The following is a 144,179-nucleotide window of genomic DNA, read 5'->3' on the forward strand; positions in this document are numbered from 1 at the left end:
TGGGTGGTGGGGCCTCCTTCCATTTGCTTACAAATCTGGGTCCTGTCAGCGGGGAGGCTGGAGACTGTCCCAAGGCCTCCAGGATCCAGAAGTTGGTTGAGTTTTGGTAGAACCACTGGTGTGTCTTTAGCCAGGGTTGGTGCGGGCCTTTGGGCAAGGGGAGGGCGGGCCCCTAGGGTTTGTGCAGCCGTGCTCCTTCAAGGTTGTGTAGGCCCTGCACTGGGAGACTAGGGGGTCCTCTTCCTTTTTTATTTTATTTTATTTTATTTTATTTTATTTTATTTTATTTTATTTTATTTATTTTATTTATTTTATTATTTTTTTAAAAGATTTTATTTATTTACTCATGAGAGACACACAGAGAGGGAGAGAGGCAGACACAGGTGGAGGGAGAAGCAGGCTCCATGCAGGGAGGCCGATGTGGGACTCGTTCCTGGGTCTCCAGGATCACACCCTGGGCCAGAGGCAGGCGCCAAACCGCTGAGCCACCCAGGGATCCCCGGTCCTCTCCCTTTATGTGTTGCAGAATAACACAGTATTAACCTGTAGCCCCAGCATGAGGAAGTTCAATGGAGTTCTCATCTTTCCCGTTGTGACCACTTTGGTAATATTGAACAGGACTTTTTCTTCCTCCCAAATTATCCTGTAATATAAAACAGCATTTTTTTCCCCCGAACATTGTTTTCCCTACCTCTGCTGGCGGAGTCCCTCAGAGTGTGCCCAGTCTTCCTCTGGGGAAGGCCAGGGCTGAGTGTGTGGTGGGGAGGCCGGGGCCTTGCAAAACAGGAGCTGGGAAGGCGGTAGCCAGTGAGGGCTCTGGAGGACAACAGAGACACTTGTGCGTGAGGGCTGGTGTGGCATCTTCAGAGCCACAAGTGCAGCCCTTTGCAGTAAGATTGAAGCTTCATTGTGGAAATTAAAACATGTGGGTGGAGGCGCCTGGGTGGCTCAGTAGGTTAAGTCAGGGTCTCAGGGTCCTGAGATCTAGCCCTGCGTGGGGCTCCTTGCTCAATGGGGGTTGGCTTCTCAGAGTCTCTCAAGTAAATAAGTAAAATCATAAATAAATAAATAAATAAATAAATAAATAAATAAATAAATAAGTAAAATGGGATTCCACTTTTAATTATTTACTTCTACCTTAGTAATGTTTTTGTTTTTGCATCTTAAGAAGGGATTTGCGAATGAATTTGTTTCCTGGAGCATTATTCCCAATTCCACTTTTTTTTTTTTTTAAACAATTATTTTTTTTTTAAATTTTTTTTTTTTTAATTTATTTATGATAGTCACAGAGAGAGAGAGAGAGAGGCAGAGACACAGGCAGAGGGAGAAGCAGGCTCCATGCACCGGGAGCCCGATGCGGGATTCGATCCTGGGTCTCCAGGATCGCGCCCTGGGCCAAAGGCAGGCGCCAAACCGCTGCGCCACCCAGGGACCCCCCCAATTCCATTTTTAACTTAGTGACTGAGTTTTGTATAGTTCTGCTGGCTAGTTCAGTGGTTCAGTCACGATTGCCTTTACAGATTAAAGATGTTTGTCTTCAAACTGATAATTAAATCACTCAATCTCTGCAAATGGAGACGTCTGTATTTTCACATTTTCTGATTCTGTTTTGGTCTCAAAACTAACACAGTTATGTAACTACAAAAGCAACCCTATGTTTTCTCCTAATTTGTACAGACTTGAGAACATTAATATTTATTATGGACGCAAGGGTTGGTAAGGCAATTATTAGAAAACAACACAAGGCCTTTCACCTCTAAAGGCCTTATATAAAATTTTAAGAAAATATTTATGGAGCCCATACCTACGAAAATACTAAGTGTAATAACTGGGTAGCTCTTCTGGCCCCTTGAGGCACCATCGTTGCTAATTTTCTATACAGTAAGGATGGCTGAATCTGTATTTTGATTATTTATTTCAAAATATATTCAATTCAATTCAATATTTGATTATTTATACAAAATCTGTATTTTGTATTTATTTATTTGATGACACCTCATTAACGGATGTTGAGACCCCGATGCCCATTGAGCTGTATTAGGAGGTGGTGTCTTTGGAAGGTGTTTAGGTCATGAAGTTGGAGCTGTCATGGATGGGATTGGTGCCCTTATAAATGAGGTTCTGGAAAGATCCCTAGCCCCTTGCACTGTGCAAGGACACAGAGAGAAGATGCCATCTATGAACCAGAAAGTGGGCCCCCACTAGGTACCAGATGTGCCTGCACTGTGATCTTGGACTTGCAGCCTCCAGAAGTGGTACCCGTAAACTAGCCAGGCTCTGGTATTACATGGTAGGAGCCCGAACAGACGAAGGGAGGGAGTAGCTCTACTGACTGGTTTTATATTCATTTCCCAAAGTGGCTTAGTTCCCAAAGTATTCAACCTGAAACAGATGATGCCTTTCCATAGCAATTTCTAAGTTTATTAATTTTTAATTATTCTTTGTCAATTTGGTCTTTATTTATGATCTAATTGACTGGTTGCTTTGGAGAATGGAACGGGTAGAGGCAAGGAAGCTCCTACTGGCCCGGAATTTCAAATTGCTTAGGATTGCAGGATGTCCATGATCCAACAATTTATTTTGAAGATTGCAGAAAGGATCATTTTCATAATAAATTTGGAAATCTGGAGACCTGGAACAGCACATTCCAATGATCTCTTCTATAAATAATACTATTGCAAATTCGATTGGATCATATGGATATACAGATTAAGCTTATTCTCTTGGCCCTTTCACATGTTGTATATTAAGCTATGCTTTAAATATTCCATAATCAACAAGTGGAAATCTTGGTGTATGCCAATAATTCATTTCCCCCCCTCCCATCCTAAAACCTCCAACATTCAAAAGGAGACTAGGATGGCAATCGAGAAAACTAGAATTCACTTGCATGAAAATGACTCCCTTTCCTAAGTGGATTCCGCTTGTCTATGTCTTATTGGAATCATAAAGTATTCTCACTGCTGGTTTGGATCAAGCTAAAATCTATTTTCCTGTAGTATTCGGTGTGTCCTAAAGTGAGTTGTAACCATTTTTTTATCACAGGGAAAAAGATCAGTAGGAGCAAACTTAGTGATAGATGGGACCTGTTCTAAAAAGTCACCACATGAAGACATTTCCTTGGATGTTAAATATCAAGGGTTTTTAATTTTTTTTTCCTAGTTTCCTTTTGTTTTGTTTTTATTAAAATACTGCTTTAAGAAGTGTATATAATATTCTTTCCCTTAGTTTCATATTAAGAGTAGAGGAACTTACTAAATGATTTCTTTTCCAACCTATTCTTAGATTTATTTTCAAATCATTAGGTCATATTTTTTGTTCTCAAACCAGTCAACCAAAAAACATACATATGAAAAGTACAGGACCAAAGTAGGGAAAGAGGCTAAAGGCTAGGACAATTGACATTACCACCAGGGAGAGCCAGTGCCTGAAGGCTAGGAGTGTGGCCTTTTTTTTTTTTTTTTTTCTTTTTTTCTCTTGGCTTAGCACTCTAGGGGAGAGGCAGTGAATGGTTATCACAGAGTAGCTATAGGGATGAAGGTAAGGGCCCTCATTCTTTTCACGATTAGAAATTTTTCTTTTCTTTCTTTCAAATCTAGAGACAGTGATGGCCAGACGGTTGATGGTTGACTGAGCTGTTACAGAGCGTCCTACCTCTTGGGAGGTTGGGACCAACCAAGAGTATACATGATCTGGGGAGAGAGAGCGCCCAGAGTACCATTAAATGACTCAAAAATGTCCCTAGTCTGGGCACCACAAAACTTACAAAGTGAGGTGGTGTCTCCTGCCCCATTTTTGACGTAGCTCAGCAGTTAAAGAAAAATATGCCAGAAGGAAAGGCTGCATGCCGCATTCTTATCCATGGTCACCTCAAGCATTAATGCTGTCATTAACTCCTTCTTGGGAAATATATGGATAATTTCCTCTAGGAATACAGTTTCCAGTGAAATCCACAGTGGGAGGGATGAGGAAAAGCAATCCGTTGCTGCAGCTAGTGACTGGCTAAAGACCATAGTAGCTTATATATTTATTGTGTTTACAATTTCAAAGCACTTATACATGTATTATATTATTTTTATTTTATTATAGAGGTAGATGCTTCTGTAAACTTTTTTAATGAGTTATTAAACTGGTTGAAAAGATCTATCTCTTGCTTAAAATCTATTTGCGATGGAAGTTTGATAGATCACTAGAATAGTAATTGATGTCAATAGTGTAGCTCATCAGTTGAACCTCGATTAGCAAGAAACCTTTGGTAATTACACTTATTATTCAGCTTAGCTTAAATTTTTTTCTAATCCATATTTGCCAATTCTTTATTTTTAAAAGTAAAATATCACCTCTAGTAGATGATTTAGTAGATGACATATGGGATTGCCTCAACGTGGTTTTCAGCAGCATCTTTCACTGCCTACAGCTGTAGATACAGAAGCGTAAGATAATTTCTCAAACTGTTGATATGTCAGATTCTTTTACGGTCATGTCATTCTGTCTTCTGAAATCATGTCGCCAATTTTCCGGCCAATGAAATATTTTTACTAGTTGAGGTACTCTTACAACTATATTTTCATGACTATGAATTAAAGTCATTACTGTTTCTTGCTGTTTTCCTTCCTTCCCTCCCTTCTTTCCTTCCTTCTTTTTTTTAAAAACTGTTTATATAATGGGTATGTGGGTCTCTGAAATGCTTAAGAGACAGGATGGGCAAGAAAAGGCATGTAACAATTAAAATATTGATCCTGAATATGGAAGAAAGTGAGGCATTATCTGAAGGAAGCTGTTTTGGTGGCTCCAACAAGTGAGAGAGACTTGTTGATGGTTCTTCCTGTATCATTTTAATCCTGAACAAGGACCCCAGGAAAAGGTGGTGTTGTTGGCAAACACGTTGCTTACACTGAGAGAGAGCCAAGCTGGGCTTCAGTCCACAGTCCCAAAGGGCTCTAGCACCCCAGGACGGTCCCAGGGAGCCATACCTGCTGCTCCCTTTCTGGTTAAACTTTGGTCTTTTTCTGATGCACATAATTCTTGGTTCTCCTTTACGAACATGCTTGCCTCCCCCCATCCACTCTCCCACCAGCCAGTCCACAGGCCGTCTGGAGCTCACACACATCTGTGTAGACACAGATGTAGGCGCGCACACACACACACACATTCACACACATGTTCAGCTTTGAGTCTTACCCTGGGTGAGGGCCTCTGGGATTTGATGTCTTAGGTACTTTTTCATGAGGTACTAATTCAGATCACAGGAAAATACTTTCGTACTGTGTATCACAGACATTCTTGGAATTAATAATAAATCCAATGTAAGAAAAAGGAGCATGGGCTTTGGACTCAGGCAGAGCTGAGAGGGGCCTCCGGGGTCACTGCTACTTGTGTGACTTCGGGCACTTGCCTGTGCCCCAATTTCCTCATTTTTAAAACAAAGAGATCAGTGACTCTGTTAGACTGCTTTTGGGACTATTACATGATATAACTTAGTCAAAGGGTGAGTGGCTAGCACAAAGGAGGTACAGTTTTCTTTTGTCTTGTTTCTTGTTTTCCTGATAAATTTAGAAATATCATAAAAAAGAGTACATCTCGCTTGGTGAGACGAAGCGCTATGCTAGCAATGGGAAGCGTCTCAACTGATCTGACCACCAGCTTTATTTAATTTTATTCTTTCAGTGGAGGATAGGTTTGGCTTCCAGATGAACTCTGTATTATAAGAAGTAACAAATCAGTCTCAAAACGAGGACTCTTCTCTCCGAGTTTGCAGAGCAATGGTTGCCGTTGTTTTGAGATAGCTCCTCTGCTATTAAAATATATCCATGGGAAAGCAGGTGTGTGTTAATTTATGTTCACTGATACAATTCATATGTGTACTTTAAAGAATGAGTAACTTCTCAATTTTAAGTGGGTTCAAGCCAAAAGTGGTGTTGGCATTTTAGTTACTTATTATTGATTTCATGTCTGTGATTCTTACCCATATACCTTGAAATTATTACATGTGTACATTTATATGGATAGTATCATTCATCATTACTTAAGAAATAAAGTTGGTTTATATGTGTGACTTGTGAAGTTAATCACTACTTTTCAGTGATAGTTATTTTAATTTTTTTAGTGATAGTTATTTGTATAGAGAATAGTTACTATTATATTGAGCGATGGGACCTTTAATTCACCTAACAACTTTCCAAGGTAGGCGTTGCCATTTCCATTTTTGCAGATGCGGAATGAAGACCACGCAACTGGCTCAAGGTCACACAGGGCATGACAGTTAAGTAGCAGACTGAGATGTTGACACAGACTGCCTGACTTCAGCTCTATATAGAGAACCTCTCACTTTCTTTGGGCTCTCCCTTTGTGAGGATATCTTGAAACCTTCCTTGCATTAGTTGTATTGACATATTCCTTGTTTTCCTTCTCAGTGTTACTCGTTTCAATAGTTTAATAACCTCTCACGTGAACAGTTTGTAATTCAATGACATCAGAGTGCAATCTGTACCCTTTACGAGTCTATACATTTTCACTTTGGGGAAAGAGCAGAGTTGAGGAACCCGGAGGACACTGCCACTGGTGAGGACTCATGAGGGCATCACCCCGAACTAAGAGAGGGGTCACATGCTCCCTGCCAGCGATCACCTCCAGCCCACCTCTCTCACACTGCACTTAGGAAAATGGGAGCCCAGAGCACTCAGGTGATTTGCCAGTGGTTAACATTTGGGGCTGAAACCTCACTTTGACGATGGAAGACGGACCTCCCCTCAGTCATAGAGCGGACTTTGGAGGCCAGGAGTGTGGATCAGACACAGATTGACAGTCTCTGCCCTCTCGCGATTCTCTTTGAACCAAGAATTTACCAGCCATCCATTACCACCAACAGGTCACCAGATCCCAGGAACATAATCAGAGCAGAAAGTTAATGCCTTCGGTGACTGGTGGGGGAAATGTACAGGAGTCGATCATGAGTTTCTGCTCGGGGTTGAGTAGGCCGCCAGTTTGAAGATCATACTGTTTCCATGTGCCTCAAGATCTATTACAGGTACATTTAAAATTGATGTTATCTTTGTCTTCATTTATATTCCACCCAAACTAGGAATATTAATGCTAATTTTCATGTTTTTCCCTTTGTAACAATTCTGCTTTTATTTAAGTGCTACATCAAGGGTTTAGATTATCTGCTGTTTTCTGGAGGACCTCAGGGTAAAAGTCTTGAGTCAAAACACACAAGAAGACTGATAGTTATTGCCACAACCCTTAGGTCCTGGTTAACTTGACTCTTTTTCCAGCACTGCGTTAACAGGCACAGACCTTCCTGGTAATTGCTTTTTGAAAGAATGGAGACAATGATTGACATAGAAAGAGATGAATAATTTGGCCACTTATGCTTGACTAGATAAGACTGAGGACAAAGATGAAGTCTGAAACCATCCAAAAGTTCTAGAACATGGGAATCTACTTCCACTTAATACAGTTTTGTAGAAAAAGGTTTATTTCTCCTTGGTGATATAAGTTGTGGTTGAAAATAGAATCATTTTTGTACATTGGGACTAGATCTAGTTAGTTGAAACACTCGTCTCATGCAGACTAGGAAAGAAAACACCAAAGTAAGAAACAGAAATGCGTCATTCAAAAATTTTATATCTTGGAAGACAACAAGAGAAGTGGAAAACGAATTAAGCCAAGCAATTCACGTGAACAGTACAGTTGGTGGAAAAAGAGTGACCAGAGATAGGCAGCCAGAAGCCAGACTGAGTTGCCAATTCTTCAGGAATCATCGATCGTTAGGGGGCTAGGAAGTGTAGTGGGCAGAGCAGCTGTGCGTCCTTCCATTACAACAGGAAGGCCAAGGTGGGCCACGAGATGCTGTGCCGCTTGCTCAGAGATGCCTCGTCCTGCCCCGGGCTGGCTGTGTCCTCTGTGAAACACTGGCGAGGCCTTCAGCTAGGACGACTTCAATCCCCAAAAGAGATCCACAGACTGAGAAAATATGGAGAAGAAAAGGCCAAATGTTCAAGATGCAGAGGAACTGACATACAAGGAAAGAGGCTCATTTCTAAGCAAAGAAGGAGGTGCGGGGGGAGGGGGTGGCGGTTGGCGGGGGAGGGGGAGGGTGGTGGGCAGTGAAATCATTTCGGGAGGCCTAGGCATCTATAGTTAGAGTTTTGTTGATTAAGAGAAAAGTTGAATAAATATCTCCTAATGTCCTCTAAGTAAATCTACCTACTTCCATAAAGGTGGATTCCAAAAAGCAAACACTGAGAAAGGGTAATATGTTCAGATTACACAGGCTACAGAATCCTGTTTCCTAGTTCACGAGTCTGTAAGAGTGACAATTTGCCAAAAGAACAAGCAATGAAACAAAAGGAACAAAGCTTTAAAAACTATCAACAAATATATTTATTGTGGTGGCTTTCCCCCCTACTAGATACACCTTGTTAGAAAGTAGTATCCCTTTTAGTTCCAGGTGGACCATGAAGCAGGTAATTAAAATCGTCTTTCCCTCGGAAAACACACGACCTTGCAAACATGTTCTAGTCTCCTTTGCTCTAGTTCTCGTTTTCTATGAGATCAGAATTTTCTTCTAGTAAGTATGATTTTTGCTTTTGGAAGTTATAGGTACATGTTTACAGACTTCTAGAACCCAGGGGGTAGCAGAGGCTGAACGGCACAGTGCTGACATCGACTGGAGACCTGTTCCAGGTAATTCCAACCCTTCACAGCTCTGTGAGGCCCAGAAGTCATCTCCAGCGCTACGGTGTCTTCCACACTGTGCCCTTCTCCACTCCCGGACAGGATGCTTAGCTCTGGTGTACGCCCTCACGTTTCCTGCAGAAGGACAGGGTGAGGGCGATAGAACCAATCTGAAAGCAGGTGTTCCTGCGGTGATCACTCCTAGGATTCCCAAGGCCAGGCCCTAATATCTGAGCACTCTCTAGATCTCCTGGACACAACGACACTGTTCTTTGAAAGGTGTTCCTCTTCCCTGATCTCTTATTTGCGCTGAAGGGATACTGCGTCTCTGAATTTGCACAACTATCTTTCGCTTCTTAAAGCAGTAACTTGGAAACTTATTTTTATAGGGAAAAGATGTTGCTTCTCCAGATGTCATCGTGACGCGGTACATCTTACAGCCTATCGGTCATTATGTACAAAACTTCTCGTCTCTTAGAAATGCACAGAAGCACGTAAGAGAACCATTTGAAAACATCCCTTCTTTGAACTTTTGGCTCTTTGTTGTGAACTATGCTTGTATGAAGAGTATAGCGACTATTTGGAATGTTGTTTAGACTGAGCAGTAACTGACACGTTGTCCATTTGTGGTCCTAACGGCTAGAGCACCTGTCCTGGGCATCTGGCTGAGATAGCAGCATCTGAGTTTACAACGCTCTCATGGGACCCTCTAGTGTCCAGTGCTGACTGATACCGATTTCTGTTGTTTATCTTGGACCTTTCGCTTCTTCTGCTGCTGTTTGTCTTTGTTTTCTCGTGGTTCCGGGGTTTCTCTGCTGGGTTCCAGACCTTTGTTGTCAGGTACTGCGTCCTTACTCTCTTCCTTATTGGGTTTTTTCCTTTTCCTCTCCCTTCCTTTTTTTCCTGAAATGAAAGAAGACACCTTTTAAAAATACATTCAATCATGTTCTATTTGGTTATTCTAAGTCGTAAAAAAAAAAGAAAAAGAAAAAAAAACGAATTAAATTTCCCTTAGGTTGCCTATCATACCCATAGGTACCAAGTACCTACTATTTAAATGGTTCACTCAGCTACTTTTCGTTAAATCTGTATTACATTTCCAGAAATGTGAACGTGGAGCACAAAATATAATGAAGCAATTAATAATACAGTAGTTTTGAACAGTAGAGAGTTCTATACTTACGTTTGGTGATTATTTTACATAATAGTTAGCCTATGAGTATTTTACATAAAGTTTTGATAAGATTTCTTGCCATGTAAGGGATTTTTGACCTGTATATTATGTTATTTGGCTCCTGTTTAAGGCATGACTTCGTATTCAAAAATTTCCAAGGAGCAGTTACAGATTTGCAATCTGCTGATATAACCGCATGCCATCTACAAAAACGCAGTTGATTTACATAAGAAATATGTGAATACCAGGATAACTGTACTTTATTTCCTTTTTTAAATTTAAAAAAAAAATTAAAAAAAAAGATTTTATTTATTCCTGAGACACACACACACAGAGAGGCAGAGACTCAGGCAGAGGGAGAAGCAGGCTCCCTGTGGGGAGCCCGATGCGGGACTTGATCACACCCGGAGCTGAAGGCAAAGGCTCAACCACTGAGCCACCCAGGCATCCCTAACTGTACTTTATTTCAACACAAATGTTTATATGGTGAAATTGATTTCCTCTGCAATCACATGCCGGAGCGGTGGTAACTATAACTTATCAATAACCCTACGCCGTCAGCTGTGAGGGCAGGAACATTGCATCTCTGTCACTCAAGTGAATGAGTATTTACCGGATATATACTGGGTTCCGTGGACAACCCTGATCTTGAACTGGGTTTGAGGCATGGATTCACGTCAGGTTCACAGTACGGGGTTATTTTAAAAAGTGGAATCCACACGACTTTAAAGGATCTGATGTGGGAAGGCACACCGCAAAGTAGACTGGAGTCGGGGTGAAGAACTGAGATTCATTCTGTTGGCATCAGGAAAGTGCTAAGAGTTTTAGGGGAAGAGAGTAACTTGAGCAGAGTGCACAAGACTTGCACCAAATTGGATGGATTTTCATTTACTTTTTTATTTTTTTTGTTTTGCTTCTTGTTTTCATTTATTTATAGACAGCAAATCACCTAGGTATTTTATTCTCATGTAAACATTATAACTATATAGTCAATGGTGCAAAATAATTTTTGAGGGCCTGGTTTTTGTAACATCCACTGCTATATATATATATATATATATATATATATATATATTCCCAATGAGGAATTACTGGATTGAATCAATATCTTTAGGAAATGAAAACTAGAAACCGACTACTCCTTGATGTGGGACCAATTCTGATAATGTGCATCCCTCCCTACAGGCTGAGCCATGTAAAGTTTGAAATTAGTATCTGTCTACAAAAAATCATTTTGGACAAAGCATTTTGGAGAATTTATTTGTATGCGAGAACCGAAATATTTTCATGTCCTGAAATAGGCTGCAAATATTGAACTCAGTGGTTTGGCTTTCTGCTTCTTGAGCTCAGGTTACAGAATCATAGGGAGCAATATTATTAATACTGCACATGTATCTCAGGCCAACAAAATCTCCTTGGATTAATGATTTTATGCCACAACTAGCTTTGTCTGAGACTATATTTATAAAACCTTCCAACCCTTTATGAAAGCTTGCCTTGTTGGGCCCAACATAATGCACCTCCATATTCTGGACTCTAAAAAAGGCAGCTAACAAAAATGAGACTTCATACCACTGTCACAGAAGTATCAGTCGAATTGTTTTGGGTATGTAGAGATGAACAAAAAAATGTCAGAGCTGGCTATGATGGCTGGAGCTGAACTATTTGTACACTGGTTGACCAATTCCATTATTCTTTTCACTTGAAAGAATTTGCTGGATTGATAAAATTTCTGTGGAAGGAATCCTTTTTTTTTTTTTTTTTGGTTGTTGTTGTTGCTTGTTTCTTTTCTCATCCTGGCTTTAATTACAACACATTTAAAGTGTTGACTTGAACTCGGTAACTGAACAGAGAAAACTGAAGGGTAAATTTACCTTCCCGAATATGCAGCGTAATTTAATTTTCATGAAACCATACAAGGTGAGAGAGAAATGCTAGTTTTCATGATATGTGCCTGGTTTTCAGAAGGACATGGCCGCAAAGGTTAGATTACATGATATTTCCATTTCAAGAAGCCTTTTGGAGGTGTTCAAGTTCAACTCTAAAAAAATTGTCAGTGAAAATTATTCCAAAGTTCCATAAAAACTACTGACCCCAAACAACATATTTTTGTGGAAATTATCCAAAAGTTCAGTGTTTGACATTGTTCTCTTGATGATAGTCCAACATCTTACAGCTGTGATCTTAACCATAATATTCTGAACACATAAGAAATATATTGTTTCTTTCTTGGCCACAGATTGATTTATACGTTTTTTAGCCACACGTGACAATATACTTCAGCTTACAGTGCGTTTCTGCTTATTAGCAAACTGATATGATTATTTCTTAAGACAGGCAGAAACATTTTTGGAAGTAGCATGAAACTCAGTATTATAGTTTTATTATCCAAGGAATAACTATTTGGTCTGGGCGGTGAGTGTAAGGGGAGCTCTAGTAAAGGAACAGGAAACTAGCACATTGTACATTATTGTTGCCCAACAGAGGGCTATTGCACAATAGAAAAATGGGATTATTATTTTTTACACACCATGTGTTAGTGGTTGGAAGCACTAACTACCCTTTTGCATAAATAATCTATTTTCCTCTCGTCCAAGAAATAAAATAGAAATGCAGGAGAGTGGCTGAAGTCCACTAAAAATCACGTGCGATTTGGGAAATTTTGTAAGGTTTTCATTAAAGGGGACTTCTCTCTCTATTCTGATGACTTTTTATTGCAGTGGTCAATGGTTGTTTACGCTTCTTTTGGGGAGTTTGCAAACCAAGCAAACATCACAATCTCACATACGTGTTTGTGTTTCGTCATTCGCGGGTTATGCACGTGTCCACAGGCGCACATGCACCAGAATTGGGCTGTAGAGTGTCCTCGGGATTAAAAGAATGTTCATCATCCCCCCATGTTCTAGGTAGGAGGGCGATGTTGGATAGAGACCATCCACGAGGAATCAAGTACGACCTGAGCCTTTCTGGTGCAATGTTTGTTGAAGATTGTTGTTTTTAGAGCCGGAAAAGCACAGTGCTCAGATTTTGGGTCTGCCACCAACCGGCTGGGTGACTCTTGGCAATTCCTTGGTATCTTGCAGGATCAGCTCCCTGATATTTTAATATGTGGGTACTCATTACTACTTGCTAAATGTGACAATTACATGAGATGCTTGTGAAGCACTTAGTGTGGTGCCTGGCACGCATTAATCACGGGAGAAATGAAAACTAATGTTTTTAACTCATTACACAAACATGGATTAAGCTTCTACTCCATGCCAAAAAGTGTGCTACAACTTGGGGATGCAGATGAGACATGGAGACACGAGCAATAATTATAGTTACAAGCTAAGGCTGAAATGCAGAGAGGCATGTACAAGCTCCTAGTGGGAGCACAGCAAGGAAGGCATTAGCCTCTAGCAATGCAGACTGAAAAAGGCTCCCCAGGTGGGGTGATGTCTTGGAGCCTTAAAAAAACGAGTGAGCGTTTGCCAGGCCTGAGAGGGCAAAAGGGCATGTCGGGCAGGAACAGCGTGTCAGCGAAGGCACGCAAGGGCATGGTGAATCTGGGGAACTGAGAAAGTAGACTTCCTTGGTTGGATCACAGTCTAAATATAGGACATTACTCAGGGAAGCTGGAATGATATGCAGGACTCAATTGCCATGTTGGGAGTTTGTCCTGAAGCTCAGTGATACTGAAAACCAGAAAAGAGCAAGTATCAGAATCCGAGAGCAGGGCAGAGCTTGGGTGTTTCTGTGACTGCTTCAGAAAAGGCCAATACGATACACCGACCTGTGACCTTATTTCCAGCTTCAGGAACACTTTTGTAGGTAATTAGAACCCATAGAGGGAGCATAGGCAGTGACAGGTATTTATTTCTGAGCCTGAACTTAAAAATAAAAAAAAAAAATAAAAAAAAAAAAAGCTAAAATCTTTAGCTTCTGCTGGTGCAGACCAGCCTAGCCACATACTATTTAAGATTTCACTGCAAACCAGTATCACATAATTGGACAAGTGATTGATATTTTTGAGATGCTGAAATTATTTCTTATTAATACAGAAATACATGGGCATTTATCTAAGCACCTCCTCAGGCCTGCAGGCCAGGTTCCCAGGCTTTGAGGAATACACATTCCTAGGCCCCACCTCCAGAGATTATGATTCAGTAGGTTACGATGGGACCAGGAACCTGTAGTCAATAAGTTTGCCCCGAGTTTATTCCGATGTGCAGCCACAATTAGAAATGATAGCCGTAGGCCAATAGGAGATCCAATTTCCTTAAATGTATACTCTCAACATTTATTTCAGATCACATGGTTTCTCAATAATTTCCATATATATGGAAATTAATATATCAATATACTAATTAATACATAAATAACATATAATTAATGTATCAACATGGAAATTAATATATTAATATAAAATATTAATAGTATGGAAATTAATATAATATATAAATGATATAAAATTAATATATATTAATAATATGGAAATTAGTATATTTATATATGGTATTTTGTTGACATACTGTAGCTACTAATTTTTAAGGCAAGTTTTCTGATCAGGTGCCTGTGAAACAGACACCTAAATACGAAATGAAAATTAGTGGAAGGTTGTCTTTTTAAAATGTGTTCAAATAGAAATATGAACTAAAAGGAATAAACACATAGAGAAGAACAAAGAGAGAAGGAAACAGTCCTGAATTATTTTTCCTAAATTATGTCTTACTTATTTAAGCTCTAAGAGAAAAATGAAAACTATAGAAAATGCTAAGTTACCTTTTAAAATGTGATAGGTTTAGAAATGAAAAAGTTGCTTCCCTAGCTAGAATCAGAGAGAGACCTTATTTGTTAGGAATTACTCAAAATGTGAATATCAGTTCTCTGAATGTTTAGGGATGTTTGCGCACGTCTTTATTTCTTGCTGAATTTCTTGCAGGACACCACTAAGGGGAGCCATTGAGCTTTCAGTAGCTCCACTTCCAACGCCAGCTGTTAGAATTTTTCTCAAAAAGCTGAAAATGAATCCCACACTCTAGACAGAGGACTACATATCACTGAATCTATAACTAAAACCAATTAAATAAATATGCCGCTAAAATATAAGATGTATTGCTAGGTCTCTTCACTGGATGTGGAATGCAGTTCAACTGGAAACGCATGGATTTATATCTTCAAAAAAGCACAAATGGTGTGAAAATGGGGTTAATCTTATGATTCGTAAATCTAGAATTGACCTGATTTTTATGTATAGAGGATGAAAATTCCTATTTTTATTTCTTTTAGTTAATATATCACTGGAGAAAGTTTGCAGAGGAGGGGAAATTGCTACAGTGTAACTTCTTTAGCAGTTAGATCCCTCAGGTATGTGGATACACCTGTGATGCTTCGGAATGGGGGCCGCACTAACACAGAAGGACCCAAAGGGAAAGAGCACAGCTGGAAGTCAGAAAGGCCAAAGTATTTTCAGCTCTCCGACTGCCATGAAGATTTAAGTTGAGAAATGCATTCAGACCTTTTGTCTTAAAAAAAATAAAATAAAATAGAAATACTTATCTCCTTGATATTACTCTAACCTAGGAATTTATAACAAATATAGCGAAAATATATGAAACAATGGATTTGTAAGCAGACACTATTTTCTCCAAATTGAAGTTTAAAGCTGCCCAATTTATTGACCCTGTAGTTTTTAATACCTGAATTAATTTAATTGCATTTCTATTTACCTTCCAAGATGCTTCTGGTTAATTATTGCTCGAAAAATAACTGGGCACAGAAGCACGTACTCTACCGAATGCTGTTAACTTGGGAAATGACCTCGAACCACTTTTGCAAAGATAGATAGTTCTGATTATCACAATATATTAGGATCGAAGCAGCATTTTCCCACCAGTTGAAGAGGACTCATGTAAGAGATACAATGTATTTGTGTCACCTTCTTTGGGGAATTCCGAAATGAAACCGTCCTGATTGTAAGACACTGAGTGTGAATCTTAGGAGGTGACAGTGGCCAAACCCATGTGTCTTAGCCTGGCACTCGGGGTCCTGGTCCTCTGTCCTGGCTCCCGCTCACTTTGTCATTCACTTCCATGGCCTCCTACTCCGCTTCCTCGCCCCCTGGCACTCTACTCACCACCACCCACTATGCTTACTGATCCCTCAGGTCCGAGGCATTCACTACAGTGGATTCTCTAGCGTCCCTTGCTCTAACTCAGACTATGTGTTGAACTCTCTGCCCCGTGTCCCTTCTTCAGGGGCACTTCCGTCACTCTCTCCCCTTTTCCTGGATTAGATGACTTCTATTTCTAACCTCTTTGCCCAGTAAGCTCCCAACTAGTAGCCTGTTGCAGTAATCCTGGTGAGGGTGACTAGGGTGGTCTGTTTCTAAAAAGAGTAAGAGTCATGGGAATTAAAGTTCAATGGACACTTGTAGGTTCCAGGCATCCTCCTCCTCCTCCTTCTTCTTTGTCTTCGTCTTTTTCTTTCTCCTTCTTCTCTTCCTCTTCTCTTCCTCCTCCTTCTTCTTCCTCTCCCTCCTCCTCCTCCTCCTCCCCCCTTCTTCTTCTTCTTCTTCTTTCTTCTTCTTCTTCTTCTTCTTCTTCTTCTTCTTCTTCTTCTTCTTCTTCTTCTTCTTCTTCTTCTTCTTTTCCTCCTTCTCCTCCTTCCTCCTCTCCTCCTCCTTCTTCTTCTCCTTGTCCCCCTCCTCTTCCTCCTTCTTCCTCTTCCTCTTCTCCTCCTCCTCCTTCTCCTTCCTCTTCCCCTCTTCCTCCTCTTTCTTCTTCCTCTCCTCCTCTTCCTCTTCTTCTTCTTCTTCTTCTTCTTCTTCTTCTTCTTCTTCTTTTCTTCTTCTTCCTCTTCTCCTCCTCCTCCTTCACTCTTCCTCTTCTCCTCCTCCTCCTTCTCCTCCTCCTTCTGCTAAGGTTTATTTGAGAGAGGGCGAGCGAGCAAGTGTGGGGAGGGGCAGGGGCACAGGAGAGGGAAAGAACGTCAAGCAGACCCAGAATGGGATGCGGGGCTGGATCTCACAGCCCTGAGATGCAATCACGACCTGCACTGAAACTTGAGTCCGCAGCTCAGTGACCGCAGCACCCAGGTGGCCCTGCAGCAGGTGCACTCCTAGGCGAGAGTGAGAGCCCCAGGTCTACAGGCTTCACTATAACCTTCCTCTGGCCCTGGGGAAAGGGAGGCCCTTCACCCCTGTGCCCTTCGGCCCTGTCCCACCCCCAGGAGCACACGGAGAAATGCGGCCTCGCTCTACTTCACCAGAAGCTACTGAGGAAAAGGAGTGGGGCGAGGACAGCATGTGGGCTAACCTGACACGACCCGGAGTTTTGTAGAAATTATGGTTTAGAATAGACTTCCTTAACCTCGACATTTGGACCCATCTGGGAAGAGATGCTCTGTGTCCGCACCAGCCAGCACCTCATTCTCTCCCCTCTTCTTTCCTATCGCTACTGTCTACTTAGTTTGCAATATTTCCATCCCCTTTCCAGGATATAGTATATGTGAATTTTGGACACTATTTACCTATTATGTCATTTACATGTAACTTAGAGATGTTATTTTTGCCTTTAAACTACCCCTGCTACGTTTCTGAAATCCTCATAAAAAGATCAGAGATTTTTACATTTTGTGACACGATTTTGTTACACTTTTGTTATCGAGAGAGAGAAAGAGAGAAACTGTACTGGTTTACATGTAAAAATCCCAGTGAGGCACGAAGGTGCTCTTATTGTAAATCATTTCATTTTATAGCAAACATCATAGATATCAACAATGATGAATTTTTAGAACTTCTGTTTTCATAATCTGCTTCCGCATAAGAAACTCTTTTGTCAAGTCAACGACTTTCCTCACAAATTGATTATTTTCAATTTGCCTTCACAGATTTTCTTTTCCCCTCTGTTGTTTAGATCATTTCATCACACCCTGAAGATTCAGCATCTGGAATTGTGAATTTTAGTTCTGTGCTGACAGAAATTTCCATGGCCCTTTCACCCGAGGTAACTCTTTTCCATCTCATTGCTTTTGCTGCCTAGACCCCAGCCTGGACTCCTTGCACTGAAGAGGGTTGTTAGCTAGAATACAAAAGAAACTGTTAGAGAGGCTGGATATTGCATACCGGGCATCTGAGCAGGTCTTCCTGTTGTAAATAAATCAGGGTTAAAACAATAGTTAAAAGCACGAAGGAGAAAGCACCCAAAGTTATTATTATTTTTTTACTATTTGCATTATTTACAATCTACTCATTATAAATGTAAAGAGTATCCCGTATCTTATTTTATGACGTTTTAAAAACATAGCAGGGCATTACAATTGATAGAACCATTTTATTTAGGTAACTATTTTAAGTTATTCTTAAAATACATATTCTTTTATGTAAGCTTCTTTCTCTTGAATCCACTACCTTTTGGTTAAAAGTTCATTGGACATGCATAATTTCTGTGTTTGTTTTTTCTCAGTGCAAAAATCCTTGACTTTGAAATTCTATCCACCACATTAGGTCAGATTACAAGATTCTTGGAAGCTAAATCACACACATTAATTTATATGTTGAAAATTTTGTGGTCTAAGTATGTTTGCATAATGTGCTTTGAACTAGATCTTGGGTCTTATATAAGTGTATCTACTGGATAAGCATGTAAACTTATTCTGATTTTCACTTGTTGTCAGTGAGTGTCCTGATAAACTTCACCTATTAAATCCAGTCAAATCGAGTACTTTTGCCATGAATTTCATGGCCAGTTTGTGAAATGAGTATCAACTGGTCTCTCATGGAAAAAATGACTCTGAATATGATATTCTGATTGTTTTATATACTGTTTATGAACTTAAAATAGGGGGATTAATGTGTATACTGCTTTCCTTCAGAAATTTAGATAATGGTGTGGCTGGATCCACTATTTCAAACATCACTGAAGCCTGCCTGGTTGCCCTGATGAATGTCCTCCCCGAAATTTTCAGCTTAGACCCGTCTTCTCAAACTATTAGTGACAATTTAAAAGATGAATTGATGTATTTCTCTTTTTAGTAACCACATACTCTCCTCATTGCCCATCCCAGGCTCATGCTGGCGGCTGCTATAGACCAGCAGCTTGTAACTCGAGGTACAAAATGTGTGTGTGTGTGAGTCTGTGGAATGTTTATGTCAAATATTTCTTTCACATCATCCTTAAAAAAAAAACTATTGCATTCCACCATAGCCAGAATATGGAAAGAGCCCAGATGTCCACAGATGGATGAATGGATGAAGATGTGGTGTGTGTGTGTATATATATTCAGTGGAATATTATTCAGCCATCCAAAAGAATGAAATCTTTTTGCTATTTGCAATGATGTCGATAGAACTAGAAGATATAATGCTAAGCAAAATAAGTCAGGCTGAGAAAGACAAATACCATATGATTTCACTAATATGTGGAATTGAAGAAAACAGGTGAACATAGGGGAAGGGAAGGAAAAATAAAATTAAGATGAAAACAGAGAGGGAGGCAAACATAAGAGACTCTTAACTATAGTAAACAAACTGGGGGTTGCTGGAGAGGAGGGGGGTGGAGGGATAGTGGAATGAGGTGATGGGCAGTAAGGAGGGCACGTGATGTAATGAGCACTGGGTGTTAAATGCAGCTGATGAATCATTAAATTCTACCCCTGAAACTAATAGTACATGATATGTTAATTACATTGGATTTAAATAAAAAGTTAAAGAAAAATCTATTGCAGCAATTTAAATATTTTAGAAGTGCAGTAAAATAGCCTCTTTGATAAAAAATTTCCTATCGCACACATATTGCCAGACCTAAAGTATATAAATAGCATCATGAATAGGTCTTCTTATTAAATTATTTTAAAGCAGAGTACATAATTGTCATTCAGACTACTTCTAGAGTTATTTCTTTAAGAAGTCTGGAAACATTATTTCTTTAGTATTACATTATAATTAATTCTTTTTTCAAACTTTCATGCTCTTTGTGATAAATCAGTTTGCCTGATTGTGTCAATTTGAATTTTAAATGTGTATTCAACATATCACTAATCGACAATTAAGTTGAAACTACTAGGTTTGAAAAATCTGGGTCCTAAATATTTTTTCCCTCGTTAATTTTATTTTCTTGCTCTAAATCTTTCTGAGTTGATAGTCATGTTATCCCTATCCTTAAAACACATATTAAAGTAACACAATAAAGAATGCTTAAATTTGTGACTTACCCCATTCATTTACCTTAGAAAACCAAAAACCTCAGTTGTATCAATATTTGATTCTGAAAGTTAATGTTTTTAAATTTTTTTTTCTGTCCTTACATATTCCTCTCAGGAGGGAGCACCGTATAATAGCAAGTTTTCATGCAGAGCTTGGAATAACATTGGTATTTGAATTTTCCCGATTTTTCTTTTAGTTAGGTATATAGGCTCACAGTTCAGTCCTTCACACTTGAAATACATGTTCTGGAATTTGTTTAGTGTAAATATCCACCAAATGCCTCCCCCCCCCCCTTTTAAAGAGAATCACTAAGCCAAGAGAGCACTGTCTTCATCTTTGATGAAATATAGCTTTCCAATTAACAGGAAAGTCCTTCATTTCAAAAGCCTGAACAAAATGCTACTTGAAAATTCATTCCAGCTGGTTAAGTCGAAGAACTGAAAGAATTCCAAAGAAAGAATATTCTCTTGGCATTTATCATTTGATTTTCATTTGGATAAATTTCTGTTTGTTCCAAGAACTTGCCTCAGAATTTTGTTCTTCTGAGACAGAAAGAGAAGTGTTGATAGCCATGTTTGACTGCGCTCTACTTCTTCCCTTACTCAAATTGTCTACTTGGTTGTATTGACAGAAGGGGATGGCCTCACACTTGCTGACACATTTGCAGTGATGGATTATCCCAGAAATGTTGATATTATTCTAATCTCTTTCATCATTTTATGCACTAGTTGATTCTGATGTTGAATTCTCATTCACAGCCCAGTCTTTCTTTTCTTTGAAGCTTTTTTATTGTTCTATGGGGGGAAGAAATGAAACTCTAATATGGAATCACAGAAAGAAAAACAACTACCAAGTCTCCTATTTAGCATGTGCGACTCCAGGATGTTTTTAGTAGAGATGTCACACATACTTATTTTTGGCTATAATTTAATATTTTCAGCCATTTATTGATTACCTTTACAGTTCACCTTTTTTCAGTACATTCTCAATGTTTTCACCTTGCATCAGGTTTTATTTTTTTTTTAAAGATTTTATTTATTTATTCATGATAGTCACAAAGAGAGAGACAGAGAGGCAGAGACACAGACAGAGGGAGAAGCAGGTTCCATGCACCGGAAGCCCGACGTGGGATTCGATCCCGGGTCTCCAGGATCGCGCCCCGGGGCCAAAGGCAGGCGCCAAACCGCTGCGCCTCCCAGGGATCCCTGCATCAGGTTTAAAAAAAATGCTTTTTAGTTACCGACTCTATCTCAAACTATTGATTTCTGAAATTAGTTTGGAAAACGGAAAAATCTCATTTAGCTCCTACTGTATTAAAATTTGTAATACATAAATCTTATTCATAATGTAAATAAGATCACAAGCAGCATTTTTCACCTATGGCAGATGATGCAAACTGTTTTAGGTACTTTTTATCCTGCTCTCTTGGTGCAAATATCTGCTCCTAATTAGAAATACTTTCCACATGCATTTTCCAAAACTAGTGAGATAGCTCCTTATAATTATGTCATCAATACTGGTTACATATACTTGAGTGGAATACACTGGTTTAATTTCTTGAAAACATTTTGGCAACTGAATGCTTGCTAACCTAGAAATATTTGGCCCTATAATTAAGCCAGATTAGTAAGATTTTACTGTATCTCATTTTATAGCTTTCACTGTACTCCTTTTATCACTGCACTGATGTGCTTTAGGGTGAGAGAAGGCACTTAGAAGGGTAGGCACATGTGCAGCAAATATGTGTGCATGTTTGTGTGTATATATAATTATATATGCACATATTTATTTTTAGGTTCCTTCCCACCATAAATGAAAAAAGTTCCATTTTTTTCTGGTGGATTTAAAATATAAATCAAAGACTGAAAGCTTGCTTTCCCATTTAATTTTCAACAAGTCTAAAAAGGAGATTCACCCTATGATGACTGTTCTTCAGAAGATTGATCCTTTAAAATTAACAGACTCTGCTAGGCTCTACGACTTTTAATATTTTCTTATCAAATGTTGTTTCCCATATGTCAAATTAACACTTGCATCCTCCTTTTTTCTTCAAGAACTTTCAAAATGTTGTGAGGAAAACAGAATATGGTCCTCTAAAAAGCATCTGATTAATGCAGAAGAAGTTAAAGAATTACTTTTATTCTTTGGACATACAACCTTCTGTATGTGGACTTTCTCTCCCAACACTGACGTGATCATTGGAAGCCCAATTTCCTACTAGTTCATTTCCTAATTAGTTCATTTCCTTCCATTGTTTTGACTGGGTCCCTAAGTGTACCATAATAGATTATCTACTGAATTTTTATCTATATTCCCAGGCATTTTTGTCATATGTCAAGGTGATATTGAACTATATTATTTTTTGTAATATTAGGAAGATGTAGTAATAATTGCAAAAATGATGAATTTATTCTTGTAGAAATGCAACCTTAATTTTGATTCTCTGTAAAAATATTTCAGAAGGAAACACAATTCACAGAACAGGTTATTTTGGTGGTAGGTAGATAATATTGGGGCTTTTAGCAGTGGGTTTCTGATTCATTCATTGCATAATTTTGTACACAGAGAACTGTGAATGTATGAGGCCCGCCTAACAGGTACACAGGTAAGCACTGTTACCATTGCTCCAAAGAGTGTAGTGGTTGCTCTGCCTTTTTTTTTTAAGCGAGATCCTGTATGCAGTAGCTACTCAATAAATATTTGTTGAAAAACTTAAATGAAAGATAAATAATATTCTCTTTTTCCTGATTTCATGCCTATCTTTTTATTTGAAGGAAAGTTGGGGACGGACGGGTATATAGAAAGATGCTTTTGATGTTATTCTCATATCATGGCAAGCATGCCATGATTATTCAGTATTTCAATCAAACAACTTGTCTTTTTTTTCCTTAGAGATAGAGATGGGGGTTGGTGGTGGGGAGAGGTGCAGAGGGAGAGGGAGAGAGAGAATCCCAAGCAGGCCCCAAGCCCAGTGCAAAGTCTCATGCGTAGCTCAATCTCTTGACCCTGAAATCATGAATCAAGTCAAAATCAAGAGTTGGATGTGAAGCCAACCAAGCCAACTTAGCACCCCTCAAACAACTTGTATTAATGAGTGCCATTTATTATTATAGAGCCAGCCAGTAAGCCACTTCTGTTTCAATATCGGCTTCTAGGGGCAACAGCCCACTCCAGAGAGCTACATTACGGTAGCAAGGAAATAATTTTGACTTATCATGTTTTAGATCATCTTTAGAACCAAATCAATGATGAATAATGAGAATATCCCTAAGGCTGCTTCAAGAAGAGACCTTAGAAGTCCAGATTGCAAAGGAGAGGTAGCCTACCCTTCTACTTTGAAAAGAAATTCAAATTCCAGGACAGTTTCAGGGATTTGAGGGCCCTAAAGTTTCACTGAGGTGGGGAATGTGGACCATCTCCCAGTCCCAAACTGGGTAACAGTGGCCTAACAATAACTTTCTGAGAATGGAGAATAAGAAGTAGTCAAGCAGAGGGAGGCAGAGGGAGGCAAAGGGGAAATGAAGGAAGCGTGGAAGGGACTTTGGATGATTGTGAAAAGTTGAAAGATGGCAAAATAGCCTTTTCTCCCTTAAATTATCTTCTATAGCAGGCATAAATGATGCTTTATTTGGTGGCATTGGGAATGTAGTCTCCTTTTAAAATAATGAAATATGATCCTGGATCATCTTGACCCAATCTCGGGGCTTTTGAAGTGGCACTACAGTCGCAGAAGCCTGATTTTCCCCTTGATTTTGAATGATTGTGGCTTTTGTTGTAATCTATTGAATTTTGCTTTCAGTGTAATTCTACTCAAATAAAGGGCCATTGGGTAGTATGATGAAACTCCCAATTTAAGAGGGTGTAGCAAGGGCAGCAAATGGTATGTGTAATGCAATTAATGGAGAGAGAAAGTCCTAGGAAAGACTTAAACAAATGAGCTAAAAATTAGAGAAATTGTGACAACTCCTGAAGGAATGAACTGTGTCTTACTCAACCTCCCTGAAAATGAGGATTTGTTTGAATATTTAAGAATTGAGTAAGATGATTTTTGAAAAAAAAAAAAAAAGGCCAACTGAAATTTTAAAAAAGTTTTAGAGAGATAAATACTTTTTGATAACCCATGTTTTTTGTGTTTATTTTCTGAGCAACGTGAACCGTCTTCCTGTGTGCCAGAAGACCATATTGAGGTAGACGGGGGAACGTGTGATCGATTGTATATAAATCCTTCCTTTATCTTCAGATAGTTTTTAAGAAAATGAGCAGTAGTCAAGAGGTGATTAAAAATACCGAGGAGCAAAAATACTTAAGGAAGACAGAAGTAGGATTGGCTGGTTTGTCTTTCTGCTATTCTGGGGGTTAGGAAGGTGGTGAATAAGAAGGAAAATTTTCTCCATTACTTTTGGGTCACCTTTAATCAAATGCATTTTAGGGCCCTGCAAACTCTGTTGGTACTTTTTAGCTGTAGCAGCCTTCCTTGAGGAGTTAAGCACGAAGTATCTTCTGGACAATCTTCCTTAAGTATGAATGTGTCTAGGTATGGGTGTGTGATTATGTCCAAATGGAAAGTGATACCTGTGATTTCTAAAAATCATCAAATATTTCGGGGATCATTTAGATCTTAGATGATTTTCACCATCACTTACAACACATGTTAAGTGAGCAGTTGTATTCTTTATGCACATTTATTTGACATTTTTGGTTCATACCTGGATTAATACATTAACCTATTGTACTGTGCTTGTTAAGCATTTTGAAAATCACTCCTTGCCTATATACATCTTTCAAGACACATTTCAGAGGCTGCTTTCTCCAAGAAGTCTTCTCTAATAATTCTCTAGCAGGTACGTAGGGAAGCAGTCAAGTATGGCTTCTGTGACCTTGGACTTTGAAATTAGATCTGAGTCTGATTCTCTGTCAAACCATTTAGCAGCCGTTGTCTTTTCTTGACTGATGCTACTTAAACTCTCAAGACCTTATTTTTTTAATGTATGCTTAAAAATAGGTGTGGCATTAAATTAAATAAAAAAAATCTGAAACGGATATCAGAAAATGTGCATTTTAGACTTGACTATATTACTTATCAGCTATGTGACCTTAAATGAAGTACTTTCTGTGGCTTCTTAGAAGTCAGAGTGGTCAGTCCTGTTATTCTCACTATTTGGGGTGAGTACGAGGAACAAATGATATGTAAGTACTTAGAAAGTGGAAAGAATTATGAAATTATAGCTCATAAAATAATGATGATGGTGATTTCTGTGAAAATATGAAATAGTTGAGTGAATCAAGTCACTTTTTGGGGAAAAAAAGTCTTAATTTGACTAGGGTAAAACCTCAAGGGAATTTAATGCTTTTAAGACTTTTGGTGGAAGTCCTTAACCCACTCAAATCCATCTGCTTTGGTAAAATTGTGAAAATCTTCCCTCTCACATCTCTCTCAAATGTGTTATTCTCTCTTTGTTCTCATTTAGTTCTAGCTTCTTATCTTCTCTAGAATATATTTTTGCAAAACTAGGGACACTGCTTTTTTTTTCTTCCAGATGTTTTCCACCTTGCTGACAAGCTATCTTCTTATACCACAGTTTGCTGGTCTGTTGTCTCTCTCTTTCTCTCTCTCTCTCTCTCTTAAACTCTCCCTAGTGCCTATACTCCCAAATTTTTTCGAGCATTTTTTCTTTCTCTAATTTGCCTCTGCTTCAGCCACACTACCTATCTCATGATTAGTTGGTCACATCATGCTCTTTCTTGTTTTTGTGCCTTGGATGCCACTCCTCAATGAAAAGCTTCTTTTGCTGGAAAAATTCTAATTGTTCTATAAGAGCCAATAATAATTCACCTCCTTTGTTTCCAGAACATCATACCCATCTATCTATTTTGCCATTGTTTGTTTACAATCAACTATCCCATTAAATTATGAACTCTCAAATGAGTATCATACATGTTTGTATATCTTCCTTATCATTTTCACTTCTGGCATCTAGCATGGGTCCTGGCACATAGCCGTCACTTAATACATAAAATCAATCATAAGGATGAGTAGACAGGTTGTTCAGAGTCAGAATCATGCAGAGCAAAATGAATGGGAGTGGTGATACTACAAGGCTTAAACTGAAGAGTTTAATGACAATTTTATTCATAAACAGTAATTTTCTAGTAGGACAAAGTGTTTTATTAGACTTACTTTTCTTTTGTCACAGTCTCTTTTATGCTATTTTCAGTAAAGAAAAATTTTCTTTCTGGTGATGATGTGATCTAATAAATAAAACTGTCCTATATGAGGCAGGGCGTCATTGCATCACCCCAGCTGGGAGCAGTGAGGATACAAGACTTACTCACGGTACCACTGCATGCAGCTTTCAAATTCTGGGCTCCAGTTTTTCTTCTGATTAATATGCACAACACATGTATGCTGAGTGAGGGGTGATAGAGTTAGTCATATTTTTCTACAGTCTGTTTATGAGAAGGATTAGCTTTCCTCTTTAAATCAGTGAAAGATAGTCAGAGGGGACACATAGAATAATGAAAGAACTGGGCAGACTTAGCTGAATCTGTTAACAATTTCTCATGAAGGAAATCATCACGGTTGAGTGTTCACTTCATAAAAATGAGCAATGCCAGTTAATGTTTGTCCTTGGCTTGGTGACCACTTACCAACGGTCCATTAAGAGAGTATTATGTAAATTGGGGGCCCTTCAGATTTCCAAGAAGCATGACCTATTTTACTGGAACAGCCTTGTGGTAGGCAGAATAATAGCTTTGCAAAGATGTCCGTGTCCTAATCCCGGAACCTGTGAATATGTTACTCTACATGGCAAGAGAGACTTAGGGTTGCAGATGGAATTAAGGTTGCTAATCAGCTGACTTTGAGACGGAGAGATGATCTGGGGCCACCCAGGTGGGTGCAGTCTAATTATGAGTCCTTAAAAGTGAAAGAAGAGGCAAAAGGGGGGGTCAGAGAGATGCTCTGCGAGGACTTCACCTGTCATTTTTAACTTTGAATAAGGGATGGGGGGTGTTGACCCAAGAAATGTGGGCAGCTTTTACAAACTGGCAAAGGCAGGAAAATGGATTCTCACTTGGAGGCTCCAGAAAGAAACAGTCCTGTGGTCACCTGATTTAGCCTGATTAAGCCTGTTTTGGACCTATAGTTCTGATCTATACAACTGTAAGATGATAAATTTGTGTAGTTTAAAACTCCAAATATTTGGTAAGTAACATCAGCAATAGAAAACTATTATAGGCCCAAACTTTGTAATAGTTTTCTTATATTTAGTTAATAAATATATGCCAGGGACATTTTTGAAGACCATGATCCTACTATTCAAATGCTCTAGGTTACCTAAATGGATCATCTTAGTTATAAATAGCACCTAACTTGTCCACACAGACCATTAGAGAGCATACGTATCTTAAATTCCTCTCTGGAAACTCTAATCTAGGAAATTTGGAGAAATTGAATTTATTGATGAAAGATACAAAATAATACATTGATCAAAGGCAATCAAGTGTCAAAAAGAAACATATACTGTTTTTTTTAAAGTTCATACCTTCTATCCAAACCTTCTTAGAACCAAAAATGCGCTTCTCCTAAAAATTATCTGATAAATTATAAGCCAAATTTTGAAACGAGATAGGTCCTCGCCATTTTATTTTTTACGTATATGGTGAATGCACTTTCAGTGTCAATTTGTGAACAAGAGTTCCTATTAAGCAGAAATTCATCTGGACTATATCATCTGCAAGATCAGCTTTAACAGAAATGAAAGAATGTGAAAACAGGGAGATTCTTTAAGAATGAAATTATGCCTTCCTCCATGCGCCCACACCAATGTGGTTACAGAACTTTGGGGAATTTATTCCAAAGTTTTCTGTACTTTTGCTGTTCATTGCTTCAGTTCTTCCTATCAGAACCTCCTGAGGTCAGAAAGTTTTGCCCTTTTCAGAGACTTTTTTCAGCTGGTGAAGGCTTCTGAGCTCACCAGAAATCAAAATGGGATGCTGCACTATGTCAGAACTGCATGTTTAGTCTGCCTTCCTAGAAAATAATCAAGAAAAGTTATATGTGAAAAGACACAGATGCTCCTTTCTCAGCAATATTTTCATACTTTTGAAGTATAATATGAAAAAAAATCTAGTTGAAATCTAGAAATCTAGAACAACATGCATTTTATTTATCCACATATTTTATTGATTTCATTGATAAAAGTTCACAAAATATAAACATCCTTTGGAAATGACTAAAATTATATATAATGTATGTATGTATGTATTGTTATATATAATATCTAATAGAAAGCAATAAATGTCATATCATGTGGATGTTGACTCAGCCCAGCATGTTTTTTTTTTAATTCGTAAGAAACCTATATTCTACTATTAATTCTGACTTATAACTGAACATAGTTATAGCATGCTTTTATTTATCAGGCTTTTAGGGAACTCTCTGAAGATCATACTTAAAACTAAGTGGCCCCTAATTTAATCATATTATTTATCTTTTATTTTTGAAATTATGTGTCAAAGTAAGACTGCTTTAAGACATACATTTTGTTAGGAGTTTAGTAATTAGGAAGGTTGTGTGTTTATCTCAGGGAAACTCAAGGAGTTGCCTGTAACATTTATAATCATTGTTCAGTCCAAATTCTACAAAATGTCTCCACTTGTCAACTATAATATGTAATCTATTGTTTAAAAATCTGTATAGTGAAATACAATCAATTAACATTTTGAAATGTGGATTTAAGGTAACTACAAAGATTCTCTCATAGTCCTGGAGGAGCAGCTAAGTAGATAATTATTAATATTAAATGGATACCAGGTTCATGTCCCACTTCAGGGCTATTTCAGAAATGAGTCAAAGAAAGACTGTATCCCGCAGATTGTGAGATTGATACTAGTGTAATAAAATTCATTATTTTATTCTATTGTTGAAAAAACAAACAACAACAAAACCCCAATAACACAAACAAAAGACCACTGTTTGGCTCTCTCTGACTCCTTCCCCTGGAAAGCCATTAAATAACTGGCTTTTGAGGAAAAAACAAAACACATTTGTAACAAGTCTGGCTTCTTGTGAGTCTGTTCTCCCTTAGTTTTTAATTTCTCTTAAGTTATAAAAAGAGAGAAAATAGACGCAAATCTTTTCAATTTACAATTTTAAGACTTTTTGTGTTCGTTTCAGCGTTTCAGTTTTCCACCCAGCTTTTATTACTTATTCCTAATGTTATGTGCTATAAGCCACACCTTATCAATAATTCTAATGGAACACAGAGTTAAGTTCTTGGGACAAGCACTTATTACTGCCATAGAACGTTTGGGGTCAACCTCAAATCAATTCTAGATCACATTTCCATCCATATCCTCTTTTTGACAGGGTACTACTCTCTGCGGTCTTGGGACAAATATGTGGCTCCTGCCTGCATAGCCAGCTGGGTTTAAGAAAGCGGGAGAACCTCATAGCTGACAGCTACCAGCTGAGTGTGCTCCTTCTATATAGCTGAGATACAGAATTATCATTGGTGAGCATTTAGTACAATTTGGTAACTGGAAGGCTGAGAATCCACATTTGTGATATTTAAGAAGATTCTAGTCTCGTTGGCTTAGTCCCAAGAATTGGGTAACATGTTATAGTTTTTGATGATTTGTTGGCTATTTGTTATTCTTTTAAATTCCCAAGAAATGAGCAAAATATCCAGTGGGAACACTGACGTGAGCAATAGACTTAGCAGTCGCTTTTCATGAGCCTTGTCAGCCATGGCACATCCCATCAACCCCCCTACCAAAGGCAGGCCAGTTGTGGGTCATGATTCCCCCCAGTTGGAGTAAGCTTCTACCATTTAGGAAGGACCACGTTGTAAAGAAGCCTTGACTTATAATGGAAGATTTGAGAATAGTAGTGGTTTGGTTGTGGGGGCAAGTAGTGTTTATTGAAAATAAAAATTTGCTGACGCAGGGAATCATAGGGATTATCAAAAGTATAGTAATTTAGCTACAAGGAATTCATATTTCACAACAGGTGTGAACTTGAACTAATTCAAGATGACCTTTTACTTTTATGTGAAATCAAATAAATAATATAAACCTTGGAGTAGAATATTTCTTCTTTGAATTGTGTCTTGAGCTTTCTCATTGTCCAAAGCCTGGATTATCATAAATTTATCCTAAAATACATTCTGGTGACTCCTGAGATAAAGTGTTTTTTTTTTTTTCCCCCTTAGACAGTAAAAGACATTTTGCTCTCTTAAAAGCTTGTTTTTTTCTACCTGTGTGAGCATGTCAAGAATGGTCACGCAGGATTTTAGGACCCAAAGAAGCTGATAGGAAGAAGTAAGTATTTTAGTTCTATCCACAAAAAAGGAAATAAGTTTCTTGATACTGAGCTCCCACCCCTTTTGTTACAGGCTTGTACCTCAGCTTCCTTTTCTGCTTAGTCATTGCTTTAACTCCCACACTGAGATTAATTGCATGACCCTTAGAGATGAATGATCTTCTACTTTATCTTAGCCCATGCAATCTGGACAACCTCAGGGTTGGTAAAGCTCCTCTTGGGTGGTTTTCATTTGTTTTCAGAACATTAAAGTATCTCATAAATCTATATTTATTATATTGGTGAGTAATCTACTATAATTAAATATGAAATGCTCAAGACAATGTTAAGGTAATACTGGGGTCACAACCCTTTTTTTTCATGGCTGCAAAAATACTCTGGAATTTGCTTTTGTCTTTATGTCTGCATCTGTTTAACATTATGAAGAATCCAAGAGCATATCGTCTTCAGATGGGCACTTTATAAGTGTTTTAAAATAATAATGATGATTTTTGAGGATAAATACACAATATTTATAAGGAAACAATTTAAGATGAATTTTGGAGAGAATATGGTTAAAAATACCCTCATTCAATGTAATGTGTCCTCACTTGCCAGTATTAGACAATTTGGTGAGCTAGTTTTAAAGAATACAGTCTTTAAGGATATCCAGATTTTATGCTAGATCTACTATTAGTAGTTTTCAGACTGAGACTAATATAGAGCTGTAGAAATCATGCTAAGTAATAAAAACATCAGCTTAAGTTCATAAGTTTGGAGTCTATGATTTAGAATAGATTGTGATGTGTGCTAAAGTTAACTTTGCAATACTGTCAGGGAGAAGAAGAGTTTGTTAGGCAATTCAATATTGAAAGTGGGGCTCAGGGGTTGAGCATCTGCTTTTGCCTCAGGTCGTGATCCCGGGGTCCTGGGATCGAGTCCCACATTGGGCTCCCCGCATGGGGCCTGCTTCTCCTTCTGCCTGTGTTTCTGCCTCTCTGTGTCTCTCATGAATAAATAAATAAAATCTTAAAAAAATAAGTTATCAGAAAATATAAAATCTTCCAGCACTTTGTACTCATTTACAAAAATAATCAGTGTTATCAGGAAGTATTATTTGAAAACTAATTTCTAATTGCCAGCAACAGACTAGCCATATGCAATATAAGAAAGTAACACAGCTTAATGTATTTCAAACATATTCTTTAATTCCCATGAGCAAAGCTCTTACTTCTTTGGGTTTCTGGGATTTTCAGTATTCACCAAGATACATATCTTCCCTTGCCCTGAAAAAACTAAATAATGTGCTTTGGGACTTTGATAAAGGTCCTTCAATACAGGGCCTCCATTTTCTAAGTTAGACAAATAAACAAGACAAAACAAATGAGGCATAGTTGAAGATAAGAAACACAGATATAGGGGTAGGACCACAAATCAATAAAGGACCACAAATCAATAAATAGTTCTTATACTTGGAAGATGTGTATAAGAAATAAATTATAGACAAAAAGACAGTGAGGTGAACATTGATTGGTTTCAGTAAGCTGGGAAAATAACTTCATGTTGAAATGTGCTGCAAAATCTGGAGCACTAAAACATTTTAAGATTGAATAAATTTTCATGCATCCTTGATTAAAGTCAGGAATATAAATGAATGAAGCCTAAGAGTTCCTTACTCATATGATGTCATGGCCAGTTTATTTATTTTTTTTTTAATTAATTTTTATTGGTGTTCAATTTACCAACATACAGAAAAACACCCAGTGCTCATCCCGTCAAGTGTCCACCTCAGTGCCCGTCACCCATTCCCCTCCAACACCTGCCCTCCTCCCCCCTTCCACCACCCCTAGTTCGTTTCCCCGAGTTAGGAGTCTTTATGTTCTGTCTCCCTTCCTGATATTTCCCAACATTTCTTCTCCCTTCCTTTATATTCCCTTTCACTATTATTTATATTCCCCAAATGAATGAGAACATACACTGCTTGTCCTTCTCCAATTGACTTATTTCACTCAGCATAATACCCTCCAGTTCCATCCACGTTGAAGCAAATGGTGGGTATTTTTAAAGAGTAAGATAAAGCTGCCCAAAGTTAGAAAGCTCCTCCTCAAGTCTAAACACAATTTCTGTCATATTTTTTTGCAAACTGGCCTAAGACAATTTTACTGAGCACTTCAAATGGAAACCTATAGTATGCCTGAGAATAAACTAGATTGTCCAACAGGCTTTGTTAAAGAAATGTGTTGGTGATGATGTTTCCAGTTCTCTGACTCCATACCTATTATTTTAAATTACTGTGCAGCACACATATATTTAAATTTTGAGGAAAATGAAGACTAATCCCATTCTAATGGTTTTAGAGAATATGGTGGCAGTGGGGTCAACCTGAAAAGCCACAGGACATCTTCCCATAAGGACTACAGCAACAAAACAAAATACAGCAAAGAAAAGGTTTCATGTGTATCTGTTACATTCTTATGTAACATTTCTTAACATTCCACATTTCTTTTGCTCTCTACACACCTCTTGGTCTCTTCCTGATGGAAGCATATCCACTATTTCCAACACTAGGCTAAATGAAGTGTTTGTAAAAATACACAAGCAATGCCAAAATGGCAACCACCAATTTGTTCTTATTTCCATTAGGACATCCCTGAATCTGAAAATCTCTAATTATGTTTCCAGTGCTTTAGATGGCTTAATAGACCACTAGTAGGCTTTACCACATCTTAATTCTGAAAATCTGTATATAATTTAAAGGAAATATGTCCATGTGTTTCTGACTAACTTGCCATTAAGCTTGTTTTGTGAGTTCAATTTCATGTCTAAGGAATATTTAAAAGCCTCTTTAAATTTTTAAGCCTTTGCCAAGAGCAAGGTATCGCAAACACTTGCACCATTAGAAATGAGCTGTTCTTTGACAGCCCAAAGTAAAGGCTGTAAATAGGTATTTTTTTTTGTAAATAGGTATTAATACTACTATTGGAGGATAAAAGGGCTCCCATCTTTTTACAAATAGCGTACTGTGCTGTTTGCCTGCATGTGTGAGCATGCTGTACATTCATAATGCAAGAATGAAATTCTCCTTCTATTAACAGCCAGTTTCCAAAACTAAGTTACTATATTCTAGAAACAATCTTGTACCATTCCCCACGCCTCAATCTCACGTGCTTCTAGCAGATGTCTACTGCAGTTGAGAGCAGCCTGTGATTTTTCCATATAGTCATGAGGTCTCAAAGAACAAACCAAAAGTCATGCTGCATCTCCTTTATTCAAACATGCACATCATGTTCTATCTTGGAACTCTATCCACTTAGATCTTGCTTCAGGCTTGGAAGCCTCCTGGGGTGGGAACTTTGCTCCATTTCTGGCATATCCACTGATTCACACAACACTTGGGAGACCATACAGACTTTGTAAATTGAGTAAAAAATCTGAACCTTTGAAATACATTTTTTAGTGAATTTTGTTTTATGTTTTCAATGCTATTTTAGTGTATTTGGATGGAGTATTGATTTTCATAACTTTTTAAAAAGCTAAATGAGGATCTCTATTAGAAGCCATATTTAAACATAACCCTATGAAAACTGCACAAAGCTCTTAGAGCCTGAATGTTACTGACTCTATTGACTGACAGTGTCTTTGTTTAGACAACATGATGCTGCTAACATAACCATTTACTGCATTTGAATATGATGTTGACAATTTGTGAAAACCATTTGGCTTCAAAACATTAGTGTGATTTGAAGCAAAAGGGGAATCATTGGCCAATTTCCTCATTAAGTTCAAGCTTGTTCTTTGAACAACAGAATGTTTGTAAAACAGAAAGGCTTAGTAAATTTGGTAGTAGAAACAGAACATTCTTAATTTTATCAGCAACAAAATGACAAGAATAAGAAATAATAGCTAATGTCAACCACATGTGTGGTGGGTATAATTAGATAAGATCAAATAGAAATAAATGATCATATTGAAGATGTGGCAGGAGTGCTGGAAAGAGACAGCATGGAACAAAGGTTGGGTTAATAGACCAAAGATCCATGTCCTAATCCTGATTCACTTCTTTACTAGCTAACACTCTTCAGGTGGGTATGAACAGCTTTCACTTCAGTAACTTGTCAAGTCTGGGTTTCGGTCTTGTTGTGTCTGCCATTTACTATTTGTAATTTTAAGTCAACTACTCCTCAGGGCCTTAACTTCTTTGTTTTAAAAATGGTATTGATAACATCAATGCAGAGACACCTGGATTATTTAAGGGATTACCTAAGCTAATTATGCAAAACTGCCAATATTTAGACAAAAAAGCAATACTAAATTGTATTGCTTCCCAATTGCTAACTGCATTGCTAATTACAGCCCAATTGGAACGAATCTAGGTCATTGGGTTTAGTTATTGGATTTGAATAAGAACTACAGTTCGAGCAAATTATTTTCCTGTCTTTTGCCTTTTTGTAACATGATTTTTTTGGTCCATTTTAATTCCCCTGGAAAGCGATTTTTACTTCTTCAAACTAGAAGTCTCATCTCTATTTTAATCATCTTATTAGGTTCCCAGAATGAGATAACTAGATATATGAACTACTGTGTCCTACTTCATTAGCATCCAGTGAATAAATTCTCTTCCGGTTGTTATATTATTTAATAAGGCTCCATGGAATATAAAGATTTAAACTAACTCAGAATTTTGATATTACTTTTTTACAACTTCTGATTTTAAGAGCTCTACTTGTTAGACAATTTGGCTTTAGGTTGTGAGATTGATAGTTAAGAATACATTAATGATTCATAAGCCTCCTTTCCAGAGAAATGCATTTTAATTTGAAGGAATAGAGTTTCATGGCAATCCAATGCTTAATATGCTGAATCAAAAATATTTTTGTTTCCTATGGAAATTTAGGTGTGTGCAGTTAGAAGATTCTGGATCACATGCTGGTAGTTTTATTCTTTTCATTATTCTGTATATATATATATATATATATATATATATATATATTCAATTCCTTTGGGTCTTAAACTAACTTATTTTTTTAAAGTTTAGTATTGCACACACAATTTTAGTTAAGCAATAAACATCTGTCATCTGCCATTTATTAATATTAATTATAAATGGTCAGTGGCTCATGGGATCCAAGTACAGCAGCTGAGATTTTTCTAAATTTGACCTCCTTAGAGTTTATATAAAAATTGTTCCTAAGCTCCTAAACTCCTAGCCAAGTTTAGGCTGATTTCCAACCTAGTATTTTAGATTATGCACTTAGCAATCAAAAAGGAGAGATAAATGACAGAAATCCTGAAAAAAAGCATTGTGCCAGGGGATTAGGTGGGACTAATAATAAGGAAAGATGTTCGAAATGATTCAAGGTCATACATTTGTTACAAGTTAAAGGTTATGTGTATCAGTGTATGTGTTAGGAATGTCTCTTTTTCCATAGTTTTGCTGTTTCCGATGACAAACATGGAAGCTGTACTTCTATAAATTAATAAAAGTGAATATAGACTTGAGGAAAAACCAAGACACAAGCAACTACAAAGCTCATCATGTTAGTACTTCCTGAAAGAGCTAGTGTTCACAGCTACTTATTTCTTGTCACCCTACAACATCCTACAGCTACAGCGCAATACACATTAAGATATGCGACATAACCCTGCATGATGCCCATTGGGAGGCACACTGACATACTTTTTCCCTTCTGATATTTAAGCAATTTTCCTAAAAAAATTCTATTTTACTCTAGTAAAGTGTCCACAACAATGTCAAGTTCAGATTTTACTTAATCCAACTGAAAAACATAAGATTTCACAAACCATCTTGTGCACTGACTTCCCGTTAGAGCACTCTTGCACATGGCTATTGGTTATTAGCCTTACATCAAAATAAGCACTTTTGTGTTGTTAAATTATATTATGTTGCAGTGAAGTGCACATAAATGGATTATTTTTAACTTTCTTTTTTGATAGCTCATTGTTGGTGTATAGAGATGCAACCAAATTTTGTATAGTGACTTTGTCCTCTGCTATTTTACTGAATTCATTTACTAGCTCTAATAGGTTATTATTATTTTTTTTTTGGTGTAGTCATTAAAATTTTCCATATATAAAATCATTTTATCCACAAATAGTGACAATTATATTTCTTCCTTTCCAATTTAGAGGCGTTTTATTTCTTTTTATTGTCCACCTGCTTTGACAAGGACTTCCAATACTATGACAAATAAAAGTGGGGAGAGTGAGCATCTTTGTCTTATTCCTGATCTTAAAGAAAGAGTTTTCAGCTTTTCACTGTTGAGTTTAATTTTAGCCCTGGGATTGTCATAAATGGCCTTAATTATGTTGAAGTATACCCTCTATACCCACTTTGTTGAGAAGTTTTATCATAAATGGGTGTTGAATTTGTCAAATGCTTTTTCTGCATCTACTAAGATGATCATATGATTTTTATCCTTCATCTCGTTAATGCTGTATATCACATTAATTAATTTGCAGATTTTGAACCACCCTTTCATTCCCTGGGGAATTTCCTTCCTTTTAAAGGCTGAATAATAATCTATTGTAGGTGTATACACCACATTTTGCTTATCCATTCACCTGTTGATGGACACCTGGGTTGCTACTACCTTTTGGCTATTGTGAACAATGCTGCTATAAACATTATATATCTTTGAGATCCTATTTTCGGTTATTTTGGGTATATACTTAGATGTAGAATTGGTGGATCATATGGTAATTCTATTCTTGATTTTCATGGAACCACCATGCTGTTTTCCACACTGGCTCTACCATTTTACATTTTTATCAACAGTGCACAAAGGTTCCAATTTCTCCATATCTTCATCAACAACAAACACTTGTATTTTTATCTATTTTATATATTGGAATGTGCATAATATTTCATTAAGGCAGACGGCTTTGTTACTAAAACCCATTTTAAAACTCCTTTTTTAATCCAATCTTTTCACCTTGCAATTATCTATAAATAGCCCAGCAATCTATTACCAGGAGCAAACCAAGACTCAGTAAAATGTCCATCAAAAAGGCCATTCTTTTCCCTATGAAGTCCCTATCAGAAGCCTTTTCATTATTTTTTTTTGGGGGGGTCCCATTTGATGACCCTTCCTAGACCACATTTCCAAGAAGAGCTATTAGTTCATGTTCAAGTTTAATTTCCAGAATATTTAGCTCTAAGTCACCTCAGGTAATGAAAACAAATTCACTGAGAAAAATCTATTTCACTGAAGAGGGATTCTCTTTCCAGTTTAGCAACTAAGTAGGTGGCTTCCTTTGTTGTTTAAAAAAAAAGGCTGATAAGAAGTGATTCAAACAAAGAGAAAGCAGGTAAAGTTAGTGTAGTGATACATTATTAAATATCTATATAGTACCATAAATTGAGTTAATAACATCAACTCAATAAGGTCACTTGGGCAAAGCCACTTACTCTCTTTAGGTCTGGGTGTCATTTATTGCAAAGAGGACTGATGAACCATCCATCTCTAAGGTCTCTTGACTCTCTCATTCTGATGTTTCATATGGTACTACTACTATCCAAGAGGAATAAGATTAGTTCTAATACACATATCCTTTTAGTGACATTGCCAGGCCAAGTAAGTTTATCAGGGACATAGGGCAAGAGAGCTTATATATACGGATCACCATATGTATGCCCAAACACATGACACTAGTGTTTCTAGCACTCTGTCTCACACACAATTGCTGCCCAACAAATGTTTATTGGATAAGTGCCCACACATTTAAGATTACAGTATCTAACAAATTTTTTAAAAATCAGCAACCCAGAAGGAAAAGTTGTAATTATTTAAAAGACAAGATAACACACTATAGACAGTGAAATAAATAATAGAATAGAAAAATACTTGCTATACACATGACAAAAGATTAATATCCCTGCCATACAAAGAGTTCCCACAACCAATTCAGAAATTATGCAACAGAAGAATGGGCAAAGCCCATAAATAGGGGCCCTACAGAAATCCAAATAATTAATAACCATGTGATTAGCCTTACTAGTAGCCAGAAACATGGCTACAATAGGACAATAGGCTATCACTGCAAGAGTTTGAAGGACTAACAACATCCAGTTCTGGCAAAGATAATAAAAACAGGCATTTCTGATGTACTGCAAATGTGAACTGTTAAAACCTTTTTGAAAAATAATCAGGGAGGGTAAATTAATACTTAAAATGTGCACATCCTTTGATTAGCTACCCAATGTTTGGGATCCTTTATGTCAGATCTCACAATTACTGTGTGCTTACCATGCAGCAGATACAAGTCTCAGAGTTTTTTACACACCCATTAACTCCTCACTATCACACTCTTACTATAACTTTGTGATCTGGTGACTATCATCATCCCCATTTTCCAGATGAGGGAAAGGAGGGTATACAGAGGCTAAAAAATTAGCTTAAAGTTATGGAGTTGGTTAAAAACACAACTGAGATTCAAAAACAGATACTGTGGTTCCAGAGCCTGTATTTTAAATACTATCATGTATCTCACCTCTTTCACCTTTGATGGAAAGTGACATTAACATTATAGAGATTTTTATTATAGTAGTAGAGCAAAAGGGAACAAACTTTACTATCTATTACACTACTATGGTAAATTCATATATATTCCATTATTTTATCTATACATAATTAGCATGTACACCATTATTGATATTAAAAAAAAACAATGCTTTTGTGAAAGCTAAAAAATTCCCCCAATACACAGCAAATCCAGAATTGAACCGAGATAGGTCTGCCTTCCCGACTATTTCAGTATTTTTTTACTTTGCCAAGCCGACACTGCAAATATTCAATATGATATTTTGAATTCAGTGAACATGAAAAGAAACCGTGCTTCCATGAGCAGATAATTCTTGGAAAACTGAGGAAGTCTGCAGGGATGGGAGGAAAGGGTGATAAGGCAGGAGGAGGGAGACCGAAAGGAATCAACATAGTAGGAAGCCAAAGGGCTGTGGGAGAGAAATTAAATATAAGAACTCCCTTTTTCTGCTGCATTCAAAACAAAATTTGACAAATGGGACAAGTGTGAATTCACCAGAGGTTTGCCCAAGAAATAATTTAGTAAACTGTGTTTTAGCTATCGAAACAAAATTTGTAAGAAAACAAATCCCTTTATGATTTTGGAGTTAGTTGGACATGACATACATCATATCAGATGTTTGAGGTGTGTATTTCTTATTCTGAGGGGTATTTCACGACCATATATACATATTTCATATAAGTAATAGGCTATGTAATTAGCATTCTACTAATTACATTATGGAAAACTAGGTTACTATTTCTGCCAGTTAGGATAATAAGATTGCAATTAATTAGATATTAACTGTTGATCTTAAAATAAGACATATACTTTATGTCTTATTTTTGGAATTATCGATTATTCATATTTCTCAAGTGTGGGTTTAGTATGACACAATATTTTCTTGCCCCAAAATGTGGTATTATTCAAAATATCGGTGAAAAATAAGGAGCATTATGCTTCTAGACAATACATTTCATGTAATGCAAAAATAAAAGGACTCTCTTATTTAGAAGTGCACATGTCTTGCACGAAGATATAAAATGTAACTGGAGTCTGTTCAGAAACTCTTTCCTAAATCTGATCCTTTGCAAAAATAAGAAATGCAGGCTTTTCCAGAAGAAACAACAAATAAACAAAACAACCATTTACAAGGCATATTTCTCAATTACGGCAGTCTGGGCTCACAGAGGCTAGAGTTATGACCGAGTGGTGTATACACAGTGTAAACACAAGAGTTCAGTAATTAGGTTTCAGTTAATTTTAAAGTGCCAGTGACCTGGTGCATAATCAAGCAAAGGTCATTACCCACCCTGGTATATTTCACACAGAACACCCAGCAGCTAGAAATGGAAAAGGACACATCTTTACTTAAACTTGCACAAATCAGCCCCAGAAACCACTCATTTAAGTTGTAGCTTCTTTTTCTGTTCATTTCAGAACCACTCTACTCACATGAAACTAGAGAAATGGTTTCCAGCAAACCAGATAAATCAGAAAAAAAGATTAGTTACATTAAAATTTTATTAGTATTATGCTGGACATGCCTCCCTAGTTTAAAATAGAGGGAGAAGAACTTTGGTTTCTCTTCCTTACTTAAATTCCATCCCCCTCCCCATGACTAATATTGGACAGGGATTAATTACCCTGGAGAACGATATAAACTTCTCAATTTTTAAAATTTTGAATTTATTTTTCGGAAGGAGGTTTTATCTGTTTTTTGTTGTTGTTGTTGTTGTTGTTTTTTTTTTTTTTTTTTGTCAGTCTATGTAGAACTATCACTTAAAATGGCCCACATGTCCCTTGGCTTCAAGGACGATCATGCAATTTGGGCCACTGTGGGACTCCAGTTCTCCTGCCAGTGATTGGCTCATAGGGGTGGAATTGTGACCCAAGCAGGGTCAATTTGAGTCCTTCAGTGAGAATGGGTGAATGAACACTAAAAGGGGGAGCACACCACCCTTTTGGATTGAGAACAGTGTGGATGTAGAATTAGGGCTGCACAGAGCCAGCTTTCCCCCTGGGTACAGAGAAGTGCTGTAGCAAGGCCAGTGAAGAGAGAGAAACAGAAGCAGGATGGGTTGAAATGATGAGAAAGAGCCGAATGATACTGTTTGAGCACTTACAGCAGGCTGTGCCTAAAGCCAGTCGTTTTCTTTTTTGCTTAAAGTAATTTGAAATCTGCCATTTTTAACCAAAATGTCCTGATAAATACAGATGGGGTAACAGTAAGCTCGGTGAAAGATTTACCAATTGGGGATATATACTGATATATTGATTTTCTGTTAGAGAAATAACCACCTTTATTAGCAAATGTTTTTTGAAGAAACTGAAAGAAAGAAAAAGCATGAGGAATGGGGTACTTTACAAAAAAAGTAAAAGGAACTGAACTGCAGATTAAATGGAAAAAGAGGGGCACCTGGGTAGCTCAATGGTTGAACATCTGCCTTTGGCTCAGGGCGTGATCTTGGAGTCCTGGGATCGAGTCCCACATCAGGCTCCCTGCAGGGAGCCTACTTGTCGCTCTGCCTGTGTCTCTGCTTCTCTCTGTGTCTCTCATGAATTAATAAATAAAATAAACAAAATAAGTGGAAAGAGAAATACACATGGAAGGGAGTAGAAACACAGTGGGTTAAGAGATTTTGATGACTTTGCCATTTACACCCATTTTGTACATGTTAATAATAAATAGCCCATCGGTGGCAGACACTGTGCTAGATACTTCATGCTTAGATTTGTCCATCATTAGAAATTACACCTCATCCTACCTGGGGTCTGGTTTGACAGCAATGTATAAAGATCAAACCATTTGAGTGGTGCATTTCCATTCATGATGCAATGAATCCATTCAGGATACGATATGGTTCTAATGTAAACAAGTGTGAGCATGTTTCTGTTTCAGTGATGTCACAGAATTTAGTTGTGATCTGGTTGTATTTGCCGGCTCCCGAGAGGCCTGCGTCCTTTCTGCCAGGCTACAACGATCTACAAAGTTAGTCTGTAACACTTCCACGAAAAAGTTGCTGGAGTAGAGAGAAAGAGGACAAGATAATGATCTACAGAAAGAATAATTCTTTTGTGCCTTCAAATGTTGGGAGTCTTCTCTGCCAAAGAGGTTTCAGCAACACCAGCAGTTTCAAGGAGTGGCTGTATTGGGGAGGTGGGAAGGAGGACAGAGGCATGAAAGGAGGAAGTGTGTTTTTGCTGGAGAAATGTTTATTTTGTAATTAGCAAAGGACAAGAAAACTCCTTTGGAAACTATATTTGGGGGTCCAGAATTTAAATTTATGCTGATGCTCTGTGAGTCTCTCTCCAGGGAACCCTCCTAATTGGCAGGGATCTTAGTTGGCTAAAACAGCCTGCAAATGAAGCCAAGGTCTTGGGGTCATTTCTCCAAAGGGCCCGTTAAGTCAGCTCTGTTCCATAGTCACAAGCTGTATCTTTAACCCTACTTAGCCATCTTACAAACACATATTAGCACATAAACATGGTGGTCACAGAAGAAAGACTTACACTCGCCTTGAGACCAACACAAACGTAGGCAGGGATATTTCATTTTTGCCAGCACCAACGGACGTCTTTGTGACTGTGTTGGCGAGCTCCAATCAAGACTGCCGCTACTGATGGAGCAAATTGCAAAGATGAAAACTCAACACAATTAAATGCAACCAATGAGCTGATCATTGGGGGTTACTACCCTTGTGGAATGAGACATCATGATGCCAACATCTGCAGTAAGGGATCTGTGATGGGAGGGGCCTTTGCCTTTCTTGTTCAATGCTATATCCTTAGCCTAGCACACAGCTGGTGCTTCAGTAAATATTTGTTGAGTGTATGAAGGTACCTTGGCCTGGACTTCTATTTATTCTTTCTATTATTCCCATTACGAATCGGAAAGCACAACAGAATATTGTATATATAGAAACAGAAATACAACATCTCCCATATTAACCATTGTGTGTGTTTTTACAAGGGAAGAGATAATAATTTAATAAAAACAATGTTGAGTGAATGAGCCACGATACTCATGTAAGTGCAACCACGAGAAAGAACCACACGGGTAGATGGCAAAAACGGTCATGGCTCTCAATCATCCCTGGGTAGGCACGCCACCTTGCAAAGTAACTTAGTAGCTTCTCCCACCAAAAGGTGGAATCTGTGTCTTCAACTCTTGAATCAGGACTGGACTTACGACTTGCACAGGCTAACAGCATGTGGTCAAAGTGAAACTGTGCCAGTGCTGAGCCTCACCTCGAAAGGAGTTCCTTCTACTCCTCGCCTCCCCTGAACCCTGTAGATCCCCTAGCCACCTTAAGATGACAGAAACCTAGTATCATTTCCTCAGTCCTCTAACCAGCCAACCGCATGAGGGAGCCTGGCCTGAATGCACAGTGGATCTCAGCCAGAACCACCTACTCACATTTGTTGTTCAATCAACAGCTATTGTTTTAAGCCAATATGTGTTGGGGTTATTTGTTATGTGGCCAAAGCTAACTCAAACAACTTCCCCTTGTGCACAGGATCTAAACAATGGCCAGATCACTGTTTGCTTAGGGACTGAAGAATGCTTTGTATGGTACAGCTACTACTCTGTTCAATTAACTGACCAGTATGTGCTATGTTATACCAATGGGTTGAAAAGCATTCGTTATTTATAAACTTCACAACAAAGAAATCCCAGAAAATAAGGCAATTGCAGGGATAATTTATTATAAAGGCTTTTCTTAGACTAGGGATGCTGAGGTACACAGCAACACAGCAGAGAAGCCTAAAAATCAATGGATCACCGTAGCAAGGAGGGGACTGCATAGATAATGCTAACATGTAAGTATTTCCTCCACATGGATTCGACCAACATGGAAAAGGTCTCAAATATCTTAGCGGCAAAAATAGAATGATATAAACATGGCATTCATTATAAAGAGATCATAACTTCTGGCTGAATGATAGAAATGGTATAGTGCCCAGGATTGCAAGGCATGAAATAAAAGGCTTCTCGTTTTCTACAGAGATTTCCCATTAACACCAAGAAGTTTATCAAACACGTCAGAGGCATGAAACAGAATTGTCATTTCCTTTTTTCAACATCTATCTAGGTGCTGACTACCATCCTTTTGCTTCATCAGTACAGAAGGGAGTAAACTGCATATAAAGGATCATGGCATGGTCTGCAAATCACAAACCTGGGCAGCTGAGAATCCTCACAAAGATCCTGCCATTGTAATGCCAATGTCAGAAGAAACAGTGCAAAGGGCTGGGGCATACAACAGCAGCTGTGACTTTCTTTTATCTGGTTGGATAACAAATTCTGACACTTATCCATTGACTTTACAAGCAGATTTGATGCTTCAAGGGTTCAATGGGAGTTGGTAGGAAAGAAAAAGGAATAATAAAAGTTAAGTAGTATAGCTAAGAAGCAGAAAACATAGTCAAATAAAATAAGGGAAGACACCATGAGTGACCATGATCGAAAGGATCTGAAGATGATCTACGAATTTATGGGGGTCTTGAGAGATCAATAGTGGTGCCTCCATCCTTCAAAAACAGTAGTGCACCTGTACTAGTTTTAAGAATCTAATATTTAAATTAGGTTGAAGTATATGCAAACTGTAATCTTTCAATCAAGTAACAACCACGCTCTAGGTCTGGTTCTATACTGAACAAAATTAAGAAAGAATTTTGAAGTATTAGGTTAAACCATATAAAACTACTAATATTTGGGTCCATTTATGACCTTGAAAAGTGGCAATTTTATATGGTTCAACCTAAGAGATAGGAGAGTGTTTAGAACAAGAGATGGGTATAACCACCTAATTTGTTTCCATGAAGAGCATGGTTACTAGTGATTAAACAACCGCAGGCTTCTCCACTGAGGACACTAAATGAAAAATGTGGCTTAGCTTTTAAGAGGAGTATGGACAATTACATTAAGAAACGTCTCTCTGAGACTGAAAGGTGTTATTTACTGTAATATACTACCTTTCTTGGAGGTTTTAAATATACTTGAATACTTTTTGTGCTAGACTATTTTAAATTAAACAATATTAATTTTTAATAAAGTTGGTTATTCCCGTTATACTGGGGAAGAAGATTTCCCCCCTCTGTTCCACCATCTTGTCCTTCTTACCAAAGATTCATACCTTTTGAGGGTTTTCATTGGTGGCGATGGTCTGCCCCAGAATTTGAACAAACAATCTATCTCAGTAGGGGCTGGGTAGGCCCCAAGAAGGGATAACAGAGAGATACTGTTGAGTTTATGGCAGGGTTTCTCATGCTTGTACTATTAGCAGATAGTTTTCTTTGTTTGTTTTTTGTGTTTGTTTGTTTTTTTTTTTTTAAGCCGATAGTTTTTGTTGTATGCAGCTGTCCTGTGCAATGTAATATGTTTAGCAGCATTCCTCCTGTATCTAAATGCTGTAGTATTTTCCTTCCCCAAGTTGTGATATTCAGAAATTACCCTTGGGGAGCAAAATCACACCTGGTTGAGAACAACCCTCTCTAATGCCCTTATTATTTCTCCCCTGTATTTTCTTGAATTTTCTCTGACCTATCTCAGAGGGCTAGTCTCTTAACTGGGTGTAGGGAAAGAGCAGAAAGCTCCCATCCTCCAGTGCTTACACAGGATGAGCGTCTGTAGGCCAGCTGGTCTTCCTCCACGAGGTGAAGGTGGGGAGAGGACATCATTTAAATACTCCAGCCAACTGGCATACTACAAATTTGAGCTAATGAATCCATCTATTTGGATTTTGATGAACTGTTCTGGGAATCTTTGCTAAATGTCTTGTTTTGAATTTGAATGAATATTTAATAGAAATCCTTCCTGTAGAAAACTGGACTTTTCTTTCCTGGAAAAGTTGTTATAAAGATTTTAGGAAGCAAACAAAAAGAGAAGCAAGCCTAGGAACAAAGCAGACTCAACATTTTTTATTTGCTTGATTTTGAAATACTGCTGTTGCTGTAACTTTAGATAGAGCGCTCATGATAAACATGATGCGTATTTATAATACTGGTATTTGAGGAAATCATTAATAACAATTATAAATTAACGTATAACACTTTTCCTTAATGGGAAACCAAGATGACTTTTACAACTTTGTTTTTAATTTGGAGAAGGCATATAAGGTGACTTATATTTAAATAATGCAATAAATCCCACACATTTCTTCCCTCGAAGTGTCTCTGGACATTTTATCTACGAGCATGCCTCACTTTATTGCACCTTGCCTTATTGTGCTTCACAGATTCTGTGGGTTTTTTTGTTTGTTTGTTTGTTTTGTTTTGTTTTGTTTTTACAAATTGAACGTTTATGGGAACCCTGCATTCAGCAAGTCAACTGGCTCCATTTTCCCAACAGCAGCTGCTCACTTTGTGCCCCTGTGTCATATTTATCCCTGCAATATTTTAAACTTTTTTATTATTATTGTGTTTGTTACAGTGATGGTTGATCAGTGACCTCTGATGTTAGTATTGTAATTGTTTTGGGGCGCCACATACCGCGCCCACACAAGACAGCAAACTTAATCGATTTATGTGTGTGCTCAGACTGCTCCATTGACTGGTTGTTCCCCCCATCTCTTTCTCTCTTCTTGGGCCTCCTTATACCCTGAGATACAATGGTATTGAAACTAAGCCAATAAATAACCCTGCGATGGTCTCTAAGCTTTCAGGTGAAAGGCAGAGTCGCATGTCTCTCACTTTAAATCAAAAGCCAGGTATGATTAAGCTTAGTGAGGAAAGCATTTTGAAAAATGAGATACACCGAAAGCTGGGCTTAGTGTGCCCTTTAGCCAAATTGTGCATGCAAATAAAAAGTTCTTGAAGGAAATTAAAAGTACTACTCCACTGAACAAATGAATATCAAGAGAAGCACAACAGACTTATTTCTGACATAGAGAAAGTTTTATTGCTCTGGATGGGAAAATCAAAGCAGCCACCACATCTCCGTAAGCTACAGCCTAACCTAGAGCTAGGCCCTACCTTTACTTGATTCTGTGAAGGCTGAGAGAGGTGAAGAAGCTGCAGAAGAACATTTTGAAGCCACCAGAAGTTGCTTCCTGAGGTCCACAGAAAGTAGTTTCCATAACATAAAAGTGCAAGGTGAGCAGCAGGTGCTGATGCTAAGCTGCAGCAAGTTATCCAGATGACCTAGCTAACATCATTAACGAAGGTAACTACACTAAACAAGGGATTATCAACACAGACCAAACAGCCTTATATTGGAGGACGACGGCATAGAGCTTTCCTAGTTAGAGATGAGAAGCGAAGCCGGAACATGTGACTGAATTGTTGCAAGCTCATGATCAAACTTGGATGGATGAGGGGTTGCTTCTCACGGATGAGCAAAGAAAGGGGTGTTTCGAGATGCAATCTACTCTTGGTAAAGGTGTTTGAAGATCCCAGAACAAAGGAGATTTAAAGGAAGATTTAGCATATGACGTAAACTTAGTTGATAAAGCGGCAGCAGGGTTTGAGAGGATTGACTCCAATTCTGAAGGAATTCTATTTGTGGGTAAAATGCTATCAAACAGCATCGCAAGCTACAGAGAAATCATTTGTGAAAAGAAGAGTCAATCAATGTGGCAAACTTCATTTTTGTCTGATTTTAAGAAGTTGCCACCACCACCTCAACCTTCAGCAGCCACCACCCTGCTCAGTCAGCGGTCATCAACATCAAGGTAAGACCCTCCACCAGCAAAAAGATTAGGACTCACTCATGATGATCGTTAGCATTTTTTTTTTTTAGCAATAAAGTATTTTAAAATGAAGGTATGTACTTTTTTCAGACATACTATTGCACATTTAACAGTCGATAGTGTAGAGTAAACATGACTTTTTATATGCCCTGAGAAACAAAAAATTTGACTCATTTTATTGCAATATTTGCTTTAGTATGGAGACCTAGAACCAAACCCACACTGTACCTCTGAGGTATCCCTGTATTTATATTCTAATGGTTCCCTTTCTCTTTCTGCTTGGAGGGATGCTATTTCTTCTTTAATTAAGAAAGTAGTCCCTGCCCCATTTCTTCTGTGACTTTGCTCTTCTTTCTCCTTTCTATCCCAAGATTATGCAGTGCACATAATTAATCGGTATCTTCTTCATGCAATTAGCTAAAGCAGTTCTTTCATTCTTTGTGAATTTCCTCAAAACCCAATATCTAGAGGAAATTCCCTTCAGTTAACCAAACGTAAAAATGAGTGAGGAGCATGTTTAGATCTAAGATGGTGATGCCCAGTATCAAAAAGAGTCAATATAAGTTGACAACAATTGAACATGCATCTTCTCCTTGTTTACTTCCATTTCAATATTCTGTTTTAATGCACATGTCAGACTAGTCTATATGTCAGCCTTTATACTCTCTTAATTTATATGTTATATATCTTACATTTGAGATAGATTTTTCTGCTGAGATAGGCTCAAGTTAGAACATATTGCAAAGGTACTAATTTCTTATTAAAACTGGTAATTGAGGGAGAGGTTAAAACTGATTCGAAGGTAAGGGAAAAATTCTAGAAGATGCAAACAAATAGTACATCAGATAAAAATTTAGGGGGCTATAAAATTACATTTATATCCTCATATTCATTTACTATATTCTAAATGTGAGAAGAATGTTAGTAAAAAAAAAAAGTGTGTGTGTATAAGATTTTGCAACCAATTTTTTTTCAGCATATATATTAAAATACATCTCACAACTTGAAGAATTCATTCTGTTCCTAAAAACTACTTCCTCCGATTCAGTTTCTTTGTGTACATTTTGGAAAGTCATTTCTGGATCTTATCATTCTTCCCTGGAGACTTTGCCTTTGGCAACTGCAACACAGCAGAAAAAAAATCCTGAACACATGCTCCATACCTTTTCCAAATATGAGTTATCTACCTCTGTCTATTGTGAGCCTCTTAGACAGGGATGATATACTTAAGTTTAAATTCAAGATTTTCAGGCTAGATTTTATTTTAAAAACCTAATCTTTTAGCTTACTCATCTAGAAATACTGAAACCATGAACCTAAAAGATCTTATTTCATAAGTCTATAAGCAGTCAGGAGCAACTTGGGTTAACAGCTATTTTAGTGGTAGAAGAAATCAAGCCTTTTTCACTTCATAGTATTTATCTCCATATGTCTTCATACATATTTATAATATATATCTCAGAAACTAAATGAGAAGACTGCAGGTAACATTATTATTTTGATATGATGTTTGATATAGTGGCTTGTCCAGAGTTCATTATTACTGTTCTATTTGGTTTCTTCGTGTTCACAAAGAATGTTTGGTAAGTTATCATCAAGAGAAGTGAAGAAAACTAATAAGTTAGAGAAGCAAGAAATCAGGGGAGGAGTGGTTTCCTTCCTATGTTAAATTTCTGAGCCACTTGAGAAAAATTTTTGAGACGTATATAAAGATGAATAAAGATTAAATAAAAGTGGAACTAAATCGGGAATTTAATTATAAATGTGAACCACCTAAGTTTTTCTAGTTGTACGAAGTTCTCTTTGTGAATGTAAAATGTCACTGTTTCGAAGGTCGAAGAGGAGCACAAAAAGACCAAAAGAAACTTTTAAGCCAAGCTAATGTCACGGGTTATTATTTTAAACTTCTTGTGGCATTATTTATCTTATCTGTAGCCGGTTTTAAAAACTGACATTTTCATTGTTAACATTTAAGTCAGGTCCTAGAAAAATATATTAGAAGATCACATTCTCAAACGAAAAACTAGCATCATAATTTAATTTTTCTACTGGGCAAGGTTTTCTTCACTTATATTTTAAAAGTTAAATATACTGAATACTGGTTAGTAATGTAGAAACTTCGTGAAAGAATAATATGAGCAAGGACCACCTGTAAGTCATTAAATATCGAGAAAATTTAGCAAACATAAGTAAATGTACGGCTATGGGAGTCTACCAACAAGCCGAGTGATGAAATATTTGATTTCCAAATCCAACTTTTAAAATTTAAGATGTTTTAAATTAATTGGTAACAAATGCCAGAAAGACCTTTTTCACTAGCCAACTTTCATTCCTTAAACCTAATTTTAATCAAAACCTCCTACAAATTTACAAAAGCTTGAAGTTCCCTTTAAAATCATCCTTGTCTTCAAGAGTTTTATCACATTAATTACTTGATTACTAATAGCAACAGCAGGCTGGATACATTCTGATAATGGCCAATTATTCTGGTAGAGGGAAAGACATTTTGCAAAGTAGCAGTGATCCAAGTTCTTTCTTAAATGAATAGTGTTCAAGTTTGCACAACACTCACCTCTCTGTTCCCACTGAATTTTGTTCGTGTATCTATAATCTCCCTTTCATATATGACGTTGTGATTATCTATTTAGACATCTCAACCCTCCACTGGATCCTCATTATACCTTAAGGATAAGGATGGTACCCTATTCAGTTGTGAATCCCCAAGATTTAGCACGGTGTGTGGCCACAGAGTAAAAATTAAATTAAAACCATGCTGAATGAATGAAATAAAGCAAAGGGAGTTCAACTCCAGAGGTAGCTAAACTCCTTTCAAGCTGCAATTCATTGAGAGGATCATTTATTGGTTCAGTAGAACTACCAATAGGTTTATCCAGCTACAAGCCATCTTTGTAGGTAGTGGAGTGGAGGACATTAGTGAGAAAGGTGGAAAAATTATATTTTAAAAGCCAACAACTGCAGATCTTCTAAATGGAAGCTAAATTACCCTAAAAACATCATATGACATGGCCTATTTCTTCTTGGCAATCATAAGACTTTAGAACAGGCTCTAACACAGAATTATTTATTATTGATCTAATAGATTATATAATCTGATAAAGTTAGTGTACCATAAAACATATCTGGGGATCAAATGTCATTAATGCTTATATTTATAAAATATGCCCTGGTCATCTACTTCAAATGTAAAATCAGTATTAGAAACTTCTATTAGGGCCCCTGGCTGGCTCAGTCAGTTAAGCATGCAACTCTTGGTTTCAGTTCAGGTCATGATCTCACGGTCATGAGATCAAGCCTCACATCAGGCTCTGTACTCAGTATGGAGTAGGCTTCAGATTCTCCCCCCCTCCTGCTCCTGCTAACTCTCTCTCATAAATAAATAAATAAATAAATAAATAAATAAATAAATAACATCTTTAAAAAAGTACTGTAGAAACACATATGCATTTAAATATTTTTAGAAATACTATGTAACCCTTAAAATAAGTTTACTACAAAAGCTTACAGTCTAATTATACTACTTTTATTTGTAGGCAATGGACAAGAGTAAGTTTACGGCTGGTGTCTCTTCACTATGGATTTGTACCAAATGGCGTTAGACCTTGTGTTTATGAGGCTTCTCAAAAGTTTTCTAGGTAATGAAGGGATGATAGGAAAGATAATGACCCAAAAGAAAAATATAGGCCTAAATATCTATAATGCATCCTTTTTCGTCAAGATCCAATTAACACACTTCTATAGTAGTTTATAGCTTTGATATTAGACTCCGTTTGTTTAAAATTGCACATTTAATATTCTGTAATTTACAACCAGCATAGGCTTTGGCTGGTATACATTTTGGGGTTTTAGACATGAGCGATACTAAATGTTTCCTAAGAAATAAGTGAAATTTGCATCAAATTATGAGGATTCAAATAAGCACATTTTTCTAGTATGATTGTACCTCGTTCTCCCTTCTGACACTTCTTTCTTTGCACTGTACACTTTCTTGTCTCACTGATGGGGGGACACAGGTTACCCTTTGCTGATGGATGCTGTGTTATTTCTCGGACCCGTGTTTCAGTCCCTCTTTTGAAACCACATGTTTTCCCCTTCTTCATGCATGGACTCCATGGACTCCATTCACTGGCCTCACAGTGCACTGAAACAGAAGAGCAGAAACAGGCTCAGCTGGCTCACAAATATATTCACGATTGCTCAATAAACAAAAAGGTTTGCTTCTATCAATATTTTTGCTCTAATTCCGGGAAATCCTGTAGAACAAACTTGGACAAGATGACTTCAAGAAAACAATGAGAAAGAGAAATACAGGGACATAATGTTTTCCCATTTTTAGTGTTCATCATGTCAGGTAAACTCATCCTTGCATTCAGTCTACTTTTCACTCTAGATTTATAAACCCAGGCACTAATGTAATTGGCCAGTGCTTTATAATTTCTACAAGTATTGATTGATCCTGACCATAATTTGATCTAGAATTATGCTAGAGATCCACTTTTCAAACTAGAGCGTGCAACAGCATCACCTGGAGGGCTTGTTGAAGCACAGACCACTGGACTTCACCCTCAGAGTTTCCAATTCAGTTGTCTGGGATGGGGCCTGAGAATTTGCATTTCCAACAATACACCTTGAGAATTTCTGTGCTCGAAAATGGTTAAGCAAAAGAGGCATCCTGATCATAGGCCTGGATTCATGGCCTTTTCCACTTCATATGCAGGTGAGGACTTAAATTTTATCATTGATTAACAGAGATGGTTCAGGCAGGGAAGTATCTATTTTAAGTGGATTCTGATTCAATTTCAGCTGATAAATTGGTTCTAGCATTGACTAGAAGGAGTGATTTCTAAGATGAACAGATGTAATTTTTCTACAGCTTCTTTTGTAGCTCTTCCCCTTTTTCTGTATGTATTAATCTCCTTTTCAACCACGGCTTTCCAAAGTCTTGGAACAGATTTGTGCACTTCTAACAAAAATAAGTATCTGCAGGATGCTATCATTCTATTCATGTTCATGCAAACTTCCTAGTTTACAATAACTGAAACAGTTTGCAGCAATAATTCTTTAGATGATATAAGATTCTTTCCACAAAACACATTTCCATTAACTTTTCTCTTTGCCTTCTGATTTAAATGATTCTTATTTTATTTTATTTTTTTAAAAGGTTTTATTTATTTATTCATGAGAGACACAAAGGGAGAGAGGCAGAGACATAACACAGGCAGAGGGAGAAGCAGGCTCCAGGCAGGGAGCCCGATGTGGGACTTGATCCCAGGTCTCCAGGATCAGGCCCTGGGCTGAAGGCAGTGCTAAACCGCTGAGCCCCCCGGGCTGCCCAAGGATTCATATTTCAGAGCAGAATGCTATCTTTTATGTAAGCTCAAAAAATAGAATCTAAGTGTTTTAGAAACCTAAATCCTTTTGCCATACATCTTTTCACATGCTTTTTACAGTTACCAACAGGTACCCGAATGCAACAGAGTTAAAAACAAATGGCTGGGTAAGTGAATTTAAGTTTCTGTGAACTTAAATGAACTTTATGGAGCCACTCTTTAACCAGTTTTCATGTTCAGTTATGACACAACATTTTTAGTTAAAGAATAGAGCAATGAAGTCACTCAATGATATCAAATCTTTTGCTAGTTAAGAACAAATCTCCCATTCTGATACTAATGATACAAAAGCAGTGGATCTTTAACACAAATAAATAAAACCACTTCCAAAAAAGCAAATGGAAAAGTAAAAATCAAAGTTTGTGAGCTACCACTTTGTCTAGTATTTGGTTAATGCTAGAACCAAGAGTTCTAAATTAGAAAAAAAAAAATTACATGATGTGAAAATGACCAGAACTTTGGTGCTTTTTTCACACTTGCAAAGGTGGTCTAGGCAAATGCATATTTAGACTTAAGAAAAAAAGATTTTATTTTTTTATTTATTTTAAAAATATTTTCTTTATTTATTCATGAGAGACAGAGAGAGAGGCAGAGGCAGAGGGAGAAGCAGGCTCCATGCTGGGAACCTAATGTGGGGATCACGCCCTGAGCTGAAGGCAGATGCTCAAACCCTGAGCCACCCAGGCGTCCCAGAAAAAAAAGATTTTTAAAATTACAGCTATGAGTTCTTAGATGATAAATGGTTCTAAACATGTTTTTTTTTTTTTTTTTTTAAAGTAGTTTCCACAACCATTGTGGAGCCCAAAGTGTGGCTTGGACTCACAACCCTGAGATCAAGATCTGGGCTAAGAGTTGGATGCTTAACTGACTGAGTCACCCAGGTGCTCCTAAAAATGAAAATTCTAATGACAATCTTAGATAATTCCATTGAGGAAGAAGGAGGAAAAACATTTAAAACTGATGAGTTCGGATAGTAAAAACGCTCTAATAAGAGCAAACAGTTAAAAAGCCTTGAGGGGAAAGAATTTCTCCCAGAGAAATACTGTAGAATGAATCTAGTGTCTAAAAATATTTACGGAAAACTGGTAACTTTGGAAAACCTGAAAAGGTAACAAAATAGGTGATTTAAGTTATATTCAGGCTGCTGCTGAATGATGCAGAACTGGGGCATCATTTGGGCAAGAAGCAACTAAGAAAAAACAAAATTGCTCACTTTCTCTATTTCTTCTATTTTTTGCATGGAGGACAATATTAACACTGGAAATATTTAACTAGTCACTAATGAAGCAAGGATCTCAAAAAAGTAATTAGCTTCCTGTCCCCGGAAGTGGTCACGCTGTGGTCGGTTATCAGTCTGGAATACTATAAAGGGGGTCCTTGAATTGGGAGAGAAGCTGAACTGAATGTTCCACCAGTAATGGCCTCACAACACCATTACTCGTTCGCTCTCATTCTTGTTGATCAACTGCGCGGGTCCACTGAGAGCGTAGTGAGGGCATGTTCCTTGCTACTCCCTATTTAAAGTTTTAAAGTTGGATGCCGCCCTCTGTGGATACTTGAGTAAGACCCACTCCCCAAGAGGAGATGACATGATGATGGTGCGGGAAGGAAGCAAATATCTAGAGCATGAAGTAGAAGAACTATATTCTTCTATAAAATTGGGTTCAATGGGATGCCTGGGCAGCTCAATGGTTGAGCGTCTGCCTTTAGCTCAGAGCCTGATCCCAGATTCCCAAGATTGAGTCCCACATCGGGCTCCCTGCATGGAGCCTGCTTCTCTTCCCTCTGCCTGTGTCTCTGCTTCTCTCTCTGTGTCTCTCATGAATAAATAAATTAAAAAAAAATCTTTAAAAAAAATTGGGTTCAATGGGCATTCATGCCAACTTTAACAGCAAACCATGAGGAGTGGATGGATATGTTGCAACGTTAAGGCTTTCACCCTCGCTCTCTATCAGGGTGGTATTTTCTCTGTTTATGACTTTTCCTCTTAATAATAATCTGAGTAAGAAACGAGTCTCACAATGCAGATTTCAGCTATAGGAGGGACACATTCTTCAGTATCTTCTGTGAGCACCAGAGAGCCAGAGTCAAGGCACTAATTATAGCACTGACAGTAAGTCACACCGTGTCCTTGGAATCATTATTTCAAGCTCTCGGTCCTAGTTTCATATCTGTTAAGGAACAAGGCTAACGTCCCTTTGCGATAAGCAAGCAGGTCACCATTTCTCACGACGATTCTGGGGCAAGTCCCAGTCATAGCCCACTGCTTGTTGGATAGACAGCACACGATACGAGGCATCCCTCAGGCCAAGCAACAGGGGCCAACCCTGGACCAAAGTTGCAGGTTTGCACTATTGCTGTGTCCTAGGTCGTTGATACCTAACTGTTCAAAGAGCCACATTCGCTAAAATGGCTTTTAGGTTGCTAACCCCTACTCTAAAACATATGCATTTCTTTCTTTCTCCCCCCCCCCCATTTTTTTTAACATACGTATTTCTTAAATTTAATTGTATTAAGAAATAGTTTTTGTTGGGACCCCTGGGGGCTCAGCGGTTGAGCATCTGCCTTCAGCTCAGGATGTGATCCCAGGAGTCCCACATCGAGGTCCCTGTGAGGAGCCTGCTTCTCCCTCTGCCTGGGTCTCTGCCTCTCTGTGTCTCTCATGAATAAATCAATAAAATCTTAAAAAAATAGAAATAGTTTTTGTCTAAATAGCAGCATAACTTACCTGTAAGCTTTACTAGTTAATCTAACAGTGCCAGGTACTAAAGGGTCTCCATGAGAGAAAAGCATTAATACAATTAAGGTAAACAGCTTTTCAAGGACTGAATGCTACACTTTCAACAACTAAGGAAGTCTAAACAAGCACCCCCTTTCCTCGGTAGAGAAATACCACAAACTTTCTGCAACTCAGCCTGAATTTTTGTCCTTTAACACTCCACAGAACTGTTTCCTATTTCTTCCACAGTTTGGAACTTATTACCTTTAATCATCAGCCCTCAGGACTTAACAAAGAGATGAACATGAAGTGCTTTCTCATGTATGTTTTACCCTATTTCTAAGTTGTTTCTCTGTGTCTTTATTGACTAGAGGAAGAAAAAAAAAGACTAAACCAAAATGAGCCATGAACTGTTTCATGCTTGCTGTTTTCCAGATGCTTCTGAAATTATCTTAAAATATCATCTATTTGATTCATTCTCCTACAGACTTTGTTTAGAAATAAGTACTTCCCGTGGACCTGAAACAGTTAAACCACCACTTTATTACTCTAGCACTTTTGATTCTAATGGACCTATCTGGGGGGACCCCAGGGGAGTCCTGGAGACTATCTTGTACTGAATCAGGAGGACATTTGTGTGCATATGCCAGTATCAGTGCAGCATCAAAGGTTCTTGTAACTCTTGCCTAGGGGATTTCGAGATTTAGTATGCTGTTTTCCCATTTGGTTCAGCATCTGCTCCCCAACTGTTCATCAAACTTGTAGCTGTAGTAGCTGCGCAACATTTAAAAGACGGAAAATAGAGCCTGACAGTGATCCGTTATTTAGACAAACAACTGGTCTCAGGGACCTCCCCTCCAGGAAATACAGCCTGCATTTAATCAGACTCTGTGACTGTGTCCTTCTGTCAGTTTGAGTGAGTCCAAAAATCCTCTCCTTGTTTCTCAATACCTGTGCAAGCAGGACATTTCAGCAAAGGAGCGCAGGAGGAAAAAAAAAGTCAGATTTTTAACTATATCAGTTCCCGTTCTGTAGATCTGTGGCTCATCTACTGAGTGTCAAAGGGTTATATTCAGAGAATGTTTTCTCCCCTTGGAAAAACAACATTGCTCACTGCTGGACATTAGACCTAGGTGCTTTGTGAAACTCCTGTCCTAAAGTGGACATTTCGTTCAAGACCAAATATGTATTTGTGTATATGTGTAGTCCCGTAGATATGTTTATAACACATAATACATATGCACATATATCTGTAATGAGTCACTGCAAATAGAACTTCGTTGTCTCATAAGGATACAAACTAAATCTGCCAGGATCAGAAAAGCTGAAGCAGTTACCAAGAGTCTCTAAGAAATAATGGAGCAAAAATGAGTGGGAAATATCAGAAAGGGAGACAGAACATGAGAGACTCCTAACTCTGGGAAATGAACTAAGGGTGGTGGAAGGGGAGGAGGGCGGGGGGTGGGGGTGACTGGGTGACGGGCACTGAGGGGGGCACTTGACCGGATGAGCACTGGGTGTTATTCTGTATGTTGGCAAATTGAACACCAATAAAAAATAAATTTATAAAAAAATTTTAAAAAATAATAAAAAGAAATAATGGAGCACCTATGGGGTATTAAATTATACTGTGACACATGCTGTGTCAGGCTGTGGAAACTCCGCTAAGACGGTATCTTTGTAAGGACGGATGAAGACAGCCCCTTGGAAATAGCCCCTCACATCCTTGTGAAATGGGACTTTGAGCAGCACTTCCACAGACTGACATTATCGTCCGAGGTGTTTCTCCTCCCCGGTAAATTTTAGAGTTCCTTCTCACCAATACTGACGCACTCCATGGTATGGTTGTTGGCTTCCAACCCTTCTGGGCAATTGTCAAGGCACTTTCCAAGGTGTAAGTAAAATCCACTTTTACACTTTGTGCAGAAATTTTTGTTGAAACAGGTATCACAGTCAGCTTTGCATTCTGAAAGAGAAAAAAAAAAGAAAAGAAACACTCTTTCATTATCTTCACTTCCCTGTTGCTGGTCCCAGGTCCGGATGCTTACAACGCAGGCACATGGGACTTCTGTGTCAAAGACACTTAGGATTCAAAATTATTGTGCCAAGCTGGATTATGGATTCGTCCACGGTCATTTAATTGATATACATCAGTCATTGACTTCAAAATTATCGTACTGATAGACCTATGAAAAGTTTCTTGGCCAATACATTTTCTGCCAAGAAAGTTTATAAGACCAAGTATCTATTTATATTAAATGACAGTAAAAAGTGTTTTATCAGGGCTGTAATGAAATATACCAGCTACTGCCTTTGGGCCATTTTGGAAGTCTGTTCATTTGTCCAACAAATATTTGATTGCCCACTATGTGCGTAGCACTATTCTAGACATTGATTGAGAACAGTGCGTAAAAGGGAGATAAGGACTTCACAAAGCTTACATTTTAGGAGGGGAGACACAATAAATAATAACAACAGTGACTCTTATATGATGATTACTGTAAGTCAGATACTTATTTTATATATTGTCACTTAAACTTTTATATATTAAGTCACTTTTGATTATTTTATGATATTAAGTCACTTAAACCTCACAATAACTCAGTGAGTTAGCTCCTGCTCCTGCTCATTATAATTCCCATTTTAAAGAAACCGAGTCTCAGAAGGATTATGTAAGTAGCCTGGGACCAGAGAGTACAGTGGTTTTGGAAACCAGGCAGTCTCGTTCCAGACTGATAAGTGCTCTGGAAAGAGTAGCTGTAACAACCAAAGCTGGGAGAGAGATATGGCAAATGATAGATCCTGGGGAAAAGGTTGATTATGGTGAGTAAGCTGGTCACGAAATGCCTCTCTGGGAATGTGACCTATGAGCGGAATCTTAAATGAAAGAAGAGAGTCAGTCACGCACAGATGTGGGCAAAGAGCTTTCTGAATGGCCAGAACAGTCAGTGTAGAACAGTAACTGCAAAAGCCTCGAGGTGGGAGGATCTCACAAGAAGGCCAGGAGATCAGTGCAAAGGGGCTGAGGTGCAGCCGCAGGAGAGGAGTCTGCGAGGGAGGTGGGGCCCCGGCCCATGACAGAGGAATGGTATTTCCAAATTTACGTAGTGACAGGGTACCGGGTCTCCAGTGGGGAGAGTAGACTTTCTGAGTCCAAAGGAGAGGGGATATGTTAGTGTTTTCACACTTATTTGCAACAGATAGGTAAATGTTTCTTTTGCTGTACTAGAATCCTTCTCGAAGCAAAAATAGCTGAATTTATTCTTTAAGTCATTAAATACTTGGATCAGCTGTGATAATAATGGGAAGTTCGATGGCATTAACACTTACAGTACCTTTCTATAGTTTCCATGAGTTATAACCAGGTTCTCAGTTTCTCCTTTTACAGGGAAAAACAGCAACAACACAAAAGTTGAGTGTTTTTTGTGAGAGGTGAAAGTTTTCCCACTCTAAGGGCTAAGTCCAAGTATGGTTTAGCCTAATCATCAGGTAAATATCATTATTTACTTAACACTGAAAATCACAAATATGCTAGAGGCCAGGTCAAATCTGGAAAGCCCCCAAGGATGAGATAAAAACATAATTCTGCGTAGCACTTACTTGTACACTTATTTATATCTGGATATCGAGTTCCATAATATCCACTTGGACATGAAGAGAGACACACTCCAATCTGCTTCATGCCAATTCTTTCCAGAACAAAAAATAGTCTGGGCTTACATGACAAACATCCATTGTAATCTGAACACGTGGCACAGCCTCCTTGGCAGCCTTGACTGACGTTAGGATGCACTGAAGGGACAAATGCAGAAAGGCAAAAACAAGCGTTAAATCATAAATACAGAGGTTCGAGGACATTCTCCAGGCACGAGATATACTTTGTGTATCTTTGTGTATATTTAGCTTTCAATTGGTGGTAATGGGTGAATGAGTTGGGATTTTCCCCTCTCTTTTCTATGATCTGGTATTTCCCTTTAATACAAACACATATTGTTTCTAATCTAAATGTTCTTAAAAATTTGAGACTTTGGAAACTAAGAATATACTGCCTCAAACCATTTATAGATTACACGCTTGCACGTGCACACACATATGCGTAGAGAAAATATTCTCATCACACCAGCACCGTGGAAGATTAGAGACCGGGTAACTTGTACTTATTCACTGAAATCAATGCATATTAGTTTTTTTGTCATTTAGGTGGTGGATGCTAAGCACGCATCTAATTTTTTCAAGCAAGGGTGACAACATAGAGGAAGGGTTGACTTGAGTAAGGGCACTTCCTTCTAGGATACATTTTTTCAACTACAATCTATTAGAGAACACAAATTTACTCTTGGATCTAATGCAAATTGATTCTGAAACTATCCAGCTCCTTGGAACCTCCCCTCCCATCCTTTCTTAAAATATTTGTTCTTTCATGAGTTTTATTTTTGTCAGTCCAAATTGATTCAATGATGAAAATGTGATATTTGTCTTACCAGCGTTTCCACATGATAGTGTATAGTCATTTATGATTATAATATTTATAATGTTCAATGTTTTACCTTTGGGTAGAGATTCTTACAGTTCTTTTGTCCTCATCTTCCATCTTTTCAAGTAAAATATTTATCTGGTGAGGACATGGCACTAAAGATCCTTGCTACATATATTCCTAAGAATTCTAAGATTTCCAAGGGTCACCAGTGTGTGTGGTGAGACTGTTCATTAACAAGTCTGAACAAATATAAACGAACACGTGGAAGATTCAAGTTTACTTAAGATCTTGACAACTTATGACTATTAACTGGTCATCAACACCTGCATATGAGCTGAGGGAAAACCATGGACTCAAGTACATCTCTCAGGTAGCTGGTGTTTGGGATATTTCTTCTCCCCATGTGTTCTGTGTCCAAATACAATATAAGTAGCTTTATTGTCCTTCTAGGAATCCAGAAGGGAAAACCTGTGACCTTTATGAGAAACAAATGTTGATGTACAGGGGTGCGAAGGCATCCCGGTGTATTTCTGACTTCTTTTGTTGATGGTGGTGGGGTTAGGCTCTGATGGGCCTTGCCATTATCAGGTCTGACTTCAGAGCACTGTTTGGGTCTTGCTAAGTTCTTTACCACAAAAACAAATCCCACCAGGCTTAGTTAAAGGGGGGTACCCATAAGCCCAATCAGCCTTACCGCAGGGGTGCAAGGGTTAGCTACAGAGAGGTCATTTGGTTGACCAGCATCCTCTGTCTAGAGTAAACCATCCCTGAATCAGCCACAGGAACCACAAGCAGCTCATTCTCATTCCAAGACGTTTTGTAAATAAACTGAGGAAATGTGTGGGGGAAGGGAGGTCTGCTTTTCCTGTACATGCTCCTCTGTGGGGTGGGGCGGACATATAAAGTGGCACAGGAGGTTTAGACATTATAGGACCTGGGAGACTTGTAAGTGAAAAACTTTCCCAAGTAACAGGGTCATTTTTCATGCCAGTAATTCAACATTAGAGACTTACAGAAAATATGTACATATTTTAAGTAGGGAAAGACCCTAAAAAGGAAAAGGATGAAGAGAGCTTCCTGTGTCCAGCATCTAGTTGGGTCCATTTTAAGAAGTGTGAGATATAGGTAAAAACCTGTGAAACCTTCTCATATAGACCTCATTTTGAAAGAAAATCACTTCGGGCCCAGGGCTGTAAGTCACTCTGAGTTTGAATAAAGATGAGTTAGACTGGACAACAACCTACCTCTATCTCTGAAATGTAGCTGCTCAAAGGAAACACAATTGTAATTTCAAGGACCTTGAAGCTTTTGTCAATTATATCCTTAAATCAGTTATGAAAATAAACAGGATTTGCATGGGTAGAGCCTCAAAAACTAATATATATTAAAATAAATTTCATTTAAAAAATGGATTTTGAATGATTAGAAGCATCTCCAGGAAAGAGCCCCATAAAAAGTCCCATGATTGGTAATAGTTCCCACCGAATTTATGAGATGTCCCAAAGTACCTTGCTCGATTCTTTCTCAAAAACTTGCACTGATGAAATCTAGCACAGTCAGCTTATGCCATTGTGCTACATTCTTCTTGCTTGCTTTTTTTTTTTCCGTATTTTTCCTTTTTAGACACAAGTTTTTGGCAAAGTAGATTTTTGAAAAAGTAAAGAAGACATAAATGTCCTAATTGAGAAAGAAAATGCCTGTTTGTTTTTAATCAAGCCAAATTTTGAATGTGGGCAGGCACAAATGATGGCAAACTTTATTTTTTCAGGAAGGTTTCAGTGTTATGCTGTGAGAAGTGGGGAAAATTGCGACTATGAAGCTCAGATCCTATGATTCTAAATTTTCTTTTACAGTTGAGTAGTGATTGTTTCTTGAATGCTGTATAAGGGTCACTCAAATTATACAGTCAGTATTACACAACTAGATACAAATTTCCCAAACTTCATCTTAAGGCAAATTTTTACTTTTATATGAAAACCACAGAAAACTTTGGTCTGGATTGACTGTAACAACTCTTTCAGCCTTAGAGTCTTATGATTCTAAAGACAGAAAATTGAATTCTACTTTTTCATGCTTCTTCTTTTCCATTCCAAAAATAGCTTCATTTTGCATTTCTGAATCACCTTCTCCCCCCCCCCCCCCCGCCCAAACAATGCTTTTGGAGTATTATTTCATATGAGCAATGGAGGTGTTAGTGGTGCTGAGGTTTCATAGAATATCTAAGGTTTAAACTTAATCTTTGAAAACGAGTTGAACAACTAAAAGGAAACTTATGGAATGGGAGAAGATATTTGCAAGACATATCAGATAAAGGGCTTGTATCCAAGAACTATAAAGAACTTATCAAACTCAACACCCAAAAAGCAAAAAATCCAGTCAAGAAATGGGCAAAAGACATGAACGGACATTTCTCCAAAGAAGACCCACAAGTGGCCAACAGACACATGAAAAAATGATCCACATCACTCGGCATCAGGGAAATACAAATCAAAACCACAATGAGATCCCACTTCACACCAGTCAGAATGGTTAAAATTAACAAGTCAGGAAATGTTAGATGTTGGCGAGGATGCGGAGAAAGGGGAGCCCTCTTGACACTGCTGATGGGAATGCAGGCTGGCGCAGCCACTCTGGAATAAATACTGCGTATTTACTCCAAAGATACAAATGTATTGATCTGAAGGAGCACCTGCACCCCGATGTTCATAGCAGCAATTTCCACAATAGCCAAACTGTGGAGAGAGCCCAGATGTTCATCGACAGATGGACAGATAAAGAAGATGTGAGATACATACATACATATATATGTGAATATTACTCAGCCACCAGAGAGGATGAATACTTACCATTTACATTGATGTGGATGGAACTGGAAGGTATTATGCTGAGCGAAATAAGTCAATCAGAGAAAGACAACTATCATATGGTTTCACACATATGTGGAATATAAGAAACAGCACAGAGGGTCATAGGGGAAGAGAGGGAAAACTGAATGGGAAGTCATCAGAGAGGGAGGAAAATCACGAGAGACTCTTAACTATAGGAAACAAACTGAGGATCGCTGGAGGGGAGATGGGTAGGGGGTTGGGGTACCTGGGTGATGGGCACTAAGGAAGGCATGTGATGTGACGAGCACTGGGTGTTATGTGCAACTGATGAATTACTGAACTCTACATCTGAAACTAATGATGTACTGTATGTTAGCTAATTGAAGTTAAATTTAAAAAAAAGAAAACTAGTTGAAGTAAATCACTATGTAAGTAGCCATGGTGGGGCTAGAGGAGGGAACACCCCAATTATCCACAGCTAGGAGACTAGCATGAGTTCAGTGCAACTGATACATAAATAGTGGTTAATGGAGATATGATGAACATAAACTGAGTGGAAGCACAGGATAGATCTAGATTATGGAACCCTTTGTGGGGTGTGCCAAGGAAATTATTCTGTAGATATAGGAGATTTTAATCTAGTGAGTGATGTGATCACATTTGTATTAGAAAGGTAATTTCTCCGGTAGTATGTAAGACACAGAAACTAGAAGACTAATCTAGTGATCAAGGTAAAGACTGATGATACCTTAAAATGTAACAAAGGCAGTGGTGAGAACGGTAGGAGTATTCCAAGGATATTTAGGAAGTGGAATCAATCAAATATGGTAAGTAACAAAATGTGGACTGAACAAAAAAGAGGATGTGAATGAGATACCGCCTCACACCAGTGAGAAGGGCTAAATTAACAGGACAGGGAACAACAAATGTTGGTGAGGATGTGGAGAAGGGGAACCCTCTTGCACTGTTGGTGGGAATGTGAACTGGGGCAGCTGCTCTGGAAAACAGTGTGGAGGGTCCTCAAGAAGTTAAAAATAGAGCTACCCTACCACCCAGCAATTGGACTACTGGGTATTTATCCCAAAGATACTGATGTAGTGAAATGACTGGACACCTGCACCCCAATGTTCATAGCAGCAACATCCACAATAGCCAAATTGTGGAAGGAGCCTCCACAGTTTGGCTATGGATAGGAATGGATAAGGAAGATGTGGTCTATATATACAATGGAATATTCCTCAGCCATCAGGAAGCATGAATACCCACCATTTGCTTCAACGTGGATGGAACTGGAGGGTATTACACTGAGTCAAGTAAGTCAATTGGAGGACAATCATCATATGGTCTCACTCATCGGAGGAAATATAAGAAATAATGAAAGGGACTATAAGGAAAAGGAGGGGAGCTGAGTGGGAAAAATCAGAGAGGGAGACAAACCATGAGAGACTCCTAACTCTGGGAGACAAACAAAGGGTTGTGGAAGGTGGGGTGGGCGGGGGGATAGAGTGACTAGGTGACGGGCATTAAGGAGGGCATGTGATAAGATGAGCCCTAGGTGTTATACTATATGTTGGCAAATTGAATTTAAAGAAAATAAAATAAATGTAAAAAAAAAGGATGTGAGAAAGTGTTTTGAGTTTCAGTCAGTGAATAGAAACGATGAGGGACTGCTAGAGGACTAAAAGCCTTCAGTTTTTAGTGCTAAGGCAAGTTCATTGAATAAAATAGTCTAGATATACAAACGTGGCTTGGGATCATTTGATTTTGCAGATTTTATGAAATATCCAGAACGTGATGCTTAATAGATGGACCTTAATATTGTAATGGTTGCCAGAGACATAAATGAGAGTCTGGCTGTAGTGCCTTAATTAGAGAAGACATCTTGAAGGGAGGAGGGGCTGAAGAACACCAGAAGAAAGAAATGCAGTCTAAAATAAGGGACATTTGGTAAGAGAAAAAGACATATTTTCCGTGATTTTTAACCATACTTTGTATTTCTACATCACTTTTGCTCTCAAAGCATGCATCTCACAGAAAGCCAAATGGACTATGGTAACTATTGTTAGTAAGGACAGAAACCTTCACAGTTACTTATTTTGGAACCTCAAACTAGGACTCAAAGAAATGCTGCTAAAACTATAAGATAAATAGCAAATTCATTCCAAAGGTTAAAACCTAGATCTTTGATATCTAGTAACAGTCTCTTTATATAGAAGTAAGTTTTAGATGTGTAACAAGGGTAAATAGGAGTGGAAAAATGGACAGAATTCATAGGAATGTTAAATTGGGACTTTCCTTTTACAAATCTGTCAAACACATGGTAAAAATAGTGTTATCTTTCCCTAAAATTGGGAAATAGGAAAGCGCCTTTTCTTAACTGGTAGGCAAAGGTGAAGTATGACGAGAGCGTATGTCCATGCACAACCGAAACCAACTTGTGGGAACTGTCGATATTCCCTGAGTAAGTGACTTCAATTTCTGTAGCTGTTGAGCTTTCCTTCTACTTCTCTATTTGCTAATCTTGGGATGCATAGCTGATGCAACCGTATATAAAGGCTATTGTCATGAGAGTTAATCCAACATTTTTTAAAAGATCTACTTCTTTATTTTAGAGAGAGCGAGTGAGCTTTGGGGGGAAGGGTGGAGAGAGAATCTCAGGCAGATCCCCTGCTTAGTGCAGAGCTGGGGGATAGGTGCTCAACATGGGGCTCCACCCGGGGCTCAATCCCCAGAACCCTGAGATCATGACCTGAGCTGAAATCAAGAGTTGGATGTTTAACCAATGGAGCCACCCTGACACCTCTCCATTATTTTTGCTGAAACATCCAGAATATAGAGTCTTAAACGGTGGAGCACTTGGTAAATACACAATCTTTGGCTAGTTATGTTCAATGTTTACGATATAGCAAACCAACTGCAGTAGTAAAATCTAAACCCTATTACTGTAACAATTTAAGTGTAAGCTTCAAGGATTTGCCTTAGTTTAATCCCCTCCTAAAACCCAGCTGCAAATATACTCACATCTACTGTAAATTGCTGTGTGGAAGAAATTTAATATTGCACGCTGCCAACTGCCTCTGATGGTCATTTATTTGTGGGTAGAGAATTTTCAGAAGTACAAAATTCAGTAGACTTTAGGTTTATCCAAGGTTTGACTGAAGTCAAACTCACAGCATTCACAGTAAGTGCTAGCTATATGACAGCAATGAAGTGATTTTATAATTCAGAGAACAAAAGGTAAATAAATTAACAAATTTGATAAAAGTTATTTTTAATAATAATCATTTAAACACCGGATTCTTCCTAATGCATTCTTGTCTTCACAATATTCCACTGCCTGCTTTTCTCCCTGTAGTGACCTTAGGAGACAGGGTCGGAATAGGAGGCCAGTAGAATTCTATAACCAAAGCTATTTTTACATCTGTCCTTTCTTCCATGTCCTCTCCTTTTATGATGATGTTCACATTGACTGGAAGCTTCTCGAATAGGAGTTTGGTTGGTCTTCACAACGTCTTTATAATTTTCTTGCTGATTCCCACCTTCTACAACAGGGCAGCTACTTATTAAATGCATTTCGAGGAAGAGTTTTTGATTATTGAACAGTAGATATGAAAGATAAGCCATTTATTTGTGTTTTTTAAAAATAATAAAGATGCCAGGGAGATAAATACTTAATAGAAAGTATATATAATAAACTGGTTTTAAGTGGGTAGTGCCTATAAATATCTGATAAAGGAATAAAGTTTCAAATCATTTACACTGTGAAGATCTTAATTATGAAATAAAATCATTTGAAATAGTACAAGTTTTTCTAGGTGCCATTTACTTCAGTTATCCATTCACCTAAAGGAAATATAGATTTATTTCTTGCCCAAGTAAGGACAGCACATTTCTATCACACCTTGGGTCTATCTTGTTATGGATTCACTTTTAAGTTGAATATAGTTATGGTCTTGGAAAGAGATGCTTCATGGGTCCTCTGGAATGTTTAGCATTGTTCACTTTAAAAATCTAATGTTAAAAATTTTAATCACTTGGCAGTGTCTCTCAAATTCTATTGAATCAACCCCAGAAATATTGAGAGTCCATGTTTCTTACTTATTCATAAGTTAAAGCAGCCAAGGCGGAGGAGACAATGGCTAGATCTCCACAATCGCTTGTTAGGGATAAACAGCAAAATATCAAAAGCTGTTTGAATGAATAAGACTATTAATTGGTGTACAATACTCCTTTCCATTCTCAAATGATGACATCTGGATGAGCAGTGTTCTATTGTAGTCCTCCACTGGTATTTCTTTTTTTTTCTTTATTTTTTCCCACTGGTATTTCTGACCAATAATTTATCTGACCAGTGACATGTTTATATACACAAACATATACAGATTTTTGGAATGCAGTATAGCCTCTGATGGTGCGTACATACATGTATATGTTGTGCATGTGTCTACGTATATGTATATATATGTAATTAGCCACGTGATGCATATACTCCATGTGGTCTTTTACTAAAATTAACGGCACAGACATGGACTGGCCTGAAGCAGTTAGGATAATACAGCCTGCCACATCTCTGCCCCAGTGAATCAACCTTGAATACTCTGAACGTTTGTGCCCCAACCAACGGGTTCACCAAATTCCTAAAGTCTCAGAAAGGAATGTATTCACCAGCTGCTGAATACAGCCCCGTTAGGGCTCCACCATTATTATGTGGGGAAACATACTGTTTTTAATGGAAACTATTTCTTTGAGAACTTGGAAAATCTTTCTCTTTCTCTTACTGAATAATAATTTCCTGAAGGGACTCTAATATTTATATTCTATAAATACTTTAAAATAAAACCACAGCAATAAAACAGACCTAACATTAAATAGCAATTAGCTAGACTTTCCACTAAAATCAAGCCAGCTCAAAATATTATGAAAATGGCTAGCAAATGATGGCAGATATAGAATTCCTGAAATCCAAGCAATGATGAATATTTCGTAGCTGGATGCCAACGTGGTGGCCAATGGCCGTGCTCTGTCTCTCCGCAGGCTGCAGAAGGAGGACTAGAAATGAAAGGCAGATGAGAGGGGGGCTGAATCGGACACACGTCGTGAAGACTGTGGTTAAGGTTCTCAATGCAGATTTCTGCTATCTCACTAGGTACCTAACACCCCACAGGATGTAGGAAATGTAGGGGGTGGACAAGACATCTAGCTCCTGATCCGATGATGTGTATCGGTTAGTAAGCAAGTAAACAATTAAATGCTTATATTCTGGGGGAGGGGGGTTGGTGTGAGTGAATAAGCAGGTAGATAAGACAGGGAACAACTGTGGGGAGCTACTTCAAATGCAGTGGTTGGGGAAAACATCTTTTAGAATGTCAGCCTTTAGTTGAGAGCTGGAGAGTGGTTAGGAGGCAACCAAGAAAACCAAACCGAAGGGAGGAAGAGACCCCAAGGTGGAGATTTTAGGGCTACGGGAAAGACCAGGCATAAGGAGAAGCCGCGGGGAATCAATGGGGCTGCAGCGCTCCGGGGAGTAAGAGGCAACTTTGGAGAAAGAGGGTAGAGCCAGAGCCTACAGAACCTTCCGGAATGCGGTAAACAGCTGGGATTATATACCAAGTGTATTTAAAGTCTACATTGCTGAGCGTGTATCAGAATGAAAGGAAAGAACATCCTTTGCCTGACATCGTTATCCATGTCAATTTTTGTTAACTTTATGAATCGTGAAGCAGAACTAGCATCCTGTATGCCTTGAAAAGATGTTGTCTTATCAATTTTTATATTATAGGAGAATGTTCTAAGTAGCCACAAGATAGAGGTTTACATTCAGATTCTAATCTGCAAAAAGACTGTGCATCAATCTACGTGGGTTTTTTTGTTTGTTTGTTTGTTTTTGTTTTTTGCTCTTGGAAACATTTAATTTTTCCTTTGTTTCTTCTATCTTTCATGATCAGTTATTTTAGTTTGCTTCAGTTTTACATTTTTGTTCTCTTTTCCTGGAGTGTGTGCGTGTGTGTGGGATAGTGGTGGTGGTAAAGAGAAACAGGAAAATTATGAAACACATAAGAGGTCATACGAACAAATAAAGAGAATAAAAATAAAACATTTTGCAATCTTGCATATAATCTTTTCTGTATTTCTCTGAATTCTTGCCATTAGTGATGCACATGGACAAAGCCTAGGTAATTTAGAGTAATTTAGAGCAACAACATTATGGTCTTTCACTTCTAATCTTCCTTTTAGGATCTCTATGCTATGTTCTTTTTTTTTTTTCCCATGAAATAAATTAATAACTTGTGGGCTAATTCCAAAGTTGATTCTTCAAAAGTAGTGAAAACCATATTAGTTTTCCTGTGACCTACCAAACAGCTATAATTGATTCTGCTGTTGACACTGCAACAGAAAGCATTTGTACAACCAAAAATAGTGGTTTTTTTTTTTTCCTAACCACAAGTAGAAAATCTATCATAAGGTTAATGCACCCTGCTACGGGTATAAAATGTAAGGTACTGAATCAGCATCTCCAACTGTCGCTAAGGAAGGGAAAGCTTCCCCTTTTCCAAGTGGCCATGTTCCCAAATGGAGGTGAATAGAGGACAAGAAGGAGCGGATAGGGGTAATGGAGACCCAGATTCTGCAGAGAGCCAGGACCTGTTGATGAGTTAGTGGGTGGTAATAACAGCATTTTTCATGAGACAGATCCAACAGTGTTCATCCAACAGTGGGAATCATTATGTGCTCTGGTCTGGCTGAGAACTCCATTCCTTTTTTTTTTTTTTAAGGAGAGAATTAATTAGAAATCAACATAAACAGAAAATGTGATAGTTTAAGGTAATGAATCTGCATGGGTGTGATTCCATAACTACTAAGTTTGCATTCTTGAACGAAACAAACTTCAGTGTGTGCTAAAAACAAACTCTACTTTGTTATATTATGAATAAACTTGGATCTTCTTGCCACATAGCATGCTAAAGTAGCATATCTGATGGCTGAAGTCTTAGCATAAGCAAACAGCAGGCAAAAGGCTTGTGGTATTTTAACAGGCACAAGAAGATGTGCAAATAGTGGGTATACCATTAAATAAATCCAGCTTTATGTGTTCCATCTAAAATCCTGAGCAGAGAAAATAAGTGGATTTTTCTCCCAGATTCACAAAATTGCTGACAGAGCAGAAGGTGCTGACATGTACCTTCATGAATTGCATGCATTTTTGTACTTAATGTGCATGGGCCACTGCATCACCATCTCATTCAGACATGGGCCCTGAACACTTCCCAGGGGAGCACAGGGACTGGGAGGTGGAAAACTGGCTTTGGATTCATATGGACTTCTGACTTTTACGAGCTGAATAACCTAAATTTATCTCTTTATCCAGCTACTCTAACTACCCAACATTCACACACTGCTAGTGAGTGAGCATCTAAAGATGGATAAAACCAATAATCTGTATCAAGGAGTTTGTAGCCTGGGTATTTAGATACAAGTTGCTCAACCTCTTTGAACCCAGGCGTTCTCGTCTTTAACAAGGGAATATCTACTTGATCGATCCTGGGGGGGATTACAGGAGATCACATGGAAGCACCCGGCACCCTTACAGGCACTTATTACAAGTCCGCTAACTTACAGGCACTCATTACAAGTCCGTATGGGTAAGGCATTTCATTTTACCCAAGAAGTACTAACTATATAACCTTGTGCTATTTCGACTCTTATTTAAGGCAGCTGCGAAGCTTTAGTCAATAATGACTCAAAACCCCCCACGCAAGCAAGGAGGCTGGAGAGAGGGCAGATGTTGATGCTTCTTCTACCATAGGAGATCTGGGGAAAACTGGGGAGCCAGGGACTCGCTAACGGTCATAGAAGGAGGCAGCTTTTACTATCAGATAAGAACATTCTGGGCAAGAAGTCCGCGGGGACTCCAGCCCCCCTCTGAAGACAAGGACCTGCTCAAACAGACTGCAAGAGATAAGGCATGCCTAGAAATGATACCCAGATGGTACAGAGAACCTGGAAGTGTATGCCAGTAAGGTTCTAAACCTGTGCTCCATAGGATGGAGCTGGAGTGCCTTTTTAATAATGCGAATACCTGGGTTTCATTCCAAAAGATTCTGACTCAGGAATGAAGAGGTTGGCCCAGGCAGTTGCATCTGTAAGGACGACTCCAGGTGAATGGGACACGGGTGACATCCATGCTCTAATATCACATCATTGCGATGTTCACAATAAGTATTTATCCCTCTTCTAGGGACTGAGAGACAAAACCTGGTCTCTGACTCTAGAAGCCTACGATGCAGTTAGTAAAAGTCTTTTTATATCTGGAGGCCCATAAATATTTAGACTAGAAATTTAGCACAAGAGAAACTACAAGGCAGGGGCAAATGCTGATGGCTGAGGTCACGTGAGGATGCCATAGAACAGTCAGGAACAGTTATGGGACTTGAATGTAAAGAAGACTTTGGACAAATAGAAAGGGAGGAAGACAATGCTAGGGACAAGAACGTCATGTATGAATACATCAAGAAGATTTGGGAGAATGGTGACTATTACCGTGGAATTTACAGGATTTTAGAGCTCTTCTTTCTCTCTTTAGTTTCAGATGAGAACACTGTGGTCCACCCAGTTAATTAGCTTCCAGCTGATAGGATCATAAACCTTTGGAAGTTTAGAGGGATTGAGTTCAAACAGCCTCCCCAGAGCAGCCCATTTAATCATGCTTAGTAAAACAAATCTTACATTTTGGGGGCAGCCAATATAATTATTTTATAACATCTCTACATACTGAACATCTTAAAACATCTCCCCATATTGAACATAAACCTGCCTGTCTTCCAGGAAGCTCTAGGACCAGAGAGCACACCCAATACATTGTCTCCTTTTTCCTCAAGATAGTTTGTTAAACAGTGCTTGGTGCTTTGGATGCGAAGACGGATAAGACCTAGAAGTTTGAAGTATGGTGAGAGACCATAAACAAAGAAAAGCCAGTGAGGTAAATATTATGTGCAAGGCCTTGGCAGAAAGGAGACAGCTAACCATCTGGAACCACCTACTTGGAAATCCTGACATCCGAGCGGGATTGTGAGAAGTATGGAGAAACTGGGTCGGGGTTTGAATTTAATCTTTTATATAACTGGAAGGAACTGTTTAGAGAGAAATCAGTGACATGATTTAATTTGGTTTTGAGCAAACACTCTGAAAACAAAAAGAAGAATTTCTGAGACAGAGAAACTAAACGTTGAGTTAATAGGATGGTATGTTGTTCCATACCTGGCACGGCTGTTAGCTGAATTAGAAGCACATAAATGGGAGTAAGGCAAAAAGAGGACATGGATTTTTAAGTTATTTCTGAAGAAGCATGGGCAAGGTTGACAGGATTTGACAATTTTAAATGGGTAAATGAAAAAAAAAAAAAAAACCAAAAAAGTGGTAAATGAAGGAATAATATATGTTGATTTGGGGGTTTCTAACTGGGGAGGCCGGGAACAAAATGATATAATTAATTGAGATATAGGGATCCAGAAATATCCAAGTAGAAAGACAGGTGACTGAGGGAGGAGAAAAGCAGGTAAATATGATTTTATTGAGGTCCTGGGGGCTTGGGCTGGTCTTATTCTTCCTTTGTATCCCAAACAGATAGCCCAGGTCTAGGCATATTGATGAGTTCATGATAAATCATAAAGACCAAATAAATCCCATTTTATAAAAAAAACAAAAAAACAAAAAAACCTCCAAAATCAAGAACTGAGACTGATGGAATGAATGTTGATGCCTTCCCAAGGAAGGATCACCCAGCCTTAGTGGCACTCTTCAGAGGTTTTTTGATTTCACTAAAACGTGAAATTTAGGAGAGAAATAAAGGGGAGCAAAAGTTAAGACTGAACACGAGGAGCGTGTGCAGCAGGCAAAGGGCTTTACCGTGGAGATGAGAAGGCAGCATTGCGGTTCTGAAAGGGGACGGAATTCTAGGAAACGCTCATGCGTTATGGGAGTTCAGGAAGCAAAGCTGGGGGATCCTAACCTAGCATCTCAACCATCACACCTGAGCATGCATGAACTCAGGTGTGGAATCTGAGAGCCTTCCAAGGCCAGAGAGAGCCAGGATGCCGGAGCTAAGCTTAGCTTCTTACAGCATCATTACCCGATTACATTTTCCAGAGCTTGAGATCCTTTTCTGATGTTCAGTTCTGGTGATAGTCGCTGTGGGGGCAAGACTCGGAAAGGGAGTCCTGAGAGCTGCCCGGAGTAGGAGCAAAGACACCTGCCAGTTCTTCCTCTGGTTTTCTGCCTTCCTCACTGGCTAAAACACATTCTCCTTTGCCGCATGCTTCATTGTAAATAATCATTCTACATGGAGACTCCAGAGCCAAAGAGAGACCCAACACAGCTCACCTTGCATCAGACCCCCAAGAGCTTTGGACCCTGGCTCCCCAGAAGGTGCACTCATCAATATTTATTAGGGAGCTGATTCCAGAGTCCTGATTCATTACCTCTGTATCTAACAAAAATACTAATTATAGACAGTGAAACAGCAAAATGGGAAAGGTCTTTTCTCATAATCATTCACAGGACATTATGGTGATTGTACCCCCCCTCCCCGGCCTCTCCCACCGCCTTATCCGTGGTTTTGTTTTCCACTGTTTCGGTTACCTGCGGAAACCAGGCTTGGGGAGCAGATGGCCCTTCCTCTGACAGTGTCCAAAGGTCAATAGTACCCTAATGCTTATGTCACTTGCCTCACTTCATCTCATCACGTGGCATTTTGTCATCTCGCATCGTCACAAGAAGGGGAGTGTGGTACAATGAGACATTCTGAGTGAGCGAGCGAGCACATTTACATACCTTTTATTACAGTACGTCGTTATAATGATTCTACTTTATTATTAGTGATTATTAACTTCTTACTGTGCCTGATGCATAAACTGAACTTTATCATAAGTGTGTATGTGTAGAAAAGAAACAGTGTATATAGGGTTTGGTGCTATCTCCGGATTCAGGCATCTACTCGGCGGTCCTTGGAATGTGTCCCCTGCAGATGAGGAGGGACGACGGCCTAGCACTACGAATCTCTATTTTTAGTTTCTTTTAGTTTATAAAGACTATTAGGGGAGCCATGGGCTTAGAATTTTATTCTTAGATTTGAAAGCAGTTTTGTTCAGTCTTTAAAATGGCTTATTGAGCAGTCTTTTTACTCAGCATCCCTTTTTGCCCCCTGAATGGGGCTCACACATGGGTATTTAGAGGGAAAGACCTTAATGATCCATCAATTCACCTTGTCAGCCAGGAAGAACAATCTAATCCATAATAGAGATTCCCCCTAATTTATATGTCTTTATTTTCAATCCCAAAGAAATTATACTAGAAGTATAAATAAAATCTAAAAAAATGAAAAAATAAAATAACAAACCAATTACACATACTCTCATCAAGTACACTTGTCAGTTTTCTCATCAAATGTATTTTTTTAAAGCTTTTATTTATTTATTCACGAGAGAGCCAGAGAGAGAGGCAGAGACACAGGCAGAGGGAGAAGCAGGCTCCCTGCAGGGATCCCAATGTGGGACTCGATCCCAGGACCCCGGGGTCACGGCCTGAGCTGAGGGCAGACACTCCACCACTGAGCCACCCAGGCGCCCCTGGTTTGTTGTTTTAAATTGTGCCCTATCATGAGTCATGTTAGACTGGGGCAACAGGTTATAGTAACTTTTTAGATTTGGATCTCATGGAGTAAGGAAATAAAGAGATTGTGAAATAAGTGTTGCTCCAGCGAGCAGATAATTCTCTTTGAAATGACCTTTAACTAAACAAATAAGAATCACGTTGCCAGAAGATCCACAGAAGAGTTCTCTGGAAGGCCATCCTTGGCACCTATCTGCTGGGTGGCCTTTGGTGTTGTAGAATGGCCACAGGAACTGTTTCTACTCGAGGGTCCACTACCAAGTGACTTCAGGCAGCTGACCTACTTCTCAGGACTCTTTTATTTTTTTCCCCCTCTTAAGTGTAATGGGGAGATTAGGCTGGCATAGGCCACTCCCCCAAACCTTCCTGCTACTAAAAGGTGTTGCATACCTAATCCACACGTGCTCTTGCTCTAATCCCGTCTATCGCCGTAAAGGGCCCCATCCAGGTGCCAAAGCCAGGAATCTAAGAGTCCCACTCGCCCCCCATCGCCACCACTCTTCCCCACGGATTCTGCATCCTTAACTAAGCCCCCATCACTCCACTTCCCCGGGACTACTGCTACCAGGCGGCAGTCAGAGCGAGCTTCTAGGAACAATAGTTCAGATCTTATCAGGCCCCTGCTCTCCAAACAGCTGAAAGGCTTCTCCGTGGTGCTCTTGCCCAGGAACCGCCTGTGTCACTCAGCTCATTCTCTCTCGGCCTCGCTTCTGGTCTAAGGGGCCATGAGGAGGACTGACTCGGCTGTGGAGAGAACCTCCCCCCACTGCCACCTCCTCCAGCATTCTCTTCTTGATGAAAAGCAGAGTGGGACGGGACAGCTGTGCGCTAAGTCAGAGGGTCTGGGTATACTCTCACCCCTACCATTGCGGGCTGTCACTCGGGGCAGTTGCTTCGTGGTTTTGAGCCTCAGTTTCTTCACTTACAAAATAGATAAAATGCATCGTGAGGTTGTTGTGAGGTTTACAAGAGATGATATACATAAAACACCTGATATGTGCCTTTCTTTACTCAAAAGCTTTCACAAGTTAGTAACAACATACTGAAAAGAATTGCATCGTGCCCTTTGCAAGGCTCTGCATTGTGGCACCCGACATCATGAAAGCTGTCAACCGGTGTCAGGAAAGCTCATCAGGAGACTTACGTAAGAAATCCAAATAACACATTGATATGTGTTTGCCAACGTGGTGCTTTAAGTCGATCGGATGGTATGTCGCATGCGGTGGTCAAGGGGTTACCATAAAAGGTTTGAAAAGAATGCCTCCGTGAGATGGACAAAAATGCACTATTTTTAAACACATGGCATTTTAATATTTGTTTGGTAAAAGTAATTCCAGTTAGTGAACTAGCGTGAAAGTTCAACTATAGAAATTAGTCAATGTGCCGAAAAGGGAAATTTGCTCAGCCAAACTACGTCCTTTCATTACAAGCTTTACCTAACAATGCCAACTACGTTTACAGTACGCATAGCATACTTCCTATGATTGTCAAAGACGTCATGCTAAACGATGACTCTTATTCATTGGTCATAAATTTTCAGACAAGATAATACTGGGAGGCCCAATAAATTCCAGTGTTTTCAGTTGATCTTCCTTCCACCTTCCTGCTTCGTCCTCACATGCTGTTCGATAGCCTTGTTTTCCAGAGAAAAATCTGAATGTGCATTGGCTCGCTCGTTTGTAAACTATCTCATTAATTTCCAATTCTCTTTAAACAAGCCTTAAAAAGAAATGTTCTGCAGCTTAGAAAGAGTATCTAACAGCTCTGATTTACCTTTAGCCGGAAAACGTTTAATTCTAGGTTCCTAGGTTCTTTCTTTAACCACCGGGACATGCCACAAAAGCAGGTTTAATGTGTGCTTTGCTCACTTTTGTAATTTTAGCATGTGCTAAATGTTCAATAAATCACTGCCACATGAATGGATTTATGCTGTTTTAGTTAGGGGCTAAGTTTAATTTCAATTTTTCCTCATATTTTTCTTCCGATAGAATTTCTTTTTTCACCTGTTAGCTTTAAAAAAAAAAAAACATATGGTCTAACAAACTCCGTGAAAGTATAAAAAGAAACTCGTGCTTTTGAACTACAGCCCTAACTCCACATTCCTGAAGTTGTGACTGACAACTCTCTAAGGAAAAGGAAGAGCTCTTTGATTTTCCTGTTGGGGGGACTCTGAGGTCAGTCTCTTGCTTTCAGATAAGTCAAAGATTACAAGTCCCATTTTATAAGGGGTGCAACACAATCGCAGACTAAAACAATGGTTTATCTAGATTATAGGGCGGAATATGATTAGAAATCAACCCACTTGCCCTCTAACATGGGATTTCTTGAACTGTAGTCCAAAATCCAGAAGATATAGATCCAAAAAAGACGATTAGAAAGATGTTATTCTTCTACAATAAAGTTTATGAAATTTCCATTTCCTCTTCCTTAAACTTATTTTATTTTTCTTTGCTACATTGTGGACAAATTTGGGATTCAAGTGGGACTCAACTGAAGACTCAGCAGTGAAGGACTGTCATTATACATTCGAAGCAAAATAAGGAAAAGTGAAATCCCACTGTAGATATTTTAATAGCATTATTTACACAGCATCTTTTTTTCTACAGTGCTTTTATACAGAGGGGGAAAATCCTTATGTAAAAAAAAAAAATCCTACTCCTATAAAGAAAGCAAACTGCATATACCACTAAGAAATCTGAGATAGTGACACCAATAAAGGAAGTGAATTAAAATTCAAAGCTTTTTAGATTTTAGTGTAGGTCCTAAATCATCAAAGGCAGAAACTAACAATAACTAAAGGATATACACCTTTTCTAGTCAAGTATACTAATCATTAATAGTGGAGAATTCATTTGAAATTCAGTCAGTGAAGCCTCTGATGCTTTAAATTACCTAGCTGTGTTATCCCCTAATACATACATAATAAATATTTGAAAATCTCATGCAGATAAGAAGATGCAGAAGTGGAACATGGGGGAACTTTGGCCCCTTGGGGCTAGGGTACCACGCTATCTTAACAAGTGATATTTGATGTAAGCACCAGAGCCCAGCCGTTATCCCTTTTAATAGTTTTTAAATAATAATATAGAAACCGGAGCTTATGTAAAGCAAGATCTCAGATATATTACTTTATTTGGGAGGGAGCATGGACACACAGGTAAAAACTGCTCTTGAACATGTTGATGAAGAGATCTGTAATCACCATCCTCCTCCATCTTTTTTAAACCACTGGAACACCAGTAGCAAATCTTCATTATTTTCAACTAAAATTAACTCATTTCCCCTACATTCTGTGCAAATTGAACCATGTCTCTATGGTGATAATTTAAAATAATATTTTGCAGGTCACATTAGGTACAGTTGAACGTACCTAATTCCTCTTTTGATTCTTTTACCCTTAGTCTTTTCCAGTGTATTGGAATCTGTGCATCAGATAGCATAAGGCCTGCCCTTGCAAACATTAATAAGACCTATCCTTTAGGAACAGTTACTTACACTTTGTTTAATCTCTAATGGAAAGGATTTCTCTAAATATTTACGCCAGAACAGTTGTCAGAATGAATCCTGCAAAATTGCTGGCATACTCCCAGGAGCAGGGAACTGGCATGGGGGAGGGGAGACTCCTGGTCCCTGGTCGTATAATTTTAAGCAGTCCTAGAATTTCAGGGAGCTGCTTGCTGGAGTCTGAAGGGTTTGTATTAACAAAAAGGTACTTCAGTGTGTAGACCAATTCAAGTAAAGTATCTCAACAGCCACTTTCGTTTATTGCTCTTGTAAAAATGACTCTCCGTTTGCTTCAGGTTTAAACTAAAGGAATTATTTAGGTTTCAGAGACCCGGTAAATAAATTGTGTACGAGAAAAGAAACTTGTACAAGAGGTGTGAAGAAACACCAGACTTACTCTGCGCGAGGCTCCCAAGGTGCTTAATAGAAATGACTTGTTGCTTCCATGAATTGCTGAGTGAGAGTTAGCATGCAAGACTTAAACAGGAGAGACCCGAAATCTGCCAAGATAAATGCAGCAGTGTTTTATAAATTAACTCAGCTGTCTGTGTGTTTGTTTTTTCTTTGGAAGATTCTAAAATTAAGACTGTTCGACTCATCTTAGCATTGGTTTAGAATTTGGAGAGTATTTGAGGAAGTGATTTGGGGCTAGGAAGGGTAGAGAAAATATCCTGCACTGGAAAATGTTGGCAACTTTCATTGGAAATGTGTTCTTACCTGAAGAAAAGTAGCCCTTTTGCCTCTCAACCTGCTAATTAAATAGTTTGGTTAAACACTATCAAATAAAGCTTTCTGGGATTATAAACTCTCCATTTATAGTACAGGCAATATATTAAGTTCAGAGACAGTTTTTAATGAATTTCTGGAAAGCTGGTCAGATGTCCACATGGGTGCTGAAAATGGCAGTGGTAGCCTGAAATGGTTGGGAGCTCCTTTTTTCTGGAAGTCTCCTTTACTCTATTAGAAATTAAACTTTGAGGGGGATCCCTGGGTGGCTCAGCAGTTTAGTGCCTGCCTTCGGGCCAGGGCATGACCCTGGGGTCCCGGGATCGAGTCCCACACCGGGCTCCCTGCATGGAGCCTGCTTCTCCCTCTGCCTGTGTCTCTGCCTCTCTCTCTGTCTCTCATGAATAAATAAAATCTTAAAAAAAAAAGAAATTAAACTTTGAGGTATGGAGACATAATGCTCACACGTCTGAAAACACACATGAATCAGGACTGGGTCCCGGAAGCTCAGTGCTGGGTGGAAAGGCACATGCTATTGATTATGGATACTGGGGTCAAGTATGCATCTCCACCATCCTGCCGGGGTAACCGGGTTCCGAGGGAATTCCACTGATCTATGTTAAAAGCTTGGCTCTGCATCAAGCTCTGGACTAGAAAGCTGGGTGGATGTCTTGGAAATGTGCTATAGGAAAGAGAGATCGCCCCTTCTTTGTGGAAAGGGCTAAGAGTTACCTTAAGAGTTGGCTTGAGGATGGCATGAAGTGAGGAGGGCGGGGAATGGAGGGAGGAGCCGCTGAGGATGCCACCTGTGGGCTTTTTTTTCTTATTGCCAAACAGCAGTGAAGGCCCCTTAGGACTTAGATCAACAAACTGGTCATAAATTGGAAAAACAACACTGAAGTCTACAAAAAAACAAATCTTCAGCAATATGTGCTCAATATGTGCTCATATGGTCTGTGGCCAAGCAGCATTTGTCTGTATCTTTTCTATTTTGTGGCAGAAAGGACATGCCACCAAAACATAGAGACTCAAGGAAATAAAGGTCATAGTTTTGCTGCTAGGTTTCCAAAATTAAATTCTTCTATTCTTAGATGAGCTCATCATCAAATTCAAGACCAAAGAAAATCAAGTATACGGTGCCACTAACTTGGGAATACCGTGTTGCCTGCAGGTCATGATAACTCTGCAGTGTGCACAGCGCAGGAGGTCAGGGGCCATTGGCCAAACGTTACCTGGGCTCAACTGCCAGAGGAGGCTGGCCAGGAAAGGGCTCTGCCTGCCTGCCTCTCTGTGGATTTAAAATAAGCAATACCACCCAGCCACATGTTTGAACAAAAGGAGCTACTAGTGCAAAGTCATGGGAGTATCGAAATATACCGAAATTATTCTAAATTATAAAGGAATGTGAAACTTACCACATTTAAGGACCCTGAACAGAGGGAAACTCTGTGTCTTCGTACAATTAAAGATCCATCACATGAGGCAGACAGTGTATCCTTTCTGGATATTTGAGGCAATGCCAATAGTTTCAAAGGTGGACTTTCCCTTAGATTATGAAGCACAAATATATTTGTGCTCCGTGAATATTTTCCTATAAAAAGGCTTAACAGTCTTCTGACATCTAACATACTCAACGTTTAAAATTAGAGCTCCACTTATTGATAACTTCTCTTTAGATACAGCATCATATTTTCTTTTTAAGGTTTTATTTATCTGAGAGAGAGAGAGAGAGCAGAGGGAGAAGCAGGCTCCTCGCCAAGCAGGGAGCCCAAAGTGGGGCTCAATCCCAGGACCCCGGGATCATGCCCTGAGCTGAAGGCAGTCACTTACCTGACTGAGCCACCCCGGCGCCCCTATAGCATCGTATTTCTAAATGGCTTTCTTTCCAGTACAAGAAATCCTGAGTGTACCCTCGGCCCTGTCCTCGCTCCGGAGGTTTTAGATCCCTTGTCCTGGAAATGCACCACAATTTTCTTATTTCCAAATGTTACTTCAGTAATATCATACTTAAATTGAATTTAGGATGTTTGCAAGGATCTCTTCCCTTCCCCTCCTAATCAGACACCTCTTTTACGAAGCCTTAGACCAAATTCCTTAGGTTCTTTTTATCTACTGAGGAAGGGAGGAGGAGACTCTGCAGTGAAGACAGCAGGAGTACTGTGCGCATTCGCACCCCCGCAGGCAAAGTGGTTTATAAGATGATGGTGACAACTGTGCATACTTCTAGCTCTTGCATGCTTAGGGTGAATAATCTATTGAAGAAAAAAAAATTGGTGGAAAAGCATTGTTTTCTGGTGGCTCTCCTGCTCTCTGTAACTCCGGATTGCTCCCAATCCTCAGGGACAAGTAACTAGGTCTGACCACGGAGCAATGGCTCAAGCGTGCTGTGATGACCCTCCTCCCAAGGAGCCTGGCTTTCCTCAGTCTAATTACTTTTGGCAATTGTGGTTATTGGGATTTGGCCTAGTGACTCACTAGAACCCAAATTCTCCCAAGGAGCCCCCTTAACAAGCAGAATTAAGTCTGACAGGAAGCCCAGACTTCCACTTCGCTTTTACATGGAGATTTCCCTGGTTTATGACAAGGCTTGAAAATCCTTCATGGACTAGAAAAGAATAATAATAAGTGAGATGGAATGAAGATAACCACCCAAGGAAGAGCACATTAGGAGAGAAGTAAAAGCAGTAAGTTCATGAGCAAACCACCTACCACGAAAGCCATTAAGATGGAGTTAAAACTCTGCTATTTATAGTAGTTTTACTGATCAACAGTAGTCAATCTGAAGTTAGTCAGGAATTGTAGAAACTATAAAAGAATGTTTATTTCTTGTTAGGCAGTTTTCTAACCACTACGTGTTTTCTAGAAACAAAGCGTACTCTAGGGCACAGTCCCAATCATCTGGTAAGGCATGGAAACACTTGTTTATCATTAAGCAGCTTTGAGAAAAAATCTGGGGTATGGCTGGTCCCCCATCTTCTGTCCGTCCCTGCCTCACCCCCCACGGAGGGGCCCAGCGGGGAGCACACTCACCTGGGGTCACAGCTCGCCCACCAGCCCCCTGTCCCACCAAGTCCTACCAAGGCGGCGTCTGGGAAACTCAGTGGCATTTCTCCCTGTGCGCACTCGCTCTCTTTGCTTAGACTCTCTGGCCGAGAAGATTCTCTATCAGATGCTCTCGTTGGCTCTAGTCGGTGCCACAAGTTCAAGACCACTCCACGGATAACCAAGATGGGTCTCATCTCTTATCACACCCCACACAGGTCTGTTTTGTATGCCTCACCCCCACGAAGCTGGCCCTGTTTTTCACAATTGCTTGGCTGTCATAGTTATTCTTAATTAAGGGTCCAATAGTAGTTCTCAGTCTCGGATGCAAATTACTTGGGACAACCTCTGCAAATACAGATCTCCAGGCCCCATCGCCTAGAGATTGTTTCATTTGGTCGAGGATGGAGTCTGGTCTTTTTTTTTTTTAAGATCTCCAGGTGATTCCAATTTGAAATCAGGGTTGAAAAATCACTGTACTCAGGCCCATAAAGCAAGAATTTGGAGTGAAGATTACCGTTAATACTCACGGCAAAAGTAATACGAATAGCAGATTTTATGAAGCACCATAAAGATGACTTTTCTGGAAAACAAAAACTAGCCAGTGAAGTATCTGTTGTGGTTGTAAATTACATAGAAGGATTTTGATATTTAACTGCAAAATTATAGACTTTGCCATATCCTCATGCCTAAGTTAATCTTCTCCTGGATATGCACATGGTAGATGAGAAGAATAATCTTAGAGTACTTCACATAAAATGTGCTATCCTATTGCTTCTAAGGGAAAAACAATCTGCAACTTTTTATGTTTAAAAACCATCAACAAGGTGAGTTTAAGGGAAGAGAGAGAAGAGGAAGGAGGAAGAAAGAGAAGTGGGAGAAAGTCCTAGAAAACCAGAAGCAACCTCAATAGTAAATGTTTGGGAAACATTTGTAGCTGTTCAACAAGTAAGAAGAAAGAATGAGCGAGGAGAGAGTAAGGGAAAGAAAAGTTGAGGTGGGTCTGAGGAGCTGCACCTAGGACTGCCCCCAGGTACCAATCCCAGTAGTTGAGGGGACGTGAAGAAATCCGAGAAGGACACAGGCTTTGGAGCCCAACATGGGCTGAAGTCCCAGGCCCGCCACAGCTTTGTCGAGTGATGGCAGGTGACAAACACGGGACTATCGGCACCTTCCTTACAGGGCAAATGCGAGGACTAGATGAGATAACATTTGCAAAACCATCAAGTACAGGATCTGGAACTCACAGGTGGTTAAAACACGGCAGCTGTTTACATAATAATCAAGTATCTCAACATTCACTTTACCAAATAAATACAAATGTGTAGTAAAATAACATATATATGTTATATGTATGATATATGATATATAACATATATATTATATATATATATATTGCACCCCTGTAGGCAAAGTGGTTTATAAGACTTATATATATTTATATTTAATATATTTAAATATATTTAAATATATTTAAATATAACGACTCTGACAACCATGAAACTCCAGTTTGCCAGGAGGCATTGGTACACGCTTCGACATAACATTTTTGTCTCTTTCTTATCAGCAAAATGTGACTGAGCCTTGCCTCTCCTTCCATGACAGCCTTTGTCAAGATGACTGTGTTCGTACCTGTGAGGTCACTTTGTATAAGAAAAGAATGTCACCAAGAGAAACAAGCTGTTCTTTTTCTTACCAACTTATCAAGCATATGTTAAAAAAACAGTGTTCTAAAATAAGCATCTCACAAATTCTGTTATTTTATATTGTGTGGTGGTGGTTTGTATTATGTGGTTATAAAATGGGGGCTGCTTTACCACTTACTCTCAGGAATGTGCTTTGTATTGGGGTATAATTATAAATATGCTTACCAGCTAGTTTTCTGAGGACAGTTTTTGGGAGTGAATACAGTGCACTGCATTATTGCCTGTTCATCCGAGAAATGTTTTAAGATAACCGAATCTCATCCCATGCCCATGCCGAGGGCTCGGCGGAGAACTGGGAGAAGAGACTCTCTAGAAGAGGTTACCTGCTTCTGATGCAGAAGGCCTCAACTGAATTGGAAGAGGAAGAGGGGGTGGGGCTGGATAACTAAGTCAGTGGGGATGTTTCAGAGATGATCCACACATTGTACGGACCGACTGGATTCCTTTAGTTCCAACCCATCCTCAGAACCTCTTATTTTAAGAGAGCACACTTTGGGGAGAAATCTGCTTGGAAGGGTATTGCCACCATTATGAGTCGATGGCAGATCCAGATGGAATGCTTTTTTAAAAAGAGCATTCTTACAGCTTAAGGGAACGCATCTTTCATTATCACAACATTTTTCACTTTTCCTATGATCTATGGCAAAGTAATACAGTCCCACGGGTGAGGAGATTTCTAAGTGTGATTGTCAGTGGCATGATTTGGCAACTTAAAATTGAATCTCAGTGACCGCTGTCTCATATAATACAAAGAGTATTATAAAAATGAGGGGCTTCAGTTGAGAATGATATATTAGATAACAGGCAAAGTACATCAATGTAATTACTCTTATTTTAATTTCTTATTACTCTTATTTTGTTACTACCAATAAAGATCTCGATGTCAGCTATGCGAACATTTTTAATAACAATAAATACGGCACCACTAGATCTTAGCTCATGAGTTCAACTATCCCTTTTCTCTGACTCCAAAATACTTCTCTTCAGCCCCGACACTCTGAGGCTTTGATTCTGAGCTACTACTTGCTCTACTGGCCCTCAAAGTAAAGACAGCTCAAAAGAAAAAATAAGCTTCCTATCAAATCTGCTTCTCTTCCTTTCCCATCTTTTCATTTATCTCCACTGCTTTTCCATTCACCCAGATCTGAGTCCTTACACTACGAAGCCTGGTGCCAAATACTTCCCTCCCTCTCTTTTCCCTTCGTGTCCAATTAGTTGCTAAGACCTATACGTTCGATCCATATAAATTATCGGCTTTATACATTCCCTTGCTCAGTCAGTCACCACTATCCTGACACGGGGCCTTATTATCTTACACGTGGGTCATGGCAGTTGCTGCCTCGACTCCAGGACAGGCCACTCCTGACAGCTTGTCACGGGAGGGGAGCTCTTCAGCATCTCTCCAGCCGGATTCCAAGCCAGCTCCCTGTGACTTCAAGCCCTGGGACAAGACAGATCTGAAAACCTGAGTACGCTGAGCAATGCTACGGCTATGGTGTCTGGGCACTAGATACTGCGAAGAGTGAGAAATGGTATAACTAATTCCATCTCTACTTTGATAAGGCGCTTATTAAGTGCTCTTTAACCACGTTTCCTTATAATAAGGGGATATTTATATTTGTTTGCACTTCCAGTCTTCATCGCCTAAACTTGGTTGAAAAAGACAGCCAAGTTTAGAAGAGCTGTTTAACTGTGAGTATTTACGTCACAGCCACGGTTTATGTTCTCAGACCAAAAAGGTAAGTTGAAGAGGCTATAGCAATCGCTTAGCTATAACTCGTTGATCAACCACCTTACTTCACAGATGAGGAATTGCAGTCTTAAGCGGTGTAAAGGGACTTGCCTGGATTATTAAAATATTAGCAAGCGTGCTGGATCTAGAACCCAGATCCTCTACTTCTCAGTCTACTTCTCTCCAGCAGACGCTGGGGATTCTCTCAATGGCATCGTAGGTCCCAGTCTCTGGAATGAACTTAGGATGCTTGCTATTCATCGTTTCCTAAAGGTCAGATAGCACCCTGATAAGGTACTGTTTCGAAGACTGGATTAGATTCTTGCATAAGGCATGATGACAGTTAAGAGCTATTAAATATACATTTAATTGGACAATCATATTCTTTAGTACCACTGAGTTTTCTCTGTGAAACTTCCAGAAAAAAATGTAGGGACAGCAGATGGTAACTAGGTCCTTTGCCAAGATTACAAATAAAGCAGAAATACTCTTATCAGACAAGAGGCACCTGTAACCATATCTTTTAAAATGAATTTTTGAGATTATCCAAACTTTTCAAATGTGAAGAAAAAATGTAGGCATTTTGCTTCAAAGTTTCATGTTGTTGAAAACTCTTCAGAGCAGAAAATAGGATTGCATAGCTCTCAATGACTTTTAGACAGTAAGCATTCTCAGCACCCCCATAGTCCTTGAGAATGGAACATTCCATTCTTTTCAGTATTGCTGGATAAGTACTTTAAGCAGAATGCTAGTAATATTCCTGAAGTGAAAGATCTGATGGGCAGGATTAAATAGAAAAAAAATGTCCAGTAAATTTTTACAGACATATATTTTACACTTTTTATAGTTTGTTAAGGTAGAGTCGCAAAGCATTTCAAACTTACTGGGTTGTCCAACCGGTGGTAAATTCCAGATAATCCAATCATTTTAAATCTGAAGAAAACATTCACAATTGAGAAAGCAACCCACATTTTCCCTCAAAATCAAAAGCAAGGTAGAGAAATCTATGTGATTTATGATGCAACACTTCTCAAATGATCATTCTCGAAAGCATGCCAGTGTTCAATGCACTGTTCAGAGAAGAAATAGTTCCAACCAAGTAAAACACGTAATTTCAACACACTGTCTTGCATGATCCTTACCATGCTCTCAGAACTGAATGATGTTTTCCTAATGGTAACCAAAGTTGATTCTTACATTTCTTGAAATATAATACCCACTCTGATGGCATTTCAAGAATTCACTACTTGGAAAAGGATTTTTTGGGGGGTGGGATAAGCGGATACCGGGGAAGTAGGAAGAAAGGTTAGGACAACATCCAAAATGAAACATTCAGATAAAGCGGGGAAAGATGATTTAAGAAATCACTCTAGTAGAAAAGTCTTATTTTTTGATACTTTGTTCTTATAATTGCAGAGGGACCATTTGGTCTTGACTCTACTTAGGGTTCTGACAACTCCACACAATATACCACCCACATTACATAGAATTTAAAAGAACTGCATTTAAAAAAAAAAGATTAAATGCAATTGGAGAATATTTTCAGGTATTTAGTAGTAATCTGGAGATCTCTGTCCAGATTTAAATAGTCTAAAATAATCAGATGACTAATAAATTTGTTTTGTAGTACTGCGGCATGTATGGTTTTCCCGTAACTTGAAAATCAAATGTAACTACATGTTGTAATTTCCACACATTGCTTTCCGGGGACCTAATTTGTAGAATATTAAATTCTGGGTAAATTCTTAATGAAACAATGAGTTAGCAAAAGTTATCTGCTTAGAAACTGAAATACTGTTCATTTTTCATGCTTAGAGGAACAACGAAATGTTGACATTAAGTCAATTTCACACTCATTCTTATATTCTCAATCACTTTACATGGAAAAACTGGGGATTAAAAAGACAATATTTAAGAATCATCATCCTTAATGTTCTAAGTAAAATCCTTCTACTGAAGCAATAAATAATTAAAATAGTATGACAAAAGGATATTTTAAGAAAGAACTCTGATAGTATAATAATTATAGTTATAATATTATAATAGATATTAAAATTTACAAAAATAAAGTGGGTTTTTTTTTTGCTTTTTTTTAGATGTTGCCATTACAGCCTGAGAGTTTAAATTTGTGACTTTGATTCATGTAGATATCACGATATGTTGCAGGATGTGTTTTCTCCAAAAAATTTTACTGTGTCTCCTATGTATTAAACAACGTCTCTTTCAAAAACAAAGTAGGCTAGTAACTGAAGTAGACAAGTGAGAAAACGCATTGTAGCCAATATCCAAACCATACTTCCATTCAAAATTAATATTACAACATGAATGGTCGAATGAAAGATTTTTCTAGCCTATAGTTAACTTGTTATTTACCAGAATTAGCAGTGTGATTACCAAGAGTGTATCAGAATCTCAAAGAATGGCTCAAAATCTGAAATAAGGTCATGGGCAATGACCAACAATATATTCCGATAAGATGGTTTTATCTTATTACCACTATTTCCCTTGTATTCTTACTCCTTTATTTCAGATATTTATGAAGGATTTTTAGAAGCTTTACAGATTATGCAATCAGAGCTTTGTAACTATTATGCACGCAATAGCTTTTCAAAACTCGCGTGTATCTAGAATCCAGACAATTAAAACCCAATTAATAGATGGCATCAAATAAAAAGGATACTAACATCTGACGTTTCTAACAGTAATCTTCTGGAGTAATATGATCCTATAATGTCTTCTGAATAACCAAGCAATGTTATTATATTTAGCAAGCTTCGCTACTGCTCTCCATTATTACTGTTATTACTAGATATTGAATTCTTTGACATTGGTCGCTAATGTATAATAACATAAATAGCAGTTCAAAAATTTCCAGTCAACCAGAAGAGCTTATTCTCCAAACAAAGTGGATAAATGAGAGTCTGGAGACCATCACATTTATTACTTAACATACCTGGCATCCTCTCTCTGACATAGATCACCAGGTAGTGAAAAAGCAGGAGATCAGCTCTACCCACCAGCTGTACGGCTTTGTAGAAGTTACTTAGCCTCTGTTTCTCAGACTCTTTCTCTGTAAAATGGGACTATTAATACCTACATTTCAAGTTACTATTTAGGGGTCTGAGCGTTATCACTCACGTGAAAATGCAGTGCAATAGTGAGGTTTTGTGCTTATTATCATTACGGCAAGTATGACCTTTACTTTCATTAGCAGATAGCGTGGAATTCCAAACCTGACCGTACTAAGTTGCAAGGACGGAGCTGGAATTGGGGGTTCTTGATTCAACACTACTTAAAACCAAATCTTGCCTCTGAAAACACTGCTGGTTGGGGAATCTTGCATAAGGGTTGCGTTTCATTTTTATCGTAAACAAATTCAAGTTAGTCACCTCTAGGAGCTGTATATGAATCCAAATAGGTAAAAAAAAAAGTTATTGTGTATTTACTCACTGATGACTCCAGAGATATTTTTTTAAGGTAAAAATTTATGTTTAAGAGGCTCTTTTTAGGACACCTGGATGGCTCAGCCATTGAGCGTCTGCCTTTGGCTCAGGTCAGATCCTGGGGTCGTGGGATCGAGTCCCACGTCGGGCTTCCTTGCAGGGAGCCTGCTTCTCCCTCTGCCTGTGTCTCTGCCTCTCTCTCTCTCTCTCTTGGTCTCATGAATAAATAAGATCTTTTTTAAAAAACGCTCCTTCTCCTATAAGAACACTAGTTTTCACAAAGTACGGACAAAAGGTACAGCAGGAAAGCTGGAGAATACTAATGTGGCTTTATCTGCTACATCGAGTATTAGCCGTGGTTGCTTAGACTTGACAATACTGAACACTACAAACAAATGTCTTTTTTTTTTCTTGGCAAGAAACTTTTGCACTAAAACATTCAAGAGACCACTTTCAAAACACTTGGGGAAAAAAACAGCTCTTAACACCTCAACTTCCACCTCTGGTATTTTTAGAGAAGATTTTTAAAAGTCTAGGAAAGTGAAGCTATTTAACCACAGGCCCAAAGGGAAGGGATAATACTCTTAAAGCTTCATGTTAGTTGTCTTTTTTTTTTTTTGGAAAAAGTAATGGCTTTTTATTATTATTTTTTTTCGAAAATACCTTTACTACTTTATCTTTCATCAAAATTCGTTTTCCCAGACCGTACTGGAGGAAAACGTTCTTACACGTTGAAGAAATTTCCAAAGAAACGAGTATGTGCACACTGCAATTCGGCCCCGGGTTTCTGGACATTGAACACCCTTCCCTGTGCCCCCCCCGCCCCACCTCGTTTCTCCAGGAGCCACACTGCACCTGCCAAGGGCCTGGTCGGTCTCCTCCGAGGACGCAAGGGGTCGCCCCTCTCCCAGGAGTTCACCGGCCGACCCGGCCTCGGAGGCCGACCGCAGGGCGCGGCCGCAGCATCCCGGGCAGGGGAGCTCTCCCGGCCCCTGTCCCGCGCTCACCCGCTGCGCCTCCGACTCGGCCTGGAGGCGACGGCGGCAGGTCCAGAGGCGGCTCGTGCCGAGGAGGGTCCCCGCCCGGGGCCGGCGGGAGCCGAGGCACCGCCAGCTCGCCCTCCCGGGGGCCGCCTTCAGAAACGGGGGCCCGCGCTGCGATCGGAGGCGCCCCTGTCTACACTGGCGGCCCCGGGGTCCCGCAGGGGGAAGGGGATGGCGCGCGGGGCAGCGCGGGGCAGCAGGCGCCCGGGGCCGGCGAGGGGGGGCGGGGACCCCGGGGCGCGGCTGAGCGAAGGGGGACGCGGGGAACCGAGGCCGCAAACCCCTCCGGGCCCCCCGCCCCTCGCTGCGCGGCCCCGGGGCGCAGGCGAACCGGCCCGCGTCCGCCCGAGGCCGGCGGCACACGGGGAGCCTTCGGGGCCCTCGCGTCCGGGGCGCAGACGGCGGCGGCGGGGCGTCCCCAGCCCTCCGGCCCGTGCCCCGCACCCGGCGGCGGGGGTGGCAGCGGCGTCGTCCTGGGCGCCCCGCGAGCTCCGGGCGGGCTCCTCCGGCCCCGGCCCCGCAGCCTGCAGCGCGCCCTCCGCGGGCACCAGGTCCCCGGGGGGCAGGACGCGGCGCCCTCCGCGCGCCCAGCTCCCGTGCCGGGCACCCCGAGCGCGGCGGAGGGAGCGCGGGCGCCGGATCCCGGACGACCTGTCGCGCGGCCCCACCCGGAGCGGCGGCGGACGCGGGCGGCCCGGGAGGCGCGCCCGAGCTTGGTGGGGAAGCGCACCGTCCGCGCGCGTCCGCCCCGCGGGGCCCCTCGGAGGAGCCCGACCCCGGCCGGCCCCGCGCTCCGCGTGCCGGGCAAGGGCGTGGGCGGGCAGCCGCGTCCCGGGCCGTCCCCAGGCGCTCGCGGCGCTGCAGCCGCCCAGCCGGGGCGCCCCGCCCGCCCTCTCGCGCCCCCCGCGCCCCCCGCGCGTCCGCCGGCTCCCGGGCTGCTCGCCCCCCGAGCGCGGTCTCCGCGCGCCTCCCCCGGCGCGGACTCGGCAGCTCGGCTCCCCGCGGTCCCCACCCCCGGCCCCGGGGGCGCGCAGACACCTCGAGCCCGTCTAGCGAACGCACGCGGCTTCCCCTCGAACCCGGAGCAGCGAGGGGCGGCAGCCAGGTTCGCGCCCGCGGGGATGCGGCGGAGGCGAGGGAGCCCCGAGGGGGGCGAGGAGCCCGGAGGGGGGCGAGGGCATCCGGAGGGGGACGAGGGAGCCCCGAGGCGGGCGAGGAGCCCGGAGGGGGGCGAGGGCATCCGGAGGGGGACGAGGGAGCCCCGAGGGGGGCGAGGAGCCCGGAGGGAGGCGAGGGCACCCGGAGGGGGATGAGGGAGCCCCGAGGGGCACGAGGGAGCCCCGAGGGAGGCGAGGGCATCCGGAGGGGGACGAGGGAGCCCCGAAGGGGGCGAGGGCACCCGGAGGGGGATGAGGGAGCCCCGAGGGGCCGAGGGCGCGGGGCCGCCCGACAGGTGGACGCGGCGGGGGAGCCCTGGCGCACCAAGCCCGGCACTTACTTCTTCGCTGGCGCCTTCCCCGGGAGGCGTTTTGGCTGCCGATGTATTCCATAAAGTTCAAAATGATAAAAAACCAAGAAATGAGTCGCAAGTGCATAGTAACCCAGTAGCGGTTCCCGTCCCTTCCTCCTGCTTCTGTTAACCGTAGCAGCAAGCGTCTGGGACCGGGGCAGGCGCTGGGGCTCGGGGCGCGCGAGCCCGCGGGGACGACCTGGCCCCGGGCTCCGAGGGGCGCGCCGGGCGGCCACCCGAGCGGGGCGGGCGGGGACGCCCACTACTGGACGTGCCAGCTGCCCGAGCCCGGCGCCGCGGCGGCTCCGCGAGGGTGGCTGTCGGCACCGCGAGCGGCGCGGGCTCCCCGGGCAGCGAGCGGCCTCGCCGGGGCGGCCGCAGGTAGCATGGTGCGCGGCGGCGGGTCCGGGTCCGGGCGGCGGGTCCGGGCTCAGAGGCGGCGGCGGCTGCGGCGACAGCGGCGGGGGCCCACGGATCGCAGCGCAGGGGGCGCCGAGGGCAGCGCGGCCATGGCCCAGGGGCGGCGGACAGACCCCGAGCTGCTTCTGCCGTCCGCGAGCAGGAGCCGCTCCAGTGGAGGCGGGCGGGCGGGCGGCGGGGAGGGAGGGAGGGAGGGGGAGGGGAAGGGAGGGGAGGGGGTGGCTGCGGGGGGCGGGAGCTCGGGGGCGGGGAAGGAAACCGCCGCAGCAACAACCCCGAGCGACCTCAATAACTTTCAATTTCAAGAGGGAAAAAAGGGAGCTGGAAAAGTACAGGCGCTGCGATTTGGCAGAGGGACGGGAAGAGGCGCCTAAGGGGTCCCGGGTCTGCGGCGGAGCATCTCCGGGCACCGCGCGGGGCGCGGGGGGCGCGGGCGGGGGCGGCGGGGCCGGCGCGCCGAGCGGGGTCCCCCGGGGGCGCGCCCGAGCTGGGGTCCGCGGCCGCGACACCCCCGCCCCCGCCTCCGCCGGCGAGCGCGCGCTCCCCCCTCCCCCCGCGGGCTGTCCGGGCCCCGCTCCCCGCACCGCCCCCCGCGTCCCCCGCGCTGTCCCCCGCGCCGCCCCCTGTCCCCAGCGCACCCCGCACACCCCGCGCCCCGGCGCCCCCGCCTGTCCAGAGCCCGCGCCCCCCGCCCCCCGACTTCCGCGCGCCCCCAGCTCCCGGCGCCCCCGGCTGTCCAGGCCCCTCGAGCCCCTCGCGACCCCCGCGCCCCCCGGCTGTCCAGGCCCCCCGACCCCCGAGCCCCCGGCTGTCCAGGCCCCCCGACCCCCGAGCTCCCGAGCCCCCAGCTGTCCAGGCCCCGCGCCCCCGCGCCCCCGCGCCCCCGCGCCCCCGCGCCCCCGGCTGTCCAGGCCCCGCGTCCCCGAGCCCCCGGCTGTCCAGGCCCCCTGACCCCCGAGCCCCCCGGCTGTCCAGGCCCCGCGCCCCCGCGCCCCCCGGCTGTCCAGGACCCCCCACCCCCGAGCCCCCGGCTGTCCAGGCCCCGCGTCCCCGAGCCCCCGGCTGTCCAGGCCCCCTGACCCCCGAGCCCCCGGCTGTCCAGGCCCCCCGACCCCCGAGCTCCCGAGCCCCCAGCTGTCCAGGCCCCGCGCCCCCGCGCCCCCGCGCCCCCGGCTGTCCAGGCCCCCCGACCCCCGAGCCCCCGGCTGTCCAGGCCCCCCGACCCCCGCGCCCCCGGCTGTCCAGGCCCCCCGACCCCCGCGCCCCCGGCTGTCCAGGCCCCCCGACCCCCGCGCCCCCGGCTGTCCAGGCCCCCCGACCCCCGAGCCCCCGGCTGTCCAGGCCCCCCGACCCCCGCGCCCCCGGCTGTCCAGGCCCCCCGACCCCCGAGCCCCCGGCTGTCCAGGCCCCCTGACCCCCGAGCCCCCCGCTGTCCAGGCCCCGCGTCCCCGAGCCCCCGGCTGTCCAGGCTCCCCGACCCCCGAGCTCCCGAGCCCCCAGCTGTCCAGGCCCCGCGCCCCCGCGCCCCCGCGCCCCCGGCTGTCCAGGCCCCCCGACCCCCGCGCCCCCGGCTGTCCAGGCCCCCTGACCCCCGCGCCCCCGGCTGTCCAGGACCCCCCACCCCCGAGCCCCCGGCTGTCCAGGCCCCGCGTCCCCGCGCCCCCGGCTGTCCAGGCCCCCTGACCCCCGAGCCCCCCGGCTGTCCAGGGCCCCCCACCCCCGAGACCCCCGCTGTCCAGGCCCCGCGCCCCCCGCAGCGCAGCTGGGCAGTCGGCACCGAGGCGGGGGCTGCGGGGCGCCCGTCTGCGGACTGCTTTCCGGGGTTCGCCCCCCCCCCGCGCCCCGCCGCCCCGCCTGCGGGCTCCCAGGGGAGGGGCTCTCCCGAGGACCCGGGGGCGCGGACGGCCACCTGGCCCGAGCGGGGACCCGGCGGCGGCGCGCGGGACGGTGCCTGCGGCGGTTGGGCAGCGCCTCGGCGGCGGCCCAGAGGGTCCCCGCAGCCCTCCCGCCGCCCCGGCCCGGCCCCCCGGCTGGCGCCCCTCCCCGCGCCCCCGTCCCCCGATCTGGAAAAGCCCGGTGTGCGGCGGCGGTTCTCGCCCGCTCCAGCGAGACTGACCCTTGCGAAGGTTTCTCCCAGGCTTGGGGGGCGGGGGCGCGGAGGGTCCCCCTTCCTGCCGGGCCCCTGGCAGCGGGAACCAGGGTCGGCGGGTCTACCCAGGGGTGGGGGTGGGGGTGGGGGTGGGGGGTGGGGGCAGGCCCTGCACTTCTGAGCGGGGCGCCCTGGCTGCTCCCAGGTGAGCGTCCCACCTCTTTCTTCCAGTAGCACAAGCCGATGAGCTTCCAGAAGCTCCTGAAATACCACTTGGGAGTCCTAAGCCCCCGGAGTGATTTTAATAGAAGCTAGTCGGGAGCCGTATTTAACAGTATCCGAAGGACTATCCTTTGTAGCCGTCCAGTTGTACACCAGCCCTGAGAGGTCACGCTGAAAAAGTCCCTGATTCATGAACCCCTTGCTAATTCTTAGGCTCAAATAATTTAGGTTTAGAAGACAGCCAGAGCCTTGCTGGAGAGCAAGCGAGAGTGGACTTTCTCCCTCTTCCCTCCATCTATGATCCCTGAACTGGGTCGCCTCCTGAGTGCGTGTTTATACATGGAAGGGATAAAAAGGTCATCGCTCCTACCCATCCCATTTTTTTTTTTTTTTTTTTTTCAAGCTCACAGTGCTTCACATTGTTGTATTTCTCTGAGGTCTTCAGAGGTGTAGTTGTTACACATCCCAGAAGAGAGGACTTAGGAGAGGAGATGGCCTGGAAGCAAAAGGAGAGGAGCGTGAACTACACATTCTTGTAAAAGCGCTAAAAAATTAGAATCTGAGAGGCTGGCCTTTCCATGCTAATTCCTTAATTAAATGTTATTAATTGCTTTGCATGCCTGTATTGGAATTTTGAAGGTAGGAATAGTTTTCTATCGATTTTATATTATGGGAAAGACAACAACCCCATCAGGGTTATGACTTTTGGCTTATTTTAAAGAATTCCCATTCACAATTCTTTCTCTGCGGTAGAATGGTATTTTCTGTACATTGTGCGCGCGCACGTGCGCGCGCGCACACACACACACACACACACACACACCATCTTTATCTGTTGCATAATGTCCAGTTGCAAATGACTGAGTTTATCACTTTGAACCAGAAAAGTTACAGATAACAGGACAATTCCAATAATGATTATCCAAAAAAGAAGCTACTCTATTTTTCTGTGCCCGTCCCAGTCAGCTTTGCTTTCCTTCTTACTTAATACCTCAGATCCTGAATATCTGCACCATAAAATGTGGGGGATTTAAAGGCTGTGGGAGGCTCCCTTTGAAAAGGACTCCAGAGACTGCCTTTCTAATCCGGGATACTTGAGCCGGATGGGATGAGATTGCAAAAGGGATGTAAAAAAAGCAATTTGGTGAACGACTTCAGGGGGAATAAACACGAAGAAAGACATTTACTTTTCACTCTGTATTGTGCAGACATATGTTAGTTTGGATGAGAATAGGAATGACAGTGTAAATAAATAAACAAGCAGAGCGAGAAGCTGCAAGTCTTGAGCCATCCCAGGAAAGGAGCCCTGGATGCAGGGTGCAGGAGAGGCTTGTCAAGGAATAAGCGCTGTTCTGAGGAAACATAAGGAAGACATTAAATAAATGGAGAGTGTATTCTTTCTCTCTTGACGCTATGCTTTAGAATAACTTTTTCCTGATCCATGTTACCATACTATTAAATGTGTGTTTACTTGCCTGCCTGAGTCCTCCGGTCCCTCCACTGCCCTAGCAGCTTAAGGAAAGCATGCCGCAGCCTATTTTGTGCAACATGGTACCTTTTTTTTTTTTTCTAAATCAATAAAACAACGCTCCTAGAAGCCTGTGGCTGCCAGAGGATTCCAAGGCCCAAGCCTAAAGCAAGTCAAAAACCATAGGCTCAGCATAGAAGTCAACATTTGCTTGTTGTTTTTCTCCAGAAAACATTAAAGGCCCAGGGAGTTTGGATAACCAGGAATTTAAGAGAGTCGAGCCAGGAGAAGAGAATAGTTTTGGATAAAGATGGGGGGGGGTGTGTGTGAACACATCCAGAGGAGTCACTGCAACCTCTCCTCTGCCCCATGCCACCTCCCCCACCAGGCAGCGACAACAGTTACAAAGTTATTTTCGTCCGCTGCAGGAGTGGCACTTTAAGGAAAGAAAATGATTGTCATATTGTTGAATCCTTGCTCAAATATGTGAAAGGGGGTGTGCTCCAGAACGAGAGAGCAAGCCCAATAGCTTGGAATGGGCTAGAACTAGTAGTGATGAGAGATCCTTGGCAAAGTTGGGGCTGACATCAGTCATTCTACCACAGAGCTAACATGCAGATCCTGAAAACGCTCAGCTCTCTAGTTACTCAGATCTGGAGGCATCTGAGCAAGTCAAACGGGGTATTGCCGGTGGGGTCTGGGTAACTGACGCAGCTAGAAGTCATCCTCGAAATACCGAGCAGACGGCAGTGTTGAGAAGCCGTGGAAATTAGCAGATGAAGGAGAGCTGCTATTTTTAGAGTGAGAAATAAAGGAGACAGAATTATTATAGCAATTTTCAAAAAAAAAATGATTAGATGGTTATATAGCATTAAGAAAATGAGAAAGTCAAGACCCGTGATGGATTACTTTCTGTCAACAAGAAAGAATGTTCTTCCTCCCAGATGAAGTTATGGGACACTTAGAAAATTGTGGCGAGCACTGTCTGCTGTGCCTATTTTTAAAGTCTTCTTTCTTTCGCAAGTAAGCTAACGCTGGGCTCATTTAAAAATGAATATCTGGTATTATTTACTATAAAGGATTTAATGCCTCAGGAATTTTTTTTTATTATCATAGAGTTTTAATATAAAGAGCCTATGTGTTGTGGTAAGAAGGGCTAACTAGACTGGCAAGCTGGGGACCAAGCTGGGGATCAAGGTGAAGTTCCTGTTCCGTCTTTGTCATTGCGTTTCGGATTTCTTCATCTGGAAAATGAGAACATACAACTAAATGGTCTCCCAAATGCCTTTTAGCTCTGAAGATAATGGCCATACATCCAAAAAGAAGGGCAGGCTTGTAATTGCAAATGTCAATGCCATTTCCAGTTACGTGACATCACAGCGTTCACTTACAGAATTGTGTTTAATTGGATAGGCCCGGATTTAGAAATCTCACAAACTTGTTGATTTCTGGAAAGGCCTAACCCAAGAGAATCCTAGATGCCTCCGGCCTGGCAAAATATACCCAGCACTAATTCAATCTTTCTAGTTGTCTCTACACTTTGAGACAAGGAGGAACAGACTTTGGACCTCAGATTGTGGGAAGACGCCTGGAGTGGGTAGGGAGAAAGACTTTGAGCTAGCTGCAGATACCACAACATCTCAGCTCCTGTTTTCAGGAATCCCAGGCGGGGAAGGAACAGGGGTTTCATTGAAGGAAGACTTTCCCTTTTATTTTGTGTTATTCCTTCCTTTTTTTCCATCCGTATCTTTGGATGAGGATTTACATCCATGTCTCTCTTGTCCTAGGAAACTCTGGAGAAAGTCAACAGTGAGGTTTAAGTGGCTGTGGTCACGGCTCTAGGTCGAGGGTTAATATCAAAGACCTGAAAGCATTATAAGATGGAGAGGGCAAGGCTAGGTGAGGGATAATTTTGATGAGCATCTTTTTTTATAGTTGTTTTTGCGTGTGTTACCTGCAAGACGGCCTCAAAACACTTGCTTCATAGAGGAGACCCCTGAAGCCAGTGAGGTAATGTCACTTAGCTAACCTTATATAGAAACGATCCTGGTTATTTTATTTTACCCTGATACCTATTTTCTCTGTCCTCCCTGGCCCCACGGTGTTGACTTCTATGGACCAGTCATCAGAGCCTCCTTCTTCTGCTTTCTGGTTGGGTTCAGTCAATGGGGACCCCAGTGGGTGCATGCAAGGAAAGAGTGATTCTCTTCCCTTCCTGCTTTGGCATCATTCTGGAAACTGATGCATCCCTCAGGGGGACTACAGCTTTGTCCAGAAGCCCTATTCCCTGGCTCCAGCTCTCAACCAGGTTTCAATAACACCATTTACTTGCCCTGCCTCTTTTAGGCCTAGGACTCGAAATGACTTCCCACTATTCCTAGTCCTTGGGTTCCTCAACATCTCCTGTTGTACCCCTTAACTCTGCACTAGTATAAATAGTCCTTTTGTAAAAGTACTTTTGAAAATCCTTGCTAGGTCTTTAAGGGACACATAAGTATCAAAGCTGGGGCTTGAAACCAGATTGTCTGATTTAAAACCAGTGATTTTTTCCCCCCATGTTATCTGGCCTTCCCAGAGAATGCACCCTGATTAATACTGAGTTTGAGTGAAAAGGAGGAGGATCAAGGGAGGCTTCTCAAGTAAGGAAGACTGCATACAACAGACATCAGAGTAAGGTCATGGGCTAAACTGGAGTGAATTACTAGAATCAGAATGGCAAGGAGCAGAGCAAAGTTCATGTTCAGCTTTGTAGCCAGGCATTAGAAATAAGGTGATAAACAGGAAAAGAAGGAGCAAGACAGGACATGGCATCAGTAAAAGATGGCATTGACTGTAAGGCTATTTTGACTAAGTCACTTCTTATTTATTTATTTTTTCTCCTGCCAGATCTGAAACCAGCCTTGAACAATCCATAGGTAAGTAAGGGTAGCTTATTGGAAAGGGTGGTAGAGGGTAGCAGCTGAAGGTAAACCAATCGTACATGCGTCCAGGCTAGACAAAGAAGCAGAGTTGTATTTAAGGTCCTTAAGTCAAGGATATTGAAGGGATGACTTGATGGTTTGTGTTGGTGTTCTGGTTAAAAGCGACGTTATAGTTTATGACGGAATCAAAATGGCACATAGAGGCATATGTAGACATGCTTAACACCAGGCTTTAGGAAACCCATCTTTAGAGCAGCCATATTAAAAAATATGGATAACTACCTATCATGTCTGGTTTACATTTGTTACTACTGATGTGTTTGGGTAGTCACTTTTGGTCAGTTGATTACTCTTACTTCAGCGCTCACCGACCATGTGGCAAACACCATGCTAGCTTCGAGAGATACAAAACTTATGAAGACCAGGGCCTTGCCCTCAAGTAGCAGACCCTCAGTGAGGGAGGCAGGAACATAAACCATTGACACTTTGGTGAGACAACTGCTGTGTGATAAAGGCTCTGTGGCGTGCTGTGGGGAGAGGAAAGAGAGACGATGCTTGGGGTGGGAGTAGAGATAAGCCCTGTGTCCAAGACATACGGCATGTAAAGGACTTGATGGTGAGTCTCAATGTGGATGAGGGAAGATTTCTTCCTTTGCTTTAGACTGGTACTTATTCAGAGGTGGAGGTATAAGCTCTTCTTCTGTCTTGTTCTCTGGAGGTCAGTGGTCACAGCTGGCTGCCTGCTTGCTGGGGAGGAAGCCATGCTCCGGGAGTGGTATCAGGCCTCCTCCTCCCCCAGCAATTCAGTGTGGCTCAGCATTGACCATGTGGGAGTGTTGTTAATGGCTGATACCTGCGAGGAGGTCTGTGTAGGTTAATTATTTGACTAGTTTACTGTAGATACACTGTGGTTAGATTCTTCTCATGTGAGAGAAACGACACTTCGTTTCTCCTCTTTTCTACAAGTGTTGGAGAGTATTTAGGGTAACCAACAAAGAAATGAGGGCCAGCCTTCCTAGGTGTCTGGCTGCTTTTATTCTCCTACCCCAGCCCAGTGCTTCACCATTCCCCACACATTCTAGAATTCCTTTGCAACTTGTTCTCCCTGTTTTGTTTTTGTTTTTGTTTTTTTTTTTTGGCCCCCACCCTTACCCAGAAGTCTTCTGCTGAGCCTCATCCATCTGACCATCTGGTCCTCTCTCCACATTAGAAGATCTCTATTCTGAAACCTAGTCTTAGCTCACATAGTAGTGCTAAAGGGCTGGCTTAGCCCTGCCCTTCTTTCCTCTTTTCTTCCATATAATTCTTTCTTTCTAGAAACATATTCTGGTTTCACATTGGCCTGTGGGGTATGCCGCAGACGTAAGGAGTTAGAACCATTATGAGGAATAGAGGGGGTTCTTCTCAAGGGCTGATGCTCCTGACATTCACATGCTAACCGGCTTGCCATGTTTTCCAGTTGCCTCAGAGAGGAGACATGTTCTGCAAGAAACGGAAGGAAAACAAAGCACCTTCCTCCTAGGGAGATTGTGTTCTGTTACGTGTTGCTGTAACCATCCCTAAAACGTCATGTCTGAAATTATGGACTATTCATGGTTTCTCACAATTTTGTGAATTGACTGATTCTCCTGCTGGTCTCCCTGCCTATGTGCAGACACTTCCTTCATATGCTGTATCCAACTGTTGGGTCACTGGGTTGGCCTCATCTGAGATGCTAGAGAACGTAGGCCTCCCTCCTCCTGTGGTTTTTCATCCTCTGAGCATGGAGCTCTTTGGGCTCTAGATACATAAAAAGGGGAAGCTGCAAGCCCTTTGGAAGCCCTCCAGTGTCATTTTCCACTACATTTTGTCAGTCAAACAAGTTACAGGTCTGGCCCACATTTCATGCTTTACCTAATAGACTCCATCTTTAATATGAGAATTATTCGCTGTTTTTAACCCATCACAGAGCTAATGAATGGGTTACTGATCGTTGTATAAAGTCAAGCTTTCCAACACCTTGGCAGGTCAGAAAACTGACCCTGAATCGAAATAAGAAAGCAAAATGAGGTTTACCCTATTCCCCCTCTGTAAAGGCAGTTCTGGTTCTAGATTAGTTGCTTTCTCTGGATTAAATTTAAATTCTGGTCTGGAGACCTCAAACTATCAAATCAGTTCAAAGTTCCAGACTAGTTTGTGTTAAAAGTTTTGGCCTAAAGTCCATTAATAGAGAGTTGTTATGGTTTGGAACTCACAGAAAAAAAAAATTGTTGGGCATTCTGATTGTGGGGGGAGTCCTAAGGGTGACTTTATGTAGCGGTGACTTCAGCCTGGTATTTTCCTTCCTTTCCTTCTTGTCTCAGAAGCTAAGATAGCATTACTTAAAAATTACGAATGCAACATAGAAGTCTTCTCAATAAAAAGAGCACTGTGTAAATGCTTTCTTGTCAGGAGGCCTCTCTTTTGTCTACTAACATTGACTGAAAGACTTAGCGTTTTAGTGCATGGGAATGTGAAGTCACGATCATTAAATTCCATATTTCTAAGATTTAATGAAATAGATACATTCATTTTGCGCTACAAAATAGAGACCTCTTCAGGGTTTTAGAAAAGGAGGCAAGTAAACTAATGGATTTACTCCTTCACTGTTAATTGATTCTCTGACTTACTTAGGAATGATGCACTGATTTTGCATGACTTTATGGTGAATTTTCATTCTTTTTAATCATAAAGATCAACACTTTTTCAGTGACATTATAAATTACATAAAATATGGTCTTTCACATTTTTGTTAAAGAAACATAACATAGTATGATAGACATTGAAGGCTAGTCTAACTTCTATTAGGTAAGTAATAACTTGAGGATATTTTCCCCAAATAATGATACTTATACCTATGGCTTGCTCTCCTCTGTGTATATGAATATGTATACATATTTTTCATCTATTTGTTCTCATTGATGAAATTATGCGCATCCTCATGTACACCACTTGACATCATCACAATTAGAAATTTATTTTAAGTGCCAATATTCTCAAGAAAAGTTCAGAACTAGTGAATTATTTTAATTTGACTGTTTTCTTTGTAACAGATCTCTGACAAGGCAAGGGGAAAAGGTCCGACCCGTGCAAGGCATTATGAAATGTGAGTATTGGGGAGATTTGTATCTAATAAGGATGCTTACTGGTTATGAGAGGTGAAAAGAGAGGGCAGACACAGAAAAAAGCAGCGGCAAAAGGGAGGCATGAGTGTTTCAAGGATGAACTTAGTTTTCTAGGGATGGCCCAATAAAGCATTCATAAAAATTTAGACACTTTACTGCAGTCTGTTTAACGGAGGAGGAGATTGTGTTAGAATATAAAATGGATTGCTCTAAAAATTCCCTGATGCATGGATTGCTCTAAAAACATTTAAAATTCATGTCCTATGACACAGGAAAATTATCCAGAACGTACACTACAGATCAAAAGAACATGAGTACAAATGCAAATCAGAACCATGATGAGTTATCGCCTCACGCCCATCAGAATGACTAGTATCGAAAAGATAAGAAATAACAAGTGTTTGCAAGGATGTGGAGAAAAGGGAAGCCTTGTGCACTGTTGATGTACAAACTTTCAGTTATAAAATATGTACCTTATGGAAATGAAAAGTACAGTCTAGGGAATGAATATAGTCAATAATAGTATGATAACTCTGTATGGAAGTCCAAACAGAGAGTTTCACTGAACATCATAGTAAGAAATCAGTCCCTAAACAATTTCCTTATCAGAAGGAAGTGGGAGTGGAGATCAAATTTGATCTTTTACAAAGACAACAATCAAATTAAAATAATTCACTAGTTCTGAACTTTCTTGAGAATATTGGCACTTAAAATAATTTTCTAATTGTGATGATGTCAAGTGGTGTACATGAGGATGTGCACAGGTTCATCAATGAGAACAAATAGATGAAAAATATATATACACACTCATATACACAGAGGAGAGCAGGCCAGAGGTATAAGTGTCATTATTTGGGGGAAGTATCCTCAAGTTATTACTTACCTATTAGAAGTTAGACTGGCAAAAAAAAAAAAGAAGTTAGACTGGCCTTCAATGTCTATCATACTATGGATCTTTAACAAAAACGTGAAAGACCATGTGAAAAACCAAGGGAGGGAGAGTCGGACAAAGCAATCACAGACCCGTCTCTTAGTGACGGTCGGTCATTCCTGTTCCTCTTCATGGAGTAGGGGTAGACCTGTCATGAACACCTAGGACCTGGTGTCAAACGTCCACAAGGAATTTAGAATCGAAGGTCAGAGGAGGAGCAGAACTCCTCCCCGTGCTGGTGGGACCTAATCTAACAATCCAAGGACAGATTTGCTTGGGGGGCAAGGACATCTCCTGCAGCACTCAAGAGTGGCTGAAAAATGGCCGATAGGGGTTTCTCCCTGACGTGGCCTTGTGCGGTAGCCAGCAGGCCGGTCAGCCAAGTGAGGCATAGAATGCATATGTTGAAAGAAATGAGAGCAGACGTGATGATACTAAGTCACTTGAAAGTAAAGGTCTTAAGAGTCAGGGTCAGGGTTACCCAGTGCTGCGACCATCCTGCAAAACTAAACCTTCGTCAGATGAGGCCCCCGCAGCCTACGGTGAACAAAACCTCTGGCTCCCTGGCCCCTCCTGACGATGTGGGACATGTTACAGGAGCGAGGAACACGCTCTGTAGTTATTGGGCTTCTGCAGTTGTCTTCAAGTCAGATTCTGGTTCTTTCCCTCAACCTAGGCCCTTGCCTAAGTAAACCAAAATGAGTGTGCAGAAGGTGAGTGAATAAGGGAATGAAAATAGACAATTTGCATTAAGATAACAAAGAGGGAAGTAAATGGGTAATTTGCAGGCTGAGATTCAATAGGTCTGTACAGATAACAGGCAGGATTGAAAGATGGAATATCTGAATCCCCTGGAATAATATGTATTTTCTGTTATTGAATGAATTGATATGTAAAAGTCAAATGCAGGGGTGGCTTTTATTTTATGTACACTGTTAAGGAATGGTTATCTTTAATACCAAGTTGAAATACGGGTATTTTAGAGAACTTGAAGGGTTTGGCAGCTAACTTAAATCTTCATAGTTGGCAAATGTCCCATTCTGGGACCCCAGGTCCCTCCGTCTGAAGTGTGTAGTATTGGTGTATCTCGGTACTCTGAATCCCCAGGTGCTAAGGGGCTTAGGGCCCTTTACACGCAGGGCTCTGTGCTGTGACCATCTGTCAGGGGAGTTGGAGTACCATAGGGAAACCTGTTTGCTGCTTGAACTTGAGGTAGGAGAACGTCTAAAGCATCTTCGAGAGAGGAAAATGTACCGTGTTTTTAAAGACCTTGGGGGAAGGAGTTCCCAGTAGTCTTTGCAGGCTTTTAAAGATGCAGAATGAATTTTATTTCTCACAAATACAAGCTATGTTAGCATAAAGTTTCTGTACTGAATTGAAATTTTTTTTTAAGACTTACTTAGAGTGGGGTTTGGGGGCAGAGGGAAAATCTCAAGTGGACTGCTGGCTGAGGCGACGGGGCTTATCTCACGACCCTAAGATGAGCTGAAGTCAAGAGTTTGATGCTCAACCGCTGAACCACCCAGGTGTCCCAAACATCTGACTTTTAATGGAAGTTTCACTTTAATTTGGCTTGCAAAGGGGCACCTGGGTGGCTCAGCGGTTGAGCATCTGCCTTCAGCTCAAGGCGTGACCCCAGGGTACCAGGATCAAGGACCACATGGGGCTCCCTGCATGGAGCCTGCTTGTCCCTCTGCCTGTGTCTCTGCCTCTCTCTCAGTGTCTCTCATGAATAAATAAATGAAATGTTTAAAAATACATATAATTTGGCTTGCAAAGTTCATGGAATTCTAGAACTGTAAGGACCCTTAGAGATCATTTAGTGTATATATATATATATATATATATATATATATATATATATTTTTTTTTTGGTATACAAGGAAACTGAGACCCAGTTTAAGTGGCTTGCCCAAAGCCATAGTGCCAAAGCTGGGATTGAAACCCACTTCTTTTCATTAGTAGGATACTTTTGACATTACCAGCGTTCTGAATGCTGTTTCATCACTCATGCTGTGCTATTTTAAACAATTCATATCCTTTTGTTTCATATCAATGGAGTTTGAGAACAGCTCATTCATTCACTAGTTCATTCACTCACTCACCTTCATTCAGTATTCCTTTAGTACCTTCTTTGGGCATTGACCTTGATCATGATTACCATTGTCAAACGAAGAGCTTCACAGCATTTAAAATAATTATGAATTCATTCATATCCTTGGGTCAAACACTTTAATTTTTGTGCTTTTTAATAATTCTTCATTGATATTGATATATTTGCATATGTAAAGTGTAGGGTCAGGTGAATCTGAGTATACTTGAAGGAAGTTTTATTTTGTTCTATTTTTCAAAAGACTTTATTTATTCATGAGAGACACACAGAGAGAGGCAGAGACACAGGCGGAGGGAGAAGCAGCAGGCTCCCTATATGGAGCCCGATGTGGGACTCAATCCCAAGACCCTGGGATCACGCCCTGGGCCAAAGGTAGATGCTCAAACGCTGAGCCACCCAGGCATCCCTTGAAGGAAGTTTTAAAATTTCTGCATTTACTCTTGGAACTGAAGCCCATCTTTGTTTTTATAATAGAGAACTGCAACATGAATTTGCTGTACAAGTGGCCCTATTTTAATTTTTTCAGTCATAATTAAGGAAAAAATTATAACCTGCTCACATAAATAAGGCAGTATGTTTATTTCAGTATGTTTATTTCTTATTTCATTAGATTAGGCTAACTTGTACTTTTGAAATTTATTCATTTATTTTCAAATTAATGCAATGAATAAAAATCACTTAGAATCTGCTTCCAGACTGCTAATTAGTGAGAGTACTGGCTGCCTATTGGGTGGCAATAACTGTAAATTTATTAAATGTCGTGAGAGTAACACTGAAGAAATGAAGGGCGTAGGTCTCCAGAAACTCATAATTTAGTCAAGGGGAATACCCAAAGAAATATATGAAAAATGAAGATTCTATATTATATATGCTTTCTTATCCCTAGAAAAAGATTACTCTTTAGTCTACAGATAATTGAGCAGTTCAGTCAAGGTATCAGTCTTTGAAGACTTGAGTGAAAGCCAGACTTTGAAGCAAATCTGAGAGAGATATAGGGAAAGGACAGTACAGGTGTCAAAGTTATTACTATTCAAAGGAAAGATTTGGGCTCAAATTCTCCCCTCCTTCTTGAGACCAGTTGCATGACCCACTCTGTGCATATGCCCCTCACAATGTTCAGATTCCTACTCAGCAGCAATTTCTGGGAGCTCATATGCCGGGCTCTGCGTCAGGAACTACAGTACGTTGTGACATTCATTCACCTAATAATTCTCCCATCTAGGCGAGTTGGCACGTTATTCTCAATCTTCTCTTCCATGCCATTCACTTTACTCACTACTGGAATCCAAAATATAGAAATAATGTGTGTGGGAGAAGGAAAGGGAAGGTAAGTGAGCGGGTACAAGCTCTAGCTCTGGCTCCAGTCCCAAAGATACTAGTTAATAGTCCTGGCTACTCACATGTGGTCCACAGACCAGCACACAGGCAGCACCTTGTTAGAAATGCTTAATCTGGGGTGCCTGGGTGGCTCAGGCAGTTCAGTGTCTGTCTTCATTTCAGGTCATGGTCCTGGGGTCGAGCCCAACGTCAGGCTTTTTGTTCAGCTGGGAACCTGCTCCTCCCTCTCCCTCTCCCTCTGCTTGCCGCCCCCCCCACCTCCGCTTGTACTCTCTCTCTCAAATAAATAACTAAAATCTTAAAAAAAAATTCAAAATCTGAGGTCCCACCCTAGACTCGGATAACAATCTATTGAATCATTTTAACCATTTCCCAGGTGATTTGTAGGCACGTTAAAGCTTGAGAAGCTGCTTCATGATAAAATCATTGGGGAGGGATTTTGAAAGTACTGATGAATGGGCTCTGTTTCAACACAACTAAAATCTCTGGTGCATTGGGGCATCTGTATGATTTAAATACTAATCGAAGGCTTTAGTGTGCTGTGCTCTTTCCCAAATATGCCGAAAGATAAGAATTGCCTAGAGCCCTTATTAACAAAATAGATTCCAGAGCCTAGGTCTAGGACCTACTGAATCAGAAATCAGTATTTTCGGTGTATTGACTAAGCAACCAGGTGACATTTATTAACAAGGAAGTCTGGGAAACATTGGTAATCTCACGACGTTCCAGTCCTTTTATCTGCTAGCCTTGTGGGAGATCATTTTTGTCTCAGATTCCCCTCTATCCTTTTACCAGGTGACAAGAGGGAATGGGCTCACAGAGCAGGGAGGTCAGCACAGAAAGGAGAGAATGTGGGATGAGATTTCAAAATATCTGATAGGGTGAGAGCAGAGGTGGAGGTGGGACTCCAATGAGGCATCCCTTTATCTTTATCAAGAGCCACTGCTGCTCCTACATCAGTGAATGATTCTCAACACCTCTAAGTCTCTTTGTCTGGGAAAGGGCTGGTGCTGAAAGGGAACATCTCAGACAAGATAACCGCAGTTTTTACGGGAAGAGGGAGAGTAACTCAGAATGGTTAACTTGACTCTGGAGTCTTAGAACTCACTATAAAGGGAAGGGTAGGTACCTTCAGTACTATCCTTACTATCCAAAGCTCTCCTTTGGATTCCTTTTACTCTTATTTAAGCCCCAGATTGAGGAATACTGATTTCAAGAATGCGTGGTCTCTTTATTAATAAATGTGACACAAAGGGAAATAACCCATTTCTATCATCGGTGTGAGTAACACATTCAGTATGTCCGCCATCTTGACGTAAAACACTAGGTTGGTTTGACATGTTTCTTTTTCATAAAATTGTTGGTTGTCATTTAAGATCTTGCACTGATTTATAGAATTATTTATATTTCTATTTTTTATATTTTGTAATAGGAAAATACTCTGCATTTCCAGTATCTATATAGAGAAAGTGTGTGGAGCATTCTTCAAGATGTTACAGATGAAAAAAAGAAATGAGAGGATATAGACCCTATCTCTGAAAGGCTTAAAACTTACTGGGGTGGGTAATTTACTGGCGTGGGTGTCAGAACCAGTATACTTAAAAAATAAACAGCGGTGGAGCAGAGCACAGATTGAAAGCCAAATGGGAGATTCAGAAAGCATGTGCAAAAGAGGTTGAGTGCTGTTAGGCCTGCCTGTGGGTATTCGTGCCTTGGGCTCTCCCTCTCAAAGATGCCCTTGTTAACCAGGAGACTATATTCTGTTTCACCATCCATTCTCACTTATAACTGTAACAGTTATTTAGCTTCTCTGAATATTAGTTAGCTGAATGCAAATGCTTCCTGGATTTCCCCCTGGTGCTAAGCTTAAAGGTATACTTCAGAGACACAATGAGTTATCTTATCAAGCTTGAATATCTAGGGAAATTACAAGACCCTTAGATAATTAGCCTTTGTAATATGCTCACAAACTGGACATTTGGCAGATAACTATTGTCCTGCCTTCTCATTCTAGCAAAGGGTTGTGATTTCCCAACAAAGGCAGAGGAGTTGCAAAACAGCAGGACTTTGCTACAGTTAGTAATTAATGAGGTGCTAAAAGTGCCAGAGCAGAGGCTCCCAGACACAGTGTGTGACTCAAAGGGATAAGAAGCACCCAGAATTTCAAACAAGAGTGTCACTTAAATAAACAGAAAGTCAAGAGAGTCTAGTCTGTGGAATGGGAAATGGTCTATTGACATCAGGAGTCATCCTACAACTGTGTAATACAATATAATAAGGATTAGTCATTACATTTTGCAACTTGTGAAAAACTGGAATTTTTTTCTCATTCCTGCAGAAAGTGAGCAATTATCTGCTTTGCAGTATTCAAGGAAGTCATAATGAACTCTTAATGCCCCATCGTGTTCAAATAAATAACCAGACTGTTACAGGTTCCCACCAGCATGACTTTCATCTGCCTCTTTAATGTATATTAATCAATCAAGTTAATTATTAATATTAGTAGACAAGCCAAAGCACTTTACTAATCAACTAATAGCTGGGGACCCAAGGCCTAATGAGAGCTTTCTCTACTGGGAGGAATGTTACTTAGAAAGAATGACATAAGGGGTAATTTTGGATCATGAGTGTTGCCTAAAATGGGAATGTCTTTTCCGGCAGAGTGGAATTTCTGCATAGATTCGGGTAAATGTTAGGTATCTTCAAGTTAAGATTTTATAGTTTCTTCTCCCATGCTATATTCAAGTTTCTTTAAGTGCACCATTTAAATTTGGGGGTGGTAGGTAATAGAATAATGCTATAATAGGGTCCACCAACATAATCTAGCAGAAGCTCATTAAACAGAGCTCACTAATATGCATATATATCCATAACTGTATCTATATATAAAGTATATATAGATGTGTGTGTTATATATATATATGTATATATGTATATATATATGTGTATATATATATATAACACAATTTATATGTTATATGTGTGTTCTTCTAGAGTGGGAAAGGACAAAAAAGATCAGATGTAATTTGATTATCCTAGCATGGATGTTATTCCTACAAGGGATTTCATAAATACTTCTATTATTATTGATGTATTGCACTTAATACTTCAGTGACATTATGTTGAATACGTCTACCTTAGACTGAGAATGCAAAACACGTGAAAGAAATCTCTTAAATATATTTAAGGATTATGATTTTAGGAGAATTAAGCAAGTTCTTGAGTTTCTTTTTTGCTATACGGAGTTGGTACATTCATATCCTGCCATAAAAGAACTTAGGACATTTTCATGTTTACAAATGAATGTATGTACTAGGGGTGGTGGAAGGGGAGGTGGGCAGGGGGTGGGGGTGACTGGGTGATGGGCACTGAGGGGGGCACTTGATGGGATGAGTACTGGGTGTTACTCTATATGTTGGCAAATTGAACACCAATAAAAAATAAATTTAAAAAACCAAATGAATGTATGTGTTTTATATATCTGAAAAACTGAGTCTCATTGAATTTGGGTAATGAACTTTTGTTGAAATTATAAGAAGAAAAAATGTTTTACAACATGTTTATTTGTTTTGATGGCACTTATTAAATTCTAGCCCATAAAACACACACACACACACACACACCCTGACCCATACTAAAGGTCTTACTGTGAATTTGAGATTTTAAGACTTTAAATCACTGAGCCAGTATTCAATGATGTACTTTAGAGATCTCTGGTCCCAGTATCAGTAGGTGAATGAGTTAGAGATATAAAGCCGTAGTTTACTCAGCAGAAACATTTTAGCTTCATTCATTAAGAAAACTGAATTGTTTCTGCTTTTTTTTCTTTTAAAGAAAACTTGTAGATTTTGTGTGTGTGTGTGTGCGGGGAGTATTGTATCACGAAATTGCCATGTTTTAAAATGTGTATTGAAAAAGAATTCACTGGATCAAGTCTTTTCCCTCAACATACTCTAGAGGGAGTCAAATCTAAGAAAGTTATGTTTAATGCATTTCAACTGCTATTGGTTCGTTTTAGAAATTTTCTTGGTGACAATGTTGTTTTGACCTTCTTAGTTAAGCTGTAGTCTAGGAGTTAGTCAGAACCTGTGAGCTAACAAGGCCAAGCATTTATGGCCTGGGGAAAATCCTTCCTCCTGAACCGAATGATAAACTCCACACTACGAGTTTCAATGCTGCCATTAATTAGCTTTATGAATGTGCAAATGCCATTTATCCTCTTTGAAATTCAATATTTCAATTCCTCTACAATGAAGGGTTGAGTTAGAAGGTCTCAGATGTAAATGCAATGATATTATTCCAACAGAAGACAGTTTATGGTTTGTATAAAAGCATGCCTTGAAAATCCGAGTATGAGCCAGTAGATCCTAAAATCATGGAAGTCTAGCATTTTGTTCTTAATATACTGAACTTACACACTAAACATACACAATGAGACTGCATGCTCTGCCCCCAAATATTTCTTGGGCTTTTTCATGTTTGCTCCTTGTATTTCATTATTTCTTTCACTTAGAATTCCTTCAGTTTTTATCTATAATTATAGAAATCCTACATGTTCTTCAGAGCTCTACTCATCTGGTATGTGCTCCATGAAAGACACCTTGCCTCCCCCGCACCGTGTGAGTGGCTTCTGCTCCCTCTGAAGGGTCCTGGCATTTTGCTTTAATATTTAACTTTTCTTTTGACATCCTCTGTGTTATATTTGGTTTTTCTGGACACAACTTAGCTCTTCAACAAATCTTCAAGATCTCTAAGTGTCTGGATCAAATGGTCTAAACTTTACATTTTTCATTTTAAGCAACATGGCTTGCATATAGGAGATACTCAACAAAAATGTGCTGACGAATGAATAAAAGAAAACTATTGAAAAAGAATAGCTAGTGTTTGAGAACTTATGTAAGGAGACATGGAGTCTATTTTAGTGCCACTAATTGCAGTTCCTCAGGCTTCATACTTGAATGGTGAGACAGCTCCTGTGTTTATCAGGAAATTAGTTTCAAGGACATTTGCTCTTTAGGAATTGAGGGAGGAAAAAAGATTTTATATTTCTTTTGTACTTTACATGTTTATAAGAAATCATACAGCCTCAGTTTTGGTGGGTAGCAACTGTAAGCCGGTATTTATTCAAAGCAGATTTTGAGTGAATGTTCTTAAGATTTGCACAACATTTTCACAGTCAGTCCCCTGTAGGTGTAGCCTTTGGAGACGAGGAATAGCTAGAATTTTTCTCATCAAGTACCAGTTTATTTCCTTATTTCAATAGGATCAAATCTCCAAATAGAGCTGACATAGAATTAGAAATTCTTATATTTAGTATAAGATGTCTTTTAGGATTTTGTTTCATGCTTTCTTAGTTATTGTAAATTTGATTTCTATTATTGTGCCTTTTTTCTATCTTCCTACTCCCATTCCTACATTCTGTTTCTTCTTTGTAGCCCACAACTACAACAAAGCATTTGTAGATGAGGTGCCTAATACATAGTTTATTTGCTTTGATTCTCACTGTTCCTTTTTCTTAACCAGAGTAGGAAAAGTTCAGGGAAAAAAGTGAAATATATATATATATATATATATATATATATATATATATATATATTTACTTACAGTAAATATATATTTACTATATTTACAATAAACATTTTTTCATGAGGAAAAGTGAAATACATATATATACACATACATATAAATACATACATATATATACTTACTTACAGTTACCTACACTCTCAGTGGTCTTTTTTATTTTGTATTTTTTAAATTAATTTATTTTTTTAAATTTTTATTTATTTATGATAGTCACACAGAGAGAGAGAGAGAGGCAGAGACACAGGCAGAGGGAGAAGCAGGCTCCATGCACCGGGAGCCCGACGTGGGACTTGATCCCGGGTCTCCAGGATCGCTCCCTGGGCCAAAGGCAGGCGCCAAACTGCTGCGCCACCCAGGGATCCCTCAGTGGTCTTTTTTATTACCAACTTTTCATTCTATATTTAACTTTTCTGTATTTCTTTTTCAAGGGGCTGGCATTCTTTTCCTTTTGGTTGTTAGCTTACACTGCAGGATCTGCCTCCCCTTGGCAATTGCAAAGGCATAAATTCCTGATGGTAAAATATCAAGGAGGTAGGGTTGAAATTTTTGGGCAGGAAGTCCTTGTGCATCATCATGTCCTTCATGTTATCATGCCATGAACATGTGTGGTTTCACCAGTAGGTGTGGGCAGAGTGTTCTTTCTCCCAGCGATGTTGAATCTCTTCAACTTAATTGCGGCTTCTTCACCTCTCAGCTCTGCTCAGGCCTGGAGGCAGAGCTCTTGCCTGGTTGCTTAATTTTTCTCTCCCCTGCCCCTCTGTGCCTTTCTGGGCTGCTATGATGACTAGGGTAAGAATGCTTTATCCATATCCAAAAATATATCTGAAAATAGAATCTTATGTTAGTGGTTACGTAGCAGAGTAGGGCCACTGACCAACCACAGAGTCAGAAGTGTCAAACAGATGGATGTTAAAGGGCAAAGAGAAATATAGTGTTAGAGGGGGAATAGATGCCATTGCATGGATGAGCTCGGGTGGGAGCCTATGGCAGTCCGGATTTTAGTGCTTTCCCTCAGATCTATGATCTGTTCAACTGCTTTTTTTTTGGGTTGCATCAGACTGAGTAGTGTGGAATGTGTAATATCTAACAGAAGCATAGACGGCAGACAATTTGAAATAATTTCCCCGCTTAATTTCTAAGTCTTCATTGTACAATGAAGATGTTCCCGTATGAAATCAAACTACCAATATGACAGAAAACAAAACATTTGTATTTTTTACAAGAAAACTCTGAGCAGAATTTTATAATAGAGATAAATAGCATCATCCATGATTTTAGAGTCTGTATCTTTGGCAAGTCTTTTCACAGTTTGAGGCGTACCTGTAAACTACAGAGGAAGGGGGCGCCTGGGGGGGCTCGGTTGGTTGAAAGTCTGCCTTCCGGTCAGGTCATGATCCAGGGTCCTGGGATCGAGCCTTGCGTCGGGCTCCCTGCTCAGCAGGAGAGTCTGCTTCCCCCTTGCCCTCTGCCCCCACCCCTGCTTGTGCACGCGTGCACGCGCTCTCTCTCAAGTAGATAAGTAAAATCTTACAAAGAAAATTACAGAGGAATGTTTGAGCACCAAAGCCGGCGTGCTCTTACGGCGTGGTTGGTATCATTCTTTTGTCTTGGCTTCAGAACTGACTTCAGTCTCAGGCTGGATCCTTGTGCTACTGATGGTGACGTAAGTGGTGGTGAAGCATGGTCTATCCATGGCCCATATTAATAGACTAGACTGAAATCCTATCATAGAATTGATCTACTGTCAGTATTTCAGGATTTTAGATTGTGTCTTCATTGTGTTTTCTTCTTTCTTCAGTTTCTTTATTTCCCTTAATAGAGAAGGTAAACATATATTAATTGCTTGTATCTGCTTAGCTACTCATTTTTAATTCTATAACTAGCATATTTACATCATTTAATATAGCAACGGTGGAATTAAGCATGCATGTGCCTTCCTGCGTTCACGCGGCTCCATCTGCCTCCTGGGGTCTTGGACGCTGGTTCAGGGGAGATCTCCATCACCCTGGGGAGTCACCTCACTCTCGAATACCACTTGCTGTGTCAGGTTCCTGTGGCAGGAAGTCGGACTCCCCTGATCAGGGGAGACCTGTGGCAGCATCTAAAACCAGGCTCAACTCAACGAAGTACGTGACAAATCTGTCTCTTCCTCCTGGTTCTGCATTCAGATGAGCACTGAGTGTTGTACATGAGATCTGCCTCTTTCCCAAAGATTCTTCAGATGCAATGAGTAACACGACCTAGAAGTTCAAGGGAGTTAACTTGTGAGAAAAAGTTGACCATGAAGGAATAGGGGAGAGAGAGCGGGTTCTCTAGCCCATTCCCTATCCCACCCCCAGTTGTTCCAAGGTGCAGAGGTTCCACGTGGCTTGCCAGGACGTGTCCCCAGCTCTGCTTTCCCCTGAAGCTGTGCCAGCTTCTTACTGCCCCATGTTGTTTCTGCTTTCCTTGCTTCCCTGCCTCATTTTCTGGATTTTCTCACTCCTGCAGCTACTGACTGCACTCTTCCCCCCAGTCAGGCATTAAGATCCAAGCTTTACCTTAGCCTCTGCGTTGTAGGAAACCTGGGCTTTGACAGATATATTTTTATTTTAGAATAAATCCCATAGGGAGTTATAAAATGTAGGAATAAAAAGAATAATTCTCATTCTTTCTTCATTTTTCCAGATTTGTAATAGACACGTTCATCTATTTAGGGCAGATAATAATGTGTATCTTTTTGTTTTGTGTAGTTTCTTTTACAAATGGAATAATCTTGTATGTATTTTCCTGAGATTTGAGTCCTTCATAAAACTATGAATTTTGGACAGTGTTCTATGCCAGTATATGGTGTTCATACTCTTATTTTTATATTTGTAAAAGATTTATTTATTTATTTTTAAAGAGAGATATATCAAGAGTGAGCAACCATGAGTGGGGGAAGGGAAGGAGAGTAGAGAGGGGGACAGAGAGAGCGTCCTCAAGCTGATTCCCCACGCAGCAGAGCCAGATTCTGGGCTTGATCTCACGAACCTGAGATAATGACCTGAGCCAAAACCAAGAGTTGACACTCAACCAACTGTGCCACCCAGGTGTCCCCAGTCTCATTCTTTTAAACACAATATTCCATAGCAAGGATGTACCATATTGATTTGACCCGTTCCCTTCTTAATTCACATTCACATGTTTCCGATTTTTGCAATAAATATTTTGGAAGTGCTTCCCTGAATAGAGAAATGCTGTAAGATTGTTGGACGTGAGCATTATGCACACTGCAAATTTTACCAGTCACCCCAAAGGCCTACATCTGTCATCATCTGTACCCATTTCTACTGTGCTCAATTTCACTGATTTTCCAAACTCAATAGCAGTGGATGATATAAATCTGTATGCCATGCCCATATGTGAAAGAACATTTCATTGTTATTCTAATTTATATTTCCTTAATTAAGGATGACAATTTTTCATATTACCTAGCTACAAAAATTTCTTCTACTGAAAAAGCCTGTTCTTACTCTTTCACCATGGTATCTGTTGGGCCCACATGTCGGATGAGCTCTATAGGAATATTTTACTTTCTTTAGCCATTTCTGCTACTGAGGTACTGATTTTTTTTTAAATATTGACTTTATACAAGATTATTATTAGCAAATAAGTATTTTCCTTGTGGGTTCTCATTAGGTTTTACTATCAAGTATGTCAGTTTGACTCTATGCTTCATAGAATTCAGCACTTAATTGTCATTTTTAATATTATTATGGCCTATTAAGTTCCTAATTTGTATTAATCTGTTTCCAAAAACATTTTTTAATTTTAACTTTCATTATTCTTATGGCATAAGCAATTGCATACTACAAAAATGGAAATTAAAAAAATCCCTTCATATATGATAACATTTTGCCATAAAGGTTTTTAGATATTTTCTATGAATATATTTGCAAAGATACACATTTTTTTTAAAAAAATGGCTTCATAATGCCTATTGTTTTATAACTTAATCTCACTTAAAGGTGTAATGCAAATATTTCTTGAGTATGTCTGTTTTTTTCGTAAGTTTGTGAGGGAGGGATGTTTCTGAACATTTGAATATCTTCAGTTGTATTCATAGATGAAAAACAAGTTGGCTGAATATTAAATTATTGGGACAAAAAGTTTTCTCTCAACTCTTTTTGCCAATTATTGTTACGGGGAGGAAAAGCTATGTCGGCTACTTTTCTTTATAGTCATCACGTAAAATTTTTGTCTAGGCTATTTTTACCTTTATGGCTAATAAATCCATAATGTAACTTTCCAAATCCTTTATCAATTAAGTTCTCTTTTTGATTATTTCTTTTCTTCTAGATATCCTTTTAGAGAGATATTATAGCATAGTGACTAATAGCCAACTTTGATGTCAGATGGTTTTAGTTGTAATTTCTTACTAGCTTTGTGACCTTGGGCTGGTTATTTTTCCCAGTTTCTATATCTATAAATAAATATGAGGATGGAGTATTGAGAGAATTGAGTGGGTAAAATGCAGGTAAAGTATTTCAAAAGATGCTTTGTAAGTGTTAGCTATTGTTGCATACTTAGATTTTATTTTTATCTTGCCTACATATCCATCATTTAGGTTTTTTTCTTTTTCCACAGTATTTTGGGGTATTTCAAGCACATCCACTATATCACTGGTTTCATTTCTCACAGTGTTGATATCATCACTTATGTCTTTCAGTGTAGGTTATAAATCTGTTCTCGCATTTTAGCTTGAGAAAACAATCCTTTTTTATCGCACCTATATCTTTGATTTGTGATTCTGCTGGTGTTTGGCTTTCTCTGCTATATGTTCTGACTTCATGTGTCCGAATTAAAATACCAAATATACACATACTAAATTATTTATTTCAAAGTTCTCTTTCTTCCATTGGATCTTACATTTGGTGTTACCTTTCTCAGGTGCCATTCCTTCTTTTTCCAGAAGTCCAGCTTCCTTTATTTTTATTTTCATTTATTTACTCTCGCTATTTGTCAACACACTGGGTGTGTGCCTTCCCCTTTGGCTTCAGAGCTTGTTTACTTTAGTGATGGTTAAATCTACTTCCCAGACTTATAGCTATAGTGGCTGATTGGTCCATAGAATCTGTTCTCAGTTTTTGCTACCAGCAACTCTTTATCAAGTGTCACTATCTAAGATGTGAACTATCTTTTCATTCCATTACCTATTATGTCATTTTGATCACATACGTACATTAAAAAGACTGCAATCTTCAATATACCCTGCTTCCACACATCTTTTCTCTACCTATACCTGTAATGACTCACTTGTAAGAAGTAGATTTTCTAGAAATAAATGTGCCATTACTATTGTGCCCACACTTTAATCCCTACCTGGTTTCCTAGAGTTTGTAGGATTAAACTAGATGTAGAAAGGAAGGTCTAAATGGTAGGTTGGAAAGTGGAAGTGGGAAAAAGCCCTCTATCTGCTTTGAGAACCTGCCCCGTGACTAGGGAGTTATTCCTTCTGGAGAGTACACTTCTGATCCAATGAGTTAGGATGAATTAGTTTCTTACCTGAGCACCTACTACATCACTTGATACATGGTAAATACAAATGTATATTACTTCCTCTTGTTTAGGGTGGGCAGTGCCACTGACTTTGCATTTAGTGAGGATTCTTCCTAAATGCTTCCTAAATTCTGGCATTCGTTTACAGTCAGTCTTAATTTCCAGTGTTATGTCATCTTTTCCTTTCTTTTAGATGATGAACAGTTAGATTTATCAGAAATTTTCAGCCTTTTCACACTGAATTATGTATGTATATTTTAGAAATAATGCTCTGGTGTCAGATAGGGAGTAAAGTTGAGGAAACAAGAGTAGTTCGTAGGCTACATTCATGATTTTAAGCCCAAATGAAAAAGACTTGAACATTAGAGGATTAAAGAAGTAAAACTGAAAAGATATTTGGGTAGTACAATGACAATGCCTAGCAATCAGTTATTTGTGGTGTCTGGGGAGATTGGTGAGTAAGAAGAGGCTGACAGTGGGTGACAGATTCTGACTTGCACTATTGATTCAGTAACAGTACAGATGGGAGTAGGTTGCAGGGCAGGAGATTAAAAAATTTAGTTTTTGACATGTTAAGCATATGAAGTCTGTTGAATGTCCGCTTGGAGATATTCAGAAGGAAGTTGTAATTGTGGATCTGAAGTTAAGGAGATCAGTCAGGACAGGGTTTGCAAGTTACCAGCATATGGAAATAGGATTAGAGTGAATGAATGCTGTATGCAAGGATGCAGATGATAGAGAAAAGCAGGAGACTACGGGCAGGGAGATAAGTTAGAGTGTTCAGGCATCCAAGAAAGAAATTATTACTGATTTCTCCAGAACAGTAACAAAGTAAATAGAGGGAAGGATCAAATTTCAGAAAACGTACTTTGCACAATTAAGAACAAGGTAGAGAAGTTAACTACCTAACTGGAAGAAATCATCTGTTTGGGCTGTGGCAAGTGCAACAGAGCACAGAGCCTAAGGAAAGAAGTGAAGATTTGGAATCTCCATCATGAGAGAATAGGAGGCAGGGATAAAGACCAGGGTCAAAGAAATGTTGCAAGCCCCACTGAGGCCAGAAACCAGAAATCTGTAGGGGTCACAATTTTCACAATTAGTGATTTTCTCCTTGTCTCTTGGTTGTTAAGAAGGAAGAAGGTGGATTTGTTACATTGGTAAAAGTTTGAGGACTTTCTAAATAGGCACTATAGAAGGACTAGGGACCATAAACTGGCAAAAACATAATTAATATATGAAGCTACAGGGGTACAAGTTGTGTACAGAAGCAACTGAAACAATGTATGTTGGAGGTGGAGGGAGGTAGTTAATATTCTAGAAAAGAGAAGATAGGTAAAGGGACCAGAGACCTAATTTGGTTGAAGACTGTGTGTCAGTTTTTGTGAAAGAAGCTTGGAGGAGGTTAAAGTTGCAGGGAATGATGAAAATTAGATATTTGTATTTAGAGTTCATTTACTCATTTTCTTTCCATCTAGGGCAATGCCAGATATTAAGTGCTGACCATACATGAATGAATGTAAGGTAGTTTTACTGTCTGAAGCAAAGAACAATAGGATAGTGGTACATTTCTGGATGTGATTTTTCCACTTTTGTCCACGTGACCTAGGATCACCTATCTAGATCTATGCAGATATCTTAGCTGCAGTTTGTCTATGGTCTGATATGTCAATGTAATAATTATCCTGTGTGCAATGACAGAGGTGGCTGTCCTAGGGATGAACCCCAACAAGAAATAAATCAGATGAGTGCCTGATGCTGTTTGGTAGTGGTAGGAAGAGTCTTCAACATCTATATCATCTACCTTGACCATGCTATCTGAAACTTTTCTTGGGTTACTTTCCCTGGATTCACTTTCTCAGAAAGACAAACCTTATGATGGCAGTGAATTCACAAGATGAGAGTAAGTCAGCAGCACCTTTATACAGGCAGGAAGGAGTGACCAAGTCAAAGTGCTGGATGTGTGACTGGAGAATGAAAATTATAATAGTTTTAGGAAAATCATAAGTCATTATTGCTACTATTTTTAATATAGCCTTTTTATATTTCTAGTACCTTACAGTTTAATAAAAATAAATTACAAGAATGAGTCTAGACACTTGTAATTTGGCTCCATTCAACTTTGTAAAAGTATAGTAACATTTATATATCTAAATATACGTAAATACATTTTATATAAATATAATATTTATAAACATTTTTATTTTGATAGGTCATATCATTTAATAAATGTAGTAAGTTAAACCAACTAACAACCTAAATATTTTTGTTGGAGTGGCAATTTAAGTATGCTTCTATGATGGTCTGTTTCCAAAGATAACTGCCTACTTTAAGTTCCTTTAGGGCAGGGATTTTGCTTTATTCATTATCTGGTACTCTGTGGTGAATAAAGTGCTTTAAATATAGTAGGTGATCAATGACTTTTATTGCATGCATAGCAGAGAGTGAAAAAACTATATACTAAAAGGAAAACTGGTTTAAAATGTAAATTCTAGGGGCGCCTGGATGGCTCAGTTGGTTAAGCCTCCAACTCTTGATTTCGGCTCAGGTCATGATCTCAGGGTCATGAGATCAAGCCCTATGGCTGGTTCCTCCCTCAGCAGGGAAACTGCTTCGCTCCTTCTCTTTCTCCCCGCTCTCACTGCTCTCTCTCTCAAATAAATAAATATAGTAAAAAAATTAAATTCTAGGGGAAAATTTCCATTGATAGAAAGAAGAATCCTGCTTATTACCCAGAGCCCTATCATGCAGTCTTGAAGAAAATGAAAACTGTGAGTTCCATTATATAATTATTGAAATAAACATTTCATCTTTTTTTGTGACACCAACTAAGGAAGCACATAAATTTAGTCTTGGCCAATTTGGTGTGGCCAGAAAGATAGCTTGATTGTTAACCTGGATTAGTTGGGATGGGCACACTATTCCCCATCATCTCTGAAACCTCCCTCCTTTTGTCCGTGCTCAGTCTTTCTGGCGATTCTGCCTTTGCTTTTGAGTAGGAGGACTTGTTAGACCACAGACTTCCAGACTCAATTTTTGTATATCCTGATGAAAATTCTCAGATTTCTCTCCTGAATGTAAACAGATGTGTGATGTGTTTAAATTGAGACTTACTGAGTGTTGGCAAAGATTTGCTCAAGTGAATAGTGTGGTGCATTTGTATTGATGGAGTTGTTTGGAACATTAAAGTGATAAGGCCCAGTAATCTAAACTTGGGATGTACTGGCATGTCTGCCTCAGGCCACAATCTGCTCTGTCCCTTCTGGATTTCTTTGGATTTTACTGACCTTCTTGCCTAGTTGCCTGACATTCAACTTAGATCCCTACATTTTGTTGTTTCTTTCACATTTGCACATTGTGACCCTTCACCCTCTCCACTTGCATCTTTCTCCAACTATATTCCAGGATGACCACCCCAATCTAGATACAATACTAATAATGTTTAAAAACAAATGTAATGCTCTTTTCCGGGCTTCCAACATGCCATCCAGACTGAGGAAGAGCCGGAAACTTTGGGGCCATGTGAGCCATGGCCACAGCCACATTGGCAAGCACTGGAAGCACCCAGGGCGCTGGGGTAATGCTGATGATATGCATCACCACAGGACCAACTTTGACAAATATCACTCAGGTTACTTTGCAAAAGCTGGTCTGAGGCATGACCACTTCAGGAGGAACCAGAGCTTCTTGCTCAACTCTCAACCTTGATAAACTGTGGACCTTGGTCAGTGAGCTGACCCAGGTAAATGCTGCCGAATCAAGACTAGAGCTGCTTCTGTCTTAGATGTGATACCATCGAGCTACCACAAGGTTTAGGGAACAGAAAAGCTCCCAAAACAGCCTGTCATCCTGAAAGCTAAATTCTTCAGTAGGAGAGCTAAGAAAACTAAGGATCTATGTGTGGGGTGGATAGAGCTGTGTCCTGGTGCCTTGAAGCCACATGAAGGGATGTTCATTAAATGCTAACAAGTGCTTAAAAAAAAAAAAAGAATTAAAAAAATTCCAAGGGACCTCTATCAAGAGATCAAGAGTACCATGTAGATATGGTGGGCATTTCCCAGAGTTTTTAACAAAAGGCTTATAAAAAAGAAAAACCAAAAAACCAAAAAAACAAAAGGCTTATAATATTGACCTAGACAAATATAGATATGATAACTGAAAAACAATAGGTTGATATAATTTAATTATAAATTGCTATTATTTGAGACTTGCAAACAACTCTCCTGAGGACGTAAATAAAAACTAAGTGCAAATTGGAGTAGAAATCAAGAATAACCGAAGTTATTGAGTTTGAGGCTCAAAATCAGATGGGAAAATTCATAGGATTTCTAACCCCAGATTTTATCTCCCAAGAGGAAATCTTGTTTATGTTAGAGATAATGTGCTCAATATATATATTTAAGTATGAATGGGTTTTGACATAGTAGTAATGCATAAGCTTCGAAGTACAGTTGAGTAAAAGTTGTATTTTTGGTGTCTAAAATATATCAAACATCACATAAAGTACATGTAGTGGTTTGTATAAATTTTTAAGTTTTCCTAAGCCTGTGGTGAAGGATCACTTCTCACTAGAGGTAGTTAACAGAGGCAGGTCTCTCTTAGGCTGGCTCTTTTATAAGCAAGTTATTTTAAATTATTTTTATGCTCTTTGAGATTGTTTACTCCTTGCAAGCTAGCAAGTTAGCCTGTCACAGTTACATAGATGTGGGCAGAAGATACAAGACTCCTGGTTCAGAGACAAAAGATCTTATCCACAGTATCGATAGCCAGAGTGTCAGCATTTTCTTGTGCTGGTTCCCCACACCCCAGTTCGCACAAGACAGTGCAAGGATTAGGTAATAGCTGTCCCTGTAGTAGCTGTTTTTAAACCAGAGGTGTCTCAAGATAAGGAACCTGAATCTTTTATAACAGATGTATCTATTCTTGTCTTTTACTCTGCTTTTTATTATACAACACAGTAGGCAAACCTGCCCTTTTGCTTTGGGAAATATGGTCTTCATCTCTCAAGGCTCTTTGTTTTACAAACACCTTTCAAAAGATACTCTAGAAAAATAATAGAAAATGCCTCTGTGCTCAAGATGTGGAAAAATGGAAGAGACTCATGAACTGTCCCTCAAATCAAAATTTGACAAAGATGGGCCTCTTCTCTAGATATCCTACGTTTAAATTATTGAAGGGTCTGAGAAGCCTTTTCCTTTTATTCTCCCAGAACGATGGTACTAAGGTGACCTCCGACCATCCAGAACATCTTAAGAGGATTAGATATTTGTGTCTTCTCTACTGGATAACTACAGTGGCAGACATACAGCCTAAGGCTGTTAGCGGACTAATCTACCTACCATTCAATATATATATATACTAAAAAAAAAGGCAGGGTGGGGAGTTTCTTGGAGCCTTGCTTCACTTATTCACAGCCAAGATAGCAATGTCATAAATATTTCACTACATCCTACCTTCCTCTCTGATTTCTGACCAGTTCATGATCCCTTTAGCTCCTGACTTTTTTGCCTTCTTTCCTGCTTGTGTCACTACATTTGTTTCTTGAGTCTTCTGTTTAATAATATTCATTTGGTAGTGACTGGTAATCCCCGTGCTAATACTAGTGTTTGCTCCTTGGCTTACATCTGTTGTCCAGTGCTCTGCAAAACAAATCTGATCCAGCTAGGCCTCCTGGATTCTATCTCATGCCTGAGAACTGGTCCACACGGTTAAGTCCACACCCAGTTTTCACCAGCTTTTATGAAAAGAAGCCAGGCTCTGCCCAAAGTATGAACACCTTCTGTAAGATCTCCACCAGATGGCCATCAAGCTTTTACTTGATTTGAATCTTCTGGGTGGTTAGTACAGTCAAAAGAATCAAATGGTGACATACATTTGGGAGTTATAGTTTAAAAAACAATTCAATAAAGATCCAGAGCTTGGATTTAAAACCTATTTCGATGTGGACCAGATATTTATATGCATTAAAGAGAATAGGTTATTTTCATAAGACATGTAGAATTATCCAATCCTGATTGCTCTAAATATGATCCAGGACCTAGGAAATACAGAGTGTGACAGGGTTTTTCCTGATTGAGATGGATTTTTTGTAAGAAAAGATCACAGATATTTGAAAATATGTGACTTTGAATATAATAAATATTGCTTCACCTCCCCATACAAAAGTTTGTGATCTATAAGCATGGGGAAAACAGTGTGAGAACTGACATGAATGTCAATGTTATTAAAAATATAGACTTTATCAAGCTATACGTGTCTTTCTTCTGTCTTTCCTTATGGTCTTGACCTTCTGTTCTACTCACAATTTCCTTATTTTAATTTTTTGATACTGCAATTTTTCCATGTTATTTTACACATTCTTCCAAGTTGTGAATTAAAGTAGATATGAACATATACATAACATCTTCATTGATTTTGTTTCTGTTTGTTTAATTTCCTTGGATTGGAATACTTTGAAACAAAACATGGCTTTAGCTATATGTGCTGTACACTCTAGATTCTTTTACTCTCCCTTCAGAGTGTAAGAAGAGTGTATTGTACTTAGAAATACTACCTCAGTTTGGCAACATACACACTCCTAAGGATTGTTTGGAAATCAGAAAGTCATAGAATTTCAGAAAATATCAAAGCTTTAGAAATTAGAAATAAACATTTTTTTTTTCTGAACAAAGGAGAAAACTGAGCTCCTGAGGAGTAAAAAAACCTAATACAATCAAGCTTAATACAACTGTATATTTAGTTAATAACAAAGCCAAGGATCTCAATTCAAGTCTCCCTATATCAAATTCAATATTTTTTCCATATAATATACTGCTGCGATTATTTTATCTGGATACTGAAAAGTGAATTAGAATCGAGGAATTAAAAAATGAAAGCCAATGCTACCTAACAAAAGACAAGATAATACTCTTAGGGAATGCGGAGCTAATGCGTACTGAATTATTTGGGGGAAATTGAACTTATAGCCAGTATGTAAAGACAGGTCACCAGGTTAAAGAGTGAATCACAGATCTTTAAAGTGCTGGGTATTTTGTGACCAACAGCATTTGAAGTCATAAAAATCAGATAAAGATAATCAAATCTCATACCACAGCACATAAATTGATTGCTCCAGGGATCCAGCGCCTCCTTCTCTTCTTCCCTCCCTCTCCCTTATGAAGTAATTTCTTGGCCCTTAGAACTGTTTTCAGGATTTATTCAAAGTGTAGCTGCCAGAGTCCCATCCCATTTGGCAGAAGGAAGGGAACAAAGCCCCCAACAACTGCACTGCTTTCTACAAAGAACTTGACTCCCACTGTCTCTTCATTTCTTGGCTTTGGGCAATGACAGATTGCAGAATCAGATGTTGCACAGAAGTCTTGATAACAACTTAGAAAGATGACCATTGCTTGCTTGCTCTGTCAGGTTTCTTTCTTTCTTTCTTTCTTTCTTTCTTTCTTTCTTTCTTTCTTTCTTTCTTTTTTACTGGAAAGTTTACTACATCTTCTTCTAAGTACTGGAGGAAGATTCTCAGCTCTATCTTCACAGGTACCTAATTCTCTCTGGCAGCAGCGCAACTACTGACCCTCCAGAAAACCAAATGGATATTTCTGTAGGCCAACTGACTTATTTCACAAGATGCTAGTGCATTTCAGTTACTCTAAGAACTGACTTGGCAACTCTTTTGTACTTGAACCTGATCTGAAAATATTTCTAAAATCTATAATAAATCAAAAATTGTTTTATCTTGTAAGTAATCAAGCTGAGGGGAGTGTGCTTTCTATGGCAGGAAGAGCGCATATGCCCTTGAAGACAGAATTTCTGGATTTGAGTAGACAGGCTCAGCTGCTTACCGACTGGGTCGCCCCAAGTAAGTCACTCCTTAGCTCTACTCTTCTCATCTACAAAATGAGATAATAGTACCTTGTCTTTCGACTGCATAGCAATGTGTGAGAAGCACACAGGAACATGTGAGTGGAGGCTTTTCTAAAAACTGTACAACATTGTGCCAATGGGTTATCATTCTTACCAGGAGAAGGCTGTGGGAGGATTAGAGAACCGTTGTGCCACGGACAGCCAGGCTGATAAAAAGTGTCAACTTCAGTTTATTTTCAAATGATTGTGTATTTAATCATATCAGCTCTGTAAGAGGGCTGTTTGCCCTTGTGATGAAGAATTACTATTGCCGTTTCATCAGGGCATTCATCCTAATTGACTGTGGGAAGAGCAAGGTGGCAAAAAGTACATATATGGTGATGTTTATGAAAACTGACTTCCCATTGTTGAGAGAGGTACCCAGGAAGAAGGCATCCTTCAAACCCTACTCATGTGCAATATCACGAACTTACAATTCTGTGCAGTCCCTTGAAACTAAAGTGAAAGAATACTGAAATAGTGCACGTGAGACCTAGGTCTGAGTTTTGCCTCTGACTAGCCCTGAATAACAAGGCTGCTGCTGCTGCTGATAGCAGTAATAATAATAAATTTTACTGAGAAGTTAGTCTAGGTCAGGTACTGTGCTAAGTGCTCTGTGTATACATTCAATTAATCATCTCAACTACTGTACCACGTAGGTACTGTAATTATCCCCATGTTACAGATGAGTTGACTGAGAATCAGGGAATCACACAGAAGCCATTGTTTTTAAAGGCCAAAATTTAGTCTTAATAATCTCATTTCAAAGCCCAAGTGTTTAAATGAATACCTTATTGCCTTAGTGTTTCTGTAGCTTGGCTACTTCGTCTGTAAAAATGCAAGGATTAGGGTAGATTCTCATGAAACTTCTCCCAACTCCGTAATTTTGTAGCTATCATTTATTATTAAAATTTTGTGGCAGGATACAGATTCTTAAAGCACATTTTGGGTATTTTATAACCCTGGAGTAAAAAAAAAAGGAAGCAACATCACCTGAATTTCCCAACATATGTTTATGACCATTTGAATCATTTCTCATTTAATGTCTGGCTCTGCTAGTCCTTTTTCACAGAATAAGGAATTTTTTTTCAAAATTAAATATGATGTATTTATTAAATTAAGGATGTATTTTTAAATTAAAGAAGTGTGAAGATGAGGCGTTTAGGAGAAAGTAAAGGAAACTGGAAGGTCAGGCCCTGGGAATACCGGTCAAAGGCCCCATTTTATTTTTTTAAGATTTATTTACTTATTTGAGAGAGAGAGAGAGAAAGAAAGAGAGAATGTGTGTCAGAAACAGGCAGAAGGAGAAGGAGCGAGAATCTTAAGCAGAATCCTGTTCTGAGCACAGAGCCTGACTTGGGGCTGGATCCCACAACTCTGAGATCACCATCTAAGCCAAAACCAAGAGTGGGACGTTTAACTGGCTGCACCATCCAGGCGCCCCCAAAGGGCCCATTTAAAATCCCTACTTCACCAGCAATGAATGAACAAGGTGAGTAGTCCACTGGTATAGTTATATAATGGAGATACAGAAAATATTAGAGTTAGAAGGGGTTTTAGAGAATATCCAATCCCATAATATTATTTTACAGATAAGGAAAGAGTGAAATAGAGAAAGATCAAGACTTTAGAGTCTGGCCTATAGACATTTAAATCTTTATATTTGCCACTTACTAGGTATTTGGCTCTTGAGATTATTTAAATTCTGTGAGGCTCTTCAAAGAATGAGAATAGTACTCTCTAGCTCATTAAGATATATGTAAAGCAGCTAGGATAATGTTGAATGTCTAATAAGCATTCTATAAAAATTAGCTCTCCTCCCACTTAAATATCTGATCCTCTGTGCAAGAGTCCCCTGTTCCACTTCACCAAGCTCCCCTGTCCTCTGACCTCCACAATCAGCAATGGTCCCTGGGCCCATTGTAGATTTGTCCCAGTCTGCTAAAGAAGGTTGCAGTGCCTGGCTTGTTTCTTCTTCAAATGCCTATACCGTCTTGAGGTGGGTGCCACTTTGAAAAAAATGGGCATTTTTTTCAAAGAGAGAAAAGAAGAGGGAACTTTTATATTAAAGAGAGAATTGATCTTATCTTTTGATCCCTCTTGGGAACTTCTTTCTTTAATTTCCTGTTTTCCCTGATCCTATCTTTGTCTACAAACACACTGAACAACACTGCAATTTGTTGTCCCAATACTTCTAAAGATTCACTCAAGGGCTTTCTTTTTATTAATTATGAACATTTTAATAATTTCAGTATTATAAAAATTTTTTATTTACTAAAATAACTGAAATAGTAGTAATCGTTACTTATTGTTCCTTGTTTCTCATATTTCATGTTTTCCTTGTTTCTCATATTTCACTTGTTTTGTAAGCATTTTTATTTTTATCAACTCCCTATGCCATTTCTGTCTCATACAAATAAATCCAAGTTTCTCTGCATTTCCTTTATGAACTCCATACTTACGACATCAGTATTTTTACTCAAACTTTATATTCATTTATCCAAGTATCTCAATGTCATTAAAACAAACTTATTATTTTGCCGATTCTCTTTGTTCCCTGCCTCTTTGGCTCTCTACTCCCTTAAATTTACTTACTTACTTATTTATTTATTTACTTATTTATTTATTTTTGAGGATCATTGACATATAATATTGCATTAGTTTCAGGCATACAACATATTGATTCAACCAGTTTATGTGTTAGCCATGCTCACCACAATTGTAGCTACCATCTGTCACCACACAACACACAACACCTTTTACTTTTCATCCCATTGACTCATTCATTCCAAACTGGAAGCCTGTAGTTCCCACTCTCCTTCACCTATTTTGCCCAGTGCACCACCCCCCAACCCTGGCAACCATCAGTCTGTTCTCTGTATTAATAGGTCTGATTCTGCTTTTTATTTGTTTATTCATTTGTTTTGTGTTTTAGATATCACATATAAGTGAAATAATATGATATTTGTCTTTCTCTGACTTCTTTCACTTAGTATGTTACTCTCTAAGTCCATACATGTCACAAATGGCAAGATCTCATTCTTTTTTATGGCGAAGTAATAGTCACATATATATGCATATATATATATATAGTAATTTTGATTTGTATTCAAAGAAATTACTGTCTATGTTATCTTCTAGGAATTTTATGATTTTAGGTCTCACATTTAGGTCTTTAATCCATGTTGAGTTTATTTTTGTGTATAGTATAAGAAAGTGGTCCAGTTTTATTTTTTTCCATGTTGCCGTCCAATTTTCTCAGTAGCATTTATGAAAGTCTCTTTCCCTCTTTGTATACTCTTGCCTCCTTTGTCATAGATAAATTGACTATCTAGCATAGGTTTATTTCTAGGCTCTCTATTTTGTTCTATTGATCTATGTGTCTATTTTTGTGCAAGTACCATACAAAATAGCAATCAAATAGTTATCAATAGTGATCAAATAGTAATCACAATAGTCATCAAAATAGATCACTACAGCTTTGTAGTATATTTTGAAATCCAGAATTTTGATACCTCCAGCTTTGTTCTCCTTTGTCAAGATTGCTTTGGCTATTCAAGTTCTTCTGTATTTCTATACAAATTTTTGTATTATTTGTTCTATATCTGTGAAAATTGCTGTTGGTATTTTGATAGGAATGGCGATGAATCTATAGATTGCTTTGGGTAGCATGGACATTTTAACAATATTATTTCTTCCAGTCCATGAACACAGAATATCTTTCCTCCCTTAAACACTTAACGTAATGTTATTTTTCTATGTCCCAGTGCTATTCATGGCCCAACAACAATATGAGATTTTGGGTGGTTTTTTTTGAATATCTCACTTTAGCAACAAGTAAGCTACTCGGCCAAGTTAATTGTGTCATCACAAGTCCTCCTTCCCATTATCATAGGCAATATTCTAGTTCAAGTTGCTATCAAATCATTTCTAAAATGCTGTTTTTTACTATTTGATCTGTCCTTCCTCATTTGGTCCATTTGCATAGTTTTAGTAGGAAATAATTCACGTTTGCTTTGCCCTCCCTGCCCCCAACTGTAAGAACTTAGAGTGCTTTTCACATTGCCCACTGAAATAATGCCAACTAGTTTTTTAAGATCGCAACTAATACCGTTTGACCCTAACTGTATCTTCTACCTTGACTCCCAATAAGTCTTCCACTCCAACCAAGCTAGCTTTCTTACTGTCAGCAGTCCTCCATACACCAGGCTCATGGGCCTCTGGCTCTTCACTTAACATCATTTCTGCAACAAAAAGTCTTTTCAAGACTATAGCATATTTGTGGGTTTTTGCAGTTTCCAGAGCACTTCTGTAGGGATTAGTTCATTTTGTCCTTCCTATAATTATAAGATCTAGGTGGGTATTACTATTGTTCCCATTTCTCAGATGATAAACTTCAGGTTCACAGAGGTTAATTGGCTTTCAGAGATCTCAATTGACCCCAAAGTCTTGTGATTTCAAAAAATATGTTTATTATTTCAGAACACTATTTAGAATGCTGTCCATAGCTCATCATCTTTCCATTTATTATTCAAGCCCAACTAAATCTTCTCTGTTTCTTAAAGTTTCTTTTGGCTACAAAAGCCCACCAAGAACTCATCTCATGTTAAATGACTGTTCCATAGATGGCTTATAATTATATTCATTTTTTTTCTCTTAACGTTCCTTCCTTCTCTGTTAGACCATGAGTCTAATGTGATAGGGAGGAATCTTTTTTTTTCTATTTTTTTTTTTTTTCTGAGTGCCTTTTGTGGTGCTTTGATGCTCAAATTGTTTTTGTTGAATGAATGATTTTCTATTTGGTCTTTGTAGGTCAGAGTTTTCTATGCCTAGCACATATGAAGCATGGGTTTACCCTTGCCTTTAATTATTATTATTAATTACTATTTAAATAAAAAAATATTGTCAGTGTTTAAAACAGGCATATTCAAAAAGACAGTTTTTGTTTTCCCTAGAGCAATTCAGTGGTAGAATTAATACAAGAATTTAGAGAGTTGATTCAACAAAGCCTAGTGTTTTTGTCCCTTGTCTAATGCTTTTAATTTTAATATGAGAAATACAACTTGGCTTTTCAATCTCATTCCAGTTCTTAGTTATTAAATGTTTTCTGAAAACAAGGTGTGGTTTATCAGTTTTCTCTGAAAATGGAGGCGATATGGATTAGCTAAATAGAAGTGTTATTCCACTGTGATTAACCCCACAATTGACAAAAAGAAACTCCAGTTTGCTGTATTATGTGACCTTAAATGATCTTTCTGAGCTGTCATGGTACTTTTACATTGTTAAATTATCTTTACTTGGCTTGGGCCTATTTATATGACACAATTATACATGATAAGCCAAGAACAGACAATATCAAATACATACGAACTAACATTTCTTAGTCTTTTTGTATTCAGCCAATCTTAGGAAAAACACTAAATTGGAATTTATTTTTTTCATATATCAAAATTGCATTATAAATATTATATAAATATATTTCAAATGAAATGGGTCCACATTAAATTATCCACCTTTAAAACACTTACCTGTAATAGTTACTGACTTTTAGATTTGTACAACTATTTTGCCTCAATTATGTTTCCTAGATTCTTACTCAATGCATAGATAATAAACACTCAGATTTTTAAAAATATACATAATCACTTTGGATGGAGTATAGAGGTCATATAAACAGTAAGAAATGGAACCAGTTCTGAGCCATGCCTTTTACAAGAGATGTTTCCAAAATTATCTCATCCTCAGATTATAAATCTGGTGGTTGGTTTCACTTGCAGAAATTCTAATTAGTATGTGGGAAATGCCAATTGGGTATTTATATTTTTTACAGTATTCTGCAGATGATTCTTTCAATTAGTCAAGGTTTGGAATTACAAATTTAGAGATTTGCCACCACTTTTACTCAGTATTTTTGTTTTCATAGACTTTTGCAGGTTGTTTGCCTCTTGCATGGACATGTCTTACTTCAAACGTGCTAAGCATGGGAAATTCTGACCAAAAAAAAAAAAAAAAAAACACACACACACACACACACACGCACACAAACACAAAAGACAAAAACAAAAAAGAAACCCCAACAGAATTTATTCATTTAACAAAAATTGTTTGAGAGATCCTTGTGGCTCAGTGGTCGAGTGTCTGCCTTCGGCTCAGCGTGTGATCCCAGAGTCCCAGTATCAAGTCCCACATCAGGCTCCCCACAGGGATCCTGCTTCCCCCTTGGCCTATGTGTCTGCCTCTCTCTCTATGTCCCTCATGAATAAATAAATAAAATCTTTTAAAAAAAATGTTTGAATTAAAAGCATGTTGTAGGCAGTCAGAATCCAAAAAGGGTGCTATTCTATCCCTTTGCTTGATTCCATAGTCTTTATGGAAACCAGAAGTCTATTGAGATTAAAAATGTTTTTTTTTTTTAGAAGATTTATTTATTTATTTCAGAGAGAGAGGTAGGGCAGAGGGAAAGGGAGAGAGAATTTCAAGCAGACTTCCTACTGAGCATGGAGCCCAATGTTGGGCTCTATCTCAAGATCCTGAGATCATGACCTGAGTCAAAATCAAGAATTTGACTGAGGCACCCAGGCGCCTCAAGTTTAAACACACTTTAATTATTAACAGTGAGGAAGTTATAATTATTTAATTAAACAGTGATTGTTGAGCATATATTTAAATAAATGGCTGTATTAGATTGATCAAGTAATGCCACCATAGGTAAAATGTAGCTGCTGCTGCCATCTAAGAACTTACCATAATAATAATAAACATCTGCATAAGACATAGGAAGATAAGACGAGAATGCAGAAGAGTATAGAGGCTAACTCTAATAAGAATGACACGAGATTTTAAGAAAGGAAAGTTCACAGTCAAACTAAAAGATCAAGAAAGACTACATGAGGAAAATAACATTTAGGGTAGCAATGAATGATAAATAGAAATTTGTCAGATCGAGATGTAAAAGGAAAGTGCTCCATAAACAGAAAAAAAGAACGTAAGCAAATATTCTGAGACTGGAAGACAGAGGGCATATTTGGGAAACATTACATGGTTTGGCTTGGTTCAAGGTACAGGAATGGCACAGGAATAACACAGAATAACATAGGAATAACATAGAATGTGTGGGAGGTCAATGAACCAGCTACTCAAGTGTTGGGTAGGTATTGAAATCATTTAACATAATACAGACCTGGTGGTAAAGAGTAAGATGATAAAAAGTATTGACTAAATGAGAGGAAGTGACCTGGAAGATAGACCTTTGCAACAAGGAGGGATTATCACATATCAGAGACTGATAGCATGCACTTGGAAGTAGCTATAAATTTTCAGGAGGTTGGAAGAAGCAATAAAGGGCAGAGAGAATATCTGTCTCCTCCCTCTAAGTGGAAGAAAATGCCATAAATTGAGGGTCATGCAAGGTAACTTGGATCTGATGTGAAGAGCACTAACACAGAAGAGATTGAGAATATTGGGTTTATTGATGGTGACAAACCGTAAGCTTCAGAGGGCACGGCACAAGAATTGAGTGTTGACAAGATGTGGAAGCTTGAGTCAGAGCAGAGGATGTACAGATCCAAATTAGAGTAGAAATCCATCTGATGCACGGGAAGGCTGGCCTGTCAGTGGTAACCGAGGTAAACCAGAATGTAGGGCAGGGTGTGATTCAACTTAGTCATCTCCTAGGGAATAATAATTTCTGTTATCTATTTAACACTCAAAAGAATCCTATAAGGTATATATTTTTTAGAATAAATTTATAGATGAATAAAGCTAGAAAACAAGGAGTAACTTGTATAAGGTTTATACCAGTGGAGCCTTATTAAAACTTGGGTTTTCTGACTCAGAAATTTTTCTTTCCTTCTCTCTTTCCCTTGCCCTTTCTCCTTCCCCAAATCATGATCTTTCCAGAATAGGCCAAGAAAATACGATGATAAAAGGGCGGAATTGGAATGAAATGATGTAGCTGCTTAAAAAACAAGGGAGATTGTTTCATGAAGTTAATCAGCAGAATAAAATGTTTTAGCCAAATTGAGAATGATGAAGACAAAAGATAGACCTTTGAATATGACTCTAACATAAATATTTCATTAGATTAGATTAGATTGGATATGGCATGAATGTATAACCCTTATAATTCTCAGAGTGCTTTCTATATAATTTCCTTTTCTGGTGACAATAGGCTTGTGAAAAAGATATTTCTCTTTCTTGCATAAGGAGACTCAGATTAATAGAATAATTTTAGCTAGAGGGTAGTGGAGGAAGGATTCTGAACATAAGTCTTCTGAATTCAAGTCCTCTTCCCTTTCAAAAATCCCTGAAAATAAAAACAAATACAGAAAAAACCTTCAAGGTTCCAGTTATACTGGTAGATCTAATGCCTGCAGAATTACATGTAATATATCTTTATGGATAGCTTAGTATTGTTATTATTTTCAGATGTAATTTCCAAAAAGGTTTGCAACTTTTGCTTAGAAAGATACCCCTCTGTCATGCTGTCCAATAGAAGAGAGCGCCCAAGATCAAGGGAGGAGTTACTTACATGTTATTTTTGATTCTTTAAAAGGATCAATGAGGGCAGCCTGAGTGGTTCAGCGGTTTAGGGCCCTTTGGCCCAGCGTGTGATCCTGGAGACCCGGAATTGAGTCCCACATCGGGCTCCCTGCATAGAGCCTGCTTCTCCCTCTACCTGTGTCTCTGCTTCTCTCTCTCCCTCTCTGTGTCTCTCTCATGAATAAATAAATAAATAATAAATAATAAATAAATAAATAAATAAATAAATAAATAAATAAATAAATCAACGATTAGCAGCATGGAGACATGTAGCTATTTATGAGCTCTTTTAGCTAGACTGTATCTAGCAAGGTAGCTCTAGTGACATAAGCTTTACATTCAAAAGCCTTTTCCAAAGGTTGTATTTCATAGTTTGACTATATACATTAGTTCTCATTATTCATGGTAGTTACATTTTGTAAAATCTTGGCAAACACTGAATTAGCAAATACTGAACATTGTTCCTAGGGGAAATACAGTGTCCTTTGGTCACAGTATTTTTGACAATTCATCAATATATAACCTTGTTTTATTCACGTTTCTGCTTAAAGACACTCTAATACATATTCTTGATGACTAGTATTGAACTCATGGTCAGCAGCACTCTCATGATAACTCATGCTTCAACAAATTTATCCAGTGCATTCATTTTCTCCATTAATGCATATCACAATCTCTTGCACTTAGGAAGACTAAACAGCACATTGGTACTACATTTGGTGATCATTGAAAATGGCAAAATCCTGTCTCATATTTAGGTCCTTAATCCATTTTGAATTTATTTTGGTGGTTGCCAGAAGGGAGTTGGGTGGGAGGACGGGTTGGATGGATGGGGATTAAGGAGTGCACTTATGGTGAGCACTGGATGTTGTAGGGAGGTGCTGAATTACTAAATTGTACACCTGAAACTAATATTGCACTGTATGTTAACTAACTGAAATTTAAATAAAAACTAAAGTGGCAAAATCACCAGTCAAATGCACAAATTTAAAAAGGTATTAAATAGATTTGTAAAAAAAAGTACTTGCTTACAGTGTGAGAACTGAAATAAGAAGACAGTTTTACCTCAGCTGGGAGATGTACCAGCTAGAGATTCAAATTTTTCGTTTTTCTTACCTTTCTGTGAATGACAAGGAAAGCAATGCAGATATTGATTTGAAGCAAATTTGCAAATAATCTGTGAATAATGACGATGGACTGTATTAGAGAATTAAAAGTCTTATATTACCCAAATCAACCTACAGATTCAATGCAATTCCTATCAAAATTTTAATGGTATTTTTTCAGATAAATAAAGAGAACTATTCAAATATTCATATGGAATCACAAAGATTCCAAATAGCCAAAGCAATCTTGAAAAAGAAAAACAAAGCTGGAGGCATCACTTCCTGATTTCAAATTATATTATAAAATAAAGTTATGGTAACCAAAACAATGTGGCACTGGCATAAAAATATACATATCTACCAATCAAATAGAATAGAGAGCCTAAAAGTAAATCCATGACTATACAGTCAACCAGTCTTTGACAAGGATGTCAAGAACAAACAATGGAGAAGAGATAGTCTCTTCAATAAATGGTACTGGTAAAACTGAGTATCCATGTGCATAAAAATGAAACTGGATACCTATCTTGCAACACTCACAAAAGCTACCTGGAAATGGATTAAAGACTTGGATGTAAGACCTGAAACCATAAACCTAGAAGAAAACAGAAAAAAATCTCCTCGGCATTGGTCTTGGCAATGATTTTTTTTTGGATATGATGCCAAAAGTACAGGTGTCAAAAGCTAAAATACACAAATGGGACAATATCAAACTAAAAAGCTTCTGTACAACAAAGGAAACAATCAAGAAGACAAAAGGAAAACCTCTGGAATGGGAGAAAATATTTGCAAATCTGACAAGGGGTGAATATCCAAAATATATGTATGTCTCATACAACTGCATCACCAAAAACCAAATAATCTGATTAAAAATGAGCAAAGCGCCTGAATAGACAGTTTTTCAAAGATGGCATACAAATGGCCAGTAAGTACATGAAAAGGTGCTTGATATCACCACTCATCAGGGAAATGCAAATCAAAACCACAATGGGATTATCACCTCATACCTGTGAGGATGGCTGTTATCAAAAGGGCAAGAGATAACAAATGTTGGCAAGGATGTGGTGCAGCCACTGTTTAAAACAGTAAGGAGATCCTCAAGAAATTAAAAATAGAACTGCTATATGATCCAGCAATTCTACTGGGAAATGAAATCAGTGATGTCAAAGCGATATCTATAGTCCCATGCTTATTGCAGCATTATTCACAATAGCCAAGATAGAGAAACAACCTAAATATCCCTCAGTGGATGAATGGATAAAGAAAATGTGGAGTGAATATGTACAATAGAATTATTATTCCGCCACATGAAACAAGGAAATCCTGCTGTATGCAACAACGTGAATGAAACTGGAGAGCATTATGGGAAGTGAAATAGGCCATACAGAGAAGAATGAATACTTCTAAGTGATAGTAGTATTATATGTGGGATTTAAAATATTGATTTTACAGAAGGAAATTATAGAATGATGGTTGCAAGGGGCTGGGAAGAGGGGAAATTAGGACTGTGTAAATTGAAGTGTTCAAAATTTCAGTTATAAGATGAATGAGTTCTGGGATCTAATTTAGATATAGTATGGTGACTATAGTTAATAATGCAGTACTATTTACTTAAAATTTGCTGAAAGTAGATCTTAACATTCTCACCTCAAACATACATGCGCAAAGAGTTAACTACGTAAGATGCATGTGTTAATTATCTTCAACTTGGTAATCATTTCACAGTGTGTATATATATATATATATATATATATATCAAATTATCAAGTTTACTTTAAATATATACAATTCTATTTGCCAATTATTCCTTAATAAAGCTAGAAAAAAAGAAGATTAAAAATCTCACAGCTCAGAGCTTCTACATGTAGTTGTCAGGGATCTGAACAAAGTAACACAAAGCACTCACTTCTGCTTGAGGGAGGCAAAGAAAATGGTCAATTTAGAGACATGAATTCTAAAAAGCATTTCTGGACATTTGATTTTAATTTTCCAAAAATATTTTAAAACGTGTGATAAAACATCAACAGCTTTTCCTCCAAAAGTAATACCAACCATTTTGTGGCACCTCCACCCCCAACTCTTTTTATTTAGTAATTTTGTGTGCTATATAATGGTTTAAGATGGTAAAGTTAAGTCATAGGTATGTTGCTCGTGTAGGGATGTATAGAGCAAAATGTTGAAGATTCCACTGGTATTAAAGTAAACATGCGAAAAAAAAAGTAAACATGCAAGGTACATTACTATGTATTCCATGAGGCTCAGTGTATATTCATTTAATGTTATGCCCTTTGCGTTTGAAGAGAGCCCATAAAAATCATAAATTTTATATAAATATATAAATACATATATATATGTATATATATTTCATTAAACTATGTTTTAAGATGTTGTTCACTCTCTTATCCATAGGTCCTCGTTGGAGAACCTAAGTCAATTTTCAACTGTTCATTTGTAAGCTAAATTTGTCTTTGTGGACTGAATTACATGCTTTCCTGGGCAAAACAAAGACATAAACAAATGCACATTAAACTCAACATGCTTTGCTTTTTGGCTTAACTTCCAGGGAATTTAGAGATAATGTTAGCGTCAAATTTTTAATGAGCATCTTTATCTTGATGCTTGGTGCTATCTATCTTCTTTGTAGAATCCTAGAACCTAATAGGTGGCCAGAGAGTTGGAAATAGTTGAGTGTAAACTTCACAATTCCCAAACCAGATATCCAGGTTAGTCACAATGCACACTTCTCCCTTTATCTACCCCTCCATAGCAAGCCTGTCCTTAATTTGCTTCCCACTTCTCTCTTTCTACCGCACCCAGAGTTTGAATTTGGCTAAACTCTATTTAGAGTAGAAAATATCTTCTCTGGGTGTTCATAAAAGAGGATAGGTTCCTTTTTAATTTGCAAGTATTGGCCCAATCTTCCATTTTCATTCTAGGCTAATTCTCAACATATAAATACCTATTTTTCATTTATTCATTTATCCTTTATTTGTTCACTTACATTTTTTACTTTACTGTATGTCACTGCTAACAATAGCAATGAAGAAGACAAAATATATTGCTTTGAAGAATTGACATTTCAGTTAGTGGAAACATTAATCATATGGAATTTTGGACTTTGAAAGTACTGTGGAGATAAAGCATGGCAGGGGGAATAGGAAGTGTGAGACAGGGAGGGATTTGTAATTTTGAGTAGGGTAGCCAGAGGAGGACTAATTAAGAAGGAGATACAGGGTTGGCCATGAGGTGGGGTGGAAGAGGGAGGATTTAGGATCATTTTCCAGGATCTGGCAACAGTCTAATTATAAAAGCACTGAGAGGAATGCTTATCTAGACTGCTCAGGACATAACAAAAAGATTGGTGTGGTAAGGAGAAACAGAGTGAAGAGGGAGTACTCAAAGGTGAGTACATCTCAGGGAAGAGCAGCAACGGGGCAGGTCACGTGAGGCATCTGTACGGATTGGGGATTTTACCCCAGGTCGGATAGAGCCACTGAAGAGTTTTGAGCTAAAAGTATTTCTCCGACTCTCTTTTATAAAAGGGTGTTAGGGGAACAAGTATGGAAGCAGAAACCCTATGGAAGATTTTGCAATAATTTGAGAGAGAGACAGAGTTGATTCAAGACAAGGTTTGGAGTGGGGGTGGTGATAACTGGTCAGATTCTGGATTTACTTAGATGGTAGATCCAACAAGATTTTCTATACAATTGAATATGGGGCATAAGGAAAACAGGTTAAAAATGACCCCAACATTTTTGTCTTGAGCAACTGGAAGGATGGAATTGTTATTAACACAAATAATAAAGACTGTTGGAGGAGGAAGATTTGGCGGAGAATATCAGAAGTTCATTTTAGATATATATGTTTAAGAAATTAAAGTAAAAATTCAGAGTAGGCATTTGGATATATAAGCCTATAGACAAGGAGTACAGGGAAGAGATATGGGTGGGAGTATAAATCTATGAGCGTTCTGTATAAAGGTAGTAAAAGATGAGCATTATTTTCTCCTTTTTGATGCTTTTCCCCAGGAGCAATACTTCCTAAAATTAAAACGTGGCCTTCCCTTTATCAATAAACTGTTTTAGGTTGACTGAGGTTTAGTGACAAGATAGGAACTGATTTCTCTCCTCCTTTTTATTATTATGATGTGTTCAACAAAAGTAGTTTACGTTCCTTTGAAAGGCAGAGTATACAATTTAATGAAGAAGAAACGCATTCTATTGTTATTAAGTTAGATTTATGGTGACGTTTAGAAATTTTTCACAGTGGGCAGGAGTCCAAAGATATTTCCACTCACTGGCTCATTGATTGAGCCACTCATTCATTAATAAATGACACTTATTAAACACTTTCTCTGTGGTGTGGAATTCACGGGATTTGGTGAGGGATTATGTAAAGTGTGAGGGACAAGGAAGATTGACTCTTCTGAGGTGGCCAGCTTGGGTGAATGCTGGTACTATTAACAAAGACAGAAATAGCTGGGAGAAGAAGCAGGGTAATTGAATTTGTATGCAAAGTAGAGTTCAATTATATGCATCTTAAAATCAAAGATATTAGAGATTATTCAAATAGATTATCTTCTATCTTTCTTTGTTAGACTGAATCTTTCTTAATTTTTAGATCTCAACCTAAATCACTTCCTCCTACTTTATTCTCTTTGTGTCCTGGTTTTTTTTTTTTTTTCCTTGCTGGCAGTATTGTTATTTGGTTACATTATTATTTTTTTTCTTTTTTTTTACATACTTAATATATGGCTCCAGTACTGGACTTTAAGTTGTAAGATGGTGATGACAATGATTCCAACTAATAACACAAAATTCCAACTAATAACACAAAATTCCTGGACGTATAAGTGATCAACAAGTATTTGTACAATAAATGACTAAAATATATGTTTGAAGAGTTTATAGCACATTGATGGCAAATGAAGGCTGTGATAATATTGAAATTTCTAAGGATAATGAAGAAGAGGACCAATGAAATGATTTGAGGAAGCTTCAACATCAGAGTCAGTAAAGAGACGACTCATTAACATTTCAGAAAACAGAAAAAATGAAGTACCCTGAAACCAAATGAGGAAAGTATTTCAAGAACTACACTTTTATTTTTCCTTTTCTGGTTCGAAGGAAAGCAAAAATCACATTCCAATTCTTGATCTTTATTTTTGTAAAATAAACAACACACAAACCAAACAAAAACAGTCTCTTAAAATTTGTTATTTTGGCCTCCCTTCTTCTGATCAACTCTATGAACTAAGGATATTGAGTGTATTTTAAAGTACATTTCTAATGTTTCTTTTGCATTTAGGATATATCACTTACTTGGTTTGAAATAATGATCTTTTCTTAAACCAAAGTCCAATATAATTAAACTATAAAGTACATATATTTGTGTGTCTTTGTGTATGTATTTGTGTATGTAAATGTGTAGGAGGGTGTGTATGTGTGTTCATGTGTGTTCTTTTAGGTTAAGCGAAGATTTGAGTCATGAAAATATTTCTTGAGTTCTACGTAGGTCCACATAAGAGAGCTCAGAAAATATAAAGTACATAGGGCCTAAATGTACTGATTAGAAGATCTAAATGTCACCAGGAATGACCCACGGAGTGAATAATTTGTTTCCCTAGGAACATATGGAATCCACTGACTTCAGGAAATATTTTCAGAGTGCACACATATTTCTTCAAGACGTTAACATCCCAGGGGAGGAGGAGGAATAAAAACATGACAGGGAGTAATTTAAAATGGCAGGTACTGCAGTTTTCTTTTCCTGTGCTGGAAACCTGATATTTGATACGAATGTAGATGATTTTCTTATGATTGCTATAAAAAGTTGATACTATTCTTTCCAAAATTCTCTAAGATTTATTTTTTCCTCCTCCTTTGTGGAATTTTGTTGTTTTTGAATGTCTTAGATTGTGGGTACAAAGAAATCAAAACATTGCACATTATTTCTTATAATGTAACCACAAGAAAATGCAAATGCTGAGGCTCTGATTCACAAAAGAATATTGCCTATTAGTTACGGTATGGTTCAATGGGAAAATGGAGTCCAAAATTAAATTATATTTCACTAGACTGTAACACAATCAAACCTTGATTTTTGTGCATCAGTTATGTTATTTCCCCTTTTAATTTTAATCTTTTCAACATTTTTTATAAGATTATAACACCTCAGGAGACTTAAATGCTGGACTTGAACACAGACAACCTAGGTTCCAAGTCCCATTTGCCACTAATAAGATATGTGACTGGGCAAATTACTTAAATTCTCTGAGTTTCATCTTCCTCGCCTATAAAAGAAGGATGATATTATCCATTCTAGAGATTACTGTGAGGATTAAATCACAGAATGGAAATGAATAAATGTGAGTTTTTTTCTTTCTTTGCTTCCAAATGCCCACTCTCTGGTGGATGTTGCAAAGGCTTGAATTGCTGAGTACATTATCCACAAATCCTGGAGAACATAATCATCTATGGGGATCTGAGTCTGGAAGGCAACATTTTGTAGAAAATAATTGTCAGGATGACTTACGTGCACTTGATCTTCCTTTTCTGAAATTAATCTTTGTTACACTATAGAAAGATGGTTCCTGAGTTTAGATACCATGGACTTCATCTTGGGACACAGATTTTATGACAACGGCTTTTTAAATGATGACCCACAGGAAGAAATACATCTTATATTGCAGCCTATTACTTTCATTCATATGTATGTCTGTCTTACAAGTATATGTACACCTGAAGCAAAAGTTTCGTAAAATCATATGTATCTTTGCTATATGTGTATCACTTTGATCTTTTCTATTCTTTCCTATTTCATTATTTTAAAAAATTCTGGTTACAACCTAGTAATTTGATTTCAGTTATCTACTAATGAAGTGCCATCCTGTAGCTTGAAAACCTTTTTTCTTTTCTTTTTACTTCGCATAGGAAGTACCTTTGTAACAGAGTCTTTTGTCTAATTGCATTTCTACAAATAGCATCTAATAAGTTTAAAATTTACAAGATTTTTGGCAATCACCTTATTAGCATTCTTTCACAGTCTGAAAGGTAACATTGTTTTTGGACACAAAAGTCATCAACCATCAAGGTCTTCAAGTTCCAACCTTATTAAGGCAAAACCTAAGTCACCTGTCCTCTAATGCTAGTGACATTTACAAGCTAGTTGTGTTTGTCCACTGAGCTTATTCTCTGGTTGGGGCTGTGGTCTAAATAACAAAAGGAGGCTCCATACGGGGCTGGCCTCATGGGTTTACACCCGGTGCAGGTCAACAGTCTTTGCCTTCAGAAGGGCCCTGTGTTTAATTTAATGCTCTGTTGTCACATCTTCAATTCTTAAAAATTTTATTTTAGAACTTGTGTGTTATAAGCAGAATTTGATGGGTAATAGAGTATGCACGTGAGCAGAGATGATATTGAGCAGTGTATGTGACTACCAGTCCTTGCCAGCCCTTTTGCATATGGCCTTTGTGAACATCCCATCAACATAGAACCCCATTACATTCACAATGTGCTGGTGTAGAGAAAGCCTTGAGGCAAATACAAAGTGATAATAGGTAATGTCATAGAAGCTGCTGTGTTACGGAAGGAAAAGGAAAGGTAAGACAATCCATAGTTCCTTTCCTTTCAGTCCTTCCTCATGCCCAGGTAAGCTGCAAACAGAAAGTTGGTAGACTGTATGCATATCAAGAAGTAAAACAAAATAGTTGTTATTACACAGTTTTATCCTTTGTTTTAGCAGCAAGAAAATACATATACACATACAAGCTACATATAGAAATTGTATAATTCTAACGTCTCTACATGAGAGTTAGATTTTTTTATATTTGCACTTAAAACTGGCATTGCACAACATGAAACTAGTAGTAAAATTTATAACAATTTAAAATTCAATGTTCTTTACTTAGGATGACATTAAATACAAAGTAAAAACACTATGACAATTTAAAATAGAAAACTCAAAAGAAAGGGACAAGCTTTGTATTATGTACACTTATGGCATTTTTTTCTGCTTTATGAACAAGGAATTCCACATTTATATTTTATGCTGAGCCCTGCAAATTATGTAGTTAATTCAGGCACTTGCTCTCTTGTGCTCTCTCTCTTTCTATGTATGTATAATATGTTATATATAGTCTACATATATTATTCTATATATAGAATATATTCTCTATATATTATATATTATATTTATATAATACATATTCTATATATTACATTTAGAATATATTTTCTAAAGTTATATAATAATCATAATTGGTAAGTATTTCATAAATGTATTATGAATAATGTATATTTTATATAATATATATTCTATATATATTATATTTAGAATATAAATATTCTAAGTTATATAATAGTTATTGTAACTGGTAATTATTTTGCAAATGTATTAAGACATAAGAAGGAAAACCCTAAAATACTGTGAAGGAATAGAATAAACTATATCTGAACTGCTAGTATTAATTCAAGAACAACTTCAGACTTCTACTTTTCATAAGTTTTACATCCCAGTAGATGCTAGTATTGTGTGAGGCAATAGAAATATAATAAACATTGGCCTTAAGGAGTTTCCATTCTATAACAAGTGTTATTTGTTAGTTGTTAATGTATCTTAATGGGCAATTATGTTATGACACAGACAGATTCAAGGTGGAGCGAAGATGAAGCACTTATTCTTTTGAGTGTTGGGTGGTGGGGGTGATGGAGTAGTGGGAATCAAGAGCCATCAAAGCAGCTTTCTACAAAGAGGAATGTGGGAACAGAAACTTTTGTAGGATTTGAGAAATCGGTGGTGTTTTAAATCATGGCACTTTAAATCAGGTCGATCAAAGCTAGAATCAGTGAACTTTTTTCGCTGTGAAAAAATTTTCAATTTTCCTGTGTTGTCTTTCTCTGGGCTCTAATGAGAATGTTTCCTCAGATCTTATACTCTTTCCTATTGAAACAGAGTTTTTACTAGCTCCTCTTCTGGAAATCTCTTTGAATCACAATTTCACCACCAGCTATTTAGAAGAAACCTCCTGTTAGGTTAGTCAATACTGCTATGTTCACAAAAGTGATAGCAGCATGCTTTGCCTTAGTAAGGGTTCTGTTTGATTGATTATTGTGCATTATTGGCCAAAGGCCTTATTTCTTTTCTTAAGTTTTATAATGTCCAAAGATATTTATCTCACATTTAATTTCATGTCTTTTAATCTTTAATCTCCAGGATTAAATAGTCATTTCTAATTTTTCCTACTATTAGATTCTAACATGGTAAACAATCCTCATCTACTAAATCTTTTTATAACACTCAACAGGTTAAAAAATTTGTTATTTATTTCGTTATTTTATATTGTGCTGAATAGCCTACAACATTCCAAGTAATGAAATATTTTCTCTCGATTAATAATGAAATGATATGTAATTACTCTGAGACCAGTGATAATTTCCTTAAGAACTTGATTTTGAGGATTTCCATATTAATTAATGGAATTTTTATCTTAAAAGCTCTTTCAATCTTTTTTTC

At 39.4% G+C, this 144,179-nt stretch overlaps 1 protein-coding gene across 2 annotated transcripts; it reads right to left on the reverse strand.

Moving 5' to 3' along the window:
- Positions 1 to 7,457: 7,457 nt before the first annotated feature.
- On the reverse strand, positions 7,458 to 91,958 carry RSPO3 (R-spondin 3). 2 transcript variants are annotated; one of them, XM_026013399.2, is made up of 6 exons: positions 91,367 to 91,958; positions 59,304 to 59,495; positions 57,523 to 57,669; positions 51,538 to 51,735; positions 9,413 to 9,582; positions 7,458 to 7,965 (listed from the first exon to the last, which is right to left on the reverse strand). In XM_026013399.2, the coding sequence occupies exons 1-6, from the start codon at positions 91,461 to 91,463 to the stop codon at positions 7,930 to 7,932; spliced, it is 840 nt and encodes a 279-aa protein (XP_025869184.1). In that variant the 5' UTR covers positions 91,464 to 91,958; the 3' UTR covers positions 7,458 to 7,929. The 2 variants fall into 2 exon arrangements, with proteins under 2 accessions (XP_025869184.1, XP_025869185.1); XM_026013400.2 differs by lacking the exon at positions 7,458 to 7,965 and having other exon boundaries at positions 8,362 to 9,582; positions 91,367 to 91,956.
- Between the last annotated feature and the right edge of the window lie 52,221 nt (positions 91,959 to 144,179).

The sequence above is a fragment of the Vulpes vulpes genome, chromosome 1 (genome assembly GCF_048418805.1).
Source record: "Vulpes vulpes isolate BD-2025 chromosome 1, VulVul3, whole genome shotgun sequence".
Lineage (NCBI taxonomy): Eukaryota > Metazoa > Chordata > Mammalia > Carnivora > Canidae > Vulpes > Vulpes vulpes.

Bases quoted from the DNA above. Each gene is read 5' to 3' on its own strand.
- RSPO3 (XM_026013399.2), bottom strand. From the start codon at position 91,463: ATGCACTTGCGACTCATTTCTTGGTTTTTTATCATTTTGAACTTTATG. The intron at 57,670-59,303 runs GTAAGTGCTACG...TTTCTCTTTCAG, and splicing joins AGATATAAATAAGTGTACAA to AATGCAAAGCTGACTGTGAT. The intron at 51,736-57,522 runs GTGAGAAGGAAC...CTTCTGTTTCAG, and splicing joins CATGGAGTGCGTCAGTATTG to TGCACTGTGAGGCCAGTGAA.